General features: G+C 45.5%; 1 protein-coding gene across 2 annotated transcripts; it reads right to left on the reverse strand.

Annotated features, from left to right (window-relative positions):
• Window positions 1-3,170: 3,170 nt before the first annotated feature.
• Window positions 3,171-67,021, reverse strand: LMTK2 (lemur tyrosine kinase 2). Of its 2 annotated transcripts, none has more exons than XM_069734221.1 (14): window positions 66,652-67,021; window positions 42,274-42,395; window positions 40,385-40,529; window positions 33,895-33,968; window positions 30,730-30,848; window positions 30,210-30,297; window positions 24,704-24,837; window positions 17,607-17,691; window positions 16,171-16,292; window positions 15,868-16,017; window positions 13,264-15,739; window positions 11,540-11,672; window positions 10,641-10,895; window positions 3,171-8,468 (listed from the first exon to the last, which is right to left on the reverse strand). In XM_069734221.1, exons 1-14 carry the CDS (start codon window positions 66,746-66,748, stop codon window positions 8,440-8,442), a joined length of 4,029 nt encoding a protein of 1,342 aa, XP_069590322.1. In that variant the 5' UTR covers window positions 66,749-67,021; the 3' UTR covers window positions 3,171-8,439. The 2 variants fall into 2 exon arrangements, with proteins under 2 accessions (XP_069590322.1, XP_069590321.1); XM_069734220.1 differs by lacking the exon at window positions 66,652-67,021 and adding an exon at window positions 65,915-66,023.
• Between the last annotated feature and the right edge of the window lie 77,158 nt (window positions 67,022-144,179).

Raw genomic sequence — 144,179 nt, forward strand, 5'->3', positions numbered from 1 at the left:
CTGACATCTTCAGATTGAATTATAGGATCAGAATGGCTGCTTTAAAATGGGGCTATTTGAAGTGATTGTCTTCTGTTAACTGTGGTGTGGTTACCTTTAAAGGAAACACGCACTATCATTGCGTTGCATGAAAAAGGGCTTTACAGGCAAGGACATTGCTGCTTGTAAGATTACCTTATCCAGAAGCTGACATCCAGCTGCCAGAGTGAATAACAGAAGTCTTGAAAAATAAGGGAAAACACTGTAAATATCAAGTCTTTGCATAAACTTATGATGTATTTATTTATAAAAGTATAAAAACCTTATGAAATGCTGATAATTGTATTTTAGGCCATGTGCACACGTTGCAGATTTGCCTGCGGATTTTTCTGCACTAGATAGATAAATGGATAGTTAGGCTACTTTCACACATCAGGTTTTTGCGGTCAGGCATAATCTGGAGAGTTTTGAAAAAAAAAAACGGATCCATTTTTTTCGCTGGATCCGTTTTTTTCTCAGAGAGTTGTATTAGCGCCGGATTGCGCCTGATGGCCTCATGTTTCATCCTTTTTTTGCCGGATCCGTCGAAAGAAACTGTTTCCGGCAGACGGACAAAACGTACAGAGGAAAGTTTTTCTGTCCGGCGAAAAACGTATGAAACCGATATGTGTAATGATAAATCCGGCCTCCGAATCCGGTTTTTCATGCATTTTTTCCACCGACAGGCCGCAGACCCGTCGCGGAGAGCCCACAGACCCCGCCCGCACACAGTCACCGCCTACACTCTTCCCCCCTCCCGAACTGCAGCATTACCTCCTCCGCTAAACAGCAGATCTTTTTTACATCTGCGGTTTTGCTGCGGAAATGCCCGACTCAATGCAAGTCAATGGGTGCAGAAACGCTGCAGTTCCGCAAAAATTGGCATGCTGCAGAAAAAACAATGGTACGTTTCCGCGCGTTTTTTCCCCGCAGCATATGCACAACGGATTTCGTTTTCCATAGGATTACATGGTGCTGTAGACCGCATGGAAAACTGCTGCAGATCCGCAGCATAAAAAACGCTGCAGATCCATGGTAAAAACCGCATCTAGCGTAAAAAACGCTGTGGATCCATGGTAAAAACCGCAACGTGTGAACGTGGCCTTAGTATCAATAGAAACATTCGACTAAAAGATAGAAAACCGTGCAGATCAATGTCAGAGTCAGTCTCAGAACTTTTGGCCACGACTGTAGTATAATGTATACGGCACCCAAACAAGACGGGTAAGAAAACAAAAATCAAGTATGTTCAATTTCAACATAACTAACCCTTTGTTCTGATTAGAACGATGTAGCATTAGCTCGTCACCCCACAGAGGGCATAGACAGAAAAAGGCAGCAGTGTAAGAACAGTATTTGGGGGATTTTCAGTCCAAAGGGCTCATCATAATACACAATTGCACCTGCTTTGGAGGTAGAAATGGGCCCCTTCACCTGTTGGGCCCCTGTACAGCTGCACAGGTTACACCAATGATATGAGTTACTGTAGGATCAGATATCAGAGGGTTGGTCTGTTACCATAGATGTGTATGGGTCTGCAGAGAAGAAGACGACAAAACAATAAAAAAAATAAATCAAGATTATTTGCAAAGTTGCTTTCTTGCTTATTTCAGATGCATTGGACAAATAGATATTGGAGACTATTTCCTTAAGAACTCCAAATTTACCTAATTTACTTGTGACATTGTGGCAGAAATTTCTCCAAATATCCCACCTACGGTAAAAACTATTTAATTCACATATATAATTGATCTAACGTCACCAAAAAAACAAAACAAATCTATTGAGTGTTTGGTCTCTAGGGCCATATAAGCACTGGACAACTTCTGCATGTTCCAGTATTGGCTTAGGAGATTAAAGGCAGGCTCAGTGGTTAGCCCAGTGGTTAGCCCAGTGGTCAGCCCAGTGGTCAGCCCAGTGGCTCAGTGCTTAGCCCAGTGGCTCAGTGGTTAGCCCAGTGGCTCAGTGGTTAGCCCAGTGGCTCAGTGGTTAGCCCAGTGGCTAGCCCAGTGGCTCAGTGGTTAGCCCAGTGGTTAGCCCAGTGGTTAGCCCAGTGGCTCAGTGGTTAGCCCAGTGGCTCAGTGGTTAGCCCAGTGGTTAGCCCAGTGGTTAGCCCAGTGGCTCAGTGGTTAGCCCAGTGGCTCAGTGGTTAGCCCAGTGGCTCAGTGGTTAGCCCAGTGGCTCAGTGGTTAGCCCAGTGGCTCAGTGGTTAGCCCAGTGGCTCAGTGGTTAGCCCAGTGGCTCAGTGGTTAGCACTGCCTGCTACTTTGGAGTCCTAGGTTCAAATCAAAGAACACCATCTGCAAGGAGTTTGTATGTTCTCTCCGTGTTTGCGTGGGTTTCCTCTGGGTTCTCCGGTTTCCTCCCACATTCCAAAGACATACTGATAGGGAATTTAGATTGTGAGCCCCATTGGGGACAGCGATGATAATGTGTGCAAAGTGCTGTGGAATTAATGGCGCTATATAACTGAGCACAATAAATGTGTAGAAAAGTGGCAATGGCAAAACCCTAAAGAGCCCACCTGAAAGTCCCATGTAGAGTAATGTTCCTCAACTCCAGTCCTCAAAGTCCACCAACAGATAATCCAGGGATTGGCTCCTGTCCCCGGCATGCCCTGACGGGGGGAGCTAGTATTTCCTATGGACAGTAAGCCTGGATGCCCACCTTCCTTGTAAAGTGGCCTCAGAAACTGGAACCTTGTCCTATTAAAAAGTCCCCAAAATGGCCCCTTAGAAATGAGCACTGTTCCAACATGGCACGTTTCTTTCCAAAAAGAATGAAAAGGTCTCATCAGGGAACAATAAACTTGGAAGATTCTGTAAAAAGGTGCCAGGAAAGTACTACAATCTTGCCGGCTGTGATTTTAGGTCAGTGATCCTGTAGAAGAGCACAGACTGACAGTGGGAAGCATTAATTGCATGTGGGGTGGATCCCAGTATGACCATACACACAAAGATGGACGAATTAAAAAAAAAAAAAAAAAAAAAAAAAAAAATAGCACCATCCATAGCACATAATCAAGCTTATTTTGTGATATGTATATAAGGAAAAAAGGAGTTTAGTACATGGTCCCTCCCCTCCCACAATTACTCAATATATTCACTTATATAAATGTACAGAAATGCAAGGAAAAAAGCGTGACACAGCTCTTATAAATATATAGCTTTTATTCTGAATATTAAATAGTGTTTTAAATTACAAGCAGTTGGAATCACACTATGCATGAGAATCAAATGTACAGTAAAAATTTTACAAATTAAAAAGAAAAACAAAAATGTACACCATTTAAAGACAATAGTATCTGAAAATTCATCCGATAAGATATTGCCATCTACCTTACACACGTTATGTAAATTACAATCCCCGGCGCTCTTCTGTATGTACAGTCGTTGTGCAAGGCAACAATCTGATCAGCAGATTCATTGGAATTCAAGTTCGGGTTTTTCTCTCGGTACATATAGTCCGCAGTCACTATCGCTTACAAAGTTGCCGACATTACCTTCAATTGGAAGTCAAAACGGCCCCCCTATGTTGGGGGGGGAGGGGGGGGAGGAGGGGGAACAAAAACGAAACCCCACTGCATATACTCGAGTTAAGGCAATTTACACACATTTCCGCACCTCCAACATCGCCTCCCCCAATCAATGTCTGCACGCATACTGGATATTCAGTACAAGGTCGTGCTTTACAGCAGGTTGCAAAATAAATCCACATGCTTTAATCTCATATTTAGAGCAGGGTTTAGGGTACAATAACTATTAGAAATACTGACGGATTGCTGAAATGGGATCAGTGCAGAGTTCAGAACCAAAAGAGCAACACATCGAGGTACAGTGTCGGGAAGCGGTGAGAGGGCAGCAGGAACGAAACGGTACATGGTGTGGAGTAGACCCCTCATTATTCCCCATACGTGTTATCAGGGCAGATATCTCGATCTGATCCAATCACCTGGGAAAGTAGAACCATTAGTGATGAGCGAGCATGCTCTGGTGCTAGCAGAGGGTCTTCGGAATGCATGAAAAATAGGAGTCCCCGCGCCTGCAGGTCTCACGGCTGTAAGACGTAACACATGCAGGGATTGCCTGACCGCTGCGAGACATGCAACTGCGGGGACTAGAACATATTCGCCGAGCACGCCGAAGACACTTCACATCAGAGCATGTTCGCTCATTGCTGGTCAAAATTGTGGAGTGTGAACTGGTATTAAAGGAGGGGTGAAGGGGGTATGGTAACCAATATCAGCCCCTTTAAATAAACAAATGAGTGGGAGGCACGTGTATACACTAAAAGAACCCCCTCATCATATTGGAAATTCTCAGGGGGCCTAATTCGTCAATGCAGATGCACTCTAGCATATTTTAGTGAGCCAAATGAAAGGATCCCCCTGTATTTCTATAAACAGTAGGACTCTCGCCCTCCAGCGAAATTTAAAGGGGTTGTCTGGGATTTAACAACTGATGACCTAATGTCGGAGGAGGTCACCAAGATGCAATCAGAGACATATTTCTCCCCCCCACCTTCAACAATCAGCTGAAATCTACTTCGCCAGAGGCACAACACAGCGGAGGTGTACACAGTTTAGGGTGGGTGTCGAGCACTGCTGTCCATCACCCTTACACCTGAATGGGCGATCACGTGCAGTATTGGGCAGCAGCCGATAAGTAGGGTGACTGCGTTCTGTCCTCTACATCGCTTGTATTCGAGCCTCGGCTGGAGCAGAATTCAGCTGTGTGGTTGGAGGTACTGGATGTCGGTCCTCCACCTATATATGACGTGGATATCCCTCCAAAAGGATAGGTATTCTAATGTCGAGTTCTGGAGAACCCGATTAAATAAATAGGGACATGATGGGTTGAACACATTGCCTGCTCTGGTGCAATAGAGCTGAGTAGGTTGATATATGGGTTTCTAAAAAATTATTCAGTAATAGTTAATCTATTCCCTTAAATTCCTGCTCTTTTTAGGCTTGGGAGTCCAGTGGGCGGTCTCAGTGTTTCACAGCATGTTTAAATAGTGAAAACATTTCTAATTTCATTTTTCATCAATCAACAGTATAAGCAAATTTAAAACGTACTTTCTGAATATATCCGAGAAAAATCCCTCTTTTTCAGCACGGATTATTCAACTCTGCTCAAATCTGTCTACAGTTCTGCCCACAGTAAGAAATCCAATGACACCTGCTGCTTATAGTGCCACAATGACCAGACGGTATCACTCCTCATGTTCAGACCCCACAACTTATTCTGAAAACTACCTAAAAGTGCAGTTACATTTAATGTGAGCATAGAGACTGCCGTCAATCACTGAGAGCCGCCCGTTGGACTTGAGCCCGAACAAAACAAACTTAAAATGAATAGACTGCAAGGTTTACTGATCCCGGACAATCTGGTGATATATTCCATTCATTAAGAAATCCATCTCCCAGGGCAGAGGAACAATACAACGGGTTTAGCTCGTATTTGGAGAAAACCTGTGCGCCTACTCAGTATCATGCGGCGTCCACGAGATGCAGCATTGTGGCTCCTGCTGAGACGGGAACATATTCTATGAAGGTGGAAGATAATTCCCCATAGGTATAGGATTCATTACGCCACATTTCCCTGAACACCTTCGTCCATATATATTGTATCTAGAAAGGAACAAACTTTCCTTGATTAGTTTTAGTTTCTTACTATATTTCCATTAATCATTTATTTAAAAAAAATGAATGGAAAAATCAATATATATTTATACCCTGATGTGCAACCATGTTTTGTTACCCAATTTCTTCAGTTGCAAAGCCGACAGCGTATTCCTAGGACTAATGCTCGTTTATCTACAGAGTTAGTTTTGCAATAGTCCGACTTCATTCTTAACCTATGACGACACCTTGACATAGTAGGGAGCAATACAGGGGCCACTATCCGGACCTTACACCCTCTTCTGTGCAGTAAAATCTCCCAATATATGGACTGCGCTCAAAGGAGAGGCCTATTCCCTTTCTGCTAGGATAGTTTTTGTATATTCTATGGTTTTGTGTTTGCAATTCCCATCCCTACACGTCACGCATCGTTATTTACGTTTATAGGCAATGAACAGTGAGGAGCAAAAGTGCTGGGATAAGGTGTTATCTGAGCATGCTTCCGTACTAACAGGGTGACTTCCGAGTGCTCGAATAATATGTTCAAGCCCCTGCATGCAGGGAATGCCTATTTGTTAGACAATCTCGGCCTGTGTTGTTGCAGGCGAACAGCCACGGGGACGCGAACATTTTTCAGGCACACCGAAGACACTGTTAGAACCAGAGCATGCTCAGTTAACACCTTAGCCCAGCACGTTCGCTCATCACTACTCGAATGACATGATGCCATGTGCAGCCTAACGGCAAGGCTAGTCCCAGGCCGCAGCGCAGGAGTGAAGACAGCCAAACATGGAAAATCGGACTTGGCAGTGCAAATCACATTGCTCATCTCTTGTCCATCTCACACTGTATATTGTAATTGGCCATTTTTCAAGCAAAATTAGCTTGGGGAAAACCTAAAAAAAAAACAAAAAAAAACAACTCCTAGTACCACAGACACTGCGACCAGAGATCAGCACTAGTCAGAAATAAACCCAAAATATTCACAAATACGCACAGCAAACAGCGATGGGACCAGCAGTGTGAGCCGCACCATCAGAAGGGGCAGCAAGTATATATACACCGGTATATTTATGGATAAAATATACAAAAGCTCATACTATACCCCGCATAGCAGCAGAGAGGAGACCCTCCCAATCATGGGGCAAGTCTGTCAAGTTTATTAAACTGCACGAGTATAAGAAAAAAAAGAAGAAAAAAAAAAAAACGACACGAAAAAAGTTAAAGTCGGGTAAGAGGGGAGGACAGGTCATCCTGGTCAAAAAGGGTAAACTCAAGAAAATAGAAAAACAAAACAAAAAGTGGAAAAACAAACTGGTTGTAGACAAGATATTCGAGAATGAACTCCAGTGACCTGCAGGAAAGAGAAGGTGGGACCCCACTATGGTTCTAGATCTCTCTCCCGGGAACATGAGGATCTGTTTCACAATCTAGGCCGTCTCCATGGTCTTCAGGCCAATTTCCTACCCACCGCTCCTCAGGGGCACCACAACGACTTCATGGTCTGCCTCTAAAGGAATGGCCACTTGTAGATGCTCTATTTATCTGGAACCAAAAGGATCGAATTTTGGAGACTAACCAGTCTTAGGCAGCAATAAGGCTAAAACTCAGAAATTAGTTTGACTTTTATCCAACACATGAAACCTTTGCACCTCGCTCCATTTGGTTCTGATGTACAAAAATATTAGGAAAAAAAGAAAAAGTGGCAAAACACCCCCGATAATCGTAAAACGTGAACTAGACCTATAAAATGATTTTTTTCTGGCATGTGAGTGTAAATAAATAATTTGCATTGCGCCATTCCTTTATTATTTCTCCTGGAAACGTATAAATTGTGTTACCGTTCCCCCTGACAAAGGGCGTCGTTTCTACCCGGTCTGACGACATACAACCAATGACGACGTATAGCGGCACACCCCATTGACAGGGGTAACAGTAAAAACTCAGAGCTTAGGGATATATTTCCTGAAAGAGAAACTGTGGCACAACACAAGGTTACTACTAAATCTCACATGTCAGGGAAGCAGACGAGTCCTTTTATGTAGTGCAGTAAATCATTATGTGTCGGATTCGATTCCAGAAACTGTGCAGCATGCAAGAAGAATTAAGACTCAACTAGAGGTTGTCAAATATCCAACCCATTCCTAGACCTAGTATCGGGACTGCCGGTACAAAAGTCAGCGCCGTCCGACCACCGACAGTCCACGTACAACATATACTTCTATAAGATACAGAAAGGAAATCCCTAACAGTTAACCGAGGAAGTATTGCTGATAAAACAAAAAAAAAAAATACAGCATATAAGACTGAGCTTGAGTCCCAGCAGCAGCTTATTACACAATTTACACAAACATTCATACAGATAAAATGTATAACAAGCAGTGTTTCCTCTTAATTAAAAAATATTCTGTACAGATATCGATATGCAAGAAACGTTACAGTGCAATAATGAGCAATACATAGTGTTTGATAACGTCATTGGGTACACGTCACTTACCGTTACATGAGCACAGACACCGGAGATACATTATATACCTTATGTACACGGCCTGGAAATCACACACTATTTGGGCACAATAAGATGTGGCATTCCCAGTCCCATCTCCGCACGTACAGACAGTAGTAGCACGCGGACCCCCAGCATGGCTGGAGTAGTGGAGATGACGATTGCACAATAGTCATTTACACACACTGTACATTTTACATGCCGCCCCTCAGACCTCTCGTACAGAGATCGCAAGATTGCACATATGTCCTCCGCTTAGCGCATTTTCAGCAGTAGTTCTTCAAGTATGGAGTCAGTCCTTCTCACCATCCTCGCTGCTACCTGTTGGTAGAATACATATATTTTTTTAAAGGAACATTTACACAATTTTAAGACCACAGGGTCCAAATAATAGGAAACATGGACATTACAAATTCTGAAAAATTGTAGAGAGCTTTCACAAACAATTTGGAAGGGAATCCACCAGTTGGATCAACCCTCGGAAGGGTCATAGAAAGTTGACTAAAAGATCTATCTGTAAAGATCTGTTAAGATCTATCGGCCGGACATAGATCTCCCCTGAGAATCTGCCTCCAGAGATTTATAATGAAAAGGAGGTGTTACCAGAGAGAGACATGCAGGTCAGGAGAGCAGACCGTCAGTCATCACGCGTCTTACACTGGTAATGTCACCTTTCATTTATAAAAAGGTCTGGATTCTCAGGGAGATCTATATCCGACTTATAGATCTGAACAGCTTGTTTACATATTAAGAAAAAAAAAAAAAAAAAGGGGGGGGGGGGGGGGGGCAGTATCTCTAGAATAAGACATCAGATCGCAGATATCAAGGTATCATTTTATTCACCTTCCTATAACCGACATGTACATATAGACTGCTTAGGAAGGTTGCTCCTACTGACCGATTCCCTTTAATAATTTTATATTTAAAGGAACCCTGACCGGAGAAATTGTACTGCCCAAACAACTACAGCATGAATGAGACAGAAAACATACTATGGAAAGCCAGCCGGGTATTGTGTGTCTTGGATAATTAGTCTGAGGTCGGTACCCAGCAAATTCTCCACTCCCCAAGACGAACAGGTTTATCCCTGTGTGTGTATGGAAAGACCTGTCAGTTTAGGGAAACGGGGCAGGGAGAAGCTTGGCCTCTAGGACTAGTAATCTGAAACTCGTCTTTTCTAGCCAGCTTTTCAAAGTAGGTTTTCAAAAACATACTTCTGCAATAATGCAGTCACGTTTGGGCCGCCCCTAGGCTCGGGCCGCCCAAGGCTCGGGCCGCCCCCAAATCTCCTTTCAGGTTTCCGTTAAAGTAATCAGGTAAAATTATTAACATTCTTCACCTCCAAGTGTTAAAAGCAACAGAAATTGCAATTAATGCAGCACAAGCACCAAGAATCTGATGCTCACCTGGCAGGAGCACTGATGTAAGGAGCGCTGCCGAGGCCGGTCATTTACCTTAGCGGTCATATCCCGGTATGGCACAGCGTGTGGAGGTGGGTACAGGAGAGGCGCTGCAGAACCCCTTTAAGCAACGCATTCCTCACTGCTGACTGGCTGAGGGAGATCCCAGGACCGGCTACACACAGCACCTTTTGTGCTAGGAGTTGTGGAACCAGTAACGTTTTCCCTAAAGGCCTGTTTAACATACAATGCACTCCACGCTATGATGGCCATTGACCCACAGTGCAGAAACTGGCACATTGGCACGAGGGTTTATAGCACCTGCTAGCTTATGAAAGGAACCTAGAAATTAATGATACTGGTAAACAGGAGATAAACATCCTCCAGGGTGTTTGTCAGTCTGCGAGATCTTCTGCCTGTTCCTTATGCAAACAGTCTTGTAGAAATCTTTTATAGAACTCCGGGGATTAATTTCTCTTAACCCCTTCCATTGCTGGCTGTGTAAAGTGTAAACCATTCTGTGAAACTTTTGATGGCACCACAAAGCCGAGGGGGCACGGAGCTTCGCTTTAGCAATTAGCGGGGGTTTCGCCAATCAAAACATTTGCTAACGTGTCAATGTTTTAGGCACCCATTTACTATATCATCACCTCCTACTGTCATGTGTATTTTATCCACATGTGTTAAGTAGTACAGTTAGCAATGAGGCGGCTATCCACGGTCGTCTGGAAATAGGGCTGCAAGTTCTCCAGACCATGCAAATAATATGGCAAAATTAAAAAAGGGCGAGTTGAGCAGAAGCCAGCAGTTCCTACAGCCACATGGTCTCCTTACAACTAGCAGCAGTAAATCATTAACTGCAGCCACGGTTCTCCACCTGCTCCTCTCTCATACCTGCACACATCTGCTTCAATCACACATTAGTTCAATGTCACTTTACCACTAATCTGGAAATAAACGTTGGGTCCAGCTGATTTTGTTTTTTTTTTTTTTTTGGTTATCTTATCACTTTCAAGTGCAAACAGCCATTTCTTAACCACAAAAAAAAAAAATGATTTGTAACTGGTCAATACATAGAGAAGTGGTCACTTACCGCCCTGCTCCATATCAGAGTCTGTGAGGTGCGTCAGGGAAAAATTTGCTATGTTTGCTGGAGAAATGGAGAATCTTGAAAAAAATGGGGCGGGTGCGTGGGTCCAGCTTTGATCGGGACTCCGAGGAGGTGGCGGAGGGGAGAAGTATTTTGATGGATTGACGGACAGTTTGGAGCCGATTGGGTTCGCTGCTGGTTTGTTTATAAAGGCTGGCTCCGGAGATGTGAAGTCGTCTTCCCACTCAAATCCGCCACCTAAGAACAGAGATATCTTACTTTACAGGATTGAGACTGCACACATTATGGGATTACGGTAAAGCTTCCACCTCTGTAGAGGCCCCCCATACACAGGCTAACAGCAGCTGAACCTACCGATAGACAAGCCCATAGAAAATGTCTATGGGGGTCTCTAAACACACCCCTGACCTCCGACAGATGATGTCAAGGAAATATGGATTTGATATTTCCCATTTTAATCTGTCAATCCCTTTTAGTTTTTCACTATATAAGCTGCCGCCAGAGGAGTACGACTGTGTAGGGAGGGCTCAGGAGATAGTCATCGTTTGACCGACACCCATCTATTGTTCGTGGGGATCCCATTTCTGCAGTGGATCATGATGCAAAATCCAGCAGATTCACTATGGATTTTACGACTATGGAGTAAAAGGGATGAAATCATGGTGGAACGCGACAGTTCTGATGCACAGAATGCTCATTCTTTGGCAGAAATGGAAAAAAAAAATAATAATTTCTTTGCAGGGAAAATTTCTGCAACATTTTTTCTAAATCCTCTTCACATATATTGTATTGTAATTTGTGGTATGAAATCGATCCCGAAGAACGGTCACATCCAAAATAAATCTAAAAAAAGTCGAAAAGACTTTGGAAAGGTCCCATACCTTCTTCATCCGTAGAGCTTTCAGAATTCGTAAATCTATATCCAGGAGCAGACGGAGACACTGGACTGCTGCTGCTGGACCGTTGACTGCTGGTGTCCAGAGCTCGAGATCCTAATTCTTTGGTTGGGGTTTCCTAAATTAAAAGAGAAATGGACCGTGAATGGGTGTTAAAGAGGACCTTTCACCAAATGGATCAGTGAATTAGACCCTTGAAGCAATAGTAAATGCAGAGGGGAACAAAAATGATTTATTTTGTTTACTTAATTGCCTCTCGATGACGGAAATATTAGAAATCGAGGTATTAAAGAGGGGAAAAAAAAAGGAGTCAAGTCCAAGTGGGTGTTAGCCAGTTTTTTTTGAGGGCGCATACTTTTTCCCCCTATATGATGCTAATGAATCATAAGCAGGCAGCAACACTCAAAAGGAAAGAAGAAATTGTCCCCCCTCTCCATGGCTTAGAATAGGTGATTTCAATCTGAGCTGCATCATTACATCTCACCTACTGAAAAATCTGCCACAACCACCTGCACGAGTCAGTGAGAAAGGACAGCACAGCTGAGTTTAGTTGTGTCACATACAAACCCTTCCATCAGCTCTCCTCCTCTTAATAGCACTATCACCTCTGCTGCACTGCCCCTACCCACACATGGACTGTCTGGAGAGGTGTCCGTATCACACTTGTCTGTTGTGCTCAACTAGTAATCACTCAGCAGTGAGAGTAGAGCAGGTGTATCGTCACATACATAGGAAGGGCCCAAAATAAACAGGTTACTCCTGTTTAAGATACAATGACAGCCCTGATCTCACTGTGGAGAACATCAGACATTGCTGTTCTGGGTGACATCACAGGACAAGTGTGGAGGAGGTGGTGGTGGTGGTAAGGGAGGGGTATATAGCAAAGCCGACTGCACTATGTAAGGAAGAGATGTAAGGAAGAGAGAGGATATGAGGGTTTGTAATGTGACAGCTAACCTCAGTTGTGAAGCCCTTTACCCCCACAGGGACTTTATCTGAAAGATATCAGTCATTGGTGCTTTCTAATCATGCTGGAGGTTAGACCAGGAGATCAGAGCTGTATTCATAAATTTCACACACTGAGAAACCGGCTCTAAGCTATGGAGGGGCACAAGTTCTTTTCATGCTGTGTTGCTGCCTGCTTACGATTGGTCAGCATCTTACAGGGAGAAGAAGTACACGCCCCCAGTGCTGATAAGTCCATGTGGATGTCACATACTTTGATTGCAAATATCTCCACGTCGAAGAGGAACAATTACTAAAAACAAAAACCTCTTATTTTGCTCTGCAGCCAATATTACTTCGAGGTTTTCTTTCAAGGAGCCAAGAAGAAAAACCATCCAGGTGTACAACTAGGTAGAGTATATTTACTCAGGCTTTTAGAAGTAAAATTTGCAGGTTGGCCTCAGTTTGCAGATAAGCAATTTCCCCAGTTTTCCAACTCATCATTATTTTTTATAATTATACAAGTCTGACATAAGGAAATGTTGCTAATTTAGACAGAGGAAATACATTTGCATGTGCAAATTGTCAAGGTTTCACTCATTTCCATTAATGAAGAACATAGAACCACCCAGATTGTGTAACCAGCTAGTACTAATCCAGGACAATAACTTCACTACATATAGTATACCCACAAAGCAAATGGCTGGTGCTGACACCCCCCTCCCAAAAAAAAAAAAAAAAAAAAAAAAATGCAAATAGTTTACCTGATCAAATAGGTAAATTGTAACGTCATCAAAAAAGCGGACGGCTTTCCTGCTTCTTTTCATGTGCTTGTCTGAAGCAGGTTTGCGAACTTTGATCAGGCTTTTTAAGTTCTTCCCATCATCTCTTTCCATGTGCACGACAGGAACGGGATGGATGGTGTCGTCATCACTGTCTGAACTGAAACTGTGAAGGTTGAAGGCTCTTATGTCGTCATCAGAGTCGTCGCTGTTTTCGTCCTCTTCGTCAGCATCCATGCCGTCCTCAGATAAGTCAAGCAGTCCAGAGGAGTCAAGCTTTCCAAGGTATTTCCCCTCCATGTCGGGCTCTTTAAGTTTCTGACCTTCATTGTGGCTCAAAAACGGCAGATCTTTGATGGCATTCACCGAGCAGTACACTTCGGAAGGACCGAACGGGTTTACAATTTCCTCATCATTTTCGGATGTGATGTCATCAGCTGGTAAATTTAGGTCTGAAGTCAGATTTGCAGCCCACTCCTCTGGGACTAGGACCTTTCTCTGAAAGCTACTAGTGGTCTCTTCCAATGACAAACTTGTACTCTCACTTTCAATGGCTTGGAACTCTGAAGCATCGAGCTTCTTCTCCGACTCAGATTCATTATCAGAGAAATAAGCCGAGTCCCGATAGGAATGGTTACCGCCGTTGGTAGGTTTTTGAGTTATAAAATCGAGTTCTGCGTCATTTTCACCAACTTCTGATATTATAATAATAGGTGTGGCGCGAGAAGACGCCTCAGAATTGGTCACAGAATGGCTGGAAGAGCCGGTGACGTGCGAGGTCCACTCTGGTGATTCTAGGTTCTCCGTCTCATAGCCGCTATCGGCGGGTTTGTCAGACGGTATGAATTTGTGCGAATCGTCACTCTCTAAAATATTCTGGACATCTAGAGAGTCGAGAGAGTCGGGCGTTCCTACGGATGGGACTAAGGGTGGTGTACAGTTGGACGCAGTATCGTCTAACAAGCTGTCTTGACTAGTTACATCAAGTGACGCGGAGGTTTTTAATAGTGGAGATCCATTAAGATCCCCATTGACATGTCCTCTGGAATTTTTAGCATCTATAGTGAACTGCTCATCGTTGGGTTCAGGAGAGACTTGACCATTACACGTGTCATCATTATGAACCTTAGGATCGAAGGACAGATCATTGCTCTCTGTATCGGCTTGAGAGTCAATTATGACGAATTCTTCAGCTGAATCTCCAAGAACATCCCTGGCTGTGCTTTCTATTTCTTTTTTAGAAAGTTGTGGGTCGGTAATAAGTTCTTGTAAAAAATCGTCATGTGCAGCAGAACCAGATTGTTCTATCGGACCCAAGTCCATTATTTGAGCGCTCTCTTTTTTGCCCGTCAACACTTCGCTCGAGAAATTAAGGAAGGAATTATCGAGCTCCGCCAGGGTCAACTCGATGTCCAAATTACTACCGTTTTCATAAATGCTCTTTGACCCAACATTGCTCTGCAACGACTTGGGATGGTCAGACAATAGATTCTTCTCCTGTAAGAAGAAAAAATTGTCTGACAGTTCTTCCAATTCTGCTAGTCCCAACCTAGAGTCTGAAATACTGTCAAAGAGGAAAGTGTTTGGATCGAAAAGATGGTGCACCCCCTTTTTTGAAAAGTCAGTTTTGGAACCAGTCAGAGGAGAGTCAGGATCATTTATCTCGGTAAAGTCACAAAGAGACACGTCGCTTGATCTATTGTCTGACGGATCCACGTTGGTTACGGTTTTATGGGGAGTAAAGTCTGGGCGATCCGAGACGTAAAGGTACTCGGGAACACTTGACTTTTCGGGTACTTTGGAGCAATTGTTATTTTTACTGGCTCCTGCAGAGCTAAGATCGGTCAGTGCAATGAACTGTAGATTTTCACCTTTGCGTTCTTTGTGATCACTGCGGCTATCAAAGTCCAACCGGCTTTCCCCTTGCTCTTCCAATCGGATGTAGTATTCGTTGGATACAGAAGCATTGTGGGAATCGAAAACAGGAACAACCTCGGGCACAAAAAGGCCATCGTCTCTGTTAGATTGCTCTGGGATTCCCTGCCCCGATTCCAAAATGGATTTCTGAAAAAGGTCTACAGGCACAGGGAAAAATATGCTATTGTAATTGACCGTAGTGTCCGAGTCCGGATGACTGTGCTCTTCGAAATGATCCTCTTTGGCTGCCTCCCACACGTACTCAAAGCTGAGGCCCTGGCTAGTTTCAGTCACCGTAAGAACTTCATCCAGTTCACGGCCCAATTCATCGCCATTGAAGTGCTCCAAGATTGGAAACGCCAGATTATTGACTGCAGGCTGCCGGCTGTTAGTGTTTGGTTTCAGGGAATTCCAGCGTTGCTCGAAGTCCACTTCACTCTCCTTGTAGCTCTGCATCCGGAGGTATGTCAGTAGTCTGTGGACTTCTTCTGCCGTCAGTCTCTTATCTGGAGGTAGCCAACAAAACTGCAGGACTTCAAACCTTAGGAAGGAAAAGACAAAAATCAGCGTTTGCCTTCAGGAACATATTTCTTTAACACTGGAGGAAAAGGTGGAAGACAAGTGCAATGGGAACAAGATGGAGCTGCTCCATAGGAACAAGGGTCTTACCATCTGTCTTCATATGGCTGTTCAAGTAGAGGTTTAGGGAGTTTAACTTCTTTTTCTTTTATAACATAGGATAAGACCTCGCTGTCCGAAAGTTCAGCATAAGGAGTGGCGCAGCCATCAAAAAGTTCCCACAGAGTTACACCGAGAGACCTAGTGGAAAAAACGGAGAATATTACCATTAATACAATTAGATCTTTACTTCTGGAAGAAATTTACATTGAAAGAAAAAAAAAGGACAGATCGGTAGCACAGAAAAAAAAAAAAAAAATGGTCGTCTGCCGCTTCCTTTGACTCCGGACGTACCATATATTGCTGGCACGGGTTTGATCTGCAACTATTACTCGTTCTTGAAATAAAGTTACAAGCTCTGGCGCCGTCCATCGCACCGGGATACATTTCTCTTCAGATGTCTCCATGTAGTCTTCCTACAAATTATTTAAAAAGAAGAAACAAAAAAAAGATTTAAAAAAAAAAAAAAAAAAAAAAAAAAGGAAATCCACTTGCACATTAGACTTTTTACTTTGTGCATTCACACAGCGCCGTCCATAGGGCTATACTGTCTGTAGCAACACATGGTCTCAGCATTAGGGCGCTGCTGCCCCCTAGTGACGAGATGTTAAACTACACCACAATTACACACCTACAGAACCTTTCCCTAAAAATTCTCCCCATATAGGTAAAGTAGCAAAGCTTTAGGAGGTCCAACACTGTAGACAAGCTCGCACTAAGTCCATAACACACCTATGTAACAAGATACGCACATTGGCCAGTTAACAGCAAACTTTTTCTTTAAAGGGAGTAACAGGGGAGAAGCTATTGATATGAAAGGCTATAGTCTCCCTAGAAAACCGCTCCTGCTCCAGTGGTGTCTGCCAGGCCAGAAGTGATCACAGCCACTGGACCCCTGATTGGCAGCAGGGCCGAGACACTGGTGGTCAGGCAGCCGTCCTTCCCTTCAGGGCAGGAGAGCGGATTCCCAGGGGCCGTGTTGACTTTTTTTTCTTGGCCTCCATCTGTCATTTAAAAAACAGAAACCCTTTAAGCTTACCAGGCAGTTTTAGCAAACTCCGAACATACACTGTAGACATGTCCATAGAGTCACACTGAGGCAGAAAAAAAAAATGGAAGACTTCCTTATGGGAAGAACTGTCGCTGAACTTTGCTGCACACGACCTCTTCTGATATGATCTTTATATAAGCGGATTCCTTGCTTTTGTCAAGTTTGCTTTGGATTTCCTTTGCAGCCTAAAAAGAGTCCTTCGGCCGCCGTCTGGCTGGTATATATCAGTATAGCACAGACAAAGCCGTGGCGTAGTAGCCCTGACACCATTATATTCAGAAGAGGTGGTGGGCATGCCCAACAGGTGGGGGCAGATCGCACGGGTCCCATCTGGTGGCCACTGAGCCAGGGTCCTGCAAAACCATTTTCTCCACTCTAGTGAGTGCTGCAGCCGACCAGCAGCCATGATGACCATGTAGACTGGCCGGGAGCAGCAGAGAGGTGGCCATGCCATCCCCAGAGGAGCATGGGGATAAGCACAGACTCCTGCACAGAGCTCCTCAGCGGTGGGTCAATATTTCCGTACACTGGCATGGTGCATCATTGATGATCCTCCAGATTGCATGCTGCATTTACTGGATACACTCATCCAATATTCGATTTTAACAGAACTGATAATGACAGAGGTACGCCGGAGGGAATCCATGACACCGCACACAGGCAGTTCTGCCATACATACCTTATACCTGCTGAATCCTATACCGTAGTCGCCGATTTTTACTGTCAAGTCCGATGTCACAAAGCAATTTCGCAGAGCCAGATCACTGAAAAACAAAATGGGGTCAAATAAATGAGATCTGGTAAGGGGTAAAAAAAAAAGCGATATCCATCTATTACATACACGGTAATGAAAAAGCCAGGTCTGTGCAGTCGTGAACACAATCCGGGCAGCTATGTCGGCTGGTCTGTGTCCATCAGCACAAATGTCAGTACAAGTAAATATTCCAAAGAAATTCTTCCCTCCCAGGATATACTAGACAGGCTAAACCCAAACCACACAGGGAGGGCGCTCAGCGGAGCATTCAGGTGCAGGATTTAACCTTTTCATATTGTAAAAGCGTGACCCAGGAAATACCGCTGTGACTCCTTGTCCCCGCAGCCAGTGACCCGCTGCTTTGGTTCCGGTCCGTGCTGCCAGACACAACAATCTTTAGCCATGAAGATGCTCAGAAACACTAAACCACGGGCGACACCGACATTGCTTAAAGGGGTTACTCTATTTGGACATACGCAACTGCATAGCCATTAGATTGGGGGGCAGAACTACCCGTCAGGTCTAAGTGAATATGAAGGCAATGAAAAGAAACACCTCAATAGTGACAATGTAGTAATGGCAATATGGCGGGATCCCCAACAAAAGCTTTGGCGTTAAAGTGATCTGACCGCGTACTCAATGAGGAAATTGTAATAAGTCGCTGCCAGCCACTCCTGGCAGCAGCTCGCCTCTTGAGAAAAATATATGTTCCAGTCCCTGCATGTGTTGGGCCACTGTTCGACAGCGCAAACACATGCAGGGATTTTCTGTTAGGCAGTCCCTGTATGTGTCGCAGATGTCGAACAGTGGCCCCCAGACATGGAGACAGTGCAATACAAAGCTATAGAAGGAAATTATTTAGCAAAAATAATTTTTAGCCCAATAGACCGGCATTTCAGAAGGAAAAAAAAAAAAAAAAAGCACCCTGATGGCAGGTTCAACCTACGGTCATCTATTGTGTATGGACATTTTTTACTAAAGCTTGGCCAAAAACAGGTTTACCTGGCAAATAGTAATGTGCATGACTACGCTGGGTGAGGGTGCGGGTATCCGGAGAGACGGCAATCATTCACCACCAACAACAAAATCACTGATGCTGGAGATTTGTCTGTAACACAGACAGCACCAGGATAATGCTGCTGGAAGTAGACCGTGGGAGCTCGCACGTGGGCATGGACTGCGCCCACCGGGCATCACATTACTACACACGATGGGTGCACAGCCACCGACATACGGCCAAGGCGGCACAACGGCCCTTCCATCAATGGACTCCGGACAGATCACCATTTCAGACTATGAAAACAAGCAAAGAGTCTGTTTACCCAACTTTTGACTTGGATTTTTGCATTCTGAAGCTGGTCCCATACACAATCCATGCTAAAAGCCTCTGTGTGAACAGGCCCTACCACACTATGGCACGGGTCGTGCACTAAATACCAGATCATCTCACTAATCGGCAGCAACTAGAAACCGCAAAGACATACTGATAGGGATCACCATCTTCATTCCCTATCAGGGACAGCGATGAGAATGTCTGTAAAAACTGTAAAGCGCTGCGGAACAGGTCGGTGCTATATAAAGAGATAATAATTCTAATTATTATTATTAATAGAAGAAGCAGCCATTCATCACATTTTCTCCTAACCATTTTTAGCCTAGGATACCACGGTGACATTTGGTCTCCAGCAAGCCACAGGACATTTCCGAGGTCCCATTGTCTCTAAGCTGCGTGCACACCAAAGTCAAAACTGAAGTTTTGTAGAGTTAACCGCTTCAAGAAACTCTCCTCCTTAACGGATGTGTTTATACAGAGTTTTTTTTTTTTTTTTGTTTTGCCAAGTTTCTGTAGCAGAAAAATCTTCAAAAACCATGAGTTTCGATTGGAGAATTTCCATTCCAAAAAGCCCCAAACTCAGGGCCAATTCATCAAAGCTGACATGGCATAAAAAAAGGTCTGAATAGTCACAAAATGTTGGTGCAATTTGAGGCTATGCTAAAATGTTGTTCCTTGGGAGGTGGAAGGGGCACGGTGCACCGTATACAGAGCCGTGCTGCAGTACCCAAGAGCGGCAGCTACACCGTATACAGAGCCGTGCTGCAGTACCCAAGAGCGGCAGCTACACCGTATACGGAGCTGTGCTGCAGTACCCAAGAGCGGCAGCTACACCGTATACAGAGCCGTGCTGCAGTACCCAAGAGCGGCAGCTACACCGTATATGGAGCCGTGCTGCAGTACCCAAGAGCGGCAGCTACACCGTATACAGAGCCGTGCTGCAGTACCCAAGAGCGGCAGCTACACCGTATACAGAGCCGTGCTGCAGTACCCAAGAGCGGCAGCTACACCGTATACAGAGCCGTGCTGCAGTACCCAAGAGCGGCAGCTACACCGTATACAGAGCCGTGCTGCAGTACCCAAGAGCGGCAGCTACACCGTATATGGAGCTGTGCTGCAGTACCCAAGAGCGGCAGCTACACCGTATACAGAGCCGTGCTGCAGTACCCAAGAGCGGCAGCTACACCGTATACAGAGCCGTGCTGCAGTACCCAAGAGCGGCAGCTACACCGTATACGGAGCCGTGCTGCAGTACCCAAGAGCGGCAACTACACCGTATACAGAGCCGTGCTGCAGTACCCAAGAGCGGCAGCTACACCGTATACAGAGCCGTGCTGCAGTACCCAAGAGCGGCAGCTACACCGTATACAGAGCCGTGCTGCAGTACCCAAGAGCGGCAGCTACACCGTATATGGAGCCGTGCTGCAGTACCCAAGAGCGGCAGCTACACCGTATACGGAGCGGTGCTGCAGTACCCAAGAGCGGCAACTACACCGTATACAGAGCCGTGCTGCAGTACCCAAGAGCGGCAGCTAAACCATATACGGAGCTCTGCTGCAGTACCCAAGAGCAGCAACTACACAGTATACGGAGCTGTGCTGCAGTACCCAAGAGCAGCAACTACACAGTATACGGAGCTCTGCTGCAGTACCCAAGAGCAGCAACTACACAGTATACGGAGCTGTGCTGCAGTACCCAAGAGAGGAAACTACACAGAACACGGAGCTGTGCTGCAGTACCCAAGAGCAGCAACTACACAGTATACGGAGCGCTGCTGCAGTACCCAAGAGAGGCAACTACACAGTATACGGAGCTCTGCTGCAGTACCCAAGGGCAGCAACTACACAGTATACGGAGCTGTGCTGCAGTACCCAAGAGCAGCAACTACACAGTATACGGAGCGCTGCTGCAGTACCCAAGAGCAGCAACTACACAGTATACGGAGCTCTGCTGCAGTACCCAAGGGCAGCAACTACACAGTATACGGAGCTGTGCTGCAGTACCCAAGAGCAGCAACTACACAGTATACGGAGCTCTGCTGCAGTACCCAAGAGCAGCAACTACACAGTATACGGAGCTCTGCTGCAGTACCCAAGAGCAGCAACTACACAGTATACGGAGCTCTGCTGCAGTACCCAAGGGCAGCAACTACACAGTATACGGAGCTGTGCTGCAGTACCCAAGAGAAGCAACTACACAGTATACGGAGCTCTGCTGCAGTACCCAAGAGCAGCAACTACACAGTATACGGAGCTCTGCTGCAGTACCCAAGAGCAGCAACTACACAGTATACGGAGCTGTGCTGCAGTACCCAAGAGCGGCAACTACACAGTATACGGAGCTGTGCTGCAGTACCCAAGAGAGGAAACTACACAGAACACGGAGCTCTGCTGCAGTACCCAAGAGCAGCAACTACACAGAACACGGAGCTGTGCTGCAGTACCCAAGAGCGACAGCTACACCGTATACGGAGCCGTGCTGCTTTGCAGCTGTACACAGTGGGGATAATTGGTACAGTTTTAAAACGAGGGGTGAACTAAGCTATGTTTATACAAGAATAAGGGTCCATCCTGATCGCGGTGGGATGGCGTTTACACTTGTTTGATCAAAATGGTGTCAACTAAGCGCTTCATGTTATTTACTATTTCCAAACTGTGGGGTATTTGCTCATTTTGTTTTTATCCTTGGTTCTCTTTAAATCTCAGTAGTATGAATCCAATAACCCATACATATAATATAGCCAAGGAAACTACAAGGAAACCCATCCTGACCGCAACTCCGGCCACTGGTAGAGAACGCAGACTTTCAACCACACGGCAACACCGATCGATTCAGATGTATAATGAATGTCTACTGTAAAGTGTTAATTCATCACCACGCACATAGCAGATGGCGCCGACACAGTGTCTGTAAGAGGATCGGCCTCAGCCGAGGTAACGCTGAATGTATCCCCGCTGCTGATGTGCATATAGTATGGGATCCATATCTACGAGAACTAATCATCCAAGTGATCTTAGCCTTCACTACAAGGACAGGTTTTGTTTTTTGTTTTTTCCACATTAGATCACATATGCCTTTCTAACCATTTAGATCTGTGCAAAAGGACTTACCACGAGGATCAGAAGTCCACAGTATGTGTATTCAACTCATCTGGTTTTTGAGTAGAAAACATTTGTGACCGCGCCTAGTAAAACATACATGTTTAGCGCACTGATGGTACAGAACTACAAAGCCCAGAAACATGGCGGATATGCAGTTCCTTGACCAAGATGCCCAGAGCTTGGTCTAGACGGCATGTGGGACTTCTTAAACCAAGAGGTCAGTAAATCCACACCAAACCGAGTGTCATGTCAACTATTAGTAAAGAATGGTGAGAAGAGCTTTCTCAGGCCACAGATTAGGTGACCGCACACTGAAATAATCCACAACAAATGGTGGGTCAACTGCAAAAATACTGCTATATAGCCCTAAAGGCGGCTGAAACTCATCTTCATGCGGTGGCCACAGCTTACAAACGCAGACAAGTGCAAAATTCTGCTGTAAAACTGTTGCAAGTTTTTTTTCTTAATGCGGCAGCCCATATGGGCCACCATGGAGCATGTCTGTACATCAGATAAAAGTGCAATAACTCATTAACACTAACATTACCCAAACAGTCAACCCAGAAGACATCACAGCGCAGTTCTTGGCCAAAGCACACCTTGGTGTGTCACTAAATGCAACATTAAGGAACATAAAGGAGGTGACAGAGTCCCTTTTAAGTATTACCATCACTGTGTAAGACTTTCTATCTACTATATAATTGTCTAACGGTCACTTCCGTCTGTCCTGTCTGTCACGGTTATTCATTCGCTGATTGGTCTTGCCAGCTGCCTGTCGGACCAATCAGCGACGGGCACAGTCAGGAAGAAAATGGTGGCTCCTTACTACCCGCAGTCAGTGCCTGTCGCCCGCATACTCCCCTCCGGTCACCGCTAACACAGGGTTAATGCCGGCGGTATTAACCCTGTGTGTTCCCAAATTTTTGCTATTGACGCTGCCTATGCGGCATCAATAGTAAAAATGTAATGTTACAAATAATAAAAAAAATAAACCTGCTATACTCACCCTCTGTAGTGTGCTGAGCCGCTCCCACCGGCCGCCATCTTCCGCTGCAGTTTCCGGTGGCAAAGATGGTATGGCAGAAGGACCTGCCATGACATCACGGTCATGTGACCGCAACGTCATCACAGGTCCTGCGCCCATGCCAACGCTGGGACCGGAAGCTGCCGTGGACTATAAGGGGCCTTCGGAAAGGTGAGTATATGTTTATTTTTTATTTTTTCACCTGTGACAAACCTGGCTGGGCAATATACTACGTGGACATGCATATTTTAGAATACCCGATGCGTTAGAATCGGGCCACCATCTAGTATGTTATAGATGCCATAGTGATGCGGACTGGATCCCGAGAGCACCACCGGTCAAAGCACAGCTCTGAAATGAACAGCTCCTTCATGATGTGTGCATAGAGCGGTGTACGGGCTCATTAGTAAGTCTATGGGCCTGTATGTTCACTATCACAGTTGTGTATGGACTTACTACTGACTCCATAGACTGCTCTAAAAGCAGTGCTCTGATCAGTAGGGTTCTTTCGACCCAATATCCAGCCAATCAGCAACACTGTATAGCCTAGAATATATAAAGTTTTACAAAATGGTTACACTTGGGGGTAGACTAGGTTAGTAAGCCAGTGTCATATGCACTACTATGTACTATTCCTCTAGGATGGTCCTCTGATCAGGAGCGCTCACTCATAGTGGAATCCATTACATAGAGGGTCTCTTGTATTGGTAGACATTTACTGTCCTGCATTACACAGGGAGAACACTGATTCGAGTACGGACAGTGTAATGCTTAAAGGATGTCTGCATGAACCTTCTACACCCCCAATGCATATGACTGTGGGGGTGTAGAAATATGACATGACCCCAAAGTGATGCTCCAGAATGGAGAAAACACGTTTTGAAGATGCACTCCCTGCTCTTCGGCCTCCCGCTGTATTCCCTCCGTAGTGCCATGCTTCTCCAGCTGATTGACCGGTCGTTGGCTCGAATACACGGCAGGGAATAAAGCGTGAATTTGCGGAGCTGCAAGTGCACCGTAACACTTTGCACTTGCTGACAAAAATAAGCAGACCTTACAAGCGTAATTTCTCCCTGAGAGAACATCACTTTAGGGTCATAAAGGGATCAACTTACTTATATTTTAAAAGTCTATACACTAGTGTGGAGGGTTTAGAATCTCGAGAATGGGGCCCCATCATGCGCCGCTTGCAGGTTCTCAGAATTCACATACAATAGGATTCCCGATCACCTCTCCACCGATAGTGGAACGTGTATCAAGCCCAAGCAGAAAAGCTGGATGAAGATCCCATTGGTGATATACATTTACAGGTGAACGATGGGGATATGCATGAGGTGGGCATACTTTTGTAAAGGGGAAGTCTGATGGCAAATTGTCACCTACCCACAGAATAGCTAGCGGACAATTTGCCGATCAGTGGGTGTCCCTCCACAGTAAGCTTGTGATCAGACGTTTCTCACCATTCCTAGAGGAGCAGGGCTACTTTTCTACCCCTTGGAAGATCGAACATGGATTTTATTTCACCATTAAATACGAGTCTATACAGTGCATAATGTGAACATACCAGTGTACAAAATTGTGTTTGTGCATGACGGCCAGGCCGGCGGCGATTTCACACGCCATGCGCTGCAGCAGCAGGACCTCCGAGTCCCCGCTCAGTTTCTCCTTCTCATTACTCAAATAGGTCTTCAGGTCGCCCTGCAACAGAAAGCAACAGCTCATCGTCAGCTCGTTCGTCTGCGGATCGCACTTCAGAGATGCTGAAAAAGCAGCAACTAAATACATTACTTAGATCTAATCAGTCAACAGGGTTATTAGTAAAGTTGTCCGGCTTCATAGTCTTCAGCTGATCAAGCGTCGGGTTTCCCAGCGGCGCACACAGCACTCATCCTTTTATGGGTAATTATCGGTTCTTGCCGTTTACATCACGATTTCACCCATGTGCCTTTACCGAATGCACGCCGAATATCGCAGCACGGAGGCCGGAGACCACACAGATCGGGTGCGGGAAAGTCACCGTCCTAGCTTTACACTGTGCCTTATAAAGCACCCAAGACGCTGGAAACTCAATTTCTGACAGTTCGCCTTTATTTTTTCTTTTACCTGGACTACGGAAATTAAGGAGGAATTTTGCGAGCCATACGTGCGTGCAGTCAGACGCTGAGCACGTCCACCATAGACGCCTCAAGGTAAGCAGCATGAAGACTAATAAGGTGACGTCCTCTTCCCATTTTTGTCGGAAGGGCTACCCCAACAGTAAGGCCCCTTTCACACATCAGTATTTTTGCCATCAGTCGCAATCCGTCGAATTTTGAAAAATACGGATCCAGTGACTGATGCCGCCGGATCCGTTTTTTTGCTCAGACTTGTATTAGTGACGGATGGCCTCACGTTTCATCCATCGTTCGCTGGATCCGTTGAAAATGGTTTGTCCGACGGCCGGAGACAAGGTAACAAAGTAACTTTTTTTGTGTCCGTCGAGAAAATGGACAGCGACGGATCCGTTGCCATCTGTCATTTGCTAGAATGGAAGCCAGATCTGTCAAATGACGAATCCAGTGACTTTTTTTTTTTCTTTAACTGAGCATGTTCCGATTTCTTTAGGATCCAATTTGGCGGTCTGATCCGGTGAAAAAAACGTATCTGTTGCATCAGTTTTTTTACAATCTACGACGGATCAGTTTGTTTGTTTTTTCAAAAATTCGACGGATTGCGACTGATGGCAAAAAACTGATGTGTGAAAGGGGCCTAAGCCGATCACACCGAGTCTACCTGCAGGGACACCCTCAGTCATTTTCTGTCGACTCCTCCCTATCCCAACGATTCCTCTGGAGCATCACATCATGGAAAATTGATAATTCGAGTACACGTGTGCATTAAAAGCCAGTACGGCAACCAAAAATACATCTCACATGCAATCGCCAAAATTCATTTATTCACTTATATAGTGCCATTAATTCCTTGGCACTTTAGATCACTGTCCCCATTGGGGCTCACAATGTACATTCCCCATCAGTATGTCTGGAGTGTGGGAAAAAACAGAACCCGGAGGAAACCCATGCAAACACGGGGAGAACAGAAACGCCTTGCAGATGTTGTCCTTGGTGGGATTTGTACCCAGGACCCCAGCGCTGCAATGCTAACCACTGAGCCACCAGGCGAATATCAATATAAGATTTGGGTCTGATGGAAATCAGTAGCCACATGTTATATACCTCCCAATAAAGAGTTAAAGAAAGTTTGTTTGTCAGTACTTTATATGTGCACCAAATTATTCCACTTAAATACAATTAATCAGGGAACAAAGTAAAAGCCCTCATACGTGGGGTGACAAAAAAAACAATAAGTGATGGCTCCTGGGAAATGACAGAAAACTGGGTTGTCATAAAGGCCACATTTGGTTGTCACACAAATTGCTCCATTTTAAAAGTTTGGACCACACTTTAGTTCAGCAAGAGAAGTATATAAGAAGAGGACACCAAAACCTGTTACACAACATATTAAACGTGTATAATTTGTTTAATGGTGCAAAAAGTCGATCCCTTTAAGTAGCACCCCAGGGCTTCTTTCTTGCATCCCTGCACCCCCCTTCCACGAGCTGCATCTTATATACAGTGCACTTGCTTCCCTGTAGTTCCTCCTTTTTTTGTTCTCTTCAAGCTACTCTGCTTCTCCCTCCTCTGTGCTCTGCTATCAATCCCAAGATGCATCAGCACAGTATCACCTGACCAGCTACAGCCAGTAACATTTATATTTGCTGTGGTGGTGACACTAATCAGCCTATTATCCCCCCCTCTTTTTGCAACTTGACTTATCCTTTTTCCACCACTAGATGGCAGCAGACAAACGCCATGAAGTAGGGAAAGTTTGGCTGCTTTTACTTTTTACTTCCTTCTATTATCATCATTAACTTTGTCAAATTACACGATATGCAAAACATTTTTTACACCGTAAAGACGGGACAGCACAAAGCAAACGTTGCCCTGGTTACCATCAAATACAATGGTTCACCAAGTGCTAAGAATGTGCATGCTTTAGGGAATGATTTATTTTCCCTGAGAAGTAACATTTATACAATAAGTCATACAGAAGAACAGAGGAATGTAGACCTCAAAAGGTTAAAAAAACAAGACATGTCAGGAGCAGAAATTGGCCTTTACAAGTTAGCAGCGATAATCGGTCCCCAAAAAAGTCAGTAAAAATAAAGGCAGAAAACCAAAACTAGTTGTAAACCAGGTAGTTGCAAAATTGGCTGTAACAGAGTGCTAATATTTCTGTAAAAAAACAATGTAAAACTAGCGTCATGATCCCAATTCTTAAGAGCCACAAAACTGCTTCCAACAAGTCATCGCACATTCCAAAAGAAGGTAACACATCGCCAGCTTTACAACATTTTATAGGTCAATATTACTTGCGTGAATCCGGCCATGTACACCTTTGCACAAATTATATTTTTACTAATTTGCTTTCTATGTGCAAAGTTGACAATTTTCTAACTCGTCTTCAAAAATATCCCCCCCCCCCCCACAACACCATTTTGCTGCTGCTGCGTCAGCAAATTCTCTATCTAGCCGAGTGATCTGCAAAAACACTACAAACCCAACAGACCTCCTGCTTCTGACAGCTCCATCTCCTCCCCACACGCTTCCCTCAGTCTAAAGTAGGAGAGTGAGTCTGGTTGTACACAGATATCCATAGCGTAGAGAGGGAACAAAGTATCTACAGTCTCAGGGAGGGCAGGAAAAAAAAAATACAAGGAAGGAAAACACATGAGGAATTAAGTGCAGAATAGAAGGTTTGCTGAGCTAGGTGTACATGAAAACAGCAGCACTCTTAATACACAAACTGGACACCCAGCCTATATACCATGGAGAGACACACTCAAAAGAGAAAGCCAAAACTTGGATCAGGCTACAAGCTGCATTTAAGGAAGGTTGAAAATGGAGAGAGGGGGGAAGAAAGACAAAAAAAGCAATTAAGCTTCCAACTGGATTCAAACTTTTTCCCCATGTCATAAGGTGTTTATAGCCTTTAAAACTTTGCATTGAAATGATGATATTTAATGGCACAAAGCCTTAAAGGGGTTTTCCCACGAACAAAATTTAATTTTAAAGTTGATCTTAATCAATAGATCTTGGAACAATAATAATATCCACAATTGGATGTGTATAAATAAAATGTTCCTGTGCTGGGATAATCTTATAAATGTGCCCTCCTGTACTGTGTAATGGTGGTGTTTGAAGGTGTACGGACATGGTCTGATCATACCACAGCTCCTGGGCAGGGGAGGACACAAAAGTATACAGACCGGAAGGTTTTTCTTAAACACAGCCAATTGTGAAAGCTATTATTCAAATATTTATTGATTAAAATGAACTTTGTTAATGGGAAAACTTCTTTAAATCCAATAGGCCCTTGTTAAAATTCTAGACTTGGTGAAACCAGTGCAGGTAGTCCATAAATAGGTTTAATATTCTCATTACCATTCTCAATTCCACAAACGCCTTTATTACACATTCTCTATTAAGGTGTGAATAAAGAGCTTCAATACTGTTAAGTAAAATCAGAATGGAGGCAACACCCTTAATAAAAGGAGTTCCATGTTCTGTCCACAGACAGCACCAGACCAACCTGTGGAACCCTCCATAATAGCCACTTAATCAGGTTTTATATAAAAACACCAGAAAAAGCCAATTATAGAACTCCACAGCTCAACACAGACTAAACGGTAATATTTTTTTCTTTGTTTTAAATCCGCCATACCACTTCAGGAGATATGGGCATGGAACCAGCAAAAAGCACAAACTGGCCACTTCTGACTTAGCGACAGGTCTGTGTCACGACCAGTTATCACTTCAGCACTTATTTGTTTTCACCACCTTCTCCCAAGAGCCATAATTTATTTTGTTGTAGTCTGCATGTATATTATTTTTTATGAAACAATGTAGTGAAAAACATTCCCTGTTGAAACCGTAGGCGAAACGCGCGTCGGGCAGGTGCGATAGCAGCGAGTGAGTATACTATACTCAATTACTCACCATCTGCTTGTATCTATCTTCACACCTTGGTCACTCTCTGCCACATCATTATCTAACATACATGGTTATATACATCTCAGGTGCTCTTTACACTTATTTTATTTTACTGAGGGGAAACCAGGATTGAGAAAGGGTTGCCTGAGTAGTGGACAAACCCTTTAAAAAAAGGAACAAACATCCTGCAGTCTAAGGCTATGTGCACACGTAGAAAAATCCGCTGCGGATTTTTCCGTAGCGGATTTGATAAGTCCGCAGTGCAAAACCGCTGCGGTTTTCACTGCGGATTTATTGCCGATTCCGCTGCGGTTTTCCATCTGCAGTTTTCTATTGGAACAGATGGAAAACTGCTGCGGATTCCGCACAAAGAATTGACATGCTGCGGAAAATAATCCACTGCGTTTCCGCGCGGCTTTTTCCGCAACATGGGCACAGCGTTTTTGGTTTCCCATAGGTTTACATTGTACTGTAAACTCATGGGAAACTGCTGCGGATCCGCAGCTGCGGAAACGCTGCGGATCCGCAGCAAAATCTGCATCGTGTGCCTAACAGGAGCAGGTCCAGTTTCTGGGTGTCAAGACGTAGAAGATAGAAGCGTTGATGAAAGCAAAGTTTGTCCTCACATTGCCGGAAAAGAAAAATAAATCTGATTTTCAAATAAAATACATTATTACGCTCCAAAGACATATTGATAGGGAGTTTAGACTGAGCCCCAATGGGGATGCAAGACGCTATGGAATATGATGGCGCTATGCAAGTAAAGCATAGTAAAAATCCCCCCCCCCAAAAAAAAAAAAAAAAAAAAAAAAAAAAAAACAACCCCTACAAACCACAACACTTCTCATGCTCCCTTCTAACTTATACCAGAGCATTGCCCCGTGATTTTAAGTCATGGTGTCATAGTTTTGAATGATAATGAATGTAAGACATGAGAAGGAAAAGAAAATTTCGAGCGACACTTGTATCGTAAACCAGGTGATCATTCACGGGATCCATAACTTCAAGAGTATTTTTATGGCGCTGTAAATAACTTACCAAGTCACAGATCTCAAACACCATGAGGTAGGGCAAAGTCTCCAGGCACTGCCCGACACACTGCACAATATTTGGATGATGCAGATAGCTTAGAAAAAAGAAAGAAATTCATGTATTAAAAGCTGTAGTATCATCAAGTGCAGCTTTACAGAAATAAGCCATTCATCACTGTATTTTAGATAACATTTGTCCAGTGGATAGAAAGAAGGCGCATTGACTTGCAGCTTTTAAGCATATCATCAGGAGTGCGTCGCTGGAAACTCTGCTTGTATGCTATATATCTGCGTAGGTCGGGGTCATGTTCTGAGAATACATAGGGAGATATTTCCAGCACAGTCTGCACAAAGCTATATAGCAGTTCTACGCTAGGAACACATTTATACTGCCCTCTACGTCAGGGTGATAGTCTAAATCCCTGAAAAAAATGGAAGCGTTTTGGACTCCGTTTCGGTGACATCCACACTGTGTCCACCTATATAGACCGTCTACTACGCTGACCTACATCCAAAGTGTAACTTACCTATACGGCTCTCCATTTTTAATGAAGTGATCCTGCTCCTTTGCGCTCGCACTGGCTCTCAGCTCTTTTACGATCACTCTCGCCACGCTGTTGTCTCTGAAAATCTCGCCCAACAGAACCTGAAAAGGACGGTGGGGTTTAGATTAAGTTATATGGTGAAGCACCGAATTTACTATCAGACGAGGACAGCCATAACACAAATCTTAGGAAGAGACATCCGGCTCAGCTTTAGACATTACATTCGGGGCTTTGATCACGGCGGCGCTTTTAATCTACAAGTTTAATTCCCCTATGGAGCCATTTCAGGATTTTGTGCGAAAACAGATTTCCTCATGAACATGCGACTCCCAAGTTTTATATTAATATTGTAATTAGGAGCTATAAGTAGACTCAAAGCCATCTGACTGTGACCTGATCCTGTAAAGGATGGCATAAAGCCTGATGTAAGGCTGGCACAGCAGCGCAATATTACATAGCTAGGGAACGGCTATTGATGTGAGAAGATGAGAATAAACCTTTGAAGTTATACAGATCCTGAGAATGAAGGGCCTGGAAGTCCTTCATTATGAAGATCTGAAGTGGTGCCAGCAGAGGGACTTCCACCGGCCAGAAGAAAAAAAATAATGGATACCAAATGGTAGAGAATCACCTTTAAGGGGTAACTAAAGCATGAAATACTTTGATATTTCGGAACCTTTCTTCAGCAATCGATAAAAACACCAGAGAACAATATGGTGGTACAGGATAAAACGTTCCTAGTATGGCGGTGTCTGCTCACCCGGCCGTGTTGTGTACGCCGGTAAGGCATATGGTAAGAATCTCCAGTTCTCACACAAGGTCCACCAAAAGCAGAGTATAAAATGTATGCACGCAAAAAAACTGGCATAAGATGTGCTGCCGACAGTCAGGAACCTCCAGATGAAGCAAGCAAGGCATTTTATTTCAGGACAAGGTTTCAAGAATATAAAGGCACAGATGATTGGCCTCGGGGAGACCAAAACATCCAACACCGCGGAGACACCATCACGTGTTTCTCAACGCAGTGATACCAGAACACTGCCCCCATCCCTTATGGGAAATATGCAGATGCACCGCGGAGAAACACGTGATGGTGTCTCCGCGGTGTTGGATGTTTTGGTCTCCCCGAGGCCAATCATCTGTGCCTTTATAGTATTTTTACTAGGCACTGCTCCTAATAGCCAGATTCCTACTCCACACTGATGAGGGGCAAAAACCCCGAAACAGCTGTCTGTGGATGGATACCATGCTTGGCATAGGTGGCTTTCCTTCATAGGATGCTGCCCTTTCCGTGGTTGTTCCTTCCCGGGAAAAGGCCTGGCTATTCACTGCTTGCGTCGAGAAACACGTGATGGTGTCTCCGCAGCTTCTTTACATGCAAGGTTTCAAGAATGGCTTGTCCTCCTCACCAGGACCAAACTGATTAAGAACATATCGTTTTCAAAACGAATAGCAGCTCCGATTTTTTTTTATACTTCTGTAGCACCCCAGGAGTATGGTTGTCACAGTAGCATTGCCTCCCTCACAGGGTTTGATGTCATGCCTGGGAGCAAAGAGGGGTCCCCGTACCAGGTAACTTCAGCATACAACACTTTTCCAGACTCCAGACCAGAAGGGGGGAGCTCTAACACCTGTTTTAGGGGAGCTTTCCTATAAATTCTGGCCTGGAGGCGGGGTTAGAGGAGTCAGAGTCCGTGTGAGTCTGGAGAGCAGACAGTGAAGGAGGAAGAGGCAAGTGAGGAGAGTCTGGGGGATTGGAGCTGCGACTGAGGTCACCCCAGGACTGAGCGCCAGAGTCCGTGGTTGTATGGGAACTGCAGGTCCAGCAGCTAAAACCGGAGGGCAGGAGCTTGCAAGTCTCCTGGCCCCAGCTGACACCCTGAGGCACAGCAGCATACAAGAGGCCGGAGTCACCACGAGGGAGTGACACCTGGAACAGGCTCAAGCTGCCTGCCATGCGGGGAAATGTTCCATTTCATGGACAGACTAACAGGGACTTGTGGGGAGCTTAAGGCACCAAGGACCTAGGGAGCAGCGCATGGGAAGGCCTCCAAATCCACCTGGCTAGGTGGACCCTGAAATGCTTCCAGGCTGCCCGGATCTCCATGACCACCGGTCACTAGTGCCCCGGACTGCATCTGCCATTAAAAGGTAAAAGAAACTACAGTCTTTGTGTCCTCAAGTCCTTTTCCCACACACTCAGTTCTGCACCCCAACATCTATGATCCCTGATAGACTGTACTCATAGCCCTGGGGCCTTGCTCCACCTGTGGGGAGCAGAACCATCTCAGCTGCGACACCATCGGCCCCCTTAAGCAGCATCGGTTACCTATTGTTGAATACCACAGGTGGCGTCACGTGAAACCCCTTACAAAGATTCCCTCATCACTTCTATTGCGCGCCCAGGGCCGGGTCACTGCTGCCGTGACCACCCTTTTAAGAATCGTCCGACACAGTTTCGAGTATCTCACAACCCTAGTGGGCGTTGCACTTCCATACATTTTATGCAGAGCCCTCACTTGGAAGCGTTGATCAGTGGGAGTTGTGGTGCTCAGATCCCAAAGACTCCCAACTAATCGCTTAAACCAAGGGGTAGAAGAGTGGAGCTCATCATTGACGACAAGTAGAGCAGCAGGCAGGTTTAATAGAAAGTATTGGTTTGACCGATAGGCGACAAGAATACCCCTCATAGATTCTCATTAATACTACCAAGAAGTGCTCAAAAGTTAAGCTATCCGGTAATGGTGACTATGTGATACACAGTCCTCCACTGACCAGGGGACAAAACCCCTTCCCACATACATAATAAAGAAAACCAGATGAAACATCCGGCTGCTTTCAAGACAAATATTACAAATGTGGTCGGCTACATTCACTTATATTTTGCAGTCTATTGGGGGCTTTGTCCAAACCTCCCCCACCCCCCCCCCCCAAAATTATTCAGACAATACTATTGCATCAAGCATGGCACCGCAGGAAATTATGGCAGTTTCACCGTTACAGACTTTGGACTCAGTTTGCCTCATTACACTCTATTGGAGGTGACCAGATCATTTTTTTTTTCCTAGCCTTCAGAACATAGTGTGAAGCTAGCCTCATCTGTAATATTTCCTTACACTGTATTCTAAGGTGGTAATTAAATCATACCTTGCCAAAGGAGCCGTTCCCGATCTCCTGGATGTAGCTCAGGCTGTGGCGGGCGATTTGGAACTTGGATGCATCTAGAGGGACAGAAAGTTGGAAAATCCTCAGATACATACGGTGCATAGAAGAGCGAGAACTGGATCAGACAGTGTTCTCAGTACAAACTAAGACAAAACAAAACACATCGCTTGTATTTAAAAATGTTTGACGTGTGGGAGAATAATGGCACGAAGAAAACGTGGAGTATGCAGCTCGGAGAACAGGACTCATTTAGAAAGATTGTACTGACTTGTAAAGATGAAAAGTGTGGGCAATTCCACCTCCACAGCGCAGGAGCTACAACTGTGGGATAAGCGAGCGGTACATCTCATGCCATAGCCAATACTAATAAATAAGTACAGTAACCATTCTTCACTCCGTAACCACTACTCCTGTTTAACACGGCAACAAAGTAAAAAAGTAACGAAAGGCAAATCGGCAAAACCAGGCACAGCCCGTGTATGAGTGTGATGGTGCATCTAAAAGAGGTCAGTGGTGAAATAATACTTCAAATAGTTATAGGTGTCAAGGAAAATACCAAGCAAATCTACTTTGCTTTTTACCCCCTCACCAATATGTCCATTTTGTATTATACATATTGAAGATCTGTGGGGGTCTGTAGCTGGAGACCCTCGCCGAACAATCAAAAATCCTCTACAGCACGTGTTTAAGAAAGCAGAAACGCTCAACTCCCGAATGGGCGCAATAGAAAGCCAATGGTGACTGCCCATCTCAGTCAGATCCATGGTTCACTAAGATGAAGGTGGCCACTACCGCGAGCCCCAGTCACAGGGGACGGGCGGCCACTACCGCGAGCCCCAGTCACAGGGGACGGGCGGCCACTACCGTGAGCCCCAGTCACACGGGACGGGCGGCCACTACCTCGAGCCCCAGTCACACGGGACGCACAGCCACTACCGCGAGCCCCAGTCACACTGTTATGGGCGGCCACTACCGCGAGCCCCAGTCACAGGGGACGGGCGGCCACTACCGTGAGCCCCAGTCACACGGGACGCACAGCCACTACCGCGAGCCCCAGTCACACTGTTACGGGCGGCCACTACCGCGAGCCCCAGTCACAGGGGACGGGCGGCCACTACCGCGAGCCCCAGTCACACGGGACGCACAGCCACTAACCGCGAGCCCCAGTCACAGGGGAAGCACAGCCACTACCTCGAGCCCCAGTCACAGGGGAAGCACAGCCACTACCTCGAGCCCCAGTCACACTGATATGGGCGGCCACTACCGCGAGCCCCAGTCACAGGGGACGGGCGGCCACTACCGCGAGCCCCAGTCACAGGGGACGGGCGGCCACTACCGCGAGCCCCAGTCACACGGGACGCACAGCCACTACCTCGAGCCCCAGTCACACGGGATGCACAGCCACTACCTCGAGCCCCAGTCACACGGGACGCACAGCCACTAACCGCGAGCCCCAGTCACAGGGGAAGCACAGCCACTACCTCGAGCCCCAGTCACAGGGGAAGCACAGCCACTACCTCGAGCCCCAGTCACACTGATATGGGCGGCCACTACCGCGAGCCCCAGTCACAGGGGACGGGCGGCCACTACCGTGAGCCCCAGTCACACGGGACGCACAGCCACTACCTCGAGCCCCAGTCATACGGGATGCACAGCCACTACCTCGAGCCCCAGTCACACGGGACGCACAGCCACTAACCGCGAGCCCCAGTCACAGGGGAAGCACAGCCACTACCTCGAGCCCCAGTCACACGGGACGCACAGCCACTACCTCGAGCCCCAGTCACACGGGAAGCACAGCCACTACCTCGAGCCCCAGTCACACGGGACGCACAGCCACTACCTCGAGCCCCAGTCACAGGGGAAGCACAGCCACTACCTCGAGCCTCAGTCTCAGGGGAAGCACAGCCACTACCTCGAGCCCCAGTCTCAGGGGAAGCACAGCCACTACCTCGAGCCCCAGTCACAGGGGACGCACAGCCACTACCTCGAGCCCCAGTCACATGGGAAGCACAGCCACTACCTCGAGCCCCAGTCACAGGGGAAGCACAGCCACTACCTCGAGCCCCAGTCACACAGGATGCACGGCCACTACCTCGAGCCCCAGTCACACAGGATGCACGGCCACTACTGCATGCCTCATTCACACAGGGAGACTGTTCTCATGGTTGGTTCTGGGCAGTAGTCAAAAGTCTGAATAGGGGAGATCCAGTACGTACTCTGTTCTCAGATGACAAGTTGTGATTTCATGGAAAGCCCCTTTAAGATCACAACCTAATGGGGTTACTTGAGGACTGGAGCTGGGAACTGTAAGATCCCAGATCGCCTACCTTAGCACAAAGTACAAGAGGGTTATTCTCCACCTCTTCTCCATTATCTAAAAATCTACTGCTCATATCTTATCAGATTACAAAAAAAAAAGTGTGGCCTCACACTTCCTTTTTTTAAATTGCAGAACTAATGAATTAAGACATTAAAAGTCTCAATAATCAAAACTTGGCATTTGTTAAAGTTATTGGGTGATACAAAAAGAACCAAATCTTTTGCAAAGTGGTCAAAGAAGGTTTGGAATAAGGCCTCTTTCACACTTTCGTCGGAATGTGAACGTGGCAATGCTTCGTTCTGTGAAAAAAAATGCATCCTGCAAAGTTGGCCGCAGGATGCGTTTTTTTCACATAGACTTATATTACCGACGCATGGACACACGTTCCATACGTCGTGCACTGGATGCATCAGTATTTGGCGGCCCGTCGTTATGAAAAAAAAAATGCTCAATGTAACGTTTTTTCGTCTGTCAAAACCACCATTTCCGACCGTGCATTCGCGGCCGGAACTCCGCCCTCACCTCCCCGGAACTCAATGGGCAGCGGATGAGTCTGAAAACTGAATCTGCTGCCCACGCTGTGCACAATTGTGCACAACGTCTGTCGGCACGTGGGGCCGATGGTTTGCGACAGCCCCGTACCGACGGAAATGTGAAAGAGGCATTAGTATTAGGAGATGTGATTCAGATGCCAACTCAGACGCATTATTGTTTGGTGACCACCTACAGGAGGCCATCTGTCATCTGCAAAACTCAGTCATAGGGCAAAGGTCAAAAGCGCTCCTGTCCCCCTCCATCTGCAGGGGAGAAAGCGTTCTGAAGAGAGCAGGATGAGAGGACTAAGGCCTTTTTTTACACTTCCGTCTGTTCTCTGCTGTCGAAATCCGTCGAGTTTTGAAAAAAAACAGGATCCTTGAAATTTTTCAGCAGGATCCTGTTTTTTCCCCATAGACTTGTATTAGTGACGGATTGTGATGGATGGCCATCTGTCGTGCACTGGATCCGTCGGAAAATAGCGGTCCGTTGTGCAGAGAAAACGTTCAGAGGATCAGTCGCTGACCGTCAAGGAATCCAGCGCTGTATCCAGTTTTTCCACTCTGAGCATGCCCGGAAGTCAGTCACGCTCTCTCTCTCTCTCATAAGCAGAGACCCCTAATTTTGCCACAAAAAAACTGGGAAAACTTAATGACTCGAGTATAAGGGTGGGAAATGCAGCAGCTACCGCTAAGTTTCAAAAATAAACTTAGATACCAATAAAAGTAAAACTAATTGAGACATCAGTAGGTTAAGTGTTTTTGAATATCCATATTGAATCAGGAGCCCCATAAAGTTTATGATGGCTCCATAAGATGCTCCATATAATCTTGCACAAAGGTTGATTATGGCCCCATAAGATGCTCCATAGAAACATTTGCCCCATATAATGCTGCTGCGATTTAAAAAAAAAAAAAAAAAAAATGACATACTCACCTCTTGTCCTGAGCAGGGGGGCACCAACACTTGCGATATTCTCCTGTCCCCGTTCCACCGCCGCGCGTTTTTCTGTCTTCCGTCTCTCTGCAGTGACTGAACGTCACAGCCAGAGGATGCGGAAGACTGAGCGGCGCGCGGCTGTGAAACGGGGACAGGAGAAGATCGCATGGCTCACCTTCCCAGCGCGGTCCCTGCTTCTCCGATGCGATGGTCTCTCCGGCGCCAGCAGCTTGTTCCGGTGTTCACTGGTACTGCTCATTAAAGTAATGAATACGCGCTCCGCCTATGGGAGTAGAACGGTGTCCCTATTCATTACTTTAATGAACGGTAGCACGTGACCGCTGAACACAGGAAGAGCTGCGGACTCCGGAGAAGCAGGAACATGCCGGGAGCAGGTGAGTATGATGGACAGCTGTCACCCCCCTCCCCTGCCGACCCCCTGGGACAGTGACTCGAGAACAAGCCGAGAGGGGACCTTTCAGCCTAAAAAAAATGGGCTGAAAATCTCAGCTTATACTCAAGTATATACGGTACCTCCGATTAGAAATGGAGTTTAGTTCTTCTGATTAGCTATGATGCTTACCCCATGTGCAGGGCACTGCAGTAAGTAGATCGCCATGGCCTCAGCCAGGCACGGCTGCCCCTATTGCCTGCAGCCGCTGACCCTATGTGCAATCCTCACTGATGGAAGGGGTGGACACTTAAGACATGGAGACCACCGAAGGGGCAGCAGGTTTAAGTGATCAATAATGATTTCATTATTATACAACCACTTACAATGTGTTTTTTAAAATCACCCTCTCCCCCAAAACACAAAACCCTCCAAACTCAGAATCTAAAGTTTGAATGATTCCAGTGATATTTCGCTGGCTGTCATTAAAGGAAAATGCCGCAAATCGTGCTCTGCAGCGTCTCCCTGAGCCGATATAATCCAGCTCTGTTACCAGAGATTCTCGCTACCCAGTCAGCGAGGGCTGGAGAGGATTAGATGTGACAAATGTCATACTTCATAAAGAAAACCTTCACTTCATTACGAAGAACGAGTAAAACTAATGGAGACTCAAGTAATCTGGGTCATCCACACTCCCCAGTTGTAGTGCGTGCCGAATCTTACCATTACCTATTATTCTGCTTCAATACCCCAACAAATCTGGGCACCACACACCCCACGGGGAGTTCTCAAATTGGTCATAGTTGTATTAAAAAAAATAATAAAATAAATATAATTGAGAATATACACACACACACACATATATATTACACATACTACACATACATACAATACTCCTCTACAGGACTCCAGCCGTGAGACTCTTGTGACTGCTGCAGCCAATCAGGGGCAAGGACTGACTAAAGTGGTTACGCTGTGCTTAAAGAAGAAGCTAGGACTAGGAGATAGGCTACATCTGTGCCAGTAGAAATTATCAGTGGCTGTGGAATATTCATTTCCCTTATAGCATGCACAGTTACAGCCATCGGGGATCACGGGTGCCCGTTCATTAAGGTAATGCATATTCACTTCTCTCCACTCCCATAGGCGTGGAGAGGTGAATATTCATTACCTAAATGAGGGGGGACAAGTGATCGCTCAGCCGCAGGAGCTGCTAGAAGTTATGTAGGATTTTTTTTAATGCTTTTCTCATGGGAGCCATGCAGACAAGGCTGGGGATAAGGAGCCATGCAGACAAGGCTGGGGATAAGGAGCCATGCAGACAAGGCTGGGGATAAGGAGCCATGAATACAAGGATGGGGATAAGGAGCCATGAATACAAGGATGGGGATAAGGAGCCATGCAGACAAGGATGGGGATAAGGAGCCATGCATACCTGGAGAACGGATTAGGGGATTAGCCATGCATACCCGGTCAATACGTTTTCCCAGTTTTTTTAGGCAAATTTAGATGCCTCGGCTTATACTCTAGTCAGCTTATACACGAGTATGTACAGTAAATCAAAGGTACTAAGCAGTACAAGGACAGCGCCATAACAAAAAGTACAATAAAGGAATAACCACAGAACGCCAGCATCCTGAATTCTTTATTCACCCTTCTGCTCAAAGAACATTTGAAGTTTTTTTTGTTTGTTTTTTCAATTAGTATCAAATCGGTTGTCCTCGTTCCAGGAATTTTTTTCCCCTCAACGCAAGATTTTTTTTAGCTCTTTATATACCCTGCCTGGGTCCAGCATTGAGTCTCATTTGATGCTCTCGGTCTCTATTTACAAAGCTGATGACAACGGAGGATGGCGACTCAGTCTAAGTAGACAGCACAAGCTGCCGAGTTCACCAACTGGCTGGGTGACAATCATACGGTGAGCTCAGCGGCATATACTCGGCAGCTGCGCTCAGTTATTGGCGGCAGCTGTCAATGTATCATCAGCGCTGCTGCCAACGGAGACTCAGCGATGGACCCGGAGAAGGGGGGAGAAAAACTACAAATATTATATATATTATAGTGTTTTATGACTGAAGGAACTTATAGGGACAAAATGTTTCTGAATGTGGACAACCTCTAAACACCTTCACTACCTGCCCATCACTGGAGCTCACTGGCCAGAAAGTCATAGGCAGAGGTGGAGAATGTGCACTGATCTTGTGGAAAATAATATGGTCTGACAATAGAGGTGAGCAAAGCAATATAACCCAACAATAAAACAGGGAGCAGGGCCCGTTCCTGACCTTGCGGAGTTTGCAGCTGTGCTGGAACAGACAAAGAAACCGTCGGGACCGTTAAGGTAAAAACATCTGCAGGAGACTGGTTGGATGGCGTGTCTTCTGCCGGAGGGGTAAACTCAATTTCATCGTCAAAATGATCTTCAAACTCCTACAATGAAAATAAAAGCTTTGATGAGGAGAGAAAGAGCGAAGACAAATAAGGGTAGCGGGAGGCTGCACAATGATTGGTCTTAAAGAGGATCTGTCACCACTTCTCATCCCAACACCTCTAAGTAAAACAAAAAGTTTACAACTCTATACGTAGTTATTCTTTCTGAACATTTAGTAATAAATTTGGCAAAGAACAATGGGCGGACTGAACAATGGCAGACTCAACTGGGAGATGCCACCAGCTGGTAACACCCAGGTGTCAATTTATTCATAACTTTCTAAGAGGAACATCAGAGAGGGAGCACAACACAGTTTTAATAAAAGGTTACAAAATTGTTCTGCGATGAAGAAAACCGTGATAAAGACCCATTTGGGACACAGACCGGTCCTCTAACACTAAGGGTAGTCCCGCATCCTTAAGGGGGTTGTTCTGGACTAAACTTCCTGCCCTTCCCTGTACATTGCTCATATCTGGCAGATTTCAATGGATGGGTTGGGGGTGCCAGCCGAGATCTGCTCTGGCAGCTCAGAGATGTCAGCAATGTACGGAGCTGCCACTGCCCGGTACTATACCTTCCCTCCTAATTACTTGAATAGTCGATACAATGCAGGATCCGGCATCGACCATAAATAATGCAGGGGGCTACAGCGCTCTGCCCCATACATTGCTTATATCTGGAAACGGAAAGAGCAGATTTCAACTGATTGGCGAGATGCCCACTGGTCTCATGGTGATTCATTATCCCATGGACATTTCAAAGACTTAGTTTTTCCTTTGAAAAGGTTGTCAGACACCGCTCACATCCTCACTGGTAGACGCCAGAGAGGGGTGCAATACCGAACAATCATGCACAGGTATGTGCTGACAATATCAGCAGAAGTGCCAGACAACCCTTTCAACATAGTAGTAAAAATTAAAAAAAAAAAAAAAATCCCTATATTATTGAGAATAGAAAGGATATTTAATAAGAGGTAAATGGCAAAGCTACAATTTACCCATTTAAAAAGAGGCAACATCCTTTAAGCAGAAAACAAAATTAAAAAACATTAGGTGCCTGCAATGTATGGATTTTAGCCATATATATCCATCAGCACATGATGTCCCGTGATGGCAAAGATCCTAGAGGGCAGTGATTGAAATATGGCGCCATCAATCCCCTATATGATCTATCCTGTGTAAATACAAGGCTTCCGGTCCACATCAACATTCACTGACATTTAATGAGTCAGGGGAGGGTGTGGGATAGCCATATTGGTACAGTGAAATCCATTGTGTTTCGAGCTGACTAAATGCCAAAATTCCTCCCTGGAATGTAACCAGACTGGATGTAAGCAGAAATAGAAGAGAAAGCGTGTCATTCCCCAAAATCATTACTACGGTACAAGCAGACACCACACAATTAGGCCCTCAGTCAGCACTTGTGTGTGGAAGGATAGGAGCGAGCAGATGTGACTCATTACAGGAGAGCAGATCTGCGTTACGAGCTGCCGGAAGTTCTCGCTAAACCAGCAATTCGTGCTCAGATGTTCATCACCGAGACTGGATAATGTTATTTGCGTCCCAGTTTTTCAACTTGTACGTGTGGAGGCTGAACAAGGTCACCCGCATGTACGGAACCCACTCGGCAATGTTTGCTCGCTAGAAACGAAAGAATGACGAGTTCCCAGTGCCGATAGCAAACCCCACATACCACCAAGCACAAACATCTTGATAAAAGATTACGGTGCTGGTATCGTCTCACCTTGAAATCTATTTCGGTCTCCTTGCAGCAGGATATACAGCTTATGAGCAGCACAACCAAAGCAACGAAACTGCAGACAGACAGCAGCACCAGGGACACCGGGACGTCACTGCTGGTAACATCTGAAAGGAAGAAAGCAAATCGCTGTTAGATATACACAGACCGGCGGCCGGAAGACCACTATCAAACTAAACATACTGCGTGTATTGGCCTAATGTTGTCAAGCAATGGGACTTCAGAAAATTACTTCTTAGGCCCCTTTCACACATCAGTTTTTTTTCCGTCAGTCACAATCCGTTGGCTCGATGGATTCACAGACCCGTCACAGATTGTGAAAAACTGATTCGACAGATCCATTTTTTTGGACTGATCCAACTAGCGGATCTGGCTAATTGGATGAGAGCATGCTCAGTTAAAAAAAACGGAATCCGTCACCGAATTCAGTCATTTGACAGATCCGGCGCCATAGGCTTCCATTCTAAGCAAACAACGGACGGCGACAGATCCATCGCCGTCCGTTTTTTCCACGTACAGAAATAAGTTACTTTGTCCATTGTCTCCGGCCGCCGGACAAACAATTTTGAGATGTGAGGCCATTTGTCGCTAATAGAAGTCTATGAGAAAAAAACGGTTCCGGCAGCATTAGTCTTTTTTTTTCTCCAAAATTCGACAGATTGCAATTGATGGCAAAAAACTGATGTATAAAAGGGGCATTAAGGCCTCAGTTGTCTTCTGTTTTTCACAGTTCAGACACATTTATTGTAGTCTATGGGGCTACACAGCCGCAGGACCAAGACCAAAAATACCATTTGGGTCTATGGAAGTCACGGACAACACACAGATACCACCAGTTTGCATTTTGATCAGAATTCTAATGGGGAGGAGAAGACTTACAATTGTTTTTTCAAACATTGGCAGTAAAAAACAGATACAGCCCAAACACTGATTAAAATTGATTTCACTAATGTCTGAATGAAGCCTTACACACCAAGAACATTAACCCCTTGATTTCAGACTGTGACAGATGTCAGTTTCAGGGGCAGGGCTGGTCTCCGCCCACCGCATTCTCTTCTCGGGGTAGGTGCACATGGTCAGCAATTGGCAGCACTTTGGAAGCAGCATATGTCCGCTGCGTCCAAAGTGCTGCGAGCTTTTGAAAGAAGGTGATTCCGCATGGGTTAACTGAACAGCCCAGAATCGGCACACCCAATACATTGTACTGGTGAGATTTATCTTGCACAGGCTCACGTCTCCCAAGATAAATTGACATGCTACAGTCTGTAAAGATGTGCCGCATGTCCGTCTCCGCAGTTTATTCGCGGGCGTCGGTGCACACACAATGGGCATGGGATTTCTTGAAATCCCATCCACTATGCTGTAACATCTGGATGCGGGGGGGTTGGACGCTGCGGATGTACGCAGCATCCAACCCGCAGAGTTAACTGACCATGGGAATGAACCCTTACAGTGCGCTCTCTTCCCTGCTCATCACTTCTAATTAGAGTCAGCAAAGAAGTGCACTGTCAGTGTGCACACAGAAGAATATTGCACAGCAAGGGAGTTCGTACTGAGCATGTGCGAATTGTCAACCGACACATGCTTAGTAGAGCAGGGAAAAGCCCAGCCTGTGAAATGGACATCACTTTGTTTGAGGGTGGGAACAGAGGCTGCAGAAGTGACGAGCAGCCTCTACTACCTCCTCCTGATGTCCCGTGTGAGTATCCCAGCATGCACTTGGAATTGTCAAACGAAAAGTCATCAAAACGCAAATAGGTAAAGTAATAAAATAAAGCAGCCAGATTAGAGAGGGAAGGGTCGGAACTTTAAATTAAACCATATTAACTATTAAAATAGAGACGTTTATGGTTGAAGTCAGTATTTGTTTCAGACCACCCCCTTTCAAGAAGAACTCCCAGCAATTCCAGATTTTTTTTTTTTAACCCTCAAGGACACAGCCAGCTTTTGTTTTTACTTTTGCATTTTTCCCTTCCCCTTCTTCAAAAAGCCGCCACAGGAGGGCTTTTTCTTTGCAGGACAAGTATCACACAATGGAAATTGAGGGAAAAAAAATGAAATTGAGACAATAGTGTTCATATATTAGAATATCTGTCTAGCTGGCTGCAATTGTGCACCCAGGGTCGGTGGTTCGGGCAGCATGAATAAATAAAAGGAAATCATTGCATGCTTGGCATCACCAGAATCATACTCCAGGGTGTTCCTCAAAACACAACAGCAGTAAGACCACTATGACACAATGAAGTGGTAGTTATAAATTTACTCAACTTTTTACAATTGGGTGACAATTCTCAAACTCTAGCTCAGTTATTTACAAGTGGATTCCATGACACGTGCGCTAGTACAGCAGAGAAGACGGTCAGCACTACATTATTAATGATGGCTCATGTGCCAGGAGATCACTTGTCAGAAATTTGACTTCAATCCTCGTTAAGTAATTTGGGTCATACCTATATTCCGTATTCCTGATAATGCGGTAACCCTTGGCTTTTGTGCGGTCTGCAGTATAACATAAGACATAATCCTGATAACGATTTCATCCGAGCTGCTCCGGGCACACAGGCGCTGCCGCTTGCACCCATCTCATCTGGTTTCTTCGTCTGTACGTCACACTAAGAATCATGATTCCACATGTAAAATATACAGGAATAACAGAGGCAATGATAAGAATCAGCACTTTCCTGCCAGGTCGTCCTCTAAATATAGCATGTGTTCTTGTGGTTTGCCAAGATGCTCACCACTCAATGCTATTTATTGTCAGAGCTCGTGGGAGAGAAGAGCCGGAGCCGCTGCCGTGTCAGTGATCAGGGCTTCTTACATCAGGGCTTCCGGCTCTTGTCTTTCATCCAAGATTTCTCTCTTCTTGTACTTCGAGGAGGCAGTTCTCCATGCACCCCAACAAGCAGTAACCACACTAAAGATCCAGAGAAGATTTCTATTCAGTGCAAACTCCTTCACAAGAATAAATTCCGGGTATGCGAGTTGCTTATTTCTGCGCTGCCATCAAAACCAACAATATGGAAACCTTTGCCGACCGTGATGCTTGACATGTTCATTATTAGTGATGAGCGAGTATACTCATTGCTCGGGTTCTCGAGCACGCTCAGGTGATCTCCGAGTATTTGTTAGTGCTCGGAGATCAAGTTTTCATCGCCTGCCTCAGCTGAATGATTTACAGCTACTAGCCAGGCTGAGTACATGTGGGGGTTCATCGCAACCAGTGATACTTGCAGTTTGGTGCACAGGATCTGTGCAGTCTCTTTTCAGAGAGATACTTGGCTGGTCTCTCTCCAGCTGCAACACACAGACTGTTCAGCTTCCCCAGCTGACTAAGGTGAACACCTAGCCTGGTTATAGGCAGAGCCAGCCAGGTGCATCTAACCATAAGCTGCGGTGCTAGGATTTAATCCTAGCCTACCTGGTTTCCCTACAACACATAAAAATATATTGATATTTAGGTGGATTACAAACATTGTGCAAAAGAAAAAAAAAGTCCATAACCAAGAAGGGCATGAATAAGAGGGCAATGCTGTTATTGTTTCGAAAAATATTACCAGTGAATAATTATCTTTTCCCGACAATCTGACAGCACCACAGAGTGAATTATGAAGGGACTATTTGGGGTGTGGAGAACTACCACCTGAGGAACTTGCCTTCCAAAATAAAATAAGGTCAGAGTTCCCCAAATTCAACCCTGTGTTTGACAAAGATAGATGGTGCGGACCAAACATTTGTTCAATGCTCAGCTGAGGAACTAGCAACAGTCCTTATCCACTGCGCTCATCCGAGGAACATGCTAAGAATATTGGAGATCTAACCCACCTAGACAAAAAAAAAAAAAACCTTCGTGGCTGCTTTACATTTCCTAGTACCGTGAAATAATGCAAATAGGCAATGTTCCTCCGCTACCGTCCTCAAGTCCCACCACCAGGTCATGAGTGTATCACCTCTGCAATACTAAAGGTACCTTCACACATAACGATATCGTTGCTTTTTGTGACGTAGCAACGATATCGTTAAGGAAATCGTTCTGTGTGACAGCGACCAACGATCAGGCCCCTGCTGGGAGATCGTTGGTCGCTGAGGAAAGTCCAGAACTTTATTTTGTCGCTGGATCTCCCGCTGACATCGCTGGATCGGCGTGTGTGACGCCGATCCAGCGATGTCTTCACTGGTAACCAGGGTAAACATCAGGTTACTAAGCGCAGGGCCGCGCTTAGTAACCCGATGTTTACCCTGGTTACCACCGTAAACGTTAAAAAAAACAAACACTACATACTTACCTTCAGCTGTCTGTCCCCGGCGCTCTGCTTCTCTGCACTCCTCCTGCATCCTGGGTCAGCGCCGGCCAGCCAGAAAGCACAGCGGTGACGTCACCGCTCTGCTTTCCGGCTGACTTGTTCACTTGTTCACTGTGCAAGTAGCCCATGTGTTCCTGTTCACCTCTATGTAGCAGAGGCGATCGAGTTGTGCATACTTCTAGCCTCCTACGGAGGCTATTGAAGCATGCCAAAATTAAAAAAAAAAAAAGTGATTAAAAATGTAAAAAAAATAAAAAAAATATATAAAAGTTAAAATCACCCCCCTTTCGCCCCAATCAAAATAAAACAATTAAAAAAAAAAAAATCAAACCTACACATATTTGGTATCGCCGCGTTCAGAATCGCCCGATCTATCAATAAAAACAAAGGATTAACCTGACCGCTAAATGGCGTAGCGAGAAAAAAAATCAAAACGACAAAAACACATTTTTTTGGTCGCCGCGACATTGCATTAAAATGCAATAACGGGCGATCAAAAGAACGTATCTACACCAAAATGGTATCATTAAAACCGCCATCTCGGCACGCAAAAAATAAGCCCTCACCTGACCCCAGATCACGAAAATTGGAGACGCTACGGGTATCGGAAAATCGCACAATTTTTTTTTTTTTTAACCCCTTAAGCCCCGAGGGTGGTTTGCACGTTAATGACCGGGCCAATTTTTACAATTCTGACCACTGTCCCTTTATGAGGTTATAACTCTGGAACGCTTCAACGGATCTTGGCGATTCTGACATTGTTTTCTCGTGACATATTGTACTTCATTTTAGTAGTAACATTTATTCGATATAACTTGCGTTTATTTGTGAAAAAAACGGAAATTTGGCGAAAATTTTGAAAATTTCGCAATTTTCCAACTTTAAATTTTTATGCCCTTAAATCACAGAGATATGTCACGCAAAATACTTAATAAGTAACATTTCCCACATGTCTCCTTTACATCAGCACAATTTTGGAACCAACATTTTTTTTTGTTAGGGAGTTATAAGGGTTCAAAGTTGACCAGCAATTTCTCATTTTTACAACACCATTTTTTTTTAGGGACCACATCTCATTTGATGTCATTTTGAGGGGTCTATATGATAGAAAATACCCAAGTGTGACACCATTCTAAAAACTGCACCCCTCAAGGTGCTCAAAACCACATTCAAGAAGTTTATTAACCCTTCAGGGGTTTCACAGGAATTTTTGGAATGTTTAAATAAAAATGAATATTTAACTTTTTTTCACACAAAATTTATTTCAGCTCCAATTTGTTTTATTTTACCAAGGGTAACAGGATAAAATGGATGCCAAACATTGTTGTACAATCTGTACTGAGTACGCTGATACCCCATATGTGGGGGTAAACCACTGTTTGGGCGCATGGCAGAGCTCGGAAGGGAAGGAGCGCCATTTGACTTTTAAATGCAAAATTGACAGGAATTGAGATGGGACACCATGTTGCGTTTGGAGAGCCACTGATGTGCCTAAACATTGAAACCCCCCACAAGTGACACCATTTTGGAAAGTAGACACCCTAAGGAACTTATCTAGATGTGTGGTGACCACTTTGACCCACCAATTGCTTCACAGAAGTTTATAATGCAGAGCCGTAAAAATAAAAAATCATATTTTTTCACAAAAATGATCTTTTCGCCCCCAATTTTTTATTTTCCCAAGAGTAAGAGAAGAAATTGAACCTCAAAAATTGTTGGCCAATTTGTCCTGAGTACGCTGATACCCCGTATATGGGTGTAAACCATTGTTTGGGCGTATGGCAGAGCTCGGAAGGGAAGGAGCGCCATTTTACTTTTCAATGCAAAATTGACTGGAATTGAGATGGGATGCCATGTTGCGTTTGGAGAGCCCCTGATGTGCCTAAACATTGAAATCCCCACAAGTGACACCATTTTGGAAAGTAGACCCCTTAAGGAACTTATCTAGAGGTGTGGTGAGCACTTTGACCCAACAAGTGCTTCACAGAAGTTTATAATGCAGAGCCGTAAAAATAAAAAATCATATTTTTTCACAAAAATAATCTTTTCGCCACCAATTTTTTATTTTCCCAAGGGTAAGAGAAGAAATTAGACCACAAAAGTTGTTGTGCAATTTGTCCTGAGTGCGACGATACCCCATATGTGGGGGTAAACCACTGTTTGGGCGCATGGCAGAGCTCGGAAGGAATGGAGCGCCATTTGACTTTTCAATGCAAAATTGACTGGAATTGAGATGGGACGCCATGTTGCGTTTGGAGAGCCCCTGATGTGCCTAAATATTGGAACCCCTCACAAGTGACACCATTTTGAAAAGTAGACCCCTTAAGGAACTTATCTAGATGTGTGGTGAGCACTTTGACCCAACAAGTGCTTCACAGAAGTTTATAATGCAGAGCCGTAAAAATAAAAAATCTTATTTTTTCACAAAAATGATCTTTTCGCCCCCAATTTTTTATTTTCCCAAGGGTAAGAGAAGAAATTAGACCACAAAAGTTGTTGTACAATTTGTCCTGAGTGCGACGATACCCCATATGTGGGGGTAAACCACTTTTTGGGTGCATAGCAGAGCTCGGAAGGGAAGGAGCGCCATTTGACTTTTCAATGCAAAATTGACTGGAATTAAGATGGGACGCCATGTTGGTTTGGAGAGCCCCTGATGTGCCTAAACATTAAAAACCCCCACAAGTGACACCATTTTGGAAACTAGACCCTCTAAGGAACTTATCTAGATGTGTTTTGAGAGCTTTGAACCCCCAAGTGTTTCACTACAGTTTATAACGCAGAGCCGTTAAAATAAATTTATTTTTTTTCGCAAAAATTTTTTAGCCCCCAGTTTTGTATTTTCACAAGGGTAACATAATAAATTGGACCCCAAAAGTTGTTGTCCAATTTGTCCTGAGTACGCTGATACCCCATATGTGGGGGGGAACCACTGTTTGGGCGCATGGCAGAGCTCGGAAGGGAAGGAGCGCCATTTGGAATGCAGACTTAGATGGATTGGTCTGCAGGAGTCACGTTGCATTTGCAGAGCCCCTGATGTACCCAAACAGTACAAACCCCCCACAAGTGACCCCATATTAGAAACTAGACCTCCCATGGAACTTTTCTAGATGTGTTGTGAGAACTTTGAACCCCTAAGTGTTTCACTACAGTTTATAACGCAGACCCGTGAAAATAAAAATTCTTTTTTTTTTCACAAAAATGATTTTTTAGCCCCCAGCTTTGTATTTTTACAAGGGTAACAGAATAAATTGGACCCCAAAAGTTGTTGTTCAATTTGTCCTGAGTACGCTGATACCCCATATGTGGGGGGGAACCACTGTTTGGGCTCATGGCAGAGCTCGGAAGGGAAGGAGCGCCATTTGGAATGCAGACTTAGATGGATTGGTCTGCAGGCGTCACGTTGCATTTGCAGAGCCCCTGATGTACCCAAACAGTAGAAACCACCCACAAGTGACCCCATATTGGAAACTAGACCTCCCATGGAACTTATCTAGATGTGTTGTGAAAACTTTGAACCCCCAAGTGTTTCACTACAGTTTACAACGCAGAGCCGTGAAAATAAAAATCCTTTTTTTTCCCACAAAAATGATTTTTAGCCCCCCAAATTTGTATTTTCCCAAGGATAACAAGAGAAGAATTGGCTGGAATTGAGATCGGACGCCATGTCGCGTTTGGAGAGCCCCTGATGTGTCTAAACAGTGGAAACCCCCCAATTATAAATGAAACCCTAATCCAAACGCACCACTAACCCTAATCCCAACTGTAACCCTAACCACACACCTAACCCAGACACACCCCTAATTCTAATCCCAACCCTAATCCCAACCGTAAATGTAATACAAACCCTAACCCTAGCCCTAACCCTAGCCCTAACCCTAACCCTAACCGGAAAATGGAAATAAATACATTTTTTTTAATTTTATTATTTTTCCCTAAGGCTAGGTTCACATTGCGTTAGGGAAATCCGTTTAGCACTAGCGGATTGCGCTAACACAATGTCTTTTTAGGTGTCGTGTTTAGTGGTCGCGTTAACGTCCCCGCTCTGGAAGATCGGGGATCGGACCTCGGGCGCGCCGCGGACGCTGCAAGCAGCGTCTGAGGCGCGCCACAAAAGAATGGCACCTTGCTAGCGCGAGCCGAAAATGGCACGCTCTAGCGATGCGCTACACCTGAAAATCACATTGCTGTCAATGGTTGTGCTAACGGACCCGTTGCACGGCGTTAATTGTGACATTTTCGCCGTGCAACGCTGTCCGTTAGCGTTAACCCATTAACGCAATGTGAACCTAGCCTAACTAAGGGGGTGATGAAGGGGGGTTTGATTTACTTTTATAGCGAGTTTTTTAGCGGATTTTTATGATTGGCAGCCGTCACACACTAAAAGACGCTTTTTATAGCAAAAAAGTTTTTGCGTCTCCACATTTTGAGACCTATAATTTTTCCATATTTTGGTCCACAGAGTCATGTGAGGTCTTGTTTTTTGCGGGACGAGTTGACGTTTTTATCGGTTACATTTTCGGACACGTGACAGTTTTTGATCGCTTTTTATTCCGATTTTTTTGTGAGGCAGAATGACCAAAAACCAGCTATTCATGAATTTCTTTTGGGGGAGGCGTTTATACCGTTCCGCGTTTGGTAAAATTGATGAAGCAGTTTTATTCTTCGGGTCAGTACGATTACAGCGACACCTCATTTATATCATTTTTTTTATGTTTTGGCGCTTTTATACGATAAAAGCTATTTTATAGAAAAAATAATTATTTTGGCATCGCTTTATTCAGAGGACTATAACTTTTTTATTTTTTTGGTTATGATGCTATATGGCGGCTCGTTTTTTGCGGGACAAGATGACGTTTTCAGAGGTAACATGGTTATTTATATCCGTCTTTTTGATCGCGTGTTATTCCACTCTTTGTTCAGCGTTATGATAATAAAGCGTTGTTTTTTGGTTCGTTTTTTTTTTTTTTTCTTACGGTGTTCACTGAAGGGGTTAACTAGTGGGCCAGTTTTATAGGTCGGGTCGTTACGGACGCGGCGATACTAAATATGTGTACTTTTATTGTTTTTTTTTATGTAAAGAAATGTATTTATGGGAATAATATTTTTTTTTTTCTGCTTTATTTAGGAATTTTTTTTTATTTTTTTTTTTACAAGTGTGGAAATTTTTTTTTTTACTTTTTCACTTTGTCCCAGGGGGGGACATCACAGATCACCGATCTGACAGTGTGCACAGCACTCTATCAGATCGGTGATCTGACATACAGCCGGGCAGGATTAGAGCTGCAGCTGCAGCCTGATCCTGACCCGGAAGTGCTCCCTGCAGGACCCGGATGCAGCCCGGCGGCCATTTTGGATCCGGGGACTGCAGGGAGAAGACGCTCGGTACACGGTGAGCACATCACCGTGTACCGATCGTCTCAGGGAAGCCTGCAGGGAGCCCCCTCCCTGCGCGATGCTTCCCTGCACCGCCGGCACACCGCGATCATCTTTGATCGCGGTGTGCCGGGGGTTAATGTGCCGGGAGCGGTCCGTGACCGCTCCTGGCACATAGTGCCGGATGTCAGCTGCGATAGGCAGCTGACACCCGGCCGCGATCGGCCGCGCTCCCCCCGTGAGCGCGGCCGATCGCATATGACGTACTATCCCGTCCATGGGAATTAAGTCCCAGGTCACCTGGACGGGATAGTACGTCATATGGGATTAAGGGGTTAAGCAAACTTTGGAATTTTTTTTCACCACTTAGATAAAAAATAACCTAAACATGTTAGGTGTCTATGAACTCGTAATGACCTGGAGAATCATAATGGCAGGTCAGTGTTAGCATTTGGTGAACCTAGCAAAAAAGCCAAACAAAAAAAAAAGTGTGAGATTGCACTTTTTTTTGCAATTTCATCACACTTGGAATTTTTTTCCCGTTTTCTGTTACATGGCATGGTAAAACCAATGATATCGTTCAAAAGTACATCTTGTCCCGCAAAAAATAAGCCCTCACATGGCCATATTGACGGAAAAATAAAAAAAGTTATGGCTTTGGGAAGGAGGGGAGCAAAAAACGAAAATGAAAAAGCGGAAAAAGCTCCGGGGGTGAAGGGGTTAATGCGCGAGTTTCTCGCATCACACTCGCAAGTGTGACCTCAGCCTAAGGCCGGAGTCACACTTACCGTAGAAAAAACAAAACAAACATTTTGGTCCAATTTTGATGGTCGAAAATCGCACAAATGTTCCCGAACAGTGATCCGCAAGTCATCTGTGTGCAATGTGAGGATGTGATTTCCTCGCATCTAGTAACAGTGTGACATCCGTATGCAATGCGATTTTAACATGAGCTTTTACATACAGCAGTTCTCTCAATGTAAAAGCTCATGTTAAAATCACATTGCCATATGGATGTCACACTGATGGTCCGTGTGGTGTGCGAGTTCCTCGCACCCATAGACTTGCATTGGCGAGTCTCGGCCGAGATACGCTGACAATCGCAGCATCCTGCGATTTCACTCGGATCCTGAATACGGCCGAGAAACCAACGGATGAGGAGAGCTGCCCCATAGATTAACATAACACTCGGACCAATGTGATTTTTTATCGCATAGCACTCGTCCGTATTACGGTCTAGTGTGACTCCGGCCTTAGATCGATTATAGTCTTATAACTATTGTAATAACTATAGCCTATTCTAGAGCTGGTACTGGAAGTAAAACCTTTTTCTTTGGAATATTTAATACTTTCTTTTCCATAGCCAACTGGTTTAAGGTGGAGGAGTGAACTTTCGTTTAAAAAAAAAAAAAAATCTTTCTGGGGGGTACGGCACCTAAACTCTAATCGCAGACAGTCCTTCCCAACTGCGTACAAATGCCCCCCCACCTGAGGCCTGACCCCTTTGCTTCTTAGGTTTACCTAAATGGTAAGAATAGAAAGAACCCCTTGTCACTTGATTTATTGCTCATCCAACCTTTTTCCTTCCTTCCTGACATCTTCATGAAGGGGGTGGGAGTTGGAGGATCAAAAGGGCTTTTTATAATGGGGGCTGGGGGTAAAGGATGGATACCCCCCTTCTATTTGCAGCCTATCTGCAACTCATGGCACAGAGTGACAATTTACTGCATGTGGTCATTACGGTCATGTGGAATCCTACCTTACCAGGAGGAAGAGGAGTCATGCAAAACAGTGTGGAGTCACTGAGCAATGCTCAGTGCAGACTTGAGATAAAGACTAGCCACACAGACATTATGACATACTTCGATGATGATTCAATACCAGCAAACAACACGTAGCATTATAAAAGGTGAGTCACCTAGTCCACTTCCCATTTTCACACCCCGTGTCTAAGGAACTTCTCCCCTATAATAGTACAAGTGGAAAACCGGAACGGCAATGTGTCCTGCATAAGAGTAGAGCAAAAAATAGTCACAAGAACCTGGTTCAGTGGTCATATCCGTAGCAGTCAGACAATAGCCTCGAGAACCACGTCCTACCTGCGTTCTCAAGTCCTCTTGATTAGTAGGTAGGATTGATGTTGTGTTGGGCCTATTAATAAAAGACGCCATGGATGTTGGCAGGCCACAAATAACCCAAGTCTCTCCTGACTAGGGTTTGGCAAATCTCAACTCTACCCTTAGATAAATGCTGGACCAGTTTCCGAAAAAGGAGACCATCGATTCTGATTTTACCTGACCCTCATTTCTCAAGATCTGTAGGTAGAAGTCTTGTTATGGTCTACAATGGGCACAGGTGCTCTATTCACAGAACGGCAGGGAATTGTATCATCAAGAAATGCACTACCAATTACCGTATATACTCGAGTATAAGCCGAGATTTTCAGCCCAAATTTTTGGGCTGAAAGTGCCCCTCTCGGCTTATACTCGAGTCAATGTGGGTGGCAGGGTCGGCGGGTGAGGGCGCTGAGGTATACTTACCTAGTCCCAGCGATCCTCGCGCTGTCCCTGCCGTCCCACGGGCTTCTGTGCTGCAGCTTCTTCCTCTCTTCAGCGGTCACGTGGGACCGCTCATTAGAGATATGAATAAGCGGCTCCACCTCCCATAGGGGCGGAGCCGCCTATTCATTCCTCAAATCGTCGGTGCCGGTGACCGCTGACAGGAAGAGCTGCGGCACCGAAGACCAGGCAGAGGGACAGCGCGAGGATCGCCAGGACTAGGTGAGTATGTCATATTCACCTGTCCTCGTTCCAGCCGCCGGGCGTCGCTCCATCTTCCCGGCCGGCGCCTCCATCTTCCCGGCGTCTGCGCTCTGACTGTTCAGGCAGAGGGCGCGATGACGCATATAGTGTGCGCGGCGCCCTCTGCCTGATCAGTCAGAGCAGAGACGCCGGGAAGATGGAGGCGCCGGAACAAGACGCCGGGAGCTGCAATCAAGGGAGGTGAGTATGTGTTTTTTTTTTTTTATTGCAGCAGCGGCGGCGGCAGAGATTTCTATGGGGCACAATGAACGGTGCAGGGAGCAGAGCTGTGTATATATGTGGGACATGCAGGGAGCAGAGCTGTGTATATATGTGGGACATGCAGGGAGCAGAGCTGTGTATATATGTGGGACATGCAGGGAGCAGAGCTGTGTATATATGTGGGACATGCAGGGAGCAGAGCTGTGTATATATGTGGGACATGCAGGGAGCAGAGCTGTGTATATATGTGGGACATGCAGGGAGCAGAGCTGTGTATATATGAGGGACATGCAGGGAGCAGAGCTGTGTATATATGTGGGACATGCAGGGAGCAGAGCTGTGTATATATGTGGGACATGCAGGGAGCAGAGCTGTGTATATATGTGGGACATGCAGGGAGCAGAGCTGTGTATATATGTGGGACATGCAGGGAGCAGAGCTGTGTATATATGTGGGACATGCAGGGAGCAGAGCTGTGTATATATGTGGGACATGCAGGGAGCAGAGCTGTGTATATATGAGGGACATGCAGGGAGCAGAGCTGTGTATATATGTGGGACATGCAGGGAGCAGAGCTGTGTATATATGTGGGACATGCAGGGAGCAGAGCTGTGTATATATGAGGGACATGCAGGGAGCAGAGCTGTGTATATATGTGGGACATGCAGGGAGCAGAGCTGTGTATATATGTGGGACATGCAGGGAGCAGAGCTGTGTATATATGTGGGACATGCAGGGAGCAGAGCTGTGTATATATGTGGGACATGCAGGGAGCAGAGCTGTGTATATATGTGGGACATGCAGGGAGCAGAGCTGTGTATATATGTGGGACATGCAGGGAGCAGAGCTGTGTATATATGTGGGACATGCAGGGAGCAGAGCTGTGTATATATGTGGGACATGCAGGGAGCAGAGCTGTGTATATATGTGGGACATGCAGGGAGCAGAGCTGTGTATATATGTGGGACATGCAGGGAGCAGAGCTGTGTATATATGTGGGACATGCAGGGAGCAGAGCTGTGTATATATGTGGGACATGCAGGGAGCAGAGCTGTGTATATATGAGGGACATGCAGGTGGCAGAGATGTGTATATATGTGAGACATGCAGGCGGCAGAGCTGTGTATATATGTGGGACATGCAGGGAGCATATGGCACCGTATATAGCACAGCAATGGGGCACAATGAAAGGTGCAGAGCACTATATGGGGCACAGCTATGGGGAAATAATGAACGGTGCAGAGCACTATATGGCACAGCTATGGGGAAATAATGATCTATTTTTATTTTTGAAATTCACCGGTAAATGCTGCATTTCCACCCTAGGCTTATACTCGAGTCAATAAGTTTTCCCAGTTTTTTGTGGCAAAATTAGGGGGGTCGGCTTATACTCGGGTTGGCTTATACTCGAGTATATACGGTACATTATTTTATTCAGAATTATCGCAACAATTAAAACATTAGTTGCGGAGGGAGTTGGGCGGAAGATGGCTACACACAAGATAGAAAAACTATGGACAACAGCTTTAGGTAGACAGCCTTCTCTCCCGACTCCCTCACAAACTTGAGTACTCCCGTTTAGCAGAACCTTTGTTTTTTCTTTTTAAATGGGGATAAAGAAGAAAGCCACTGCTTTTCTATCCAGGAAAGAAAGATTCAGCCATCAACATGCCAAAGTCTTTTCTCCCAAGACAGTTGGAGAGTTTGAGGAACCCAGACATCAGCTTGTCAGCGGGGTCTGTTGTGGGCTACGATGAATCCAACAATTTTGTGCAGAATTACTTATTTAGTCAGTATACTTTCCAATGTGCTAGTTTACAGAAGTTACATTTTTTTTCTGCCGTGTGAAAAATGTATTTCAGCAAGTATTAGTCAAATTTAATTTATTTGGATGATTGGACAAGGATAGACTCAATTTGGCCAAAGGGTACTAAAAGCAGAAAAACCAAGATCCACTACAGGCGGATCCCATTTCTCTAGTGTCCCAGGAGCAGTATTTCAGCGGGACCACACCAGGCTGCATGTTGCTCATGATACTGTGAGCAGCATGCGTGGCCTAAACGTGATACCATGGCCTGCAGCGTCGCCCATCTGGGACATCATTGGTCAGCAATTGCAAAGGGAACTGCCAGCAGCGGATCCTGATGATTTGTCCAGGTGCATTCAGTGCGACAAACAGTCCTCAGACGGCCATCAATCTCGACACCAAGTAGAGTTATTGTGAAAATGCTGTTTCCATTTTTTCACCATTTGCATATCATTATGTCTATACATCCTGTGATTTCCACCATGGCACAACTTTTCCTTCCTAGTGTTGCAACCCCAATGGTGTGTGTGTGTGTGTGTGTGTGTCGCAGACGGTCCTTCCCAATATAGAAAAGCCTAAGACCACCGTCTTACACGAAGATCTCCAACAAGCACAACACCATGATAAGGAATGACAAGAATGTCAAGGCTTGTAACGCAACAGGCACGGCTTCACTGAAAGCACTCTGCAATCCTACAGAAAACCCTTTGAGGCTATTAGTGTCCGCATGAAGCAGCAACAGCTCAGCTCTGAGGTTCCTTAGTCCGAAATACTAAATCTGGCCCAACAAGAGATTCAGAATTGGCAAGAAGGCCAACTTGGACCATTTTTGATTGTGCGTACCTCTTTGTTACATGAATACAAGTGGCTAACGATGGCAGATAGCGCTGAAAAGTTGATCTGCTGCAATTAATTATTTTGGTCATTATCGAGTTCTAGAAAAGTAATTGATGCCAAACAGAGCTACATCCCACATCGCTCTATGGCACGGCTCCTGCGTCACCCATATTGCCGGGCGAAATCCTATGCTGAGAAACCGTGGCTTGCACCTGCGCACTGTGCTTTGCCTTACGGCAAGCAGAGCTGAAAACCCAAGTGTGCATGCACGCAGTAGGGCAAAACAATGCGCAGGCGCGAGCCACAAATTCACCTGGCAGTGTGAATGACGCAGGAGGCGTCATCCACATCAACACATGCAACAGCAGCCGGGAGGAGGGATAGAGCGCAGAAAGGACGCCTCTCGGACCAGACCAACAGGATTAACATACACGGAAGAACTTCAAAAAGGTTTTTGGGGGTCTACAGGGGGTTATATAACCACTTATAGAATGCAGCACAGGTGCTCAATAACATGAGTTTTAGTTGAACTGGTTACAGGTACCCTTTAAGTATATGCAAAAACGCCAACATGTTGGAATTCGCTTTTTTTTTTAATGAAGTCCATTAACCCTCCGATGTCAATCACAGCAGGATATTCCAATAGCAATGCGCTCCCGCATGACACTGCAGCGCCATCCATCACACGAGATGTCATTTTTGAGCCCTAGCCTGAAGCACAGAAAAAAAAAAAAACAACACGACCCCGCACAATCGACATGGAGGCGCCAACATACTACTTCCCTGCTGGTATTATTCTAGTGCAGGTTAAAACATTTAAGCAATGTGCACAATTTCACCTTATGCAAGTGAACAGGACTGAGCTGCATTAGCGGACAGTGCCCATAGGCATTGGTGGCACTGTTTTAGATGGAAAGGCAGATTTCTTTCTGCTTATTAATGATAAACTACACAAATCTTTAAGTATTAAAATTAGTGAGGCTTAATTTTCATTTAAAGGAGGTTTCATTAAAGCAGGGGTCAAATCAACTTTGAGATCATTCTGATAGTCAGCGTGTAGTCCGGGTGCTCGATGATAACAGATGGTCATTGTAGGACCAAATCAAGAACAAAATGAAGATTGCACTAGCATTGACCAGTCTACAGACCATATAAGTGCAAAGTCTATGCAGGCGAGCACAGGGCCAGTTATCTCCACAATTTACTACGGCCATGTGAACCATAGTCTCCGAAGAGAAATTGACATGCTGCGGTCTGGAGACGAGCCACATGTCAACCTCCACCAGTGAGCCGCGGGCGTCTGTGCACGCATAGTGGGCATGGGATTTCTGGAAATTCCATACACTATGCTGTAACATCTGGACAATGCGGGTTGGACGGCTTAAATATGTAGAGTCAAACCTGCAGCAGTTCCTGATTGTGGGCACATGCCCTTAAGGCCCCTTCACATTTAAGGCCCCTTCACATTAAGCGACGCTGCAGCGATACCGACAACGATCCGGATCGCTGCAGCGTCGCTGTTTGGTCGCTGGAGAGCTGTCACACAGACAGCTCTCCAGCGACCAACGATGCCGGTAACCAGGGTAAACATCGGGTAACTAAGCGCAGGGCCGCGCTTAGTAACCCGATGTTTACCCTGGATACCATGCTAAAAGTTAAAAAAAAAACAAACACTAGATACTTACCTACAGCCGGCTGTCCTCCAGCGCTGCGCTCTGCTTCTCTGCTCTCCTCCTGTACTGTCTGTGAGCCGGAAAGCAGAGCGGTGACGTCACCGCTCTGCTTTCCGGCTCACAGACAGTACAGGAGGAGTGCAGAGCACAGCGCTGGAGGACAGACAGCGTTAGGTAAGTATGTAGTGTTTGTTTTTTTTAACTTTTACGCTGGTATCCAGGGTAAACATCGGGTTACTAAGCGCGGCCCTGCGCTTAGTTACCCGATGTTTACCCTGGTTACCAGTGAAGACATCGCTGGATCGGTGTCACACACGCCGATCCAGCGATGTCTCCAGGGAGTCCAGCGACGAAATAAAGTTCTGGACTTTATTCAGCGACCAACGATCTCCCAGCAGGGGCCTGATCGTTGGTCGCTGTCACACAGAACGATTTCATTAACGATATCGTTGCTACGTCACAAATAGCAACGATATCGTTAACAATATCGTTATCTGTGAAGGTACCTTTAGCGACGCTGCAGCGATACAGACAACGATCCGGATCGCTGCAGCGTCGCTGTTTGGTCGCTGGAGAGCTGTCACACAGACCGCTCTCCAGCGACCAACGATGCCGGTAACCAGGGTAAACATCGGGTAACTAAGCGCAGGGCCGCGCTTAGTAACCCGATGTTTACCCTGGTTACCATGCTAAAAGTAAAAAAAAACAAACACTAGATACTTACCTACAGCCGTCTGTCCTCCAGCGCTGCGCTCTGCTTCTCTGCTCTCCTCCTGTACTGTCTGGGAGCCGGAAAGCAGAGCGGTGACGTCACCTCTCTGCTTTCCGGCTCACAGACAGTACAGGAGGAGTGCAGAGCACAGCGCTGGAGGACAGACGGCTGTAGGTAAGTATCTAGTGTTTGTTTTTTTTACTTTTAGCATGGTAACCAGGGTAAACATCGGGTTACTAAGCGCGGCCCTGCGCTTAGTTACCCGATGTTTACCCTGGTTACCAGTGAAGACATCGCTGGATCGGTGTCACACACGCCGATCCAGCGATGTCTCCAGGGAGTCCAGCGACGAAATAAAGTTCTGGACTTTATTCAGCGACCAACGATCTCCCAGCAGGGGCCTGATCGTTGGTCGCTGTCACACATAACGATTTCATTAACGATATCGTTGCTACGTCACAAATAGCAACGATATTGTTAACAATATCGTTATGTGTGAAGGTACCTTTATGTGGTAAACTAAAAATCAATTTACCTGCTGAAGCTCCTGATGCTCTAAGGTCAGCTCGCTGCTGTGTCCTTCCAGTCTTTGTTGACAGTGGATGACCACTGCTAACAATCACTGGCCTCAGTCTCATGACAGAGTGATCGGCTGCAGTAATCAAATTCTACAACAAAACAGAGTTGTAGCAAGCATACTACATGTAGAGTGCCCCATAGGGGATTAGCTAGAATGATACAAAATTTGCTTAATATATAATCTACATGTACAGTAAATATAGACCAAATAGGGCCCAACTGCAGGTATATATACCAACCAAGACCTAAGAAAGAGCAGTCAAAAGGTCCCATAAAATGTAAACTTTATTAAGCAACAATTGCACTCTATAGGTATGTACTATGAGGTTGTACCTCGCTGCCGGTAATTATATATATCTGCATTGCTATTTTCGGAAGATTGTTATGTGCCATATTTTGGCGTAATATCTGTATTATGCAGGAGTGCCTGGCCAATTTTGCCCTCTTTTCTGACTATGGCCACTATTTATCCCTCCATTCATGCCATTGTACCGGTTTAGCTTTTAAATTGTTGCTTAATAAAGTTTACATTTTATGTGACCTTTTGACTGCTCTTTCTTAGGTCCCGGTTAGTAATCAAATTCTGTAGATGTCATATCTGTAGCCCTGCCAAACAGTTACGGTAAGTAGCCGAGAGGCAACTGCAGGTGGGGAGAGCTTGGTTTTGCCTTTTTACACATGCAGTCTTGTTCTGTTATTTAAATAAACACACAACCCCTTTAAGACCATAATAAAGCCACATTTTGTAATTCATATCATCGCCGCAGTGGCAGGATCCACAGTGGATCTTCTCAAGAGCAGCTACTTTATTTTACATAAAACCCACACTGAAGTATGGCCAGGAGAATAAAACTCTCAGCAGACTGGACCCTGGATTGGACAGGCGCTGGCCGTGCGAATCGTCAAACTAAAGCAAAATTCTGAAGATTCCTTCACTGCTCTGGAAATACCACGTGGCCTGGATTCCCACAGGTCGATTTCTGCGCTGCAGAGCGAGCCAAGAAAAAAATACTGCACGTCCTAAAAAGCACCTAATGTCCGCACGCAAGCAATAGATGTGCAGCAGACACTCAACTGACGCCATTGTATTCCCCTTGATAACAGCAGACAATGGAGCAATTGTACAAGAAACCTTTAGAATGCTGCATATACAAAGGCAGATCATTGGGAACAAACAATTGGGAAATTTGCATTTCTACGAATATCTGTCTCTCTAAACAAGCTCCAAGCCAACAGACCAATGATCGGGTGCTAGTGAAGTTATTGCCATTTTACAAAAGTTCACCACAGATAAAGACCATCCATCAGCTACATGAATGCTAATTGGGGGCTTCTTACGGCTGGATTACACAGACTGACCATAATTCTATGTACACAGATTGTGAATACAATTTCTCTTAATCACTGATCTTTAAAAGATAAAAGTATCACTAAAGGTACCTTCACACTAAACGATATCGCTAGCGATCCGTGACGTTGCAGCGTCCTGGCTAGCGATATCGTTCAGTTTGACACGCACCAGCGATCAGAATCCTGCTGTGATGTCGTTGGTCGGGGCTAGAAGGCCAGAACTTTCTTTGGTCGCTGGATCTCCCGCTGACATCGCTGAATCGGCGTGTGTGACACCGATTCAGCGATGTCTTCACTGGTAACCAGGGTAAACATCGGGTTACTAAGCGCAGGCCCGCGCTTAGTAACCCGATGTTTACCCTGGTTACCATCCTAAAAGTAAAAAAAAAAAACACTTCATACTTACCTTCCGCTGTCTGTCCCCGGCGCTGTGCTTTCCTGCACTCACTGTGAGCACAGCGGCCGGCCGCTGTGCTCACAGCCAGTACAGAGAAGCACAGCGCCGAGGACAGACAGCGGTAGGTAAGTATGTTGTTTGTTTTTTTTTACTTTTAGGATGGTAACCAGGGTAAACATCGGGTTACTAAGCGCGACCCTGCGCTTAGTAACCCGATGTTTACCCTGGTTACCGGCATCGTTGGTCGCTGGAGAGCTGTCTGTGTGACAGCTCTCCAGCGACCAAACAGCGATGCTGCAGCGATCCGGATTGTTGTCTGGATCGCTGCAGCGTCGTTTAGTGTGAAGGTACCTTTTGGGTACCGTCTCAGAGTGGCACTTTGGTCGCTACGACGGCACGATCCGTGCCATTCCAGCGATATACTTACGATCTCGCTGTGTCTGACACGCTCCTGCGATCAGGGACCCCGCTGAGAAACGTACGTCGTAGCAGATCGTTTGAAACTTTCTTTCGTCGTCAAGTGTCCCGCTGTGGCGGCATGATCGCATCGTGTAACAAAAGGTGTGCACGATATTGTATACGATGTGCGCATAGTAACCAACGGCTTCTACATCGCAAATACGTCGTGAAGTTATCGCTCCAGCATCGTGCATTGCGAAGTGTGACCGCAGTCTACGACGCTGGAGCGATAATGGTGCGATGCTGGAGCGTCACGGATCGTGCTGTCGTAGCGACCAAAGTGCCACTGTGAGACGGTACCTTAACACCAGAACTATATACTCCACTTCTTTTGCTACAGCAATTTTTTGTTCTGCCAGAATTTGGCATCTTATTAATTCTTTCACAATATCTACATATTTGTTTAATTCAAAACTAATTTGGATGAAGAAAAAAAAAAAAGATTCATTTAGCTACAATGCACAAAAGAAAAATTACCAAGTGTGAAAAGAACCCAAGAATAAACTAGCCCCTCACCACTGGGTCTAGACCAACGCCAAACACAGATATGGATAAATATATATATTTGTCTACGGTGTACTTCCGTCTGTCTGTCTCTAACGGAAATCCCGCGTCGCTGATTGGTTGCAGCTGCCAGGCCACGACCAATCAGCGACGGGCACAGTCCGGCCGAGAATTAGTCCCTCCCTACTTCCGTCTAGTCAGTGCCCAGCGCCCGCGACATACTCCCCTCCAGTCATCGCTCACACAGGGTTAATGACAGCGTTAGCGGACCGCGTTATGCCACGGTGTAATGCAGTCTGTTAACGCTGCTATTAATCCTGTGTGACCAACTTTTTACTATTGATGCTGCGTACGCAGCATCAATAGTAAAACAATCTAATGTTACAAATAATAAAATAAAAAACCTGCTATTCTCACCTTCCGTCGTCCGCCGATGAGCGCGCGGCTGCCGCCAGCTTCCGCTCCCAGAGATGCATTGCAAAATTACCCAGAAGACTTAGTGGTCTCGCGAGACCACTAAGTCATCTGGGTAATTTCGCAATGCATCGCTGGGAACGGAAGCTGCCGGCAGCAGCGCGCGAATTGGGACAGCTTCGCTGGACGCCGGCGGGTGAGTATATAACTTTTTTTTTTTTAACAGGGATGTGGTGCCCACACTGCTATATACACTGCGTGGCCTCTGTTATATACTACATAGCTCCTATATACTACGTGGCCTGTGCTATATACTATATGGCTGCTATATACATATACATGTCAAACTGAACAGAAAAAGGATGCCAAGCATGGGAAATTAACCACTGCATGGGGTACAGGGAAGACAGAACCCGACCTCCCAGCTTCTCTTATCACATCGCTCACTGAATATTCTGGACCCTGGAAGGAAATAATTTCATAGGGAGGTTATTGCGGTGTATATGATGTGACATAAGCTGCCCCTATCATACTAAGCACAGACCCTCGGTCTCAATATCTGTCACTTGTCAATATGAGCAGGTAAATTCTAATCATTACGACAGATCATCAATATCAGATCGGTTGGTGGCAGGCACCCTCTTATCAGAGGCTACAAGCCCCAGAATGGCCAGATGAATATAAAGAATGGAGCTGCACTGTACAGCCCTATCCAAAGTGTAGCGGCTGCTGTCAGATCCTGCAGTACAGCCCAGACTGAAATGCTGATCCGCAGTACACGGGAACAGGTGCAACTCGCTGTACAGGGCTGGCCAGTACAGCAACAGGCCATGATCACACCTGTAACAGCTGATCGGTGGGGGTCCAGGTGTCAGCCCCCACCTCAGCCTACTCAAAGGATAACAATATCTCCCATGTAATATTTTGCAAACACAACAGTAGGAGGTGCGGCCACATTGGTAGGTGATGTTCTCAGTGACTGTACCCCAACGGCCCTTCCTGAATGTATTATCGGAAACTGCAACGAGCGACGAAGGGCGACAGGCACGGGCGGACGGCGACGAAGGGCGACAGGCACGGGCGAACGGCGACGAAGGGCGACAGGCAGCAGGCGCGGGTGGACAGCGACGAAGGGCGACAGGCGTGGGCGGACGGCGACGAAGGGCGACAGTCGGCCGACAGGCGCGGGCGGACGGCGAGGAAGGGCGACAGTCGGCCGACAGGCGCGGGCGGACGGCGAGGAAGGGCGACAGTCGGCCGACAGGCGCGGGCGGACGGCGACGAAGGGCGACAGGCGCGGGCGGACGGCGACGAAGGGCGACAGGCGCGGGCGGACGGCGACGAAGGGCGACAGGCGCGGGCGGACGGCGACGAAGGGCGACAGGCGCGGGCGGACGGCGACGAAGGGCGACAGGCGCGGGCGGACGGCGACGAAGGGCGACAGGCACGGGCGAACGGCGACGAAGGGCGACAGGCAGCAGGCGCGGGTGGACAGCGACGAAGGGCGACAGGCGTGGGCGGACGGCGACGAAGGGCGACAGTCGGCCGACAGGCGCGGGCGGACGGCGAGGAAGGGCGACAGTCGGCCGACAGACGCGGGCGGACGGCGAGGAAGGGCGACAGTCGGCCGACAGGCGCGGGCGGACGGCGACGAAGGGCGACAGGCGCGGGCGGACGGCGACGAAGGGCGACAGGCGCGGGCGGACGGCGACGAAGGGCGACAGGCGCGGGCGGACGGCGACGAAGGGCGACAGGCGCGGGCGGACGGCGACGAAGGGCGACAGGCGCGGGCGGACGGCGACGAAGGGCGACAGGCGCGGGCGGACGGCGACGAAGGGCGACAGGCGCGGGCGGACGGCGACGAAGGGCGACAGGCGCGGGCGGACGGCGACGAAGGGCGACAGGCGCGGGCGGACGGCGACGAAGGGCGACAGGCGCGGGCGGACGGCGACGAAGGGCGACAGGCGCGGGCGGACGGCGACGAAGGGCGACAGGCGCGGGCGGACGGCGACGAAGGGCGACAGGCGCGGGCGGACGGCGACGAAGGGCGACAGACGGCCGAGAGGTGCGGGTGGACGGCGACAAAGGGCGACAGAGCCCTGACCTCAGGTGACACTGGGCCCCAGCAGGCAGATTTAACCTATAACAGTACAGTAGTGACGTCACGCCCGGTCCATGGCGCAGCACCGCTCACCTGCACCTGTATCAGGAAGTGGCGCCGCCTGTCCTCGCCCCACAGTCAGGAGCAGCAGCAGACCGAGGCCCAGGGCGCTCTCCGCCGGACGTAGCATCGCTGTCCTAGGCCCGGCAGCAGGCGCGGGTGGACAGCGACGAAGGGAGACAGGCGGACGGCGACGAAGGGCGACAGTCGGGCGACAGGCGCGGGCGGACGGCGACGAAGGGCGACAGGCGCGGGCGGACGGCGACAGGCGCGGGCGGACGGCGACGAAGGGCGACAGGCGCGGGCGGACGGCGACGAAGGGCGACAGGCGCGGGCGGACGGCGACGAAGGGCGACAGGCGCGGGCGGACGGCGACGAAGGGCGACAGGCGCGGGCGGACGGCGACGAAGGGCGACAGGCGCGGGCGGACGGCGACGAAGGGCGACAGGCGCGGGCGGACGGCGACGAAGGGCGACAGGCGCGGGCGGACGGCGACGAAGGGCGACAGGCGCGGGCGGACGGCGACGAAGGGCGACAGGCGCGGGCGGACGGCGACGAAGGGCGACAGGCGCGGGCGGACGGCGACGAAGGGCGACAGGCGCGGGTGGACGGCGACAAAGGGCGACAGACGGCCAAGAGGTGCGGGTGGACGGCGACAAAGGGCGACAGAGCCCTGACCTCAGGTGACACTGGGCCCCAGCAGGCAGATTTAACCTATAACAGTACAGTAGTGACGTCACGCCCGGTCCATGGCGCAGCACCGCTCTCACCTGCACCTGTATCAGGAAGTGGCGCCGCCTGTCCTCGCCCCACAGTCAGGAGCAGCAGCAGTCCGAGGCCCAGGGCGCTCTCCGCCGGACGTAGCATCGCTGTCCTAGGCCCGGCCGGCTCCCGGCTACTCACACACGGCGTCCTGCTCCCCGAGTACAGTAGGGGGTCCGAGCAGTGACCCGGCCTGCCACTCACACACCGACGCTCCTCACAGCCGTCCTGCAGAGCCTCCCCTCGGGCCTCGTCATGAACGCAGTCCCCGGAGCTCTCATAGTTCACCAGGCCGCGGAGCTCGGTCACCGCCGCAGTTTCCCAGGCAGCTTCACCACACAGCGGCCGCCATGTTCCCTGACTTCGCCGCGGCCAAAGGCGGGAGCAAAAGACGAGAAAAAAAACTCCTTTTCCGATTGGCAAATCTAGTGTCCAATAGGAGGGCAGATTCTAAGATATCCCGGCCAATAGCAGCCAAGAGGCGGGGCTCGTCTGTCAAGGTGAGTGCGGTGACGTCATTGAATGAGTGAAGACTGTCGGTGACGTCATTTGGAGCCCTGCCGTCGGTGCGGGTTGTGATGGCTGTGCGGCCGTGCACCATTACATAAACCTCTCATAGAAAAGCCTCTCTAGTTCGTCACCCGCGGCCGCAGCTACAGATGTGCCTGCACGGGGAGACACGCAGTATGCACAGCGGCGCTGTAATGGTGAAGACATTTGAAGCCCCCAATTTTGGAACATAGAAAAAGCCACCCAAATTGTATTGCAGCTCAATCTAGTCCCCATGGTTCCCCACATGTACAGTATGATGACCCTCACACCCACGCATGCGCACAATCTGGTGTCCCACAATGACCCTCTTTACACATAACCTATGCAGTGTCCCCATACAGTGTAATGTCCCCATGGTATGATGCTCCCCTCTGTACACACAGTATGGTGCCCCCAGTGTCCCCCACACAGTGTAATGTCCCCATGGTATGATGCTCCCCTCTGTACACACAGTATGGTGCCCCCAGTGTCCCCCACACAGTGTAATGTCCCCATGGTATGATGCTCCCCTCTGTACACACAGTATGGTGCCCCCAGTGTCCCCCACACAGTGTAATGTCCCCATGGTATGATGCTCCCCTCTGTACACACGGTATGGTGCCCCCAGTGTCCCCCACACAGTGTAATGTCCCCATGGTATGATGCTCCCCTCTGTACACACAGTATGGTGCCCCCAGTGTCCCCCACACAGTGTAATGTCCCCATGGTATGATGCTCCCCTCTGTACACACGGTATGGTGCCCCCAGTGTCCCCCACACAGTGTAATGTCCCCATGGTATGATGCTCCCCTCTGTACACACAGTATGGTGCCCCCAGTGTCCCCCACACAGTGTAATGTCCCCATGGTATGATGCTCCCCTCTGTACACACGGTATGGTGCCCCCAGTGTCCCCCACACAGTGTAATGTCCCCATGGTATGATGCTCCCCTCTGTATACACACAATATGGTGCCCCCAGTGTCCCCCACACAGTGTAATGTCCCCATGGTATGATGCTCCCCTCTGTACACACGGTATGGTGCCCCCAGTGTCCCCCACACAGTGTAATGTCCCCATGGTATGATGCTCCCCTCTGTATACACAATATTGTGCCACCAGTGTCCCCCACACAGTGTAATGTCCCCATGGTATGATGCTCCCCTCTGTATACACACAATGTGCCCCCAGTGTCCCCCACAGAGTGTAATGTCCCCATGGTATGATGCTCCCCTCTGTATACACACAATATGGTGCCCCCAGTGTCCCCCACACAGTGTAATGTCCCCATGGTATGATGCTCCCCTCTGTATACGCAATATGGTGCCCCCAGTGTCCCCCACACAGTGTAATGTCCCCATGGTATGATGATTCCCTCTGTACACACGGTATGGTGCCCCCAGTGTCCCCCACACAGTGTAATGTCCCCATGGTATGATGCTCCCCTCTGTATACACACAATATGGTGCCCCCAGTGTCCCCCACACAGTGTAATGTCCCCATGGTATGATGCTTCCCTCTGTACACACGGTATGGTGCCCCCAGTGTCCCCCACACAGTTTAATGTCCCCATGGTGTGATGCTCCCCTCTGTACACACACAATATTGTGCCACCAGTGTCCCCCACACAGTGTAATGTCCCCATGGTGTGATGCTCCCCTCTGTATACACACAGTATGGTGCCCCCAGTGTCCCCCACACAGTGTAATGTCCCCATGGTATGATGCTTCCCTCTGTACACACGGTATGGTGCCCCCAGTGTCCCCCACACAGTGAAATGTCCCCATGGTATGATGCTTCCCTCTGTACACACGGTATGGTGCCCCCAGTGTCCCCCACACAGTGTAATGTCCCCATGGTGTGATGCTCCCCTCTGTATACACACAGTATGGTGCCCCCAGTGTCCCCCACACAGTGTAATGTCCCCATGGTATGATGCTTCCCTCTGTATACACACAATATGGTGCTCTCAGTGTCCCCCACACAGTGTAATGTCCCCATGGTATGATGCTCCCCTCTCTACACACAGTATGGTGTCTCCAGTGTCCCCCACACAGTGTAATGTCCCCATGGTATGATGCTCCCCTCTCTACACACATTATGGTGTCTCCAGTGTCCCCCACACAGTGTAATGTCCCCATGGTATGATGCTTCCCTCTGTACACACAATATGGTGCCCCAAGTGTCCCCCACACAGTGTAATGTCCCCATGGTATGATGCTCGCCTCTGTATACACACAATATGGTGCCCCCAGTGTCCCCCACACAGTGTAATGTCCCCATGGTATGATGCTCCCCTCTGTGTACACAATATGGTGCCCCCAGTGTCCCCCACACAGTGTAATGTCCCCATGGTATGATGATTCCCTCTGTACACACGGCATGGTGCCCCCAGTGTCCCCCACACAGTGTAATGTCCCCATGGTATGATGCTCCCCTCTGTATACACACAATATGGTGCCCCCAGTGTCCCCCACACAGTGTAATGTCCCCATGGTATGATGCTTCCCTCTGTACACACAGTATGGTGCTCCCAGTGTCCCCCACACAGTGTAATGTCCCCATGGTATGATGATCCCCTCTGTACACACGGTATGGTGCCCCCAGTGTCCCCCACACAGTTTAATGTCCCCATGGTGTGATGCTCCCCTCTGTACACACACAATATTGTGCCACCAGTGTCCCCCACACAGTGTAATGTCCCCATGGTGTGATGCTCCCCTCTGTATACACACAGTATGGTGCCCCCAGTGTCCCCCACACAGTGTAATGTCCCCATGGTATGATGCTTCCCTCTGTACACACGGTATGGTGCCTCCAGTGTCCCCCACACAGTGAAATGTCCCCATGGTATGATGCTTCCCTCTGTACACACGGTATGGTGCCCCCAGTGTCCCCCACACAGTGTAATGTCCCCATGGTGTGATGCTCCCCTCTGTATACACACAGTATGGTGCCCCCAGTGTCCCCCACACAGTGTAATGTCCCCATGGTATGATGCTTCCCTCTGTATACACACAATATGGTGCTCCCAGTGTCCCCCACACAGTGTAATGTCCCCATGGTATGATGCTCCCCTCTCTACACACAGTATGGTGTCTCCAGTGTCCCCCACACAGTGTAATGTCCCCATGGTATGATGCTGCCCTCTCTACACACAGTATGGTGTCTCCAGTGTCCCCCACACAGTGTAATGTCCCCATGGTATGATGCTTCCCTCTGTACACACAATATGGTGCCCCAAGTGTCCCCCACACAGTGTAATGTCCCCATGGTATGATGCTCCCCTCTGTACACACAGTATGGTGCCCCCAGTGTCCCCCACACAGTGTAATGTCCCCATGGTATGATGCTCCCCTCTGTATACACACAATATGGTGCCCCCAGTGTCCCCCACACAGTGTAATGTCCCCATGGTATGATGCTCCCCTCTGTACACACAGTATGGTGCCCCCAGTGTCCCCCACACAGTGTAATGTCCCCATGGTATGATGCTTCCCTCTGTATACACACAGTATGGTGTCTCCAGTGTCCCCCACACAGTGTAATGTCCCCATGGTATGATGCTCCCCTCTGTACACACAGTATGGTGCCCCCAGTGTCCCCCACACAGTGTAATGTCCCCATGGTATGATGCTCCCCTCTGTACACACAATATGGTGCCCCCAGTGTCCCCCACACAGTGTAATGTCCCCATTGTATGATGCTTCCCTCTGTATACACACAGTATGGTGTCTCCAGTGTCCCCCACACAGTGTAATGTCCCCATGGTATGATGCTCCCCTCTGTACACACAGTATGGTGCCCCCAGTGTCCCCCACACAGTGTAATGTCCCCATGGTATGATGCTCCCCTCTGTATACACACAATATGGTGCCCCCAGTGTCCCCCACACAGTGTAATGTCCCCATGGTATGATGCTCCCCTCTGTATACACACAATATGGTGCCCCCAGTGTCCCCCACACAGTGTAATGTCCCCATGGTATGATGCTTCCCTCTGTATACACACAGTATGGTGTCTCCAGTGTCCCCCACACAGTGTAATGTCCCCATGGTATGATGCTCCCCTCTGTACACACAGTATGGTGCCCCCAGTGTCCCCCACACAGTGTAATGTCCCCATGGTATGATGCTCCCCTCTGTATACACACAATATGGTGCCCCCAGTGTCCCCCACACAGTGTAATGTCCCCATGGTATGATGCTCCCCTCTGTATACACAATATGGTGCCCCCAGTGTCCCCCACACAGTGTAATGTCCCCATGGTATGATGCTTCCCTCTGTACACACGGTATGGTGCCCCCAGTGTCCCCCACACAATGTAATGTCCCCATGGTATGATGCTCCCCTCTGTATACACACAATATGGTGCCCCCAGTGTCCCCCACACAGTGTAATGTCCCCATGGTATGATGCTTCCCTCTGTACACACAGTATGGTGCTCCCAGTGTCCCCCACACAGTGTAATGTCCCCATGGTATGATGATCCCCTCTGTATACACACAATATGGTGCTCCCAGTGTCCCCCACACAGTGTAATGTCCTCATGGTATGATGCTCCCCTCTCTACACACAGTATGGTGCCCCCAGTGTCCCCCACACAGTGAAATGTCCCCATGGTATGATGCTTCCCTCTGTACACATGGTATGGTGCCCCCAGTGTCCCCCACACAGTGTAATGTCCCCATGGTGTGATGCTCCCCTCTGTATACACACAGTATGGTGCCCCCAGTGTCCCCCACACAGTGTAATGTCCCCATGGTATGATGCTTCCCTCTGTATACACACAATATGGTGCTCCCAGTGACCCCCACACAGTGTAATGTCCCCATGGTATGATGCTCCCCTCTCTACACACAGTATGGTGTCTCCAGTGTCCCCCACACAGTGTAATGTCCCCATGGTATGATGCTCCCCTCTCTACACACAGTATGGTGCCCCCAGTGTCCCCCACACAGTGTAATGTCCCCATGGTATGATGCTTCCCTCTGTATACACACAATATGGTGCTCCCAGTGTCCCCCACACAGTGTAATGTCCCCATGGTATGATGCTCCTCTCTCTACACACAGTATGGTGTCTCCAGTGTCCCCCACACAGTGTAATGTCCCCATGGTATGATGCTCCCCTCTGTACACACAGTATGGTGCCCCCAGTGTCCCCCACACAGTGTAATGTCCCCATGGTATGATGATCCCCTCTGTATACACACAATATGGTGCCCCCAGTGTCCCCCACACAGTGTAATGTCCCCATGGTATGATGATCCCCTCTGTATACACACAATATGGTGCCCCCAGTGTCCCCCACACAGTGTAATGTCCCCATGGTATGATGATCCCCTCTGTATACACACAATATGGTGCCCCCAGTGTCCCCCCACACAGTGTAATGTCCCCATGGTATGATGCTCCCCTCTCTACACACGGTATGGTGCCCCCAGTGTCCCCCACACAGTGTAATGTCCCCATGGTATGATGCTCCCCTCTCTACACACGGTATGGTGCCCCCAGTGTCCCCCCACACAGTGTAATGTCCCCATGGTATGATGCTCCCCTCTCTACACACGGTATGGTGCCCCCAGTGTCCCCCCACACAGTGTAATGTCCCCATGGTGTGATGCTCCTCTCTGTATACACACAGTATGGTGCCCCCTCAGTGTCCCCCACACAGTGTAATGTCCCAATGGTATGATGCTCCCCTCTGTATACTCACAGTATGGTGCCCCCAGTGTCCCCCACACAGTGTAATATCCCCATGGTATGATGCTCCTCTGTATACACACAGTATGGTGCCCCCAGTGTCCCCCACACAGTGTAATGTCCCCATGGTATGATGCCCCACACCCAACACTTAGTATAGTGTTCCCAGTGTCCCCCACACACAGTGTAATATCCTCAGTGTATGATGCTTCCCTCTATACACACACAGTAGGATGCCCCCACAGTTTCCCCCCCACCCGACACCTAGCATAGTGCCCTCAGTGGCCCCCATACACAATGTAATGTCCCCATGGTATGATGTTCCGCCCTATACACACACACACTATGATGTTCCCACACCTTACACTTAATATGGTGCCCCCAGTATCTCCCACACACAGTATAATGTCCCCATTGTATGATGCTCCCCTCTATACAGACACACACAGTATGATTCCTCCCACCCTACACTTAATATAGTGCCCCCATTGTCCCACACACACAGTGTAATGTCTCAATTGTATGATGCCCCCACAGAGCCCATTCACACAGACAGAATGATGCCCCCACGGTTCCCTCAACACTTAGCATGGTGCCACCACCAGTGTTCCCCACACACAGTGTAATGTCTCCATTTTATGATGCATCCACAGTGCCCACCCCCACACACAGTGTGGTTCCCCAAAGTCCCCCCTCCGCAGTACGATGCCCCCACACACACAGTAGAATATACTGTTCTACTTTCATACTCCTCATTATTTCAGTAATCACCGGCAGAATCTCGTGAACACTGACAGTGGCTGACAGCGTGTGCGCTGTATAAGCTGTTCTGCTCCACCCAATCAGTTTGCACTGTACACATTACGCCGGTTATATAAATAAGAATGTATTTGCTGTATGATGACACCTTAGTCAACAGTAATCAGGGATCGGACCGTACAACTGCGGACTCACGGGTAATATTACAATGAGCGGGATGTTATTACTGCAGCATCATATGCAAGGTATAGACAGAGCTCTATAAAAACATCTCTTCCATAAATCACAATCCTAATGTATTTGGCTATAATTCTGCTCATAACCAATAAACTGGGGTATGACCACACAGGAAAATCCACGGTGGAAAGTCCATAGCGGCAAAAAAATTTGCACATTTTGTTGTGGAGTGCTGCAGATTTTCAATGGACATGCCTCCGTTTATTGTTTAAGGACCACTCGACCTGCAAAAAAATCACCGGCATGCGAACAATCCCATAGACTATAAAGGGTACGAGTTTTATCCGCAAAAATCAGATGTCTGAATGAGGTCTGAAAAATGAGAGCCTGCTGTGGATGAAGGTTGACTTGTGAGCCGGGGGTCTTCCGAAGGTCCCCGTTGCCGCCATCTTATTTGCATGAAGCTCAACCTTTACCGGGGCTTCATAAGAGATTGATAATTTCACTGTATACTGTGATCAAAAATTGTTTCAAGTTCCCGGAGCTGAAATAGCAGATTAAAATTCATTTTAAAAAATGTTGTAAAAAACGATATAAATATAAACATATTTGGCACCACTGAAAATAAAAAACGTATTAACCAATATGATAAACCATGTAAAGGAAAAAGAATTGCAATGCCAGAGTTGCTGTTTTTGTGGTCACCTGACCTCCACCAAAAATTAAATGAAAAAAGGTATCCAAACATCTAAGGGTGACTCAGTGGTAAGCACGGTGGCTCAGTGGTTACCACAGTGGCTCAGTGGTTAGCACTGTTGCTTTGTAGCACTGGGGTCCAAATCCAACCAACAACACCATCTGCAAGGACTTTGTATGTTCTCCTCACGTTTGCGTGGGTTTCTTCTGGGGTCTCCGGTTTCCTCCCACCCTCCAAAGACAAACTGATATAGAAGAATAAAAAAAAAATACTCTTGGTCTTGGAAGAAGGACGTGCAAAAAACCAAAGGCGTAAAATGAAAAATGGCATGAAAGGTGTACCTCATTAGTTACATCTCAGCCCAAGGGAATGAGGATGTCGAGTCCATATGGGTTGAAATTCATGGAGGGAAAAATGGTAACAAAATTCTCATTGGGGTCTGTTACAAACCCCCAAATATAACAGAAACCATGGAAAGTCTACTTCTAAAGCAGATAGATGAAGCTGCAACCCATAATGAGGTCCTGGTTATGGGGGACTTTAACTACCCGGATATTAACTGGGAAACAGAAACCTGTGAAACCCATAAAGGCAACAGGTTTCTGCTAATAACCAAGAAAAATTATCTTTCACAATTGGTGCAGAATCCAACCAGAGGAGCAGCACTTTTAGACCTAATACTATCTAATAGACCTGACAGAATAACAAATCTGCAGGTGGTTGGGCATTTAGGAAATAGCGACCACAATATTGTGCAGTTTCACCTGTCTTTCACTAGGGGGGCTTGTCAGGGAGTCACAAAAACATTGAACTTTAGGAAGGCAAAGTTTGAACAGCTTAGAGATGCCCTTAATCTGGTAGACTGGGACAATATCCTCAGAAATGAGAATACAGATAATAAATGGGAAATGTTTAAGAACATCCTAAATAGGCAGTGTAAGCGGTTTATACCTTGTGGGAATAAAAGGACTAGAAATAGGAACAACCCAATGTGGCTAAACAAAGAAGTAAGGCAGGCAATTAACAGTAAAAAGAAAGCATTTGCACTACTAAAGCAGGATGGCACCACTGAAGCTCTAAAAAACTATAGGGAGAAAAATACTTTATCTAAAAAACTAATTAAAGCTGCCAAAAAGGAAACAGAGAAGCACATTGCTAAGGAGAGTAAAACTAATCCCAAACTGTTCTTCAACTATATCAATAGTAAAAGAATAAAAACTGAAAATGTAGGCCCCTTAAAAAATAGTGAGGAAAGAATGGTTGTAGATGACGAGGAAAAAGCTAACATATTAAACACCTTCTTCTCCACGGTATTCACGGTGGAAAATGAAATGCTAGGTGAAATCCCAAGAAACAATGAAAACCCTATATTAAGAGTCACCAATCTAACCCAAGAAGAGGTGCAAAACCGGCTAAATAAGATTAAAATAGATAAATCTCCAGGTCCGGATGGCATACACCCACGAGTACTAAGAGAACTAAGTAATGTAATAGATAAACCATTATTTCTTATTTTTAGTGACTCTATAGCGACAGGGTCTGTTCCGCAGGATTGGCGCATAGCAAATGTGGTGCCAATATTCAAAAAGGGCTCTAAAAGTGAACCTGGAAATTATAGGCCAGTAAGTCTAACCTCTATTGTTGGTAAAATATTTGAAGGGTTTCTGAGGGATGTTATTCTGGATTATCTCAATGAGAATAACTGTTTAACTCCATATCAGCATGGGTTTATGAGAAATCGCTCCTGTCAAACCAATCTAATCAGTTTTTATGAAGAGGTAAGCTACAGGCTGGACCACGGTGAGTCATTGGACGTGGTATATCTCGATTTTTCCAAAGCGTTTGATACCGTGCCGCACAAGAGGTTGGTACACAAAATGAGAATGCTTGGTCTGGGGGAAAATGTGTGTAAATGGGTTAGTAACTGGCTTAGTGATAGAAAGCAGAGGGTGGTTATAAATGGTATAGTCTCTAACTGGGTCGCTGTGACCAGTGGGGTACCGCAGGGGTCAGTATTGGGACCTGTTCTCTTCAACATATTCATTAATGATCTGGTAGAAGGTTTACACAGTAAAATATCGATATTTGCAGATGATACAAAACTATGTAAAGCAGTTAATACAAGAGAAGATAGTATTCTGCTACAGATGGATCTGGATAAGTTGGAAACTTGGGCTGAAAGGTGGCAGATGAGGTTTAACAATGATAAATGTAAGGTTATACACATGGGAAGAGGGAATCAATATCACCATTACACACTGAACGGGAAACCACTGGGTAAATCTGACAGGGAGAAGGACTTGGGGATCCTAGTTAATGATAAACTTACCTGGAGCAGACAGTGCCAGGCAGCAGCTGCCAAGGCAAACAGGATCATGGGGTGCATTAAAAGAGGTCTGGATACACATGATGAGAGCATTATACTGCCTCTGTACAAATCCCTAGTTAGACCGCACATGGAGTACTGTGTCCAGTTTTGGGCACCGGTGCTCAGGAAGGATATAATGGAACTAGAGAGAGTACAAAGGAGGGCAACAAAATTAATAAAGGGGATGGGAGAACTACAATACCCAGATAGATTAGCGAAATTAGGATTATTTAGTCTAGAAAAAAGACGACTGAGGGGCGATCTAATAACCATGTATAAGTATATAAGGGGACAATACAAATATCTCGCTGAGGATCTGTTTATACCAAGGAAGGTGACGGGCACAAGGGGGCATTCTTTGCGTCTGGAGGAGAGAAGGTTTTTCCACCAACATAGAAGAGGATTCTTTACTGTTAGGGCAGTGAGAATCTGGAATTGCTTGCCTGAGGAGGTGGTGATGGCGAACTCAGTCGAGGGGTTCAAGAGAGGCCTGGATGTCTTCCTGGAGCAGAACAATATTGTATCATACAATTATTAGGTTCTGTAGAAGGACGTAGATCTGGGGATTTATTATGATGGAATATAGGCTGAACTGGATGGACAAATGTCTTTTTTCGGCCTTACTAACTATGTTACTATGTTACTATGTTACTAAGTATCTAACCAATCGAAACCCATTATGACTTCTGGAGACATTTGGTCGCTCAAGATTTTATTTAGGGGCATCGGATTACAGGGGGCTGAATACAAATGCACGTCACGGTTTTCAGGTATATATTTTTTGGGGTATCATTTCCTTTACACATCACAAATACTTGCTACTTAGTGTTGGCATATCACATACAATCCCAATAAAATACACGTGTTTGTGGGTGTAATGTGAAAAAAATGTGGAAAAGTACACGGGGTATGAATACTTTTTCAAGGCACTGTATGTTCAAACCTCTGCCGCAGAGTATTTCTTATTTTTCATAGCAGACAATAGGGTTCAGGCTCGGACTGGCCCACAGGAGGACCGGGGAATCCTCCGGTAGGCCGCCCCTGTGAAGGAGTACTAATGAGCAGTGCTATTACACTTGATTCTCAATTGGAAGAAAAAGGTATAATCTAATCATTTATTAAACAAGCCAAATTAATATTACATAGAGGCAAAGTAAATGTGTGTACTAGGGTCAGGTTGTGTTTGCATGTAGCTGAGCAGTGGGCCCCAAGAATCAATGTTACTGGTGGGCCCTTGCCAACCCAGTCCGACACTGATGGGCTGTTAGACAGTCAGTCAGACACTCGGGGACCTGACGCCACATCCTCTGGTGCCCATCTGGAGTCCATCGTTTAATCTTTTCCTCATCACGAATTTTAGATTTTAGTACACTGGTCATGAACCTTAGTCATCCGGTTTCCATGGCAATCTGACAGAGGCATTTATATTTAGCGCCTCCAATCTTATATAAAAGCATCTGTAAGCTCTGCCGTATTTAATGCTGGCAAAGGCTATGTAGAAGAATTTTGCCAAAAAAAAAAAAAAAGAACATTTAAAGAGACCATATTTAATGTCGAAATTTATGTATTTGGAGGAATGGTCTATTTATGTATGAATTTGAAGAGAAACTGTCACACAGTCAAAATGGCCAGATTCTGTTTTTATATTATTTCCGCTGCTCTTCTGAGGACTACGCCACTCTGCCCAGTTTCCACCCCGCCTTCGCCTCCTCCCCTTGACTCCACAGTCCCATCTGCCACGTACTCATCAATCACACATTATCAGTTCCCATCAAAACCATATCACATACAAAGCAATCAGCTTTTGTTTTTGCCAAAAGATTTTTTTAAGCCGCCACAACGACAAGGTAGACTCTTTTTGCCGGGCCCTACTCTACTCTATCCTATTAAACATTTCTTAAAATACCCAATACTCTTTTTAGGTAAGTTTTTATTTGTTTTTCTCTAACAGACTAAGTCAAATACATTTTTTAATGACCAATAATACCACATAAAAGGGACAAATACCATCACACCATGGATGGACCACATATTACCACCGCATAGTGACAGAATAATACCACATACAGGGAAAAATACCACCACACCATGGACGGACCACATATTACCACCACATAGTGACCGAATAATACCACACACAGGGTCAAATACCATCACACAATGGACAGACCGCATTACTGCCACATAGTGACCGAATAATACCACATACAGGGACAAATACCATCACACCATGAACGGATCACATAGTGACCGAATAATACCACATATAAGGGACAAATGCTGCCACACCATGACCAGATCACATATTACCACCACATACTGACCGAATAATGCAACATACAAGGAGCAAATACCGTCATACCATGACCAGACCACATATTACCACCACATAGTGACCAAATAATACCACATACAAGGAACAAATACTGCCACCCAATGACCAGACCACATATTACCACTACATAGAAAATGTAGGAATGTGAAGATCCTTGTCTTGCTTCAGTCACCGGTACTGCGATCCATACTGACAACTAGCAGTGTGCAATAAGCAAAAACAGAAAGGATCGGTACTTGAATATATAAAACTTCCATTTATTTCATCCGTTAAAAGCAAGGATATGCATAGTTAAAAATACAAGGCAACTCTAACGAGGTTCTGGCATGGCTGCCCTTAGTCATAGATTATTACCACCACATAGTGACCGAATAATACCACATACAGTATATGTCCGGTCTAGAAATGGCACTTACTATATATAGGTGGGTTTGGTTGGTGGAATTCATGGGGAATTGACATCAAGACATTTCTTGTTGCTTGGTCCAGTTGTTGCAGGGAATAACTATGGATGTTGAAAGTTGAGGTCCATCGTTACAACTATTTTTTTGGTATTTTTCCAATACAAATAGTCTCTACGTATCTAAAGTGTAACAAAACTACATTCTGACATGCAGAATTTTTGATAGTGTTGATTAGTAGATCACTGAGACCTCTACCGATTGCAGAAGCTTCTGTATAGAGAGTTGATAAAGAGGTGTATAGGCTTAAATGGATTGTTCGGTGAAAACAAGCAACAGTATAGGGGATTATTTACTGATCATGGGGTCCGACTGCTGGGACTTGCACCAATTGGAGGAACGGGGATTTTTATCCCCAAATAGCACTTTTATCCCTGTTACAAAATGGAGCAACAGATGGTTAAACACCAACTCCATTCATTCTCTGTGGAGCTGCCAGGAAAAGCAGAGCGCAGCACTGAGCAGATCCATAGGGAATGAATGGAGGGCAGGATTCGCATACACACTGCCACTCCAACCTTCATTCTAACAAGGATAAAAGTTCCCTGTTCTGCCAATCTGTTCTGGTCCCAGCGGTCGGACCCCCATCGATCAGCAAGTTATCACCTCTCCCATGGATAGGAATTAAGTTGTTTTCACTGGAGAACCCCTTTAATATAAAGTCCATACAACACTCCCAAATAAACCCCCATTATGGCAGCACATTACATGTTACTCCTATAGACGGAAGATATCAGAATATCTGCATACCGTACTTCTTTTTTTTTTCTATTCTCGCTTGTGTGGACCCAGCAATTACTGATGGATATTAGCATGTTATGTTCTTTAATGACATGGGCACGGCCTGTAATTTTAAGCTTCCTTTCGGTAATCTTCTTCCTCTCTGTTAACCCTCTGTCTGCCATTAACTCCCGAGCAGCTGCAATATTTTGCATGTTCCATAGTCGTTGATGCTAAGCCGTATCCTTTCTGCGTGACTTGGCCGGGAAGATGTGATTCGGCTTAGCGGGGCTGGCCGGCTGTATAGCTGTTATTGGCATCACAAACTGCAAATCCTTTTAGGATTTTAGGAAAATCGTTCCTACATAGGTATCTATCCTGGACACGCTGCAGCTAATAATCCAAGTACTGTGGCCCCGGTTTATTCTTTTTGTACGCCAGTCCTTATTGCGCTGGAGTAAGGTGTGCTGACGTGAAGATTAAGATGATCTGTACTTTATACTTGGCCATGTCCCCTTATGACGAAGCTTTGACCACTTTTTAAAAAATTGTCATGGCTGGCGTAAAAAATTGTAAAACTTTTGCACAACTGCTAACGACACAAAAAGTCTGCATCGTTCCGAGCAGAGAACCAGCAAGAAACTGCTCGGTAAATTGGCGCTCATGTAAACTCTAAAGCCCTGATTTGAATCATCAAGGCTGACGATTTGCGCAACGGTCATGAGTGATGAAGTGTGTGCCGGAGTAAGATGCATCAGATCTAGAATTTAATGCATCTTTCAGCGGCAGCGTGGCAACGCAACAAATGTATTCCAGTCATGGCTGGAGTATACCGTAATTTCTGTAGTAGTTTATACCACCTTTGTGGTAAAATTGTTATGCATTTGTCAGGCTCGCATGGCCATGCCACCTCACAGCGAAGCTTCGCCCACTTTCTGAAAAGTTGGTGAAACTTGCTGGGACTCGAGTAAAAAATGTCAAAAATTGAAATAGTTTTCCACACCCACCACAAAAAAACTGCTCCAGAAAAAAAGGCTTGACGGATCAGAGGCTAAGTCTCAACTTTTGTAGAACCCATCATAGATTGGAAAATATGGAACCCAACTGATTTTAGGGGGCAAACTACAATACTTCACTTTCCTGGTGGAAAATCAAGGATTTGGGGGTTTTTTTCCTGCCAATATCTCATGACTTGATAGCGGGAGCTTTTACTTTTCTTATAATTAGCATGACCGATGAATTCCAAAGGTGTTCAATTAGAATAAATGCTTAAAGAGGTTATCTATGATTTTTAGAAAGTTCTTTAAAGGGAACCTGTCACCAGATTAGGCCAATATGAATTACAGTCAATAATAATGAGAGAATATACTCATTACTCGATATTTCTCGAGCACGCTCGGGTGTCCTCTGAGTATTTTTTAGTGCTTAGAGATTTAGTTTTTCTTGCCGCAGCTGAATGATTTACATCTGTTAGCCAGCATAAGTACATGTGGGGGTTGCCTGGTTGCTAGGGAATCCCCACATGTACTTATACTGGCTAACAGATGTAAATCATTCAGCTGCGGCGAAGAAAACTAAATCTCCAAGCACTAAAAAATACTCGGAGGACCCCCGAGCGTGCTCGAGAAATCTCGAGTAACGAGTATATTCGCTCATCACTAGCCACCACCTTTCAGGGCTGATATACAAAATTCTATAATGCTGTATATCTGCCCCCAACCCGACCTGTAATAGAACAAAAAACTTTTATTATACTCACCTGCGGAGCTGTCCGGTCCGAGGGGTGTCGCTCTTCTTGGTGCGGCGCCTCCCATCTTCTTACGATCGCCGTCCTCCTTCTTGGTTCATGTGGATGACGCCTCCTGCCAGTGATTCAGTGGCTTCCGCTGACATCACGTCGACAAAGCCGCGGCTTCTTTTCCGCTCCGCTCTGCTCTGTTGACAGGTTGTGACTGCAGGGAACCAGCTGTCAATCAGCATGATGTCAGCAGTCATGCCCCATTAACAGAGCAGCCTGGAAGAGCTCCTCTATTGACGTTGAGCCACTGAATCGCCGACAGGAGCGGTCAGTGATCGCCCCGAGCCGGCGCCGGGTACAACAGGCAGGTACTTAGCAGTTATCTACCTGTTAGTTTTTAAACCCATTGTTAAAAAAATACACTCTAGCATGGTGTTTCCCGATCCTTTTTTTCAAGGAATTTCTTTTTCATTTATTGCTTCAATGTTTCCCATAGGACATGAATCCACTTCACGCCAATTTCAAAGTTTCCCATCATTTTGTGTCTTCATCTCTTATGCAGACCGGTGCGTCTCTATGGTAACATCACAAAAAGCTGTGTAATGTGATACTCACCTTCTGTAACATGTGTCCCCTAATTGCTTTTAACCTACCAAATGTTTGTTTGTTAGTAAAAATCAGGGGACAGATGAAAGCTGGTATGATCGCACGAGCAGACTACACAGGATTTGTTTGTAGTCTGTTACTATGGAGACGCATATCTCCATAGGGGCTGCAGATACAAATCATTAGATCGTAAATCTAGACTATTCGCACCCTTGCTTCACTTTAGATGCATTCAAACAATGACATATACTTTATAAAAGATGAATTTAACTAATTTTTAGCCATTTTTTAGTAAAAGTATTAAAGTAAAAGTGACTAGACAACCAGTGATCCAGGTATGACATTGATGTGGCTACTGAATTCTACTACAATCTGCGGTTTCCTGGTACAGACAGGTAATTTTATGATCTACAGTTGTGGGATCATCATCATCCGTGTACGTGTGCACATAACGTCATGCTCCTCAACATACTAGCAAACCATTTTGAGTGGAAATCACCTCACCTTGAGCAAATATCAAGGCTGTTCAGAGGAACTTAATTATGACCCAACCATCCGAGAGCCTCCGCAGCAGGTGGCCAAAGCCGTCTGGGTATTAGCAGTGTACAGCGACGGCGAGGGACACATGCAGAGCAGAGATCATGGCAGGTCCCAGACAGTCACCCTTCACCTGATCTGCCCTGTCTGGACAGAGGCGTATGACAGAGGGAAAGCAATGACGGAGATGGGTCAACCAGGAATGGCATTAGCCATCGGGCAGAAGTCATACCTCGACCTGTCGGCTGCCTTTGACACAGTGGACCATTCCCTATTATTACAGACCCTCTCATCCCTTTGCATCGCAGACTTGGCCCTATCCTGGATCTCATCATACCTAAAAGACCGGACATTCAGCGTCTCCCACTCACACACCACCTCCTCACCTCGCCCCCTATCTGTCGGAGTCCCACAAGGTTCAGTCCTAGGGCCCTTGCTCTTCTCCATTTACACCTTTGGCCTGGGACAGCTCATAGAGTCTCATGGCTTTCAGTATCACCTCTATGCTGACGACATTGGACGTGGTATATCTCGATTTTTCCAAAGCGTTTGATACCGTGCCGCACAAGAGGTTGGTACACAAAATGAGAATGCTTGGTCTGGGGGAAAATGTGTGTAAATGGGTTAGTAACTGGCTTAGTGATAGAAAACAGAGGGTGGTTATAAATGGTATAGTCTCTAACTGGGTCGCTGTGACCAGTGGGGTACCGCAGGGGTCAGTATTGGGACCTGTTCTCTTCAACATATTCATTAATGATCTGGTAGAAGGTTTACACAGTAAAATATCGATATTTGCAGATGATACAAAACTATGTAAAGCAGTTAATACAAGAGAAGATAGTATTCTGCTACAGATGGATCTGGATAAGTTGGAAACTTGGGCTGAAAGGTGGCAGATGAGGTTTAACAATGATAAATGTAAGGTTATACACATGGGAAGAAGGAATCAATATCACCATTACACACTGAATGGGAAACCACTGGGTAAATCTGACAGGGAGAAGGACTTGGGGATCCTAGTTAATGATAAACTTACCTGGGGCAGCCAGTGCCAGGCAGCAGCTGCCAAGGCAAACAGGATCATGGGGTGCATTAAAAGAGGTCTGGATACACATGATGAGAGCATTATACTGCCTCTGTACAAATCCCTAGTTAGACCGCACATGGAGTACTGTGTCCAGTTTTGGGCACCGGTGCTCAGGAAGGATATAATGGAACTAGAGAGAGTACAAAGGAGGGCAACAAAATTAATAAAGGGGATGGGAGAACTACAATACCCAGATAGATTAGCGAAATTAGGATTATTTAGTCTAGAAAAAAGACGACAGAGGGGCGATCTAATAACCATGTATAAGTATATAAGGGGACAATACAAATATCTCGCTGAGGATCTGTTTATACCAAGGAAGGTGACGGGCACAAGGGGGCATTCTTTGCGTCTGGAGGAGAGAAGGTTTTTCCACCAACATAGAAGAGGATTCTTTACTGTTAGGGCAGTGAGAATCTGGAATTGCTTGCCTGAGGAGGTGGTGATGGCGAACTCAGTCGAGGGGTTCAAGAGAGGCCTGGATGTCTTCCTGGAGCAGAACAATATTGTATCATACAATTATTAGGTTCTGTAGAAGGACGTAGATCTGGGGATTTATTATGATGGAATATAGGCTGAACTGGATGGACAAATGTCTTTTTTCGGCCTTACTAACTATGTTACTATGTTACTATGTTACTATGACACACAGATCTACATCTCTGGACCAGATATCACCTCCCTTCTAACCAGAATCCCTCAATGTCTGTCCACTATTTCATCCTTCTTCTCCGCTAGATTTCTGAAACTTAACATGGACAAAACAGAATTCATCATCTTTCCCCCATCTCACGCGAACCCCCAATGAACCTATCCATTACAGTAAATGGTTGCCCACTCTCCCCAGTCCCACAAGCTCGCTGCCTCGGGGTAATCCTTGATGCTGATCTCTCCTTCAAACCACATATCCAAGCCCTTTCCACTTCCTGCCGACTTCAACTCAAAAATATTTCACGAATCCGTTCATTCCTCAACCATGAATCTGCAAAAACCCTAGTCCATGCCCTCATCATCTCTCGCCTTGACTACTGCAACCTCCTGCTCTGTGGCCTCCCCTCTAACACTCTCGCACCCCTCTAATCTATTCTAAACTCTGCTGCCCGACTAATCCACCTGTCACCCCGCTATTCCCCGGCCTCTCCCCTCTGTCAATCCCTTCACTGGCTCCCCATTACCCAGAGACTCCACTACAAAGCCCTAACCATGACGTACAAAGCCATCCGCAACCTGTCTCCTCCATACATCTGTGACCATGTCTCCCGGTACTTACCTACCCGCAACCTCCGATCCTCACAAGATCTCCTACTCTACTCCCCTCTTATCTCCTCTTCCCACAATCGCATACAAGATTTCTCTCGCGTATCACCCCTACTCTGGAACCCTCTACCACAACACATCAGACTCTCGCCTACCATCGAAACCTTCAAAAAGAACCTGTAGACCTACCTCTTCCGACAAGCCTACAACCTGCAGTAATCACCAATCGACCAAACCGCTGCACGACCAGCTCTATCTTTACCTACTGTATCCTCACCCATCCCTTGTAGATTGTGAGCCTTCGCGGACAGGGTCCTCATTCCTCCTGTACCAGTTATGACTTGTATTGTTTAAGATTATTGTACTTGTTTTTATTATGTATACCCCTCCTCACATGTAAAGCGCCATGGAATAAATGGCGCTATAACAATAAATAATAATAATAATAATACCATCAATTTCAGCAGTCCCTCTTAATGTCATTCTGTATTTACAGAACGTATTACATCGAGAGGTTAATAAATTAATGTAAATTAAATGTACTAATGTGATGCAAATTGTTTATTAAATTAATTATTAAAAATAATTGTATACGTTATTTGTTATATTTCAATATAATAAGGATTACTTCATAGAATCTGCCCTAAAACACAATTGGTAAAGGGTAAGGTGGCTGTAATCTGATAATACAGTTATAGTTAATGGCAATGTTTCTAAATCACCCTAGTTACAGAATTCCCACAGAATCCACCATTCACAATAGGCAATATCACAGCTCACCTCCTCCTCCTGTACAATGACTGATAACACTTCTGTATACATTGGATAACACAGAATCCACCATTCACAATAGGTGATGTCACAGCTCAGCTCCCCTCTTGTATAAGTAACAACACCTCTACATACAGTAGATAGAGCATGATCGACACTTTATGAACAATAGGTGATGTCACAGCTCACCTCCTTCTCCGTATGACTAATAACACCTCTATATACATTAGATAACATAGGATCACAATTTTCAATAAGTGATGTCACAGCTCACCTCCTCCTCCTGTACAATGACTGATAACACCTCTATATACAGTAGATAACACAGGATCCACCATTCACAATAGGTGATATCACAGCTCACCTCCTCCTCCTGTACAATGACTGATAACACCTCTATATACAGTAGATAACACAGGATCCACCATTCACAATAGGTGATGTCACAGCTCACCTCCTCCTGTACAATGACTGATAACACCTCTATATACAGTAGATAACACAGGATCCACCATTCACTATAGGTGATATCACAGCTCACCTCCTCCTGAAAAATGACTGATAACACCTCTATATACAGTAGATAACACAGGATCCACCATTCACAATAGGTGATATCACAGTTCACCTGCTCCTCCTGTACAATGACTGATAACACCCCTATATACAGTAGATAACACAGGATGCACCATTCACAATAAGTGATATCACAGCTCACCTCCTCCTCCTCCTGTACAATGACTGATAACACCTCTATATACAGTAGATAACACAGGATCCACCATTCACAATAGGTGATATCACAGCTCTCCTCCTCCTCCTCCTGTACAATGACTGATAACACCCCTATATACAGTAGATAACACAGGATCCACTATTCACAATAGGTGATATCACAGCTCTCCTCCTCCTCCTGTACAATGACTGATAACACCTCTATATACAGTAGATAACAAAAGATCCACCATTCAGAATAGGTGATATCACAGCTCACCTCCTCCTGTACAATGACTGATAACGCCTCTATATACAGTAGATAATACAGGATCCACCATTCACAATAGGTGATGTCACAGCTCACCTCCTCCTGCTCCTGTGCAATGACTGATAACACCTCTATATACAATAGATAACACAGGATCCACCATTTACAATAAGTGATATCACAGCTCACCTCCTCCTCCTGTACAATGACTGATAACACCTCTATATACAGTAGATAATACAGGATACACCATTCACAATAGGTGATGTCACAGCTCACCTCCTCCTGCTCCTGTGCAATGACTGATAACACCTCTATATACAGTAGATAACACAAGATCCACCATTCACAATAGGTGATATCACAGCTCACCTCCTCCTCCTGTACAATGACTGATAACACCTCTATATACAGTAGATAACATAGGATCCACCATTCACAATAGGTGATATCACAGCTCACCTCCTCCTCCTGTACAATGACTGATAACACCTCTGTATATAGTAGATAACACAGGATCCACCATTCACAATAGGTGATATCACAGCTCACCTGCTCCCCCTGTACAATGACTGATAACACCCCTATATACAGTAGATAACACACGATGCACCATTCACAATAAGTGATATCACAGCTCACCTCCTCCTCCTGTACAATGACTGATAACACCTCTATATACAGTAGATAACACAGGATCCACCATTCACAATAGGTGATATCACAGCTCTCCTCCTCCTCCTCCTGTACAATGACTTATAACACCCCTATATACAGTAGATAACACAGGATCCGCCATTCACAATAGGTGATATCACAGCTCTCCTCCTCCTCCTCCTCCTGTACAATGACTGATAACACCTCTATATACAGTAGATAACACAAGATCCACCATTCAGAATAGGTGATATCACAGCTCACCTCCTCCTGTACAATGACTGATAACACCTCTATATACAGTAGATAATACAGGATACACCATTCACAATAGGTGATGTCACAGCTCACTCCTCCTGCTCCTGTGCAATGACTGATAACACCCCTATATACAGTAGATAACGCACGATGCACCATTCACAATAAGTGATATCACAGCTCACCTCCTCCTCCTGTACAATGACTGATAACACCTCTATATACAGTAGATAACACAGGATCCACCATTCACAATAGGTGATATCACAGCTCTCCTCCTCCTCCTCCTGTACAATGACTTATAACACCCCTATATACAGTAGATAACACAGGATCCACCATTCACAATAGGTGATATCACAGCTCTCCTCCTCCTCCTCCTGTACAATGACTGATAACACCATTATATACAGTAGATAACACAAGATCCACCATTCAGAATAGGTGATATCACAGCTCACCTCCTCCTGTACAATGACTGATAACACCTCTATATACAGTAGATAATACAGGATACACCATTCACAATAGGTGATGTCACAGCTCACCTCCTCCTGCTCCTGTGCAATGACTGATAACACCTCTATATACAGTAGATAACACAAGATCCACCATTCACAATAGGTGATATCACAGCTCACCTCCTCCTCCTGTACAATGACTGATAACACCTCTATATACAATAGATAACACAGGATCCAACATTCACAATAGATGATATCACAGCTCACCTCCTCCTCCTGTACAATGACTGATAACACCTCTGTATATAGTAGATAACACAGGATCCACCATTCACAATAGGTGATATCACAGCTCACCTGCTCCTCCTGTACAATGACTGATAATACCCCTATATACAGTAGATAACACAGGATGCACAATTCACAATAAGTGATATCACAGCTCACCTCCTCCTCCTGTACAATGACTGATAACACCTCTATATACAGTAGATAACACAGGATCCACCATTCACAATAGGTGATATCACAGCTCACCTCCTCCTCCTGTACAATGACTGATAACACCTCTATATACAGTAGATAATACAGGATACACCATTCACAATAGGTGATGTCACAGCTCACCTCCTCCTGCTCCTGTGCAATGACTGATAACACCTCTATATACAGTAGATAACACAAGATCCACCATTCTCAATAGGTGATATCACAGCTCACCTCCTCCTCCTGTACAATGACTGATAACACCTCTATATACAGTAGATAACACAGGATCCACCATTCACAATAGGTGATATCACAGCTCACCTCCTCCTCATGTACAATGACTGATAACACCTCTGTATATAGTAGATAACACAGGATCCACCATTCACAATAGGTGATATCACAGCTCACCTGCTCCTCCTGTACAATGACTGATAACACCCCTATATACAGTAGATAACACACGATGCGCCATTCACAATAAGTGATATCACAGCTCACCTCCTCCTGTACAATGACTGATAACACCTCTATATACAGTAGATAACACAGGATCCACCATTCACAATAGGTGATATCACAGCTCTCCTCCTCCTATACAATGACTGATAACACCCCTATATACAGTAGATAACACAGGATCCACCATTCACAATAGGTGATATCACAGCTCTCCTCCTCATCCTCCTGTACAATGACTGATAACACCTCTATATACAGTAGATAACACAAGAGCCACCATTCAGAATAGGTGATATCACAGCTCACCTCCTCCTGTACAATGACTGATAACACCTCTATATACAGTAGATAATACAGGATACACCATTCACAATAGGTGATGTCACAGCTCACCTCCTCCTGCTCCTGTGCAACGACTGATAACTCCTCTATATACAGTAGATAACACAGGATCCACCATTCACAATAGGTGATATCACAGCTCACCTGCTCCTCCTGTACAATGACTGATAACACCCCTATATACAGTAGATAACACAGGATGCACCATTCACAATAAGTGATATCACAGCTCACCTCCTCCTCATGTACAATGACTGATAACATCTCTATATACAGTAGATAACACAGGATCCACCATTCACAATAGGTGATATCACAGCTCTCCTCCTCCTGTACAATGACTGATAACACCCCTATATACAGTAGATAACACAGGATCCACCATTCAGAATAGGTGATATCACAGCTCACCTCCTCCTCCTGTACAATGACTGATAACACCCCTATATACAGTAGATAACACAGGATCCACCATTCAGAATAGGTGATATCACAGCTCACCTCCTCCTCCTGTACAATGACTGATAACACCTCTATATACAGTAGATAATACAGGATCCACCATTCACAATAGGTGATATCACAGCTCACCTGCTTCTCCTGTACAATAACTGATAACACCTCTATCTACTATATAATTGTCTAACGGTCACTTCCGTCTTTCTGTCCTTCTGTCTGTTTGTCACGGATATTCATTGGTCGTGGCCTCTGTCTGTCATGGAATACAAGTCGCTGATTGGTCGTGGCAAAACGCCCACGACCATTGCCACGACTAATCAGCGAGAGCCACAGTCCGGCGGCAATATGGCTGCTCTTTCCTCCCCGCAGTCAGTGCCCGCTCCATATTCCCCTCCAGTCAGCCCTTACACAGGGTTAATACCAGCGTTACCGGAGCGCGGTGTAACGCACTCCGGTTACGCAGCTATTAACCCTGTGTGACCAACTCTTTACTATTGATGCTGCGTATGCAGCATCAATAGTAAAAAGATCTAATGTTACAAATAAGAATAATTAAAAAAAAGGTTATTCTTACCCTCCGACGTCGGCAGTGCAAGCGGCAGGTTCCGGTGCTAAGGATGCTATGCGAGAAGGACCTGCCATGACGTCACGGTCATGTGACTGCAACGTCATCACAGGTCCTGCGCTCATACCAACCCTGGGACCGGAAGCTGCCGCATGCACCGCACACAGGTGACAGGACTACAAGGGGCCCTCGGAGGGTGAGTATATGTTTATTTTTTATTTTTAACCTGTTACATACGTGGCTGGGCAATATACTACGTGACTGGGCAATATACTACGTGGCTGGGCAATATACTACGTGGCTGGGCAATATACTACGTGACTCGGCAATATACTACGTGTCTGTGCTGTATACTCCGTTGCTGTGCAATATACTACGTGTTTGTGCTGTATACTACATCGCTGTGCAATATACTACGTGGCTGGGAAATATACTACGTCACTGGGCAATATACTACGTGACTGGGCAATATACTACGTGACAGGGCAATATGCTTTGTGGCTGGGCAATATACTATGTGGCTGGGCAATATACTACGTGGCTGGGCAATATACTACGTGGCTGGGCAATATACTACGTGGTTGGGCAATATACTACGTGACTGGGCAATATACTACGTGACTGGGCAATATACTACGTGGCTGGGCAATATACTACGTGGTTGGGCAATATACTACGTGGTTGGGCAATATACTACGTGACTGGGCAATATACTAGGTGGCTGGGCAATATACTACGTGGTTGGGCAATATACTACGTGACTGGGCAATATACTACGTGACTGGGCAATATACTATGTAGCTGGGCAATATACTACGTCACTGGACAATATACTAAGTGACAGGGCAATATACTACGTGGCTGGACAATATACTACGTGGCTGGGCAACATACTACATCACTGGGCAATATACTACGTAGCTGGGCAATATACTACGTGGCTGGGCAATATACTACGAGGCTGGGCAATATACTACGAGGCTGGCCAATATTCTACGTGGGCTGTGCAATATACTACGTGAACATGCATATTCTAGAATACCCGATGCGTTAGAATCGGGCCACCATAAAATACAGTAGATAACACAGGATCCACCATTCACAATAGGTGATGTCACAGCTCACCTCCTCCTGTATAGTGACTGATAACACCTCTGTATCTATATATATAATTGCCTAAGGGTTTTTCCGTCTGTCTGTCTGTCTGTCTGTCTGTCTGTCCTGGAAATCCCGGCTCTCTGATTGGTCGAGGCCGCCAGGCACAGCATCGATGTAGAAATCCCGCGTCTCTGATCAGCAACGGGCACAGCTACGATGATGTCATAAAGGACGTAGAAATCCCGCGTCTGATTGGTCGAGGCCGCCAGGCACAGCATCGACGTAGAAATCCCGCGTCTCTGATCAGCAACGGGCACAGCTACGATGATGTCATAAAGGACGTAGAAATCCCGCGTCTGATTGGTCGAGGCCGCCAGGCCTCGACCAATCAGCAACGGGCACAGCGACGATGATGTCATAATGGTTGCCATGGCGACGATGATGTCATTAACGTTGCCTCGACCAATCAGCGACGGGCACAGTGACGATGATGTCATAATGGTTGCCATGGCGACGATGATGTCATAAAGGTTGCCTCGACCAATCAGCAACGGGCACAGTATCGACGTAGATGTCATAATGGTTGCCATGGCGATGATGTCATAAAGGTTGCCTCGACCAATCAGCGACGGGCACAGTCTGCCGCGAATTCTGGAATCATCATTGTCCATATACTACGGGGACATGCATATTCTAGAATACCCGATGCGTTAGAATCGGGCCACAATCTAGTCTATATATAATTGTCTAAGGGTTTTTCCGTCTGTCTGTCTGTCTGTCTTTCTGTCTGTCTGTCTGTCCTGGAAATCCCGCGTCTCTGATTGGTTGAGGCCGCAGCACAGCGACGATGATGTCATAATGGTTGCCATGGCAACGATGATGTCATAAAGGTTGCCTCGACCAATCAGCGACGGGCACAGCGACGATGATGTCATAATGGTTGCCATGGCAACGATGATTTCATAAAGGTTGCCTCGACCAATCAGCGACGGGCACAGTCTGCCGCGAATTCTGGAATCATCATTGTCCATATACTACGGGCACATGCATATTCTAGAATACCTGATGCGTTAGAATCGGGCCACAATCTAGTATAGTAGATAACACAGGATCCACCATTCACAATAGGTGATATCACAGCTCACCTCCTCCTCCTGTACAATGACTGATAACACCTCTATATACAGTAGATAACACAGGATCCACCATTCACAATAGGTGATGTCACAGCTCACCTCCTCCTGTACAATGACTGATAACACCTCTATATACAGTAGATAACACAGGATCCACCATTCATAATAGATGATGTCACAGCTCACCTCCTTCTCTGGTATGACTGATAACGCCTCTATATACAGTAGAGAGAACACAATCTACAATTTATGAACAATAGGTGATGTCACAGCTCACCTCCTCCGTATGACTGATAATACCTCTATATACATTAGATAACATAGGATCACAATTTTTAACAAGTGATGTCACAGCTCACCTCCTTCGGTATGACTGATAACACCTCTAAATACAGTAGATAACATAGGATCACAATTTTCAAGAAGTGATGTCACAGCTCGCCTGCTCCTCCTCCCTTCAAAAGTACTTCTGCCCAGATTAGAGCATGCCAGTTTTATACTTCTATACAAACGAACAGGGTATGAGTCAGTATATTAATACTAATGTCTATAAAGTAATATTAACCCTGCTGTTCTGTTTAGATTTCACATACACTTGTACTGTTCCCGGTCATTTTTGACCGTCCTTATAAAATAATCATTTTTAACTAATCTAAGTGGTTTTTTTAAACAGTTTTTGCACTATTATATTGCTTGTGAAGATGGTTGTTCAAATACCAGAAAAAAAAATAAATACAAAGCTTGTTTTATATTTTTTTTATATCCAAAAGGGAACATGGTATTTTTTCGATTTTTGTAAAAATTGATTATTTTTGCAGATAAAAAAAAAATCTTGATCTAAATGTTAACTATAAGTAATAATATCAAACATTATGTAGATATACTTTTTTCAAAGGCAAAAAAAAAAAAAGCTTTTTTCTCTATAAAATGGCAAAAAAACGTTGTTTTTTATACACTTATACTGTTCCCGGTCATTTTTGACCGGACCTAACAAAGTTGTGATTTGTACCTAATTCAAGTGTTATTTGATTACCTGTTGCATTGTTTTACTGTATGTGAACATGGTTTTCAATAATCAGATGAAAAATTAAATCAAAAACTTTTATTTTTTGAATCAAATAAATTAACATTTTTTGCAATATTTGCTTCATATTGCACATAAAAACTTTTCTTTATTCTAAACTATATACAAACTTTTCAAAAAAAAAAGGTTTTTTGTCAAAAACAAATGATAAATGCGATCAATGTATTACTTGCATTGATCACATGTATAATTTACATGACGCTTGCACAAGTATTTTGCACATTTGCAACACATAATATTAGATTTATGGTTACTGGACGTTGCACAGAATGAGCATCTTTTTCGCTTGCAGCTGGTTGCGATGGTGGAAGCCGTTTCAGTATCAGTGGTGGTCGAAGCTGTTGGCTCGCCGTCTCCACCATGCTCTCGAATTTGTCGGGCCACTTTTTCTGCACTCTCATTTCTTTGATTTCGTGGCCGTGTTTTTACATATGGATTAGTGAGAGACTTCCCCAATTCCTCAATAAAAAGCCGTCATTTGTGTAATTTCTTTTTCTTGCCATTTGGGGTTTATTTCCCGCCACAATACAAAGGCATTATAGGCAGATACATCGATCAGGTTGTAAAAGAGAATCATAGGCCACCTATTTGTTTTTCTTTTACATGTATACGTGCCTACAAGCTGGTCTAATGTGTCAACAGCACCTTTAGTGGCGTTATAGTGAAGAATCATGTCTGGCTTTCTGTCATCTCTCTCACTTATTTTTGCATCATGGTGCATGGTGCTCATGAGGATAACTTGTTTATTTTTTTTGGGAACGTACGACACTACCGTAGTGTCCTTTGTAAAATAAAACATTGAACTGTGTACGTCTCTCTTATTGAGGATACCCTGTGGAAGTTCAGGTTTATTTTTTCGTACAGTACCCAGCATAGTTATATTGTTTTTTTGTAACATCTGCCCCAATTGGTAGGATGTGAAGAAATTGTCACAGGTAACGTTTCTCCCTTTGAGTCCATGGGTCAAGTCCAAAACTACCCTCATGCCTTGGTTTTTTTCAGGTCTTTCTAGAGGGTTTTTTCCAATATATACTTGAACATTTGCAGCATATGATGTTTTACTGTCACACAGAGTCCAGATTTTTATACCGTATTTTGCTGGTTTACTTGGAATGTATTGCCTGAATGGGCACCTGCCTCTAAATGACACCAGCTGCTCATCAACAGTGACATTTTCTACGGTATTATAACATTTTGGGAGTATCTCGACCCATTTACTCCACAAATCCCTAATTGGGGCAAGTTTATCTGTGCTTCTTCTTTCAGATCTATCCGTTTTGTCATCAAACCGTAGAACTCTGGAAATTTCGTGGAATCTTTCTAAAGACATGGTGGCCCTAAATATATGGCGCCCCGTTTCCGAATTCCACAAACTTTTAGTGGACTCTCCATATGATTTGTATACTCCAGCTAATAGAAGTAACCCGATGTAAGCATTCATAGCCGTCACATCGAAGTTCTTCCATTTATCGCCATAAACCTTTTTTCCCTCAATGTTTGTCATTTGGATAAGTATATTTTGCATGGCTATATTTATGAATAATAGGAATGCCGATTGAATGTCATCAATTCTAGCAATTGCATATCTAGTGGGACCTGGAGTATCTGTGATGACATTTGATGAAGACCTTCTACCAGTCGGAGCAGGAGGCTGCAATTTCCAAACGACATCTTTGTTTTTTGAATTGATTTCTTGCGTCAGACCAGTTGTCGGGGTTTCCACATCAGATTCACCCTCAGAATCCGAGTTCTCGGCAATATCTTCATCCTCACTAATGTTGTCCTCCTCTTCGGAGACATTTTCAGGTGGGACATCCTCGTCTGTATCGGAGTCGTTTATAAACTCCTCCAATTCAGCTTGGGTGAAGTGTCTTCTTCTCATGCTGTAAGGCATCACTGTTGAATGAAAAAATAAAATATATCCATAAACAATGAATGAAAAAAAAAATCAAAACAATTTCGCAACAATACACACAATAACGTCCCGTCACACATTGAGATATACCCTGTGATTATGGTGCTGGAGCGTCGCAAACAAAAATGAGGCATGCACTCATTCTATCACAGCAGTGAGAATATGTACTCATAAGCAGACATTGAGTATACACAACCCTAATGCTAACCCCCTATCATCCATTCTATCACAGCAGTGAGAATATGTACTCATAAGCAGACATTGAGTCTACACAACCCTAATGCTAACCCCCTATCATCCATTTTATCACAGCAGTGAGAATATTGAATAATTTTAGAATAAAAGAATAATTTATCTGTAACATACCTGTAAAAATGGGACTTCAGAGCTCTGACGTCTGAACCTCTGCTCACTCTGTGTTGTCTCCAGCTGAACTGAAACTCTACACTGCTATGTTATCTGTCTACAGATAAGATCAGAGCAGACACCACCCTGCAGCAGGAAAAAGCTCACAGTACAACACTTTAGGTGAATTCTGCTTAGGACAGCATTGCACAGTGTAATACTGTACAACCAGCAAACACATGGAAAATCAGAAAATCATGATTTACAATATGAAATGTTGACAACTAAATGGAACTAGATCTATATGAACAGCAGGGTAAATAAAAACCAGTGAAATAAATTGCGCATAGCTATACTGGAAGCGAATCCGTCGGCTGTATCGCAACTTGAAAATGTTGGTATGTGTAAATCTTTTCTGACCAAAAGTAGTCAGATACATTGATAAATAGTAGTAGATGCAATATATAGTTCAAAATGAGGTGATAGCACCTTTATTTTTGTCAAAAATTGTCTGGAGAGCTGAATAAAGGCCTATCGGTCATTTTTGACCGAACAGTACAAGTGTAAAAAAAATTGTACCAAATAAAGTAAACAAAAATTAAAAAAAAAAAAAATTCCCACAGAGAGTACCCCCCTAATGACGAAAAGTCAGGGAGCCTCAAGTCTCAGAATCACACGCTGAATTTTTATAACATTATAGAATTTCAAAAACGGTCATTTTTGACCTAACAGAACAGCAGGGTTAAGCCAAGTGGACAGTATGAAAAATTGCAAGATTGTTTTATTAAATATTTTTTTAAATATAGTGATATGGAAAATAAAAAATATATAACAAATGTAAAAAAAATAAATTTAGCCTAAAAACTTGATTGAAATAATTGGTCATTTTCCAATAAAAAATTCCCTTTGACCGGAGCTGCGAATGCCGGCAGGATGCCAGGAGTCCTGTGCAGTGGCCACAGATTACTAAATTGGCGGATGTATCGGGTCCTCCGAATCAAGTGGCACCAACTCTAGAAATAACCCTTTCTTCACCCTTTTCCTAGGGAATTTTAAGCTAATAGCAGGGGGTCTTATTCTGTCCTGTATTTCACAGATAACTCATTGATTTGACTAGATATAATGTAATGCCTAATTTCCCCTGTAGTGGCGCTCTTTTCCCTAGATTGCAGCACATTTCTCTGGGTCTTAAGAAAATTGCGCTTAGTCGGCAGGTTATTATCAAAGGACCCCTCTGCGGTTACAATGGGGATTTTCCCTTTAAGTCTAATGGTTGTGCTGTTTCTATATAGGGAGCTGGATCTCTTCCAACCGTAGTGCGGATTTACAGGATTTACTAGATCTCGATGATTAATCATATCAGGATATTCTTACTACACCTCCAGGCCGTACATACATTGCACAGAAATTACACGAGTCCAGCTGTTTCCCTCTCCTGTCGCTGGAAGGGAGGAAAGAAGCAAAATATAGAATTATATAAACCATTCATTAAAGTGTATTCAGTCGTATCAAAACTGATTTTCCCCAGTGGTTGTCTGACTGTCTATTGTCTCTACTATTCCCGGATGTACATGTGACGTAGCTCTCTGCCAAACATTGCTTGGATCGGTTGGGATCGTTTGTGACCACGATTCACTGCGACACTTTCCCCCATAGATTTCAATAGTGAGATTTACTAATGGAGTCAGGCAAGGAGCAATCGGCTTTCTAGAAGTCTCAAAGACTTCAATAGAGAATGGCTACTGTAAATCAGTAAGTGAGCATTGATAGATAACTTACTGAGCCCTGGGGGTCCAACCGTTGGGATCCCAAGTCATCCAGGGAACGGAGCTCTGCATACCCCCTGTCGAATCCCAATCTCCTGTCCATTCATTGTCTATGGTACTATGAACTCTGTACTTGGCTTTCTCTGACAGTCACATAGACACAGAGCAGAGGTCCAGCTTGCGCATCTCCGCTCCATTCAAAATGTAGCTCTACAGAACCCCGATCATAGGATACAGAGCTTCATTCTCGGAATTCCCAGTCGTCAGACAATGAGCAATCAAATTATCCTCTATACTTTGAATATTTTTCAAATTCTGGTAATAACTCTTTAAAGAAGATCTTTAATTTCAATTTAAACTGAAGATCTCACCCAATTTCTGCTTCTCCACTGATTCTAAAACAGTTTTTATTTCTCCAGTCACCATCCACGACAGTCACCTTGGAGGATGTCTCCCCGCCCTAATGGGGGACAGGAAACACAAAGAGCTTAAATAACCCTCCCCTTTCTGCTATCTCCAATGTTTTTCCTGTCCCCCAGTGGGGCATGAAGAGGTTCGTCTCAGGTGCTGGCGCAGCCGGCGAGCGGAGCCCTTGGAAAAGCCTTACCACGCCGGGCAGCCGAGGTCAGATGGTTCGCCTCTCCTCCTCCACATGGCTGCTCCCATCTCCATGGACCATGTGACTCAGGACCTCCTTCCTGCCCCTCCCACGCCTCTCCGAGAGGTAAAGCGGGTCAGTGATGTGCTGCCGGGGTCCTTCCGAGCTCCCTGGCGTCCTCCTCCCAGCGTGCTAGGGAAGTTCGGAGTCTGTGCGCACCGAAGTGAGGTTCATCAGCGCAATTCCGACTCGCGTCCTGAGGCCTCCACGCTGGAATGCATGCGCCGCCTCTTGCGGTCCAGGGGCTCCGGTGCCTTGGCCGCTACTAGGGTCATTCCTGGGATCCTCCCTACAGACCAAGGGGTGGAGGAGCACACAATTGACGCTGGACCTCGATGTCTTCATATCCTGGTCAGGAGCCTCCAGGTAAGACGTAGTGTCTCTGTCTGTGTGACTGGTGACAGTTTTGACCATGAACGGCGACAAACCTACAGCTGCTTCTGCAGAACCCAGCGTTCATCCTCCTACCGTGAGTAGCTGGGCTGGTCCATCACTGTCAAGGTATTGATAGCCATGGGTCATTTAGTATGCCTTCTCTCTCTTTTTAGGAAGAAAAGGTCTCTGCCCCAAAGAGCAAACCCAGCCGCAAGTATGGTGTTTGTGGTTCCAGGCTTCCTTCTGCTTACAAGAAGACTCTATGCCAACCCTTCACGGATGACATATTACATACCAACCTCATTTTTCAGGGTCCCCTACTTTATCCAAACCTCAACAGATTGAACCTTGCCACATGGCTACTGAAGCCAGCATCCTAAAAGCCAGGGGTCTCTCGGACAGGGTAATCCAGACTCTCCAAAGGAGCAAAAAAACATTGACCAATGCCATCTATGGCAAAGAATGGAAGAAGTTCTGTTCCTGGTGTCTTCCCAAGGTCCCTGATCCCTTCCACCCCAACATTGCTCAGGTCCTGGACTTCCTCCAGAAGGGAATAGAGCTAGGGCTTACCACAAGCACACTGAAGGTTCAGGTTTCGGCCTTTAGTTCCTTTTTTGACCAGGACTTGTCCGTGCACCGCTGGATCAAACGGTTTATGACCTCTGCAAGCAGAATACGTCCTAGACTCCCTAGCCGGGTTCCTCCCTGGGATCTAAATTTTGGGCTCAGTAGTCTAAAGGTACCGTCACACATAACGATATCGTTAATGATATCGTTGCTTTTTGTGACGTAGCAACGATATCGTTAACGAAATCGTTATGTGTGACAGCGACCAACGATCAGGCTCCTGCTGGGAGATCGTTGGTCGCTGGGGAAAGTCCAGCACTTTATTTTGTCACTGGATCTCCCGCTGACATCGCTGAATCGGCGTGTGTGACGCCGATTCAGCGATGTCTTCACTGGTAACCAGGGTAAACATCGGGTTACTAAGCGCAGGGCCTCGCTTAGTAACCCGATGTTTACCCTGGTTACCGTTGTAAATGTAAAAAAACAAACACTACATACTTACATTCCCGGTGTCTGGTCATGTCCCTCGCCTTCAGCTTCCCGCACTGACTGGTGAGCGCCGGCCAGCCGTAAAGCACAGCACAGCGGTGACGTCACCACTGTACTTTACGGCCGGCGCTCAGTCAGTGCGAGAAGCTGAAGGCGAGGGACATGACCAGACACCGGGAATGTAAGTATGTAGTGTTTGTTTTTTTACATTTACAACGGTAACCAGGGTAAACATCGGGTTACTAAGCACGGCCCTGCGCTTAGTAACCCGATGTTTACCCTGGTTACCCGGGGACTTCGGGATTGTTGGTCGCTGGAGAGCTGTCTGTGTGACAGCTCTCCAGCGACCAAACAGCGACGCTGCAGCGATCGACATCGTTGTCGGTATCGCTGCAGCGTCACTTAGTGTGACTGTACCTTAACTCAGGTCCCATTTGAACCCTTGTCTTCATTATCTTTTAAAATCCTAACTCTTAAGACTGTTTTCCTTGTGGCAATTACCACGGCTAGACGCATAGGAGAATTGCAGGCCCTATCTGTACAAGAGCCCTACCTATCTCTGAACTCTGATAGTATAGTTTTGCGTTTGGATCCCTCCTTTGTGCCCAAAGTTGTCTCAGACTTTCATAGGGGCAAGGATATTGTGTTGCCCTCATTTTGCCCAAATCCTTCCAATGCGAAGGAAGAAAGTTTCCACACTCTGGACGCCCGCAGGGTGGTCCTCCATTACTTGGAACAGTCCAAGGTCTGGAGGATTGACCAGAATCTTTTTATTCAGTTTTCAGGCCAAAATAAAGGAAAGAAAGCAGCTAAAAGCACAATTGCAAACTGGATCAAACAGGCCATCCACCTTGCATATTCGGTAAAAGATCTCTGTCCTCCGGCCTCGCTAAAGGCTCACTCCACTTGATCAGTCTCTACATCATGGACAGCAAGAGGGAATGCTTCATCTGAGCAGATATGCAGAGCCGCCACCTGGTCTTCTGTACATACCTTCACCAGACACTATAGACTAAAATTTGTCAGGGATCTATTATTCGGCAGACATGTCCTGCAAGCTGTGGTCCCTCCCTAAAGAAATCAGCATTGGTATAGCTCCAAGGTGACTGTCGTGGAAGGTGACTGGAGAAAATAGAATTAGTCTTACCGGTAATTCGGTTTCTAGGAACCTTCCACAACAGCACTAATTTCCCTCCCTATCTGATATTCCTATTGGATGATTCCTGCACTTTGGTGTTAACTATACATGGAAGTGTGTCCAGAAAAAACACTGGAGATAGCAGGAAGGGGAGGATTATTTAACCTCTTTGTGTTTCCTGTCCACCCTTAGGGCGGGCAGACATCCTCCAAGATGAGTGTCATGGAAGGTTCCTAGAAACTGAATTACCGGTAAGACTAATTCTATTTTTTCTTTTGTGCCCTTCCAATCTAAAGTTATCCCTCCGGTAATACAGGAGAACATTTTCCCCTTTCCACCAGCTGGTTGTAACAGAACTTTGCTTTTTCTCCTCTGATGCTCTGGCCAATCAAAACACGGCTACGCCCACAGGGAAGTAATGTTGTACACGCCCAGTCGGTTGAAGGGAAAATTTGCACCATTATTATCACGGGGCATAACTTTGGAATGAAGGTTCACAGAAGAAAAAGAGAAACTGTTCCAAAATCAGTGGAGCAGGCCAATTAGATGGGGTACTTAGTTAAAATATATATAGAAAAAAATCCAATGTAAGTCCTCTTTAGCTCCCCTGTTGCTCGCGTGGTTTACATATTGTTGGAGGCACAACAATGATTTTTAGGCCAGCATAAAAGATGCGGTCAGCAGTTGAGTAATCTGATCTCTGCCAATGATCTATTCTTGCGAATGCTGGGTCGACCAATTATTAGTACGTTAAAGAAGCACTCTTATCAAAATCTGTATAGTCTAATTATATTGCAGTCATCATATTATATAGTACTGTGCACTTACAATTGCTCATTTTGCCTTTCTACCCAGATAATTCTTCTCTTCTCCATTAGGTCATGTGATTAATAGCTGACTAGCTGAATCCTTCTAAGCTCTATGTAGAAACAGGAGGTCAATTTTCCCTGTATGAGTCATGGCAAAAGTCCCTGGCAGAAGGGAAGGAGTTGAAGAGGGTGATGACTCACATAAGCAAAAGAGAAGAATTAGCTGCGTAGAAAGGCAAAATGAGCAATTGTAAGCACACAGTGCTGGAAAAATGTGATGATTGGAATATAGTAAGAGGATAAAAACTTTGACAGGAGTGCAAATAAATAAACTTGTATAGGAATTTTGGAGTGAGAAGAATGGAATTGTTGTCTTCTTGACTCAAGAGCAGATTTCGAAGACCTACGGGGAGTGACTTTCATTTGACAATATGAATTGATCTACAGTGCTTGAACTTGGAAGATTCTTCATTCTTGGCATTGAAGACTATTTACATCCAGTAACAATGTTTTCTTATCTACAGTTACTTGTTAACCCAGCAGGTTCATCGTAATCACCCAAAGCAAACAAACCTCCTTTGAGGAAGAAGCAGGAGAAGCATTTTACGAGCTCATTTATATTATTTTCTGGAGCATAGGTAAGACTCTGATCACATGTTTGGTTATCATCGTATTGTAATGGATCAAGTATTATAAAAAACAACTGGATCTGTTATAAATGGAGCAAAAAATGACATTGGTTTCCATTTAGCATCCGTTTTTGTTCTCTTTGCGACTAATCCATTTTTACGAGAACCATCTCTGGACACACAAAGTGATTACAATCAGATTTGTTAATGGATGACCCTCCCTTATGATTTGTTTCCCATAGACTTCAATGTAAAAAAAATTGTTCCTGTTGCTATCTGTGTTTTTTGGCCATAAAAAAGTTATGCCAACTACATTTTTTGATCCATCAAAAAAAAAAAAAGATTGAAGTAAAATAAAAGATAATTTTTGGACATTTCCAAATAAATTATAATTTTTGGACATTTCCCTCTTCATTCAAATGAATTGGACATGTATTATAACTTTTTTCCTGCTTTTTTTCAACTCAAAACATATCTAAAAACAGAAATAACTAGTGGACATGTGAAGATGAGCATGGCTAGGTTTTATTGAGGACGGATAGAAAAATCCAATAAATTCTAAATATTTGGTCCTTTATTGCAGTGGAGGAAGCGTTATGGACCTCAAGAATCCTCCATCTCCTGTCACGTGGAGACGGCCCTCTATGTCTGTCCTATCGGCCATGAACTGTGATCTACTGGCTATGAAAAAACACCCAGTATTTACCACAAAACAAAAATGATTGAAAGCAGCCAGACCGGTTTCTGATCATCAACCTCAAAGTGAACTTTACATGTTATGGGCTTCATAACTTTGCTTGTACATGGCCGTGTACAGGGATCGATGAGCCGTGGGCAACTGGGAACCTTCCAGGAGTCCATCACTGGAAGTCAGACCCCACCGTCCGCAAAAAGAAGATGGTGGAGACACAAAGCCCTTTCGAAGCAGCCACTGCTCCTTCAAGTTGACGGATATTAGCAGTAGTACCAGACACGGCCACTAGGGCAAAGGCAGTTAATTGATGGTTCTAGCCATTACGTTAAAGGTCCATCCTCAAGGAGGTCATACACGTTAGATATCTCTTCTAATTCCACCATCTCAGAAGAGAGTTTGGAGGCCATCATATGCATCAGATGGGCAGAGGGTCCTGAAATAATGTGTGTGGTGGACTCAAAGCGCCACTCCTGCGTTTTTTGGTGCTATCACTAATGGATGCTCCCTGCCCCTAGCAATATACACACCAGCCATCCTCTTCTTTTACCAGTACCGATCCGGTCCCATTTCTCTATCTTGTAGTTAGAGCTAACGATCTCAATGTCAGCCTATAAAAGTCTCATCCTGGCTCTCATAGACTTAAAGGGGTATTCCCATCTCCAAGATCCTATCCCAATATGTAGTAGGTATAATAATATTAATATGAGCAAATACCTCCTATTAGAAATGTTGTATAGTTCTTCTGATTAACTATGTCATTTACCCAATGTGCAGGGCATTGCAGTAGCTTGAGTATCCATGGTTGCGACCACTAACAGCTAACTAACACTATGTCAGTGGCTGTAACCATGGATTCCTAAGCTACTGTAATGCCCTGTATGGGGAAAACAACATAGCTAATCAGAGGAACTATACTACATTTCTAATTAGAGGTATTTGCTATAATTATTATTATTACACCTATTACATATTGGAAGAGGATCTTGGTGATGGGCATGGATCGCCCCCCATGTCAGGGCAGCGGGGTACTCGGATCTGGGCCCTTCTGTAGTCGGTGGGGATGTCACGGTGGTTAGACCCGGCCCGTGGCCCTCTGAGGGGCGCCCAATGTAAGGACAACAGTTTATAGTATAGTGTTCGTGACGCCACCTGTGGTATTCAGTCAGGGTGACCGACGCTGCTTAGGGGTCCACTGGGGTGATGTTATGGCAGCTAGATGGTATATCTTCCCACAGGTGAAGTGTGTCCCCAGGGCTTCCCAGAGTGTAAATGGTGGATGGTGGATGGTGCAAGGCGCAGTGAATAACGAGGACACAGGGGTGCAGTCTCTTTACCTTTACTGAAGGCTTCAGCATCCACAGTCCAGGGTAGGGATCACAGGGTAGGCAGAGTCCGGCCGGTCTGATGGCAAATCCAGAGTCCCCTTATCCAGGAGGAATTCAATAGCCTTCCCCTAGCGCACAGTAACTCAGTAGGTCCCTACTGTTCCCCGTGGTCGGATAGCACAAACCCGTATGACTGAAGGTCCTGAGGCTTTTACAGGGACCCTAGAGACGCCCCGGCCCCCACAAGTTGCCACCGTGTCTTCTTAGGTATTAAGGTTGGGCAGCTAACGTGGAATTAACTGTCCTGCCAGTCTCTGAAGTAACGGCATAGAGATCCTTACTCCCTCAGTGTTCTGGCCACCGGATCTGCGCTTCAGATGGAGGCAGCCTGCTTCTAGCTGGTCTCCCACTGATGTTTCACTCCTGTTGCTATGACTTCTTTTCTCACTCACTACAGCACAATTCTCTTCGTGTCCTTTCCTGGGATGCTGCCGCATGGGTTGCAGGCGCAGCTCTGTGTCCTTCTCCCTCCTCAGACCGTAGTATGGATCTGACTGGAGATCACTCCTGCCAGCTCGACCTGGAGACCTTTCCTCGTCGGTCCCCAGCCAGGAACTCTCTCTAACTTCCTCCCCAACCCACCAGTTTTACCCTAGTGTGAGGAGTGGCCTAGCAGATAGAACCTTTGCTCCCCCTGGTGGACTGGAGTGTGAAGTGTGTGTGTGTGGCTGTGATACCTGGACAGAAGATCTCTTTCATTACCTTCAGACGTAAGATCACTCCCCCTGGTGGAAGAATAACATTACTGCAATGAACCAGGACTCTGGGGCGCTGCAGGCATACCCATTTAAGTTGAGATACTTTTATTATATAACATCAATCTCATATCCTGGAAAAAATGATTAATACATCTAGATCATTCTCTAGTGCTGTAAGGACTTTTTAGATAAGCCATTTTTTTGCAAATAAGAACTCTTGTTCCTGATTATTGTAATTATGCAAAGCAGCCTAAAGATACGCCCCCGAGGATCCTGTGTGCAGCTTCCCCTTAGTAAAAAAACATACACATTAGCTCCTACAAAATAAGCAGAGCTTGGACGGGATGGAGGCATTGTGGGGCCTCGACTCTACAGCTCTTCTAATCTTTTATGAGTTATGGCATTCCCTATACTAGATAAAATACTCATGGACTGCAGTAAGATCTCTGGCATGGAGGCGCATGGAGGCACATGTCACACGTAAGACGCTCCTGGTTCATGAAGGGGCATGCAGCACTTCATGACTCCACCACGCTCCCTCATCAAGACCAGTGACAACATCAGTAGTCTTGGTAAATCGGGGCCATAGCCTGCAGCAAAGAAAACTGGTGCATCTGCCGGAAGCAAGTCACATAATGGCCAGAAATAGTGTTATTTCTCTTGTACACACAGGACAGCTTATTTTGAGAAATTACTTGAAAGACGGGTCCACTTTAGAGTGAAACTGCCATCGGAAAAATACCTTTTGCTTAAATCAAGTTGTCTGGCCGGTTGCCCCGCTAGTCAAAAGCTGCCATACACATTACATAGCTGTAGACTTTTTGGCTGACTCGTGTGTTCCCTATGAGACAGCTGCTGCCAGACTCCTCAGGGGGCGGCTTATCTACACTAGAAGCTATACGATTGGCTGTTGAAATCCATGACATCATCTGTCTGGAGGGAGTTGGGAAGCTCCGTACACACATTTTTTAACACTAGCGTTTTGCACGCCAGTCTTGATGATCGAGACTGCTGGTGTCAGATGAGCCTAATTCATTGACAGTCCCATGGAGTACGTTTTTAGCATAATGTATACCAGTCAAGTGGTGTACATTTTTAGGAATTAGATGGGTGGGCTTTGCCATGCCTCGTCCCGTCCATTTTGGCAAATCTGTCCAAAACTTCCATAAAAACACCAAAAGTCTCAAAATTTTGCTAAAGATTTTTGTGCAACTTTTGAAAGTGTTTTACACCAAAAAAAAAAACTAGTGAAAACACCTTTATAAATCAAGCTCATAATTTCTTTCAAAATCGGCTGGTTTGGACAACTTTTATCTAATGTGTATGGGGACCTAAACAGTTGCCAGCTTTAGCCATAAATCGTAGAACTTTTTAATTATTTTTTTTTAATAAAATTAGTGCATGTGATGCACTTCCTCTTTACTACCTAGCATCGTGCTTTACCTCCGTAAACCCTACAAGTTCCCACAGAACCTTCTTGCTGCTAAATTTCTGCAGCTTAAAGGGGTTGTTCAGGCTTGGGGCTTAAGTTTGCTGTCAGTCTATGTGACTGTAGACTTGTAAATCCTCACAGCGTGCACAATAAGCGCTGGGAGGAAACATTCCCGTGACCGCAAGTATGCAATTTGCATAAGGTCACATGCCGACCAGACATGCATGGCCTCTCTCAATACAAGTGAACTGAGCGAAGTCGGACAAGTCTAGTAGGAATGTGGCGAGAAGTATCACAAACTTGCAGTCACATGACCGCCACTCCCACCATCGGCACTGGACAGTCCTGACAGCGCGCACTGTGCGCGCAGTGAGAATTCACAAGTCTGCAGTCAAATTGAGTACCCCAAACCTGGTGGAACCCCAAACCTGGACAATCCCTTTAATAACCACAGCAATATCCAAAGAGGAAAATAATGCAAAAAATACTATTGTGAAAAAGCTATGGATTTGTAGGACACTGCAAAGGGTTATCTGTATCATAAATTAACATGGAAAATGTTGTTAATGTGGCACCCCTAGGGGTATTTGCCACAAAAATAGTTACTGACAGTAAATACAAATACTAAAATAGCAAGACTGCACTACCACCTCCGGCCAGAAGGGGGAGCTCCAGAGACTCCCCTTGATCCATTCTGGTCTGAGAGAAGAAATGGCAGTTGGGCCAAGGAGCTGATGGTGAGAGGTCATACAGTTGAATCTCTAACAGCCCTGTGACTGTTACCAGGCCTAAATCACCGGCCTGAGGAGAAGAGGGATAGAGAAAAAGGACATTGTGAGAACCGGGTAGCATTAATCACTACCCAGAACAGGTGCAAAGACGGATACCGGATCCGTGGCTGTATTCATTACATATAATACAGCAACCGGAAAAACGTGAGGTGATATCAGCTTCACTAGGGTCGGACGCAGCAACAGACACAGAGTTCAGCGGTACTCCCGGAGGGGGTAAGCCGATAAAAGGACTCGGGTTGCCCGTCGAACCAGGACCCGGAGGGGACAGATTGGGCCGGCAGCCCAGTTCACATACAGCAGCAGGGCCACATAGAAACTGCGTACAATAAGAGGCGAAGACCCCGGCAGGGTCAAAGTAACTCAGAGTTCCCATACAGACTCCGGTGACAGGACTGGTTGTAAATCCTTTTATGTTAAAGTAAACTGGTTAAACGTTTCAGTGCCTCAGTCTTTCATTTGGACAATAGCCATCTATCCAGGATCGGGATCGTCACCGCTGGGAGAACCTGCTGCTGATCAAGTAAGTGCCTGTCCCCTCACGATACCCCTTACACTGTGCATTGCCTGAGGCCACAGCACCGGGTCAAGCCACCCGTGACATCCCCCTCAAGAGACAGACCCCATTGGTCCGGTGCTGGGTATCCCGGTCTCTTGGGCGTCACAATTGGCATCATGAACAGGATTCAGCCAGCCCGTGTACCGGGTATTGTGTGCCATGATTGGAGTCCAAAATTGTGAAAACTTGGATGAAAAATCTTGAAAATTGACTTTATTAAAGAAAATTCCATTTCCCATTGAAAACTATTGAAAGTGACTTTTCCCCATTGGTTATAATGGAGTAAAGATGGCCGCCATCACCTGAGGTAATCACTTCATAACCGTTAGGCACGAGACTGTTAATTGAGCTACGCCATCACCTGAGCCCCAGTCTAACTGAAAAACTTCAGAATCCGCCATTACAGAGCGCGGTGGGTGAGAGCAGCAGGGGGCGTGTCATTGTGGGCGGCACCAAGCTGAGCGCTCTCACATCAGAGCAAGGGGAAAATCGATCCTGCTGCACAGCGGAACGAATCTACACTATCCCGACGGAAGCGGAGGACCGGAAGGGTCCGGATTAACTAAGGGGGCACAGTATGTCGCAGCACGGAGACGCCGCAGCACCCGGCGACGCTAATGCAGCTGAAAGACAGAGTGTCGATAGAGAGTCCGGTAGCGCAGCGGTGCAAGGAGTGGCTCCCATCATGTCGGTGCTGATGCCATATACCCCGGGTGGTCCATGGCTTCCAATGTATGAAGGTGAGCCTAATACCCTTGACAATTTCAGAGAAAAGATGCTAGCCCATTTTGACATGTTCCCCATGGGTGAAGTTCAGCGTGTTAGTCTCCTGATGATGCAGTTAAGTGGCCATGCTAAGCGAGAAGTCACAGCATGGGCAGCTGATCTAAAAGGCACTGTTGAACGCATATTTGCTGGATTAAAAGCTACATTTGAAACCACTGCCGGCAGCAAAGCTAAAGTACGATTCTTTAATTGCAAACAAAAAGCTAATGAGGGCGTGAGAGACTTTGCCTTAAACCTGCAGGAAGCCCTTAAATCACTTACACTGGCTGAACCCATTTTTAACACCGGAGCGGATAAACTGCTAAGAGATCAATTTATTGAGGGACTCTACACCCCTTCTCACCGGGGGCATGTGAGCATGCTTGTTTTTAAGAACCCTGAATTGACATTTGCCCAATTAAAGGAGAGCGTTATACGTCTCCAGCTGGCAGAAGCACCTCGGGATCAGGAGCCTGCGCAACTCATGGCAGAGGCTCCTCAACAACATGGAGTACCAGTGACATCAGCTATGTCCGGGGCCATTGCTAAGCCCCTGGGGCCCAGTACTAATGAGGCTCTTCAACAAAAGCTTGACTCTTTAACTGATGTTGTTGCTTCAATGGCTAAAACCATGCAGGAGATGAGAGGACCCAAGATGGAGTTGGCAAACCGTAGAGAAGATGTTCCATGGATGAGACCCCGGGGATACCCGACATGGAGAGGACGACCCCGCGACCGCTACCAACCGGATGGACAGCCCATTTGCCGCCGTTGCCAGCAGCCAGGCCACTTTGCACGAGATTGTGATTTAAACGGGAATCCCCTGGGAATGCGGGCCGCTTCGCAGGAATGAACTTTCAAGGCCCAACACCCTGGCACGACAGGTACATCGGAGGACGACCCATTATCCCTATCGTGCTGGACGGAATGTCCCTCAACGCTTTGCTGGACACAGGCTCCCAGATTTCATCTATACCGTATATCCTTTATAAGAGGTACTGGGCTGATGCAGATATTGATAAAGGGCCCTCTGATGTTGAACTAGATATATGGGCCAGTAATGGTAAGTTGGTACCGAAACTAGGATTCAGGGAGATGACCATAAAGATTGGTAAAGTAGAATTGAAGAAACAGGGTATAATTGTTGTTGATGTTGACCGGCGGAACTGTGAACCAACTGTATTGATAGGAATGAATGTGTTAGAGAACTGCTTTTCCGAAGTTATTTCTGTCTTACAGCAAATTGCTGAAACTGCCCAATCCTGCCAGCAGAGAGTTCTCCGAAGGGAAATAAAAGTATTGATGTTAAGGCAACAGGTAGAAGTTGCAGGTGGAGAAATCGGCAGTGTGAGGGTAAGTGATCCGACATCTATTGTAATCCCACCAAAAACAGAAATGCTGGTATGGTGTAGAGCAGCCATTGGTACTAAGGGACGAGATTATCAAGCGTTAATAGAACCAGTGTACACCGACAGCAGGCCCACTATACTCACAGCACGAGGGGTAGTCGAGGTACACCGGGGACGAGTGCCGGTACGACTTTTGAACTGTGGAGAGGAAGAGGTCACTTTGCCAAGGTATGCTACAGTGGCAAAGCTATATACTGTTGACAACAATGCCATCACAACCATTGAGCCCTTAGAACCAACCTGTCAGGTGGAAGGCAATGGCTCAGATGGAGAAATGGAGGATTGGTGCCAACAGCTACACGTGGGCATAAATTCAACACCTACCCATCAAAAACAAGGGGTGTATAGGCTAGTGACGGAATATGAACAAGTCTTCAGTAAACACCCATTGGACTTCGGACGGATAGAAGGGGTAGAACACACAATCCCCACCGGTGACCATCCCCCAATAAAAGAAAGATATAGACCCATACCGCCCGCTCACTATCAGTGTGCAAAAGATATGCTGAGGGAGATGAAACAGGCCGGGGTAATAAGAGACAGCTGTAGCCCCTGGGCGGCCCCTCTAGTGATTGTCAAAAAAAAGGACGGAACCATGAGAATGTGCGTAGACTACCGGAAGATTAATAACATCACCCATAAAGACGCCTACCCCTTGCCTAGGATAGAAGAGTCCTTGACTGCTTTGAAATCTGCTAATTATTTTTCCACCTTAGACTTAACAAGCGGGTATTGGCAAGTCCCTGTGGCTGAGAGAGATAAAGAAAAGACGGCATTCACCACACCAATGGGTCTATGTGAATTTAATCGCATGCCATTCGGACTCTGCAACGCATCCGGTACCTTCCAGCGGCTGATGGAATGCTGCCTCGGACACAAGAACTTCGAGACCGTCCTCCTGTACCTGGATGATGTGATCGTCTACTCAAAGACTTACGAACAACACTTAAAAGACCTGGCAGAAGTGTTCGAAGCCTTATCCAGGTATGGCATGAAAATAAAGCCATCCAAATGTCACCTTCTCAAGCCAAAGGTACAGTACCTGGGACACATCGTGAGTTCAGAGGGAGTAGCACCGGATCCCGAGAAAATAAGCGCCATAAGGGATTGGCCAAGACCTACCAACGCAAAAGAAGTGAGGCAATTCCTGGGATTGGTGGGTTACTATCGCAGATTTATAAAAGGATTTACCAAGTTGGCAGCACCCTTGCAAGACACCTTGGTAGGGCAGACGAAGAAACCTTCAAACCGAAACCCTCCTTTTCAGTGGAACGACGAAAGGGAAGACTCCTTTGAACAACTAAAGAAGGCACTAACCGGAGAAGAGGTTCTGGCATACCCAGATTACCATCAACCTTTCATCCTCTACACCGATGCCAGTAATGTGGGACTAGGAGCGGTGCTGTCACAAAAGCAAGAAGGTCGGGAGAAAGTCATCGCCTTTGCAAGTAGAAAGCTCCGGCCAACTGAAAGAAATTCAGAAAATTACAGCTCCTTCAAATTGGAACTACTGGCAGTAGTTTGGGCTGTGACTGAACGTTTCAAACACTATCTGGCCGCTGTAGAATTTATTGTCTATACTGACAACAATCCGTTGACCCATCTGGACACAGCCAAATTAGGTGCACTAGAACAGCGATGGATAGCCCGGTTATCTAATTACAACTTCATAATCAAGTATCGAGCAGGTCGCAAGAATGGAAATGCCGATGCCCTATCCCGGATGCCACACTTGAGAGATGTAGAAGAAGAAATGGGGGAGCTTGAAGAAATTGAACTACCAGCCTTCCATCATCCCAAGGCAAAACATCATCAGTCAAGTACCTATCAGAAACAACAAGAGGTGAATTTTAATCCGTTAGCACACCATAGATGGGCTGACACCCAAGACAGCAATCCGGCTGTGAAGTTGGTGAAGGAACTGTTAACTGAGCAAAGTGCATATCCTGATGAGGATGCCCCAGAAGAGACGCATCAACTCTGGAAAGAAAGAGGCAAAATGTTCCTGTATCAAGGGAAGCTCTGTAGAAGGTACACCAATCCGAAAACACATGAATTGGTTTGGCAGATTATCGTGCCTAAACAAGATGTCAAGATGGTCCTCGAAGCTTACCATAATGGTGCTGGTCACTTCGGTTGGAAAAAGTTAGAAGTACTTCTAAGAGAAAGATTTTATTGGGTCGAGATGAGAAAATCAATCGAACAGTGGTGCAGAAACTGTGGCCCGTGCAACCTCAGAAGAAGCGATCAAAAGAACCAAAGAGCACCGCTGCAGCCCATTATCACCAAACAACCACTTGAACTTGTAGCCATAGACCACGTTAAGTTGACACCAAGCCGGTCCGGCTATGTCTATGCCTTGACCATCGTGGACCATTATTCACGCTTCTTGGTAGTAGTACCCGTAAAAGATCTGACAGCAAAAACAGCAGCCAAAACGTTCCAAACGTACTTTTGTAGACCCCATGGATATCCGGAACAGGTTCTCACCGACCAAGGTACAGCCTTTGAATCAGAGATCTTCAGAGAATTCTGTAATATGTATGGTTGCAAAAAGATCCGGACAACGGCCTATCATCCACAAACAAACGGCTTATGCGAGAAGATGAACCATATTGTAATAGACCTACTAAAGACTTTACCTGAGACAGAAAGGAGTCAATGGCCAGAGAAATTGCCTGACTTGGTGGATCTGTATAATCATGTCCCGGTGAGCTCCACCAACTGCACCCCAGCTTACCTTATGCGTGCAAGACCCGGCCAATTACCAATCGATCTAGAAATGGGAATTCTGAAACCAGACGCAGAAGTTCAAGACTCCAATTGGGATATCATACGGCAAAAGCAGTATCGCCAAGTGCAGGAGAGTGTGGAAAGAAGCCTTCAGCAAACTAGAGAAAGACAAGAGCGAACTTTCAACCAGAATGCTCTAGCGACCCCATTAAGACCGGGTGACCAAGTGCTCAAGAGAAATCGTCGAACCAATAAACTGGACAATCAGTGGGAAGCCGTACCCTACACAGTTTTACCAACAAGAGTGGATAATCCTAAAATGTGTCTCATTAGCAAAAACGGAGGCTTAACATCTGTACTAGTGTCAAGAGACAATCTTAAATTATGTCCGGAAGCATTGAAAGAGCCAGACGTTGTCCAGCCAGAACCAGAAGTTATTCAACCCATGCAGGTCCAACCAATAAAGGAAAAAGAAGAGGAAATGTATTACACCTGTATAGGAGACTTTCCCAAAACCCTACTAACATACCATGGTGCAGTAGTGGTTCCCATGGTGGCCTTTTACCCAACACCGAACCCAATACCAGAAGTCCCAAGACAGGAAGAGGCTGACCCCGTACTACGGGAGGTTCCAGGCCAGGAAGAACAGATTCCTGGTCAGAGTAATCCCATTCACGGTGGACTTGCCAACTCCATAGTCGTGGAATTATCTTTAGCAGAGCGGGCAGATACTACATCCGCAGTAGACGGTAGTACACCACATGAAGAGACACCGCTATTACGTAGATCACAGCGTAGTACCCAGGGTCAATTACCGGCCAGGTATGCAGATTACCAACTATAAAGCTCATAATGTGAATTGTATATATGTTATGCCGTATATAGTTAAACAGAAAATGTAGTATAGTCATTGTTATCAGTCTGCAACGTTTAAGCCCAGTGCCTACAGAGTCTTGTCTGTATGAACTTCTTGCATATTCTTGAACTTTTTATCAGCCCGGAGGCACTAAATCAAAGCTCCGGAAAGACTGCTTTTTGAACTTTGCTTTTTGCTCTTTTTGAACTTTCTTTAGACTTTATATTGATAACTCCGTTGGAAAAATGGAACTAAATTCCTGGACACTAAGTACAGTTCCTTTCCTAATACCTTCAAGGATAGAACTGTATTAATGGACGCTATTTGAAGTGACTTTTTACAGAACTCTATTTTTGTTTCCTTGAGTGGTTTTTGTAACTTTTCATTTTTAAGACTCTGTACATATTAATTGTTATTTCAAAATGTTATTGTCCCACAGTCCCGGAGTACTGTTCTTAACTAAGGGGGAATGTGGCACCTCTAGGGGTATTTGCCACAAAAATAGTTACTGACAGTAAATACAAATACTAAAATAGCAAGACTGCACTACCACCTCCGGCCAGAAGGGGGAGCTCCAGAGACTCCCCTTGATCCATTCTGGTCTGAGAGAGGAAATGGCAGTTGGGCTAAGGAGCTGAAAGTGAGAGGTCATACAGTTGAATATCTAACAGCCCTGTGACTGTTACCAGGCCTAAATCACCGGCCTGAGAAGAGGGACAGAGAAAAGGGACATTGTGAGAACCGGGTAGCATTAATCACTACCCAGAACAGGCGCAAAGACGGATACCGGATCCGTGGCTGTATTCATTATATATAATACAGCAACCGGAAAAACGTGAGGTGATATCAGCTTCACTAGGGTCGGACGCAGCAACAGACACAGAGTTCAGCGGTACTCCCGGAGGGGGTAAGCCGATAAGAGGACTCGGGTTGCCCGTCGAACCAGGGCCCAGAGGGGACAGATTGGGCCGGCAGCCAGTTCACATACAGCAGCAGGGCCACATAGAAACTGCGCACAATAAGAGGCGAAGACCCCGGCAGGGTCAAAGTAACTCAGAGTTCCCATACAGACTCCGGTGACAGGACTGGTTGTAAATCCTTTTATGTTAAAGTAAACTGGTTAAACATTTCAGTGCCTCAGTCTTTCATTTGGACAATAGCCAATATCCAAGATCGGGATCATCGCCGCTGGGAGAACCTGCTGCTGATCAAGTAAGTGCCTGTCCCCTCACGATACCCCTTACACTGTGCATTGCCTGAGGCCACAGCACCGGGTCAAGCCACCCGTGACATCCCCCTCAAGAGACAAACCCCATTGGTCCGGTGCTGGGTATCCCGGTCTCTTGGGCGTCACATTTACAATGCTGGGACTGTATTACACAACAGCAGATCTTCTTCATGCAAATCCAGAGAGGAAAATCTGATGTATTTTCACTATGGGACTGTAGCATAATGGTTCTAAAAACCCTGATATCCACTTCTTCCACTACCATCTGCAAGCTACATGCAGGTTAATACATCTCAATCTGACCTGACAAGGAGCAGTATGTACATGACTTACTAGTGGAAGAAGTCGTGGGTAGAATTATTACAAGCATAGGTTGGCAATATGCAGTCAAATAAAGGAACTTTAACCTTTAAGAAATATTTATGGATGTCAAATGGAAGAAAATTACCTCTTTGCATAATTCTTTCCTTGGCTAATGACCAATCTTGATGGCTAATCTTGCACTGGAATATAGTGTATCACAGTCCATGTGGGACATAGATAACACCTGACTGCCCAATGCTAGGAACGCTCCCATATGGGGGGTCTCGGGGGAAGCTGGACCCTTACCCAGCCCATACAACAATTAGATTGAACACATCTTCCATTATTTCTTGCCTTTTGCTTTGGCCGCACATTTTAGAACATAGTAAAAAAAAGTCATAACTCTGTTGTCAGAATACCCGTAGCGAGGGGCTCCTTCCCTGTTCCTAATTCTAGGGGCGCCCTAGCTATCCCTACTCCCCAGATTACTTCTCATGGTGAAGACGCCGGGGCCACTTGCTGAAATCCTGAATCAGCCCTCTACCTGCCCCCTTCCCCCACCCAGGGAAGAGGGGAGTAATAGTGTGTGTATATACACAAGCCAGAATAACAAGGGTGGACATACAGGGATAAATGAAATTGCAAACATACAAATATGCACTCACAGACAACAGAGGGGTACACTGGGGAGAAAAGGAAGGTTAACCAAATAGAAGAGGGTGAGGATTTGCACACAGCCGAAACACCAAGCAACAGTCTCAGATCAACACTCCAAATGCCTCTACCAACAACCATCACCTCCACTCCACATCAGGCATTACAACACTAATACTGGCAATCCAAATTGCCAGAGGCCAGTATAAATAGGAGAGGGGAGTAGCCAATACTGAACAACTGAGATCATCCAAGTAGGAACGCTTCAGAGACTCTAAGCTGAACAGTTTAACCCCTGCACTGCTCACAGAAACCTGCACCGTTTAATGCGAAGAAGTGCAGGAGCAGGTGAAATCAGTCGCTGTGGTCTTCTGGCCCCTCTCTGTTACGGTAAACCCGTGACACAAGTAAAACCAGAGTGTGAAAACAAAGGGTTACTAATAAGCCTCGGTTGACCCTCAAGAAGAGTTTGAATACAGATTTCACATCAAACTTGTACAGATCAGAATATCTTCTCGCTTTGGTAACTCCAGCTGCACTTGACCACATCAGTGTTTTCTTCAAGGAAGTCAACTTTTCTCCCGGTAGTAAAAGGACTTATGATTGAAACCATATTATTTTGTGTCCTGGCATAAACAGCTGCCCATCGTCGCCAAGTTATAGAGAGCAGGATTGTATAAGGGTTGCTAGGTAGTCCTCTAAAGGAGAGCAATATGGACCAGACCAGTTATGGTGGTTATCTGCCTGGTGCTAAGGATTTATAGTGGCTGCTTATCTCATCTGAGATAACTTGCTTGATCGGCTAAGGCCCCTTTCACACATCAGTGTTTTGCCGTCAGGCACAATCCAGCGAATTTTGAAAAAAAGGGATCCAGCAAAAGTTGCCGCCGTATCCGTTTTTTCTCATAGACTTGTATTAGCGACGGATTGCGACAGATCGCCTCACGTTTCATCTGTTTTTCGTCGGATCCTTCGAAAACTGTCGGTCCGGCGGCCGGAGAGAACACACAGAGGAACATTTTTTTGTGTCTGTCGAAAAAACGGACAGCGACGGATCTGGCACCATCCGGCTTTTGCTATAATGGAAGCCTATGGTGCCGGATACGTCAACTGACGGAATCCGGAGATGGATTCCGTTTTTTGAAACCAAGCATGCTCCGATTTTTTTTGCGTTTTCCATTCTGGTGTCTCTCTCTCTTTCTCTCTAACCAGAACCCTTCGGATCCAATTCCCCGGACCACCTAATCGGATGCGGCGAAAAAACGGATCCGTCGCATCATTATTTGCCGGATTGAGCCTGACGGCAAAAAACTGATGTGTAAAAGCAGCCTTAGATGAATGTGACTGCTAATGGATGGAAAATCATCAGTCAATCAACTGATGAATGAGAACTTGTTCTGCTCCTGTCCTCTTTTGTCTGGGACTTTAACAATGATGAACTATTATTAGGATAGGTCATCAATGTCTCATCAGTGGGGGTGCGACATCCTGCACCCCCATCGATCAGCTGTTACCGGTACATTCGTCTGGAACTGCTCAGTTATGGAGCTGCACAGCACAGCTCCGTTGATGGATTAGTTGCCGCTGCGGAGTATTGCACATGCTCTCCTATGTATCAGAATGGGGGGGGGGATGTGCAGTACCTAGCCACGACCACTATACAGTCATGATGGCCAGCAGAGAGCACCTGTTACAAGAATAGTATATGGGCCCTTTACATCCCAATAACTCATCATAATGCACAATTCCACTTTGCAGGTAGAAATGGGCCCCCTTACTTCTTGGGCCCCTGCACAGGTTGTTTCAGTGGAGTTTCCATTCTTACACTAGCTAATTAAAAATCAGTGAAATTTTGGAGTTTTCGCCCCTGATCAGAACGGATGTAACTCTGTACAAAAAAAAAATTGAAATGCCAGAATTACCATTTTTTGGTCCACTCGCGTCCTTCCAAAAAATGCAATAACAAGCAATCAAAACATGGTTTGTATTCAGTAAAATTATCAGCTCGGTTGCAAAAGTGTCAAATGTGGGGCCAGAAGGAGGATATTACATTAGTGCATTTTATTACTTACGTTTGGACAACAATTGAAGAACTTTCATTGTCACCGGCCAATTCCTGTAAGTGTGTTAGTGATGTCTCAGGCCATCACCATACATGCTGTTGTTACTGCGTGTGTACTTTTTTGTAAGTTTAACAAAAATTGTGTTAAAGACGCCTTGTCACCAGGTCCAAAGTGTTCAGTTGTTGCTCTTATGTTATTCCCGCTGTTCCCCTGAATATGTCATTCTTTTTTTCTTTTTTTAAATCCGCCATACGGTTCCTGAGATACGAGCCTATATGTTTAGTGCTAAATTGTATATTCTTTCCTAAGGGGGCGTGGCTCACAGGGTAATAATGCAGAAGAGCCTAAAGACACGCCCCCGAGGATCCTGTGAGCTGTTAGCACTGGATAAAAAGACCCACATCTCTGGAACTGTATGGCGGATTTATAAAAAACTAAAAGTGGAATACTCAGAGGAGCAGCAGAAATAAAACTGGAAAATTTGACTTGGTGAAAATGTCACGTGTGATCACAGCCTAACCCACATATGGTAGATGAACGTGGTTAGGACCAATGATTCTATTCACTGACAGCAAATAGAGATTTTGGAAAATGGTGAGGAATCTTAAAACATAGTAATATATTTTGGAACACTGTAGAACTTTTTACAAAGATAAATCTTTTTATACTTAACCACCATGAAACGTAATAAGCAAGCAAGGCTTTGTATGACAGCAGTGTAGTGCGGCAGTCCACCACCAGAGGGGGCACTTTGCTAACATTTGTACACATGGCTATGTATGTAGTCCTGTCCCTGTGCTGCCACCTGACACCTGTCGGATATACAGCAGTGGAAATGGAACATCCTATCAATGAGGACATGTCGCTGATTAGCTGCACATTTCACCCTTTACATTGTATGGGCAGAATAGGTGTGACATCTGCAGCATAAATTGATATCCTGTGGATTTTAAATAGCCAATTTATGCTGCAGAGTTTTATTGCGGAGCACATAGATGAGCTGGTAAAATGGTAAAATTGCAAAGTGATTGTAAAAACAAGGAACATTGCAGTTTACCTCTTATTAAGAATCCTCTTAGTTCTGAAGAACGGAGCGATTATTAATTAATTCATTAGTTTGCTGCTTATTGTCTAGGTGACCAGTCACCACTGCAGTCTATCAGAGATGGTTGGTTTCCAAGGCAACGTCCAGTTGAAATCTACGCATGTTCAGTTGAATTCTGTTGCCGTCCAGGACCACTTCCTGCAGTGCAATAGGAGCCGCCAGCCAATCAGAGGCCGGCAGCTGACGTCACCGGTGTATGACGTCACTGTCATGTGCCGATGCATCTGCGCCTCAAATGGTTGATGAAGAGGATGCCGCTGGACCCCGTACAGGGAAGGAGAAACATTTGTTGTTTTTTTTACTGAAATCGGCAAAATGGGGAGACATATGAGGGGGAAGAATGGGAGGACACATATGAGGGCAGGATGGAGACATATGGGGGGGCAGGATGGAGACATATGGGGGGCAGGATGGAGACATGGGGGGCAGGATGGCAGGGTGGAGACATATGGGGGGCCAGATGAGAGGATACATATGAGGGCAGGATGGAGACATATGGGGGGGGCAGGATGGAGACATATGGGGGGCAGGATGGAGACATGGGGGGCAGGATGGCAGGGTGGAGACATATGGGGGGCCAGATGAGAGGATACATATGAGGGCAGGATGTTGACATATGGGGCCAATATGAGAGGACATTTATGGGGGGCAGGATGGAGACATATGGGGGGCAGGATGAGAGGACACATATTAGGGCAGGATGGAGACATATGGGGGGCAGGATGGAGACATATGGGGGCAGGATGGAGACATATATGAGGGGCAGGATGAGAGGACACATATTAGGGCAGGATGGAGACATATGGGGGGCAGGATGGAGACATATGGGGGGCAGGATGGAGACATATGGGGGGCAGGATGAGAGGATACATATTAGGGCAGGATGGAGACATATGGGGGGCAGGATGGAGACATATGGGGGCAGGATGGAGACATATATGAGGGGCAGGATGAGAGGACACATATTAGGGCAGGATGGAGACATATGGGGGGCAGGATGGAGACATATGGGGGGCAGGATGGAGACATATATAGGGGCAGGATGAGAGGATACATATTAGGGCAGGATGGAGACATATGGGGGGCAGGATGGAGATATATGGGGGGCAGGATGGAGACATATGGGGGGCCAGATGAGAGGATACATATGAGGGCAGGATGGAGACATATATGGGGGGCAGGATGGAGACATATGGGGGGCAGGATGGAGACATATATGGGGGCAGGATGGAGACATATGGGGGCAGGATGGAGACATATGGGAGGCAGGATGGAGACATATGGGGGGCAGGGTGGAGACATATGGGGGGCCAGATGAGAGGATACATATGAGGGCAGGATTTTGAAATATGGGGCCAATATGAGAGGACATTTATGGGGGGCAGGATGGAGACATATATGGGAGGCAGGATGGGAGGACACATATGAGGGCAGGATGGAGATATGGGGCCAATATGAGGGGACATTTATGGGGGCAGTATGGAGACATATATGGTGGGGGGCAGGATGGAGACATATGGAGGGCAGGATGAGAGGACACATATGAGAGCAGGATGGAGATATGGGGCCAATATGAGGGGACATTTATGAAGGGCAGGATGGAGACATATATGGGGGGCAGAATGGAGACATATATGGGGGGCAGGATGGAGACATGGGGGCAGGATGGAGACATATATGGGGGGCAGGATGGAGACATATATGGGGGGCAGGATGGAGACATATGGGGGCAGGATGGAAACATATATGGGGGCAGGATAGAGACATATATGGGGGGGCAGAATGGAGACATATGGTGGGTGGGCAGGATAGAGACATATATGGGGGCAGGATGGAGACATATGGTGGGGGGCAGGATAGAGACATATATGGGGGGCAGGATGAACACATGGGGGGCAGGATGGAGACATATGGGGGGCAGGATGGACACATGGGGGGCAGGATGGAGACATATATGGGGGCAGGATGGAGACATATATGGTGGGGGGCAGGATAGACATATATGGGGGACAGGATGGAGACATATGGGGGCAGGATGGAGATATGTATGTGGGGGCAGGATGGAGACATATGGAGGGCAGGATGAGAGGACACATATGTGGGCAGGAGACATGGGGCCAATATGATGGGACATTTATGTGGCAGTATGGAGACATGGCGGGGGGCAGGATTGAGACAAGTATGGGGGCAGGATAGAGACATATATGGGGGCAGGATGGAGACATATGGTGGGGGGGCAGGATAGAGACATATATGGGGGGGCAGGATGGAGACATATGGTGGGGGGCTGGATAGAGACATATGGGGGCAGGATGGAGACATATGGTGGGGGGCAGGATAGAGACATATAAGGGGGGCAGGATGGACACATGGGAGGCAGGATGGAGACATATGGGGGCAGGATGGACACATGGGGGGCAGGATGGAGACATATATGGGGGCAGGATGGAGACAAGGGGGCAGGATGGAGACATATATGGTGGGGGGCAGGATGGACACATGGGGGGCAGGATGGAGACATATATGGGGGCAGGATGGAGACATATATGGTGGGGGGCAGGATAGACATATATGGGGGACAGAATGGAGACATATGGGGGGCAGGGTGGAGATATATATGTGGGGGCAGGATGGAGACATATGGAGGGCAGGATGAGAGGACACATATGAGGGCAGGAGACATGGGGCCAATATGATGGGACATTTATGTGGCAGTATGGAGACTTGGTGGGGGGCAGGATTGAGACAAGTATGGGGGGCAGGATGGAGACATATATGATGGGGGCAGGATAGAGACATGTATGGGGGCAGGATGGAGACACATGGTGGGGGGGCAGGATGGAGACATATGGGGGGCAGGATGGAGACATGGGGGGCAGGATGGAGACATATGGGGGCAGGATGGAGACATATATGGGGGCAGGATGGAGACATGGGGGGCAGGATGGAGACATACGGGGGCAGGATGGAGACATATATGGTGGGGGGGGCAGGATAGAGACATATATGGGGGCAGGATGGAGACATATATGGTGGGAGGCAGGATAGAGACATATATGGGGGGCAGGATGGAGACATGGGGTCAGGATGAGAGGACACATATTAGGGCAGGATGGAGACATATGGGGGGCAGGATGGAGATATATATGTGGGGGCTGGATGAGATGACACATATGAGGGCAAGATGGAGACATGGGGCCAATATGATGGGACATTTATGTGGCAGTATGGAGACATATGGTGGGGGGCAGGATAGAAACAAGTATGGGGGCCAGGATGGAGACATATATGGTGGGGGGCAGGATAGAGACACATGGTGGGGGGCAGGATGGAGACATATGGGGGGCAGGATGAAAACATATATGGGGGCAGGATAGAGACATATACGGGGGCAGGATGGAGACATATGGTGGGGGGCAGGATGGAGACATATATGGGGGGCAGGATGGAGACATATGGGGGCAGGATGGAAACATATATGGGGCAGGATAGAGACATATATGGGGGCAGGATGGAGACATATGGTGGGGGGGCAGGATAGAGACATATGTGGGGGGCAGGATGGAGACATATGGTGGGGGGGCAGGATAGAGATATATATGGGGGCAGGATGGAGACATATGGTGGGGGGCAGGATAGAGACATATATGGGGGGCAGGATGGACACATGGGGGGCAGGATGGAGACATATGGGGGCAGGATGGAGACATGGGGGCAGGATGGAGACATATATGGTGGGGGGCAGGATAGACATATATGGGGGACAGGATGGAGACATATATGGGGGCAGGATAGAGATATGTATGGGGGGCAGGATAGAGACATATATTGGGGCAGGATGGACACATATAGGGGGCAGGATGGAGACATATGGGGGCAGGATGGAGACATATATGGGGGCAGGATGGAGACATATATGGGGGGCAGGATAGAAACATATATGGGGGAAGCATGGATACATATATGGGGGCAGTATGGAGACATATATGGGGGGCAGGATAGAGACATATATGGGGGCAGGATGGATACATGTATGGAGACATATATGGGGGGCAGGATGGAGACATATATGGGGGAAGGATGGGTACAAATATGGGGCAGTATGGAGACATATGGGGGGCAGGATGGCGACATACAGTGGGGCAAAAAAGTATTTAGTCAGTCAGCAATAGTGCAAGTTCCATCACTTAAAAAGATGAGAGGCGTCTGTAATTTACATAATAGGTAGACCTCAACTATGGGACACAAACTGAGAAAAAAAAATCCAGAAAATCACATTGTCTGTTTTTTTAACATTTTATTTGCATATTATGGTGGAAAATAAGTATTTGGTCAGAAACAAACAATCAGGATTTCTGGCTCTCACAGACCTGTAACTTCTTCTTTAAGAGTCTCCTCTTTCCTCCACTCATTACCTGTAGTAATGGCACCTGTTTAAACTTGTTATCAGTATAAAAAGACACCTGTGCACACCCTCAAACAGTCTGACTCCAAACTCCACTATGGTGAAGACCAAAGAGCTGTCAAAGGACACCAGAAACAAAATTGTAGCCCTGCACCAGGCTGGGAAGACTGAATCTGCAATAGCCAACCAGCTTGGAGTGAAGAAATCAACAGTGGGAGCAATAATTAGAAAATGGAAGACATACAAGACCACTGATAATCTCCCTCGATCTGGGGCTCCACGCAAAATCCCACCCCGTGGGGTCAGAATGATCACAAGAACGGTGAGCAAAAATCCCAGAACCACGCGGGGGGACCTAGTGAATGAACTGCAGAGAGCTGGGACCAATGTAACAAGGCCCACCATAAGTAACACACTACGCCACCATGGACTCAGATCCTGCAGTGCCAGACGTGTCCCACTGCTTAAGCCAGAACATGTCCGGGCCCGTCTGAAGTTTGCTAGAGAGCATTTGGATGATCCAGAGGAGTTTTGGGAGAATGTCCTATGGTCTGATGAAACCAAACTGGAACTGTTTGGTAGAAACACAACTTGTCGTGTTTGGAGGAAAAAGAATACTGAGTTGCATCCATCAAACACCATACCTACTGTAAAGCATGGTGGTGGAAACATCATGCTTTGGGGCTGTTTCTCTGCAAAGGGGCCAGGACGACTGATCCGGGTACATGAAAGAATGAATGGGGCCATGTATCGTGAGATTTTGAGTGCAAACCTCCTTCCATCAGCAAGGGCAATGAAGATGAAACGTGGCTGGGTCTTTCAACATGACAATGATCCAAAGCACACCGCCAGGGCAACGAAGGAGTGGCTTCGTAAGAAGCATTTCAAGGTCCTGGAGTGGCCTAGCCAGTCTCCAGATCTCAACCCTATAGAAAACCTTTGGAGGGAGTTGAAAGTCCGTGTTGCCAACCGAAAAGCCAAAAACATCACTGCTCTAGAGGAGATCTGCATGGAGGAATGGGCCAACATACCAACAACAGTGTGTGGCAACCTTGTGAAGACTTACAGAAAACGTTTGACCTCTGTCATTGCCAACAAAGGATATATTACAAAGTATTGAGATGAAATTTTGTTTCTGACCAAATACTTATTTTCCACCATAATATGCAAATAAAATGTTAAAAAAACAGACAATGTGATTTTCTGGATTTTTTTTTCTCAGTTTGTCTCCCATAGTTGAGGTCTACCTATGATGTAAATTACAGACGCCTCTCATCTTTTTAAGTGGTGGAACTTGCACTATTGCTGACTGACTAAATACTTTTTTGCCCCACTGTATATGGGGTAAGCATGGATACATATATGGGGGCAGTATGGAGGCATATATGGGGGCAGGATGGATACATGTATGGAGACATATATGGGAGAAGCATGGCGAAATATAAGGGGGCAGGATGGAGACATATATATAGGAGAGGATATATAATATGCTACAACAAAGGTCAGTTTTCTCATAAACGTAATGTTTTAGTTACAAGTCTCAGTCTGATGTAGGTCTGATGGCCTGACCTGACTGCTCTATAGGGATGTATGCACCAGTCAGGGTCATAAGACACTGAACTTCTGGCCATTATACAAGTTCAAAAATGTCTTTACTACACTTGTCTTAATCTGTCCAAAAAATGAGGTCATACAACCAGGAATGTATTTTCATCCAAGGGCAAATCCTCTTTGGGCCCGCTTCCTTTTTTTCAGAAATAGAAAAGCAGAATACGGAATAATAGTGCCATCTGGTAAGACTGCGTTCCATCATCCCGGGTATACGTTCGGAAGGTTTCTTGAAATATACTTCGGATGGCCCCAACTTGTGCCACTGTATAGGTATAGCCTGGCATACATTACCACTTGACTGCCATTGGAAAAAAAGAAAAGAGAAGAATTAGCCGGGTAGAAAGGCAAAATGAGCAATTGTAAGTACACAGTGTTATATAATATGATGACTGCAACATATTGAGAGTATAACACTTTGATGGGAGCAGGAGAAGGAGGATGAGTGCTTCTTTAAATGTATTTTATTGGAATTTTATTTCATACATGCACTAAGGAAAAGAACTGTCTCCCAGTTTTCTCCATGTGAATCATGTAGGCACAGTGATTTTCTGTGGTGCTAATCTGATTATCAAATGCCCATAAAGAACAGTCTGTAGAACTAGGGCATTTTTCCACTGTCCTTCAAGACAGTTTGACCCTATATTATAGATGACATGTGTGAAGTTCTGTATGTTTTTGTGCCTTGATCAGACTCTTTCGTGTTCTTTTTCCGATGAATTTTAACAGGCTGCTGCAGTCTGCGAAGTGGCCACTAGATGGAGACAGTGTGCTTATAAATAATTGCAGTGGGGTTTTGAATCTGCTGAATCGTCTTCTTTTTGGCTTGGGTGATGTCTTCTCCCGAAAGTCATAAAAGAATTTCATTGATATGTTTTAATTTAATTTTTGCATGTACATAGTACAGAGATTTTTTCGTAGTAGGTGGGAGGAGGCCTGTACCATCTGCTCTAGATCTCTTATGGAGATCCTCATTGGCATGAATAAAAAAACTTTAGAATCTTTGGAAGGGGAGATTGAGGCTCTTCAAGTAAAACTGACTAACACCTTACCTCTCACTGACATGGAGATGTTTAAGGTTGAAATAGACAAACTTCTAACAACCTGGGTCAATGAGATCCAGGATACAAAAACTAAGAAATTCCAACGGGACTTGAATGACTTCCAGACTAACAATGTGTATAGATGGCAACAACCCCATTCACTTCAGAGGGCTCCATCTAGCTCATCTCTATCATCAGTCGAGAGCACATCCAGTCCCCATTCATTTAAAGGAGGCCCTGGCAATAGGAGTAAACGTGGAGGTGGTCACAGATTTAGTCCTTACCAACATAGGAATCTGAGATCCTCCAACAAATCCTCCAAACTCCAGGTGATTAATATGTCTGAGTTCGCATCTCGGCTGCAGGAAAATGGCCGCCGCAATCTCCATCTGCGCACGCGCGGCATTCCACGGCCATTTTCCTGAAGCCCCGGGAAGCCGAGAAGAACCATCTGCGCACGCGCGGCCTCACAAAGATGGCCGCGCCCACTGATAAACGGCTGAATAGCGCAGATCGCGCTATTTTCCTTGAAGCTGCGCAGTGGATTCGCCACTTGGACATGCGCACACCACTCACACCACTACGCCACCAACGGAGATCTGGGGGAGAAACAGCACTGTGACCACGCACATATGACCTGACCAGCGTGAGTGACAGCCCAAAATGGCGACTTTACAAAGGTATTTCGGCAGCATAGGTGGGGAATAAAGGCTCACAAAATACACTAATGTAAAGCACAGCTCTGCCCCTATTTAACACTATTTTTAGCTCTTCTTGAAAAAACGGGGTGACAGGTTCCCTTTAACATTTTTCTCCCTAGTGTTCACTTGGCACTAATGACAGTGTCCTTTTTACACCCCATACACTTCACATACTGCATCTATTTACGCAGGCCCGTTAGTCACCTTCAGTCTGACACCCTCTCCTCACTCTTCTTGCTCAGCTTCTGGTTATCCTCCCCTATGTGTCCAGCCCTTATACCTCCGTTATCCTCCCATACTTACCTGTAGCCCTGTGCTGGTGCTTCCTTGGTGCTGCGTAGTGCGCTCGTGTCTATCGGCCTCCTCAGGTTGCCGTGGCAATGTGTCCCGTAGCGTCTTCTTGCTCCCCACCTCTCTGACGCGTCAGAGCTGGGTGGGACTTGATCACGTGGGACACCGGACCCGCCGCTTCCTGTTCTGCGCCTGATGGACGCCAGCGCCATGACAACCGCCGCACTTTATAAGCATGCACTATGTCCCACATACCACCACGACCCCCTGGAAGAAGCTACGTTGCGAAACGCGCGTCGGGGTTATCCTGTCTCACGGCAAATCCTCCTACCAGCAGGTATGCACACAGCGCTGACACTCTGCTTATGACCTCTCTAATATGGTTCCTATATAGGCATAGTTGAACTCTGACTCTATTTTTATTATGCACTGACACTTTACCCCATACCTATTTGGTAAGTTGATAGTCGGCACAGTCCTATACTCATTGGCTACCTTAGCACCCCATATAGGTATAATTACATGGTCTCATATTTAATACATTCCAGTAGTCTCTAGTTGGCACATTTATCATTACCCGTTACCTGTAGATCCTTATGAGACTTTTCCATGTATATATTCTGCTGAGATTTACTTCACTGGTTATGGTTACATCCAATCTGTGGTCATTCATTTTTGGAATCCAGTGCCTGCTGTTGCATGTGCATCTAGTGATCAACTTATTTATTCCCCTTTATACGTGTATATATTGATATACAACATGGATTGCTTTGAGTCCATTCTGCCGTGTTTCCCCTTGTTTTGTATACATTTAAATATTATTCGCATTTTTGTCTTTTAATCATTGCTAAATAAAATTTCTTATATTTTATTCTTGGTCTGTTACTTCCCTTCTTGTTTGGGTAAATAGTACAGAGATGTATTAGCGCTAATGTATGTGATCATCGTGACTTATTTATCACATTGTAGGGGTCATTATATATTACTCACGTTTTAGCATCTTTCGTTATTCTAATATACACTAATAGGTAACGTTAACTTGCAATTTCTGGTTTTATGTATACTTTCTAAAGTCTAGTTCATTCACTCTCTTATTTTTATATATATTTTAGAGAAAAAGGGTCACTTTATACTTAATATCGTTTTTTGTTCATGTACTACGCTACACACTTTATTCTTCCAACCCGGTTCCCCATTTTTTGGTCATCTATCCATATGTATTATATCTATATTGTACTTACTGTATGATATATTAGTCCATTATGGATGTATATTTACTATAGGTGTTCTATGTATAATCAGTTTAGCTTTTTTATTGTTACTTTATATCCAAGAAGTATCGTTTCTCCTCGCGGAGACTGACATGCTAAGCGTGCCGAGATGAGGAGACTTAAAGCCGCAATGCTCCTCCAGGAAATATGCAAATTATGCAAATTGTCTCTTCAGAGAGGAAGAGAACTAGAACTCTAGTGCCACCTATTGGAAGGTAGCAATCCTACAAGTCACCCAGAGGACGAGGATCCCCAAATTCAGGGGTGAAAAACTTGTTGCATCATTCCCAACAAGACTCATGGCCGTACTAGCTCAAAAGGGGCTTCTACTCAATACTGAGCAATGGGCCTGAATACTTATGACCATGTGATATTTCAGTTTTTCTTTTTTAATAAATTTGCAAAAATTTCTACATTTCTGTTTTTTTTTTCAGTCAAGATGGGGTGCAGAGTGTACATTAATGAGAAAAAAATGAACTTTTTTGAATATACCAAATGGCTGCAATGAAACAAAGAGTGAAAAATGTAAAGGGGTCTGAATACTTTCCGTACCCACTGTATACAGAGCTGGTTGGGAACTCAGAGGACATTATTTGTTATAGGGAAATTAATAGTTTTCATAGGGGCACCTGAATCAGAAAAAAACGTCATCTGTAAGTAACTATGTATGACTGTACTGTAATCACATGTATGTGCAGGGCTGGGATCTACCAATATACGGTTACTATAAGGTGGTATTATTGCTCTTTAGTAGCATTTTTGTTTTCTTTTTTATTTAGTAACAGTTTAATGTGTTTCAGTCATTATGTAGTAGAAGGTGTATAGTGGTGTCATTGATATTTATATAAAGTGTTTTGTTATGTAGAGGTAATGGTAATATGATAATATTATGTATTCGCTGTGTAGTGGTTATGGTAGTTGACATTGTGTAGCCGTATTATTTGGCATTTTATAGCCGTAATGTTATAATATTGGTCATTGCATTGTGTGTTTTTGGTTAGCAACAGTATATACTGTAATTATACACGTATAGATGCTATTTTAAATAGCTAGAGGGGGGTCGTATGGGGAGACGTGCACTTTGGGGCTTGGGCCCCTGATCTTTTATGACCCTAGCAACACCCCTGCCATACTGTGTGTTTTACATGTCTGTGTTTCTGGAGTTGCATGTATGTTTGTAATTCAGCTCAGTTATGGTACCATATGTATGTGGTAAGCTTGGTTCTGGTACTGTATCAATGCAGTAATCTAGATTCTGGTACCATATGTATGCGGTAAGCTTGGTTCTGGTACTGTATCAATGCAGTAATCTAGATTCTGGTACCATATGTATGCGGTAAGCTTGGTTCTGGTACTGTATCAATGTAGTAATCTAGATTCTGGTACCATATGTATGCGGTAAGCTTGGTTCTGGTACTGTATCAATGCAGTAATCTAGATTCTGGTACCATATGTATGCGGGAAGCTTGGTTCTGGTACTGTATCAATGCAGTAATCTAGATTCTGGTACCATATGTATGCGGTAAGCTTGGTTCTGGTACTGTATCAATGTAGTAATCTAGATTCTGGTACCATATGTATGCGGTAAGCTTGGTTCTGGTACTGTATCAATGTAGTAATCTAGATTCTGGTACCATATGTATGCGGTAAGCTTGGTTCTGGTACTGTATCAATGTAGTAATCTAGATTCTGGTACCATATGTATGCGGTAAGCTTGGTTCTGGTACTGTATCAATGTAGTAATCTAGATTCTGGTACCATATGTATGCAGTAACCTTGGTTCTGGTACTGTATCAATGTAGTAATCTAGATTCTGGTACCATATGTATGCAGTAACCTTGGTTCTGGTACTGTATCAATGTAGTAATCTAGATTCTGGTACCATATGTATGCGGTAAGCTTGCTTCTGTTCCCATATCTATGTAGGAGTCTTGGTTTTATTGCTCTATCTATGTAGTAGACTTAGTAGGCGAAAGCTTGGCTCTGCTCCCTTATCTCTGTAGTAAGCTCCGTTCTTTTCCCATAGCTTTGTAGTAAGCTTGGTTCTGCTCACATATCTTTTTTGTAAGCTCATTTCAGTTCAGGTATGTATGTAGTAATCTTGGTTCCATTCTCGTGTCTATGCAGTCAGCTTGCTTCTGTTGCAGTATCTATGTAGGTAGTAAGCTTGCTTGTGTTCCCATATCTATTCAGCAAGCTCCATTCTGTTCCCGTATCTATATACCATCCTATTTTTTAAAGCATGTTATTTCTGCTGCTTTAATGCAGGGACCAGAGATAAGCAGGGCAGGGGTGGTCCACCGCAACTGGTGGGCCACTGCCTTGTGATTGCCCCCCAGGCTGAAAAGTGCCAGCCAGCCCCTGCTTTTGCACCATTTTTATCAGCCATCATTTTTTTTTCTAAGCATTTCTCCAGCATTTTCGGGGGCATCTTTTATAATGGCATTTTCCAGATATTATTTTTAACTATATTCAACAATGAAGAAACCACTCGCTATTTTTCAAACAAAGATACTGACAATAATCTCAAATAAATGCCCGGGCATGCTCAGGGGTCTTTTTTTTTTGGCTTCTGATTAACTTGTATTGTAAAGTAATGAGCATCTTGAGAGTAGAGCCCATGTGGAGAATGGTCAAGTCACGTCTTTTAACCACTTGGCGTTTTTGGAAACATGAAGCGGTTAAAAGATATTTCAGAAGCCTGAACATATGAACAGTGAGTCGTTTTTACATAAAAATGCGTATGCTCATTCTCTTGAGTGTTCAGGGAACACATTGTCAAGCAGGTTTCGGTGTGAACTTTCCGGTTCACCAGTTGTCCTTCATAAAGATCCAATGAACACATACAAATTCATGAAATGAGATGCATAAAACTTGATATCCTATTGTGCTCTAATACAGACACAAAAGTTTTATTTTACTACCGAATTTCAATGTTTCAAGACGGCTGTGAGATGTAGCACCTAGTTATCACCACTAGAGGCGCTCTAGTACCAGCGGAATCTGCTCTTTATATAAAGAATGATAGATGAGTTGAGTGGTGGGAGACACAAAGTTACCTGTAAATGATCCAATCTGGAAATGACTCCATTAAATATGGCCATGTGTAAATATGGTAAATTAGGAGAGTAGAAGGAAAGCCAACTTTTAGTTTAGTCGAGAAGCAACTGCAAAATTGACCCTAAAATAAATCAGTTGATAATTCACAAACTGTCAGCTCAGCTTACTAGAGTTGTCTAGTTTTTTTTTTAGCAAAAAATAATTCAAACGCTATATTTTTGATTAAAAAAAGAGCAATCACAAATTATGAGTATGTACCGTAGTTTAAAACAGAAAAAAAATCTCAAATTCCCACTATAAAAAATAAACATAAATATAAAACAGAACTAAAGAAAAATTGTCCTTTTTATGGGGGTATGAGCACATATTTTAATACAAAACTCGGTTACCTTACCAAAATTTTTCCGGTTGTTACATATGGAGCCAAGTCTGACCTTCAGGGTAGCAACTCTCATCTTGCCTAATGGTATTCTGTGTAATGCCATGAGATGTAGTTAGGTATCACAAAATCTTATGGCTAGAACTAAAAGCAGCGCTGTTTCTGATCAATGTATGTGTCAGAATTCCACCCTTCAATGTGTCTGGGATGCAATTACTGACAGCTTAGCCGTCCAGTCTGGTGCAGGGGCGTGCTGAGCTGTCGGTTTTTGGATTGATAGCTCGGCCGTCCAATCTGAGACTGGGAGGTGCTGGTCGGCCTTCAGGTGTTCCCTGTCCCAGGTGATTGCCAAGCTACATAGCTGTTCTGTCAGTTCCATATCTCTTCCAGATGTACATTCAGCTCTGTGTAGCTTGTTTCTCTGTGCTTTTTGCTTTGCTTGTGAATCTTTTTTCTGCCCAACCTTGGACCTCGTTCTGACCATCCGTTTTGGCTGGCCCCTTTGCTCTGATCTGTTACCTTCCTGGTTTTCTGACCGTTACCCAACTACGTCTTTGTATCTTCTTTCTGTTTATGATGTACCCTCCTGGTTCTTGACCTCAGACTCCTTGGCTACCCTGACTCACGGTATGTTCGTGAGAAATGACTAAGCGTCATACAGTAGTATGAATATAAATCAGAATACAACATTATGTAAATACTTAAAGAAGACATTCTGTAAGATTTTGGATTAATTAAAGATGTACTTGTAATGGCGCTTTGAAGCCTTTTATTTTTAAGAAATCCGTTTTGTCTTCTGTAATCAGTTGAGAAAGTTTTATGCTAATGAGGCATACATGCAGGAGGGCTGGACTTTGCACTTGGTCTTCTCCTGCCAGTCTGTGGAGTCTCTGGTCTCTTACTGACAGCTCACTGCTTTTTCAGTGATCTACCTCCTCTAGACCAAATAGAGAAGAAGAGCGCACTACCAATAATGTATAATACTAAGTCCTAGTCGGGGTGCAAAAAAAAGCGGGCAGTATCATGAAACTGAACAAGAGAAAGGAGTCACTTATGTAAATGCACACCATGAGCAAATAGAATAATAATACTCAAATGTAAAAGCAGGAATTTTTATTGACAAACCACAACTTCAAAAAAAACATAAAACATAGTTAAAACCAATGATGCATGAGACACTTGATCGGTATATAACTGTTACAAATGATATACAAATACAGGCCTGCACAACCTTATTTATAATGAACAGCCAACCCTCTGACTCATGGGACTAAAGGCACAAAAATAAATGGGGCCTAAAAACCTATAGCATCCGTATGCGCTGAATCGCAAACAGACTCGCCACTCATGGGTAAAAATACCAGCATGGTAAGTGACCTAAATAGAGCGAACGCCCACAATCAGGCGGAGAAAGCATGAGATTACCCACATGAGGAAGGGAGGAGGAGACGCCGTCCCCGTGTACAGGACCAAGGGAAACAGCCCAACGCGTGTCGCTCTATAAAAAGAGCTTCATCAGGGGAGAGATTCCCCTACGGATGCTATAGGGTTTTAGGCCCCATTTATTTTTATATGCGCCTCCTCCGACAATGATGGCACCTGGTCGTGGCAGGTCACAAAAAAAGCAGTGACCTGTCAGTCATGCAGGCAGGGAACTCATAATATCCAGATTGGCAGGAGAAGACGAAGTGCATCATCCAGCCCAGCTGCACTTGCACTCATTAGCATAAACCTTCCATGGCTGATTTCTGAAGAATGGAAAAATTGATTTATTCAAATAGGGTAATATTTTAATCAGCTACAAAGCACCATTACAGCCATGTCTATATCATCCAAAATCCTGCTAACTCTTCCTTTCTAATGCACAATGTTTTTACTCATAGTCGCAACATCTCATGATAACTAGCTAGATTTCATTGATTTAGGACAGGTTCAGTCAGCCATACTAAAACTCAGGCCAGTCATGTCTGCAAATTATAAATATGTCTGGCTGCGTGTGCAGCTTAATGTGTGGCCGTGTGCTATATTTGTATGTCCGTATATCCTTCTCCGTGTGACATCTGTATGTCCGTGTGCAACTTCTGTGTGCCACCCGTATGTTCGTATCCGTGTGCAACGTCTGTGTTTTGTCCTGTAAAAAACGTATGATAGTAAAACAATTGATTTAATCTGTGTAAGCTGATGAAAATTGCCTGGGTTTCAAGGTTCCTAGGTTCCATCCAATTAAAGGAATTGTTTTTTTTCTGAGTACTTGAATTTATTGGATAAATAAATAAATACATTTATATAAAAAAAATGGCGTAGGCTCCCGCATATTTTTCCAAATCAGCAGAGGACAAGCCCTCGAAATGTTCCTAGATTATTAATAACAGCTCATAGCTGTGTGCGTAGCCTTTACTGGTTAGTTTACAGGTGGACTTCAGACACAAAATGACGTAGGGTCTTCCTATTTATAACCAGCAAAGGCTAAACAGGCAGCTGTGGGCTGATATTAATAGTCAGGGAAGGGGCCATGGATATTGGTCCCCCTCCCAAGCGAATAACATCAACCCTCAGCAGCCACAGAAATGGCACATCAATAAGATGCGCCAAATCTGGGGCTTTGCCTCGCTTTTCCTACTTGCCCTGGTGCAGTAGCAAGTGGGGACATAGGGTTAGGGTTGATGTCAACTTTTTTTTATGACCGCTGAGGTTTGTAATATTAGTCATATTGTAAAAAATACACAGCCAGAATAAAGTCCTTTAACCCCTTCCCGACCTTTGACGCATACGCTGCGTCATGAAAGTCGGTGCCATTCCGACCCATGACGCAGCATATGCGTCATGGAAAGATCGCGTCCCTGCAGGCCGGGTGAAAGGGTTAACTCCCATTTCACCCGATCTGCAGGGACAGGGGGAGTGGTAGTTTAGCCCAGGGGGGGTGGCTTCACCCCCTCGTGGCTACGATCGCTCTGATTGGCTGTTGAAAGTGAAACTGCCAATCAGAGCGATTTGTAATATTTCACCTAAAAAACTGGTGAAATATTACAATCCAGCCATGGCCGATGCTGCAATATCATCGGCCATGGCTGGAAACACTTATGTGCACCCACCCCACCCCTCCGATCGCCCCCCCAGCCCCCCGATCTGTGGTCCGCTCCCCTCCGTCCTGTGCTCCGCTCCCCCGTCCTCCTGTCCGCTTCCCCATGCACCAATCACACCCCCAGCGCTCCAATCAAACCCCCCCGCACTCCGATCCCCCCCCCGCACACAGCGACCCCCCCCGTGCTCCGATCCACCCCCCCGCACAGCGATCCCTCACCCCGTGCTCCAATCCTTCCCCGTGCTCCAATCCTCCCTCCCGTGTTCCGATCCACCCCCCCCATGATCCGATCCACCCCCCCGTGCTCCGACGCCCCCCCCCCGTGCCCTGATCTCCCCCCCCTTATACTTACCTGGCCGCCCGAGGTCCGTCCGTCTTCTTTCCTGGGCGCCGCCATCTTCCAAAATGGCGGGCGCATGTGCAGTGCGCCCGCCGAATCTGCTGGCCGGCAGATTCGTTCCAGAGTGAATTTTGATCACTGAGATATAACCTATCTCAGTGATCAAAATAAAAAAAATAGTAAATGACCCCCCCCCCTTTGTCACCCCCATAGATAGGGACAATAAAAAAAATAAAGAATTTTTTTTTTTTCACTAAGGTTGGGGTAAGAACTAGGGTTAGGGGTAGGGTTAGGGTTAGGGGTAGGGTTAGGGGTAGGGTTAGGGGTAGGGTTAGGGGTAGGGTTAGGGGTAGGGTTAGGGTTAGGGGTAGGGTTAGGGTTAGGGGTAGGGTTAGGGGTAGGGGTAGGGTTAGGGCTAGGGTTAGGGTTTCGGTATGTGCACACGTATTCTGGTCCTATGCGGATTTTTCCGCAGCGGATTTGAAAAATCCACAGTGCTAAACCGCTGCCGATTTATCGTGGATTTTCCGCGGTTTTTCTGCGCATTTCACTGCGGTTTTACAACTGCGATTTTCTATTGGAGCAGTTGTAAAACCGCTGCGGAATCCGCAGAAAGAAGTGACATGCTGCGGAATGTAAACCGCTGCGTTTCCGTGCAGTTTTTCCGCAGCATGTGTACAGCGATTTTTGGTTCCCATAGGTTCACATTGAACTGTAAACTCATGGGAAACTGCTGCGGATCCGCAGCGTTTTCCGCAGCGTGTGCACATACCTTTAGAATTAGGCTATGTGCACACGGTGCGGATTGGCCGCTGCGGATCCGCAGCAGTGTTCCATCAGGTTTACAGTACCATGTAAACATATGGAAAACCAAATCCGCTGTGCCCATGGTGCAGAAAATACCGCGCGGGAACGCTGCGTTGTATTTTCCGCAGCATGCCAATTCTTTGTGCGGATTCCGCAGCGTTTTACACCTGTTCCTCAATAGGAATCCACAGGTGAAATCCGCACAAAAAACACTGGAAATCCACGGTAAATCCACAGGTAAAACGCAGTGCCTTTTACCCGCGGATTTTTCAAAAATGATGCTGAAAAATCTCATACGAATCCGCAACGTTGGCACATAGCCTTAGAGTTGGGTTGGAATTAGGGTTGTGGTTAGGGTTAGGGGTGTGTTGGGGTTAGGGTTGTGGTTAGGGGTGTGTTGGGGTTAGGGTTGTGATTAGGGTTACGGCTACAGTTGGGATAAGGGTTAGGGGTGTGTTGGAGGTAGAATTGAGGGGTTTCCACTGTTTAGGCACTTCAGGGGGTCTCCAAACGCAACATGGCGCCACCATTGATTCCAGCCAATCTTGTATTCAAAAATTCAAATGGTGCTCCCTCACTTCCGAACCCCGACGTGTGCCCAAACAGTGGTTTACCCCCACATATGGGGTACCAGCATACTCAGGACAAACTGCGCAACAATTACTGGGGTCCAATTTCTCCTGTTACCCTTGAGAAAATAAAAAATTGCTTGCTAAAACATCATTTTTGAGGAAAGAAAAATTATTTTTTATTTTCACGGCTCTGCATTGTAAACGTCTGTGAAGCACTTGGGGGTTCAAAGTGCTCAGCACATATCTAGATAAGTTCCTTGTGGGGTCTAGTTTCCAAAATGGGGTCACTTGTGGGGGGTTTCTACTGTTTAGGCACACCAGGGGCTCTGCAAACGCAACGTGACGCCCGCAGACCATTCCATCAAAGTCTGCATTTCAAAAGTCACTACTTCCCTTCTGAGCCCCCACGTGTGCCCAAACAGTGGTTTACCCCCACACATGGGGCATCAGCGTAGTCAGGAGAAACTGGACAACAACTTTTGTGGTCCAATTTCTCCTGTAACCCTTGGGAAAATAAAAAATTCTGGGCTAAAAAATTATTTTTGAGGAAAGAAAACGTATTTATTATTTTCACGGCTCTGCGTTATAAACTTCTGTAAAGCACTTGGGGGTTGAAAGTGCTCACCACACATCTAGATAAGTTCCTTTGGGGGTCTAGTTTCCAAAATGGGGTCACTTGTGGGGGGTTTCTACTGTTTAGGCACACCAGGGGCTCTGCAAACGCAATGTGACGCCCGCAGACCATTCCATCAAAGTCTGCATTTCAAAAGTCACTACTTCCCTTCTGAGCCCCAACGTGTGCCCAAACAGTGGTTTACCCCCACACATGGGGTATCAGCGTACTCAGGAGAAACTGGACAACAACTTTTGTGGTCCAATTTCTCCTGTAACCCTTGGGAAAATAAAAAATTCTGGGCTAAAAAATTATTTTTGAGGAAAGAAAACGTATTTATTATTTTCACTGCTCTGTGTTATGAACTTCTGTGAAGCACTTGGGGGTTCAAAGTGCTCACCTCACATCTAGATAAGTTCCTTTCGGGGTCTAGTTTCCAAAATGGGGTCACTTGTGGGGGGTTTCTACTGTTTAGCCACATCAGGGGCTCTGCAAACGCAACGTGACGCCCACAGAGCATTCCATCAAAGTCTGCATTTCAAAACGTCACTACTTCACTTCCGAGCCCCAGCATGTGCCTAAACAGTGGTTTACCCCCACATATGGGGTATCAGCGTACTCAGGAGAAACTGGACAACAACTTTTGGGGTCAAATTTCTCCTGTTACCCTTGGGAAAATAAAAAATTGCGGGCTAAAATTCATTTTTGAGAAAATATTTTTTTTTTTTTATTTTCATGGCTCTGCGTTATAAACTTCTGCGAAGCACTTGAGGGTTCAAAGTGCTCACTACACATCTAGATTAGTTCCTTTGGGGGTCTAGTTTCCAAAATGGGGTAATTTGTGGGGGATCTCCAATGTTTAGGCACACAGGGGCTCTCCAAACGCGACATGGTGTCCGCTAATGATTGGAGATAATTTTCCATTTAAAAAGCCAAATGGCGTGCCTTCCCTTCTGAGCCCTGCCGTGCGCCCAAACAGTGGTTTACCCCCACATATGGGGTATCTGCATACTCAGGACAAACTGGACAACAACATTGGTGGTCCAATTTCTCCTATTACCATTGGCAAAATAGGAAATTCCAGGCTAAAAAATCATTTTTGAGAAAAGAAAAATTATTTTTTATTTTCATGGCTCTGCATTATAAACTTCTGTGAAGCACCTGGGGGTTTAAAGTGCTCAGTATGCATCTAGATAAGTTCCTTGGGGGGTCTAGTTTCCAAAATGGGGTCACTTGTGGGGGAGCTCCATTGCATAGGCACACAGGGGCTCTCCAAATGCGACATGGTGTCCGCTAACAATTGGAGCTAATTTTCCATTCAAAAAGTTAAAAGGCGCGCCTTCCCTTCCGAGCCCTGCCGTGTGCCCAAACAGTGGTTTACCCCCACATATGAGGTATCGGCGTACTCGGGAGAAATTGCTCAACAAATTTTAGGATCCATTATATCCTATTGCCTATGTGAAAATGAAAAAATTGAGGCGAAAATAAATTTTTTGTGAAAAAAAAGTACTTTTTCATTTTTACGGATCAATTTGTGAAGCACCTGAGGGTTTAAAGTGCTCACTAGGCATCTAGATAAGTTCCTTGGGGGGTCCAGTTTCCAAAATGGGGTCACTTGTGGGGGAGCTCCAATGTTTAAGCACACAGGGTCTCTCCAAACGCGACATGGTGTCTGCTAACGATGGAGATAATTTTTCATTCAAAAAGTCAAATGGCGCTCCTTGCCTTCCGAGCCTTACCATGTGCCCAAACAGTGGTTTACCCCCACATGTGAAGTATCGGTGTACTCAGGAGAAATTGCCAAACAAATTTTAGGATCCATTTTATCCTGTTGTCCATGTGAAAATGAAAAAATTGAGGCTAAAAGAATTTTTTTGTGAAAAAAAAGTACTTTTTCATTTTTACGGATCAATTTGTGAAGCACCTGGGGGTTTAAAGGGCTCACTATGCATCTAGATAAGTTCCTTGGGGCGTCTAGTTTCCAAAATGGGGTCACTTGTGGGGGAGCTCCAATTTTTAGGCACACGGGGGCTCTTCAAATGTGACATGGTGTCCGCTAAAGAGTGCAGCCAATTTTTCATTCAAAAAGTCAAATGGCGCTCCTTCCCTTCCAAGCCCTGCCGTGCGCCCAAACAGTGGTTTACCCCCACATATGAGGTATCAGCGTACTCAGGACAAATTGGACAACAACTTTCGTGGTTCAGTTTCTCCTTTTACCATTGGGAAAATAAAAAAATTGTTGCTGAAAAATCATTTTTGTGACTAAAAAGTTAAATGTTCATTTTTTCCTTCCATGTTGCTTCTGCTGCTGTGAAGCACCTGAAGGGTTAATAAACTTCTTGAATGTGGTTTTGTGCACCTTGAGGGGTGCAGTTTTTAGAATGGTGTTACTTTTGGGTATTTTCAGCCATATAGACCCCTCAAACTGACTTCAAATGTGAGGTGGTCCCTAAAAAAAATGGTTTTGTAAATTTCGTTGTAAAAATGAGAAATCGCTGGTCAAATTTTAACCCTTATAACTTCCTAGCAAAAAAAAATTTTGTTTCCAAAATTGTGCTGATGTAAAGTAGACGTGTGGGAAATGTTATTTATTAACTATTTTGTGTCACATAACTCTCTGGTTTAACAGAATAAAAATTCAAAATGTGAAAATTGCGAAATTTTCAAAATTTTCGCCAAATTTCCGTTTTTATCACAAATAAACACAGAATTTATTGACCTAAATTTACCACTAACATGAAGCCCAATATGTCACGAAAAAACAATCTCAGAACCGCTAGGATCCATTGAAGCGTTCCTGAGTTATTACCTCATGAAGGGACACTGGTCAGAATTGCAAAAAACGGCAAGGTCTTTAAGGTCAAAATAGGCTGGGTCATGAAGGGGTTAATTGAAAGACACATACTCCTTTATTTGAAATACACACTCCTCCCTCCTTTTACTCATTTATTCGTGTAAAATAAAAAATAAAAAAATCACCATATTTCTCACCTGTTCAACAATGCAAATTACCTATGCAAATAAATGCAAATTAACTATGTAACAATCATGCAATGTGATTTTCTAGATTTTTTAAGATTCTGTCTTTCACAGTTGAAGCGTACCTGTGATAAAAATTACAGACCTCTCCATTCTTTGTAGGTGACAAAACTTGAAAAATCGACAGTGTATCAAATGCTTATTTTCCCCACTGTACCATAAACTATAAGCCTATCTTTCTTTTATAGAATCATAGAATATTAGAGTTGAAAGGGACCTCCAGGATCATCGTGTCTAACCCCCTGCTCAATGCAGGATTCACTAAACCATCTCCGACAGATGTCAGTCCAGCCTCTGCTTGAAGACTTCCTTTGAAGGAGAACTCACCACTAGTGATCAGCGAACGTGCTTGGATAACGTCTTATCCGAGCATGCTTGGGTGTTATCCGAGCATCTGGGAGTGCTCGTTTATTATGTTCAAGTCCCTGCGGCTGCATGATTTGTGGCTGTTAGCCTGAACACGTGGGGATTCTCTAACAAATAGGCAATCCCTGTGTGTTCAGACTGTCTAACAGCCGCAAATCATGCAGCCACAAGGACTTGAACATAATATACGAGCACTCCCAGATGCTCAGATAACACACAAACATGGTCGGATAAGATGTTTTTGAGCACATTCGCTCATCACTATTCACCACCTCTCATGGCAGCCTGTTCAACTCATTGATCACCCTCAATGTAAAAAGGTTTTTTTTTAATATTTAATCTGTATCTTCTCCCTTTCAGTTTCATTCCATTGCTTCTTGTGCTTCCATGTGCAAATGAGAATAATGATGATCCCTCTACACTGTGACATCCCTTCAGATATTTGTAGACAGCTATTAAGTCTCCTCTTAGCCTTCTTTTTTGAAAGCTAAACATTCCCTCGTCCTTTAACAGTTCCTCATAGGACATAGTTTGCAGTCCGCTCACCATCCTGGTAGCTCTTCTCTGAAATTGCTCAAATTCGTTGTCTATTTTAAAATGTGGTGCCCAGAACTGGACACTGTATTCCAGATGTGGTCTGACCAAGGAGGACTAGGGGGGAGTAATTAATTCACATGATCTAGACTCTATGCTTCTCTTAATACATCCTAGAACTGTGTTTGCTTTTTTGCTGCTGCATCACACTTTTGGCTCATGTGCAGTCTGTGATCTATTAGTATACCCAAGTCTTTTTCACACGTGCTGTTGCTTAGTTCTATTCCTCCCATTCTATAGGTGTCATTTTAATTTTTCTTGCCCAGATGTAGAATCTTGCATTTCTCCATGTTAAATACCATTCTTTTAATCATTGCCCGTTGTTCAAACTTATCTAGGTCTTATGCCTGTATGCAATTTGACAGACAGGAGAGCAAGAGCAAAGAGAGAAATACACTCCCCCACTTCCAAAAATCCCTTCAACATTTCTGCTGCCAGACAGATTACACTTTACAACAGGCAGTGAACAGAAGGAAGCACTTTGTACTATCTATCAGGGGTAAGACAACCTCATTTTAATATAGTGATTTTACAATATCTATCAAATGAGATCTAATTGTATGAAAGTACAGCAACCGATTGAAAACAAAAGTGACAGTAGCATATTCCAGTAGGTTCACTAATAATCCAGAATATTTGATCATTTAATACCTATCTGGCCACAATTAAGGATTTCAGAAAATCCTTAATTAATCAGAAAATTTCAGGGCATATTGACTACATTCTCAGCACAATTAGTGAAGGTCCATTTACTGGAAATCTTATTGAATCTGAGACAGGAGGCATGTGGCCATTCTCTTTTTTGATGAATGGGAGTAATAAAAGTGCTCCTCTGCCTCTATATCTCTCTGAGGACGTAGCACTATGCCATAAAAGTCTATGATGGGAAAACCAGATTAACACTGGATTACTATAAATAGCAGTTGGGGGTACGGGTCCATGACTAAAGCAATTATGATTTTTAACAGATGTTATATAATGATATATTACATAATCTATAACAAGCAGCTGCGGCTGTACATCATCATATCTGCAGGCGATCAGTAACAGACGGGGAGTTGCTACATGGAGCGCAGAACTGTCTAGAAGACCCCCGGTAACTACAGACTTGGGAACTGAGTGTTTCTTACGGGCCTCCAAGACTCTACGTGAAATGTGACCCGTGCCCAGAGGATGCGTGGGAGTAAATAAAGTGTCTAGCAGAGTGAGATTGAATCAGCCACGGTTTATTTCTGACACCAGTTCTCCCAGTATTCAGTTTCATTTAAGTAAGTTCCTTTTCAGCAGACGAATTTTGGTACAGATCTATAGCTTTGAAGGCCGTGAAGTTAAAAAAGGCTGTAACGGGGCGAATAAACTAATGGTGAATGTAAATTATATATTATATCAGATCAGGGGAATTAAAATGGTTTATAAGGAATGGCACATGCATTAGGGACCCCTTTCATGAGCCAAAGGTGAGATTTGTTAGAAAACAGTGTCTTGGGGGAGGCGTGGGTTGTGCGGGACAGAAGCGGACGTGCTTTTGCATAGCTCCTGATAATCCCCTATTTTCAGCTACCTAAGCATACTAAATTGGGAAATATCTGATCCTAAACTATATAAAAATATTCCTGGACTGTGTTATAAGAAGAAAAAAGATGATTCATCAAAAAATATTTCTTTATCAGGACAGAGGGACAACTGGAGGAGATCTAATGGAGGCCTGCTTTCTCCTGAGGTAAAGGTGACAAAGCCTTTACCTCATAATACGGATCCCTGCAAGAAACCAGAGCCGCGGCTTCATGGCAATCAGATGGCCTGTCGGACATCTGTTATAAAACATCCTGCTCTTACGGACACCCTGATATCAGCTGATGGTATCCTGCAAAGAAAACGGAGGAGCGCGAGGAATCCTGAGGTAATGAAGAAGCAGCAGAGAGAAGAAAATGGTGACGCGGCAACAACTCCCGGCCTTTCCGGGGCTAAGATGCCAGCTGACAGATGTCCGACGATGCGCCATGGGATCGCAATAGCTGCTGGAGCTGTGACACAACGGAGGGAAGAAAAAGAAGACGGTGAAGCGACGGAGATTACCGCTACTATCAAGACTCACCATCTTTAGCGCTGCACAGACATGGAGAGCTCTCTTCAGCTCTTCAGCTCTCGGTGTACAAGGAAGTAAACTTAGGGATCATGCGTCGGTGTTTGTGCCGGTGAGGGCTGATGGAGAAAGAAGTTGGATGCTAAATATGGCGGTGGAGGGGGAAAAAA

This window comes from Ranitomeya imitator, chromosome 7, assembly GCF_032444005.1.
Source record: "Ranitomeya imitator isolate aRanImi1 chromosome 7, aRanImi1.pri, whole genome shotgun sequence".
NCBI lineage: Eukaryota > Metazoa > Chordata > Amphibia > Anura > Dendrobatidae > Ranitomeya > Ranitomeya imitator.

Bases quoted from the DNA above. Each gene is read 5' to 3' on its own strand.
- LMTK2 (XM_069734221.1), bottom strand. From the start codon at position 66,748: ATGCTACGTCCGGCGGAGAGCGCCCTGGGCCTCGGACTGCTGCTGCTC. The intron at 33,969-40,384 runs GTCAGGAACGGG...CTGTCCCTCTAG, and splicing joins ACAGCTGCAAACTCCGCAAG to ATGCATCCAAGTTCCAAATC. The intron at 16,018-16,170 runs GTACGTCCGGAG...TTTTTCCACTAG, and splicing joins ACCCGTGCCAGCAATATATG to GTCTCTCGGTGTAACTCTGT.